The 110370-nt window shown below is 41.6% G+C and overlaps 1 protein-coding gene, 1 long non-coding RNA gene and 2 pseudogenes across 4 annotated transcripts; all 4 read left to right on the top strand.

Annotated features, from left to right (window-relative positions):
- The first annotated feature begins 7886 nt into the window (after positions 1–7886).
- Positions 7887–8717, top strand: LOC130854967 (methionine aminopeptidase 1D, mitochondrial-like; annotated as a pseudogene).
- A 23721-nt stretch (positions 8718–32438) lies between these two features.
- Positions 32439–32979, top strand: LOC130855994 (phosphatidylethanolamine-binding protein 1-like; annotated as a pseudogene).
- Positions 32980–42027: 9048 nt separating this feature from the next.
- On the top strand, positions 42028–51452 carry LOC130854821 (uncharacterized). The gene is made up of 3 exons (XR_009054195.1): positions 42028–42289; positions 46919–47038; positions 51313–51452. It is a non-coding gene; the product is annotated as an uncharacterized LOC130854821 (long non-coding RNA).
- A 10204-nt stretch (positions 51453–61656) lies between these two features.
- Positions 61657–103294, top strand: GYG1 (glycogenin 1). 3 transcript variants are annotated; one of them, XM_057738880.1, is made up of 8 exons: positions 61657–61802; positions 68436–68594; positions 73817–73947; positions 75791–75965; positions 76264–76426; positions 87916–88042; positions 99928–100147; positions 102432–103294. In XM_057738880.1, the coding sequence occupies exons 2-8, from the start codon at positions 68502–68504 to the stop codon at positions 102603–102605; spliced, it is 1083 nt and encodes a 360-aa protein (XP_057594863.1). In that variant the 5' UTR covers positions 61657–61802; positions 68436–68501; the 3' UTR covers positions 102606–103294. The 3 variants fall into 3 exon arrangements, with proteins under 3 accessions (XP_057594863.1, XP_057594864.1, XP_057594862.1); XM_057738881.1 differs by lacking the exon at positions 61657–61802 and adding an exon at positions 70750–70849 and having other exon boundaries at positions 68455–68594; positions 73812–73947; XM_057738879.1 differs by lacking the exons at positions 61657–61802; positions 68436–68594 and adding an exon at positions 71127–71328 and having other exon boundaries at positions 73812–73947.
- The last annotated feature ends 7076 nt before the right edge of the window (positions 103295–110370 follow it).

The following is a 110370-nucleotide window of genomic DNA, read 5'->3' on the forward strand; positions in this document are numbered from 1 at the left end:
GAATTTTAGCAGAAGTGATGCAAGCAGAAGTTTTAAATATGTTTGTGTGGTTTGGCCTGCTGACTTACATTTCTGTGATCTGCAATAAGAAGCTCATGCCCCAGACAGCCACTGGCACTGGTGAAGCAGATGGGAACACAACCCACAGCCTGGAGCCAAGGCTGGCCAATCCTGGAGCCCAGCTGAGCCACAGACAACCCACAGATCTGTGAGGGAGAAAATGAATGTTTATTATTGTAAATCCCCAAGATTCTGACATTGCTATGCAGCAAAGATTAATGCAAGGATTAAACACACTGTACCTAAAACAGTGCTTGGCATACATTAACCATAATTATTTCAGGAATCTTATAAATTACACCGAACAATAAAAATGTAAGCAATATATTCAGAGCCTTTGTTTAAAGGTAATAGCAGGTATGAATAGTAGACCTTCAATATGTAAACAATATTACCTTCTTGCATTTTTCTAGATCAAATTAAATCTAGTTTGAGTACCGGGCATTAGGGCTGGCAAGAAGCCTAACCTGTTCTTTTCAATCTCCATCCCTTTCTTACATGAAAAAACCCCATGACTTACATGGTTCCAAACAGAGGGGGAGGGTCACACTTTCAGACAACTTCTGGAAGTAATACTGATTTCAAAAAATATTTTGTACCTTTCTGGCACACCAAATTCTTCAAACTATATAAGTAATACATGCTCTCTATATTGGTAGAATCTGAGGGAGTAAATGTCACCCCTTGTCTTAATTTATATTTATATTCCTAATTACTTAAATTAGAATTAGAACTAGAATTAAAAGGATTTTACAGGGCTATTTGGAAGTAATAGTGGTTTTAAAAAAAAAAAGATGGTCTATCACCATTTTAATTTAATGTATCCTTAAAAAATGTAATCAGAGTAGTGTAAAAAGACAGAAGAGGATTTGTCTTAAGTGATATACAACAAGTTTGTGCATATGCAATTAAGTATACATCAGAATAAGTGTATAGAAAACCATTCAAAGAATAGTATCATTCTTTGAAGGGCAATTTGGCAATACTTATCAAGAGCCATAAAATTTTTACATCCATGGACCCTGTAATCTCATTCTTAAAATAAATCTAAACCAATAAATCAAAAGAAAAAGATATATTTTTAAAGATGTTATACTCCTCTATAGTAGTGAGAAGTAAAAATAACCAAAACATAAGAGAGTTTTAATAAATTTTAGTATGTAATTTTTTTAGAATATTATGCAATGTATTAAGAATAAACACTAGAACTATTAAAATAAACAAAAAGAACAAACCAAAAGAAGTAGTTGCAGCATAAAAAAATGTGATTGTGTATTGCTAAAGAATGGAAATGGAACATAGACAAAGGGCTTCAGTATAGTATTTTATATGCTACATTTATATTTATATTGTAAACACTTTTTGTAAAATAAAACCATGAGACAAAACTGTATGTTCCTTTGTGCTGGGAAATAAAAAAGGGTGGTCCCTAAAAACAGTAGCAAAGGGTGGTGGATCCTATTCCAGATCCTACTAGGAAGGTGAGCAGGCATTGTTATTGGCTCTCATGCTCAAGATCACAAAGACAGCAAGAAAAATATGAGAAATCCTTGAACTAAAGACAGAGGGTTGTTCTGAATTACTGTAAGAGAAGAGTGGCTTCCACCAGCACAAGCAGCAGCCCCATATAAAGTAGAAAAGGTACTGTTGGGACAAAGAATACCTACCCCACACCTACAGCAACTCAGACTTGGTCCAAGTGAAAGAAAGAAAGAGAGAGAGAGGGAAAGAAAGAAAGAAAGAAAAGAAAGAAAGAAAGAAAGAAAGAAAGAAAGAAAGAAAGAAAGAAAGAAAGAAAGAAAGAAAGAAAGAAAGAAAGAAAGAAGGGAGAGAAAGAAAGAGAAAGAAAGAAAGAAAGAAAGAAAGGAAGAAAGAAAGAGAAAGAAAGAAAGGAAGAAAGAAAGAGAAAGAAATGGTAGAAAGCCACTGTGATATGGTGTAAAAAAAATAAGGTAATGACTTTCAGAAGTTGTTATGTTTAAGAAAGATCCCCAACTAAAGTTGAGGGGCAAAGAGCAAAGCCCTGCTTTCTTTTTTTAGAGTGAGGAGTGACTGACTCAGTTTTTCACTGCCTGGACCTCTCTACACTAGGACTCATGTATACACCCCACTTTTACTCCCTGAGCTGGTCGTAGTGAGAGAGACAGGGGCCTGGCCTTCCCATACATGCACTGCTTGACAGAGTCGAAAATACCTCCAGGAAAAACAAGCCCACAAACCAAGAGGATACAATATTTGAGAAGCACAGCTATCTATATTTTAGATTCCATCAGAAACAAAAATATTTAAATTAATAATTTTAAATCACCTTAATGAAATATATTTTTTAAAAGGGAAGAATGCATCAATATGATAAAAGAAAAACATGAAAAAGAGTCAAGCAGTACTTTAAAGATAAGATTACAATAGTTGAAACAAAGAACAGAAAAAGATACATTTTTAAAAGGACAATGCTGAGAAAAGAAAGAAAAGGCAAAGAAATGAGAAATAGAAAAGTCAATAGATAAAAAGAATAGAAACAGAAGTGCTAAAATCCAAACAATATAAATCACAGAAAGAAAAGAAAATTTTAAAAGAGGAGTAAATATTTGAAGAACTAATGTAGATAAATGTCCCAGATTTTTAAAAAGATAACAGGACTAAGACTGAAAAAAACCTACAGACTGCCAAATTGGAGAAAGAAAAATCTACACATTATACTAAAATTTAAGTATAAGGAAGATAAAATTCTAAAAGCTAACAAAAAGAAAAAGCATATCCATATCAAAGGAAAAAGAAAAGCAACACTAACTGCAAGAAGACTATGGGAGCAGAATTTCCAAAATATTGAAGGAATAGAACTTAGAAACTAGAATTTTATATCCAGCCCCACATCAGTTAAATGTAAAGTCTTGATAAACACACTGTCAGGCATATAAGGCCTCAAAGGTTTGCCATGCAAAGATCCATGTTGAAAACAGGATGGGGATATTCTTAGACAAGAGAACAAACAAACACAAGAGATGCTGTGATATACGAATAAAAGAGACCCCATATCTTGACTGTTATCTTAAAGTTGGTTGCTATTTTAAAGAGAAGGCAAGAAAAAACTCTATTATCCAAGTAAAAAAAACATATTCAGAATGACCCCTATTTAAAAGCTGAGATACTATCAGTATGTTGAACGTTGGGATCTCACAAGGGATGTGAAAACATGCTAAACAATATTTCTCAAAGTGTAGTCCACCAAGTTGGTCTGTGAACAATATATCAGTTCTTAACAAAAGATTTTGCACCAGAGTGTACATCAACAGTGTCACCAACTACACTGCTTAGTTCAGCTGACATGATTTTTACATACTTTCTCAATAAAGGGAGCAGTGCTTGAACTTACATTCTGGCATGAGGTCTTTATCTCATTGTGGATCAGTAGCAAACAATTCCCAGATCAACATTTTGAGTAGACATCATTATCAATTTAAAGGAGGGAAGGAAATGAAATGGGTGAAAAGAAATAGAAATGGGAGAAAAAACAGAAAAAGTTGAGATATTTAAAACTGGTCCAAGTATATTAGTAATTAGCATAAATAAATATGAACTAAAACTTTAAAAGATAAAAGTCACAGTTTGGATTTTATATAATCTAAAATATGCTATTTATAAAAGATATGCCTAGAGCATAAAAAACAAAGAGGTTAAAAGCAAAAGGATAGAAAATGAAATGTGAAGCAAATACAACTAAAAGAAAGTTGCTATAGCTATATTAACAACAGATAAAGTAAATGTTAAAGTAAAATACAGTATATTATTACAGACAGATAATTCAATTCACTACTTAATTCAATTCTCCAAAAAGATGAAGTAATTTTAAATATGCAGTTACTAAGAAAATTGCCTTAAAGCATGTGAAGTTAATTTTATTGGAACTGCAGGGACAAACTAATAAATCCACCATCATAGTGAGAGATTTCAGCACACCTCTCTCAATTCTTGAGAAATCAAATAAAAAAAAAAAGTCACCAAAGATTTACAAGATCTGAAGGACAGAACTAAAAAACTTAATAAACATACATTGAATTCTGCATCCAACAATTAGAATCAACGTATTGTTCTCAAGTACATATGACTATTATGATAACAAAATTTATCATGAAATAGGTCATAAAAAAAGCCTCAACAATTTTATAAATTAACTATGCAAATACCTAGGAATAAACCTGCCTAAGGAGGCAAAAGACATGTATGCAGAAAACTTTAAGACACTGATGAAAGAAATCAAAGACGACACAAACAGATGGAGGGACATACCATGTTCCTGGATTGGAAGAATCAACATCGTGAAAATGACTGTACTACCCAAAGCAATTTACAGATTCAATGCAATCCCCATCAAATTACCAATGGCATTTTTCACAGAACTAGAGCAAGAAATCTTACGATTTGTATGGAAATGCAAAAGACCCCGAATAGCCAAAGCAATCTTGAGAAGGAAAGATGGAGTTGGTGGAATCAGGCTTCCGGACTTCAAACTATACTACAAGGCCATAGTGATCAAGACAGGATGGTACTGGCACAAAAACAGAAAGGAAGATCAATGGAATAGAATAGAGAACTCAGAGGTAAGCCCAAACACATATGGGCACCTTATCTTTGACAAAGGAGGCACGAATATACAATGGAAAAAAGACAGCCTCTTCAATAAGTGGTGCTGGGAAAATTGGACAGCTACATGTGAAAGAATGAAATTAGAACACTTCCTAACACCATACACAAAAATAAACTCAAAATGGATTAAAGACCTACATGTAAGGCCAGACACTATCAAACTCCTAGAGGAAAACATAGGCAGAACCCTCTATGACATTCATCAAAGCAAGATCCTTTTGGACCCACCTCCTAGAATCACGGAAATAAAATCAAGAATAAACAAATGGGACCTCATGAAACTTAAAAGCTTTTGCACAGCAAAAGAAACCATAAACAAGACTAAAAGGCAACCCTCAGAATGGGAGAAAATAGTTGCCTATGAAACAACAGACAAAGGATTAACCTCCAAAATATACAAGCAGCTCATGAAGCTTAATACCACAAAAGCAAATAACCCAATCCACAAATGGGATGAAGACCTAAATAGACATTTCTCCAAAGAAGACATACAGATGGACAACAAACACATGAAAAGATGCTCAACATCACTACTCATCAGAGAAATGCAAGTCAAAGCCACAATGAGGCATCACCTCACACCGATCAGAATGGCCATCATCACAAAATCTGGAAACAACAAATGTTGGAGAGGGTATGGAGAAAAGGGAACTCTCCTGCACTGTTGGTAGGAATGTAAGTTGGTACAGCCACTATGGAAAACAATTTGGAGGTTCCTTAAAAAACTACAAATAGAACTACCATATGATCCAGTAATCCCACTCCTGGGCATATACCCAAAGAAAACCATAATCCCAAAAGAAACATGTACCATAATGTTTATTGCAGCACTATTTACAATAGCCAGGACATGGAAGCAACCTAAATGCCCATCAACAAATGAATGGATAAAGAAGATGTGGCATATATATACAATGGAATATTACTCAGCTATAAAAAGGGATGAGATGGAGCTATATGTAATGAGGTGGATAGACCTAGAGTCTGTCATACAGAGTGAAGTAAGCCAGAAAGAGAAAGACAAATATTGTATGCTAACTCATATACACGGAATCGAAAAATGGTACTGATGAACTCAGTGACAAGACAAGAACAAGGACACAGATGCAGAGAATGGACTGGAGAACTCGAGGTTTGGGGGGGGCGGGGGTGAAGGGGAAGCTGAGACGAAGTGAGAGAGTAGCATAGACATATATATACTACCAACTGTAAAATAGATAGCCAGTGGGAAGTTGCTGTATAACAAAGGGAGTTCAACTCGAGGATAGATGACACCTTAGAGAACTGGGACGGGGAGGGTGGGGGGAAGTCGAGGGAGGGAGGGAATATGGGGATATGTGTATAAAAACAGATGACTGAACTTGGTGTATCCCCCAAAAAATAATAAATAAATAAATAAATAAAATGAAATTTTAAAAAAAGTAACTATGCAACCAAGTTAGACATTAATAATACAAATATAAATTCTTGATCCCCACTTATTTGAAATTTCATTTTAAACCCTGATAAATAACTCATGGGTTACAATGAGGTCATAATGAGAATTTTAAAATATCTAGAAATGATTTAAAAGTTTCTAAACTATTGGGACTTCCTAAGTGGCACAGTGGTTGAGAATCTACCTGCCAATGCAAGGGACTCAGGTTCGATCCCTGCTCCGGGAGGATCCCACATGCCACAGAGCAACTAAGCCCATGTGCCACAACTATTGAGCCCATGTGCCACAATTACTGAAGCCCACACGCCTAGAGCCCGTGCTCCACAAACAAGAGAAGCCACCACAATGAGGAGCCCACGCACCACAATGAAGAGTAGCGCCCTCTCTCTGCAACTAAAGAAAGCCCATGTGCAGCATGGAAGATCCAACACAGCCAATAAATAAATAAATTTATTTTAAAAAAAGTTTCTAAACTATATATCAAAATTCATGTGATACAGCAAAAGTGGTGATCTGAGGGGAAATTATAGCCTTAAACATGAATATTGAAGGAAAAAATGAAAGCCCCCAAATTAACAAATTAATTGCCCAAATTAAGAGGTTAGAAAAACAGGATAAAAACTAAAGAAAATACAAGATAAGGGATAAAAGAAAACAAAGATAAAATAGAGAAGACTAACAAAGAAAAAATAGCTATTTGGAAAAAATAACAAAATAAAACTTCAGCAAAATTAATCAAGTAGAGGGATGACACAAATGATTTTATAAATAAAAACTGAGACAATTACTACAGAAAAAGTAAGGGCTAAAATGATTTTAAAAGACTTCTACTCCAAACAAGATGGAGAATCAGGGACCAGCCTGACTCATCTGCCAAAAACAAGCAAAAAAAAAAAAAAGCCAACAATATAGAACAGTAACTTTTATATATTGGTCATCAGGCAACAGTTGACAGTGAGTGATGCCTGAGAGGGGGAAATTTGAAAGGCGACCCATAATTACCCCCAGCTTACTGCCTGGAGAAACTTTTTAGGCTGCTGCTCAGTAAGGATCTGTAGTATCTCTAACACATTGCTAGTAAAAACATAAATTAGTGCAACCACTTCAAAAAAGAATTCACATTATCTTCTATAGTTTAAAATTTACATAATCTATAGCCTAGCAATTCCACTCCTAGGTATACTTGAAGAGAACCTCTAGCACATGTAAGACACGATGCATGTAAAAGACTGTTCACACCAGCATTATTCACATTAGTAAAAACCTGGAAACATCACAAATATCCATCCACAGGTGACTGGATGAATAAACCACAGAATATATACACAGCAGCCACATCTAATAAACTACATGGGGACGTGCTGCCTTATGGGTGACGCCTAACAATACGATGTTAACATTTAAAAAGTCCATAAAAGATAGGTTCGGCATGAGACTCTTGCCGTGAAGTCAAAAATAAGTAAAATAAAATCTAAGTAAGTAGAGATGCAAATCATCTATATAAAATGAAAAGCAGCTTCCACTTCTGGGAAGATAGAATAGATGTATTTTTACCAAATCTTCCCACTAAGTATAACTACAAATCCTGGACATAATATATCAATATAAGACTAACATCATGCTGTATATTACATCCCCATGACATTTACTTTATAACTGGAAGCTTGTACCTTTTGACCCCTTCACCCATCTCACCCACTCCCCCATCCTGAATATGTCTGGTGTATTGGTGACCAGTGCCAATATGGCAGCACCCAATGGTGACCACCTGCTCATCCCACAGAGGCTGTAAAATTTTCTCTTCACTGCCTAATCATATTCACTTACACAAGCAGTCAGGCAACCAATAATGAAGAAACTTCTTTTTCCAGAGACAGAGAGATATTTCACACAGTATAGTTTTGCAGGATGCAGCTTTTTCAGCTTATCCAGTCCCCAAGCACATAAGGAAGCCAGACTCTGTGATGACAGGCATTGTACCTGACTGTGGAGAAGCACAGAAGTTAGGAGTGAAGATCAGATTCAAGGGCTTTGTCAGGATCCTCAGCTGGCCGGGTCATGTCCTCCTCCTGGCTGGGAAGAGTTTAAAGGTTGACATGACAACTGAAGAAGAGAGATGCTCTTGTTCGCCAGGCAATCATCAGCCATGGCTAAGGAGGTTTTGCAGAACTTGTTTGAAGCTCTGTAAACAATGTGCCATGTCATAGTATTCCTGACAGTCGACCTCTTCAGGATGGGAGATGTTATCAACTTTGATGTCACCGTCTATCACAATGGCTCCTATAAAGCCACCTCTGAAACATTTTTGGTGAGCAACGTGGATAAACGTGGTAAAAAGTTACTGGAGGTTGCCTGGAGGTAATACAGATGAAGCAATTGAAGCCTGCAGAGCGGGGTTCCCTTCTCTGTAACTGGGAACACAATCAGCCACATAGCGCATCAGACTGGTTTGCAAGTGTGTCCACATTTTGTGGGATGCTGCTGCAAGGAGGCCTTTCCTTTGCCGCTGCTGGCTGCCAGGTACCCAGTGGATCTGCAGCTGCCAGATGGGGCTGTGGTGGGGGTAGCAGCCTGAAGCAGGGCGGTGGTGCCTGCAGGGAGGGCAAGGCCTGTGGCCCACCTCTCACCCCAGTCCTTTAAGTATTCTGAAGCAGAGACGTCCACGAGGAGAGGTAGTCTCGGGAAGAGGCAGGCCCCGCGGCGGCCCCAAGTCCCGTTTGGTCACACACACCCGCCCGTGGCCAGGGATCAACACGGCATCCATCGCAGCCCAACAGGGCCTCTGAGTGCAGCGCAGGGGCCAAGCACACCGGGTAGGCAGCCATAAAGGGATTCACGTCCTCGATGCCAAAGACTCTAAGCTCAACGACGGACAAGGCCACCTGCGCGGTGCGCGGCCTCCTCAGGCCCTCCGTTCACATCCGCGTGGCTGGAGACCAGGGGCAGCTCTCCGGGAGGGTCCGGTCGGGGCAGGGCCAATCCACGGCGGGTCTCTGGCTGGAACCCGGCCCCAGAGCAGCTGCGGCCGGGGTGGGTAGCCAGCCAGGTTAGCCAGGGCTGGGGGGCCCCTGGGGCAGAGACGCAGCCGGGAGCGTCCCGCTGCTGGAACTGACAGGGACAAAACCGCGAGGCCGTCGGAGCTTCCCCGCGTGCAGCGAGACCGCGCGGGAGCCGTCCCCGCGCTGCGCACTGTGCGCATGCGTGCCGAGGGGTCCTGCTGCAGGCCTGGGTTGCCCGCGCAGGGGAAGGGCGGCAGGAACCGCGCGGCCCGGGCCTGCTTTGTGCCTGTGGTTCCCGGAGGGCCATCCATACTTCCTCCGCCTCAGCCGCATCTGCTCAGAGAAGGAGTCTCAGCACTCCTGCTTCTTTCACAGGGAGTCATTCTCCCCACTCGCTCCCACAGACCACTGTGCACCTTGTTGGTCCGGACTGGATGGAAGTGCTTCCAGGGCACTCGAAGCTTCCTTCACGTTAGAGCCACAGCCTGCAGGGTTCACCAGCTCAAACGGCGCCTGCTTGCTGTCCTTCACCGTTTCTCCCTCTGAGAGCTGAGACACGGCCGTTTCATGCCATCACTGCTTCACCGTTAGGTAAGGTACCTTCCCTCTTGGGGAGGATGTTGGGATCCCGGAGCTTCTCAGAGATCTTCTCACCATGGAGGTTCAAGGACAGGTCGCTGAGGTCTACTTGTATAGTGTGATGTACAACATACATAATAATACTATGTTGCATATTTGCAAGTTGCTTAGAGAGTAGATCTTAAAAATCCTCATCACAAGAAAGAAAATTTTTTGTGACTATGTGTGGCGATGCATGTTAACTAGACTTATCATGGTAATCCTTCACAATATATCCAAATATGGAATCATTATGTTGTACACCTGAAATTAATGTAGTATTATCTGTCAATTATACCTCGGTTTTAAATACAGACATACGTACATGCAAACATCAGAAGACCCAAAAGGAGAGAAGGCAGACCACTTAGGGACGTTAGGACTCAAGGTCGGATGTGCTGGTGAATTCCCTGGGTTTTCTTTTTGCTTTATATGTACCAGACTTAAAGCAGGATAAGCCAGCAACATAGAAACACCAATGGACATAGAGTAAAAAAGCCCCAACAAAAGCCTACTCTCCCTAGCCAAGGAACCAGGAAAGGGGCAGCTTAGCAAGACAGAAAACTCGTAGGCAATAATTACTCTATTCCAGCAAAACACTGTGTAAAAACTGTGGCCCAACCCATGCCAGCAAAGACCGAGGAGAGAGTCTAGTCTTCCATCCTCCACACTCCCATACCCCATACACTTCACACCCTCACACCCCACACCCATCCCCACTCCACCCACCCCCATCAGGCTGTAACAAGGAACTCCAAAATACCCATAGGGATGGTGTCAAAGACAGCAGAGTACAGAACCAGAACTTTCATCTCCACCATGAGGTAATGAGGTCACCCAGTGGGTTCAGTGGAGACAACATGGGAAGTTGGATTGCCCCTCCAGCCAGGCACTGTCAGAAAGTGCCCTCCTCTCTCCACAGTGGTGGTATGTGAAGCCTTGGGGAGATTCATGACTTCCTCTACCACCCAGCCGTGAAGAGGTCACTCCTGAGATACCGTGGTGTCAGTGGAGGCCACATGAGGAGCAGTAATGAGGTATTCATGCCCCTCGCTGCCTGGGAAGTATCAGTGGAGGCCTAGTGAGGAGCCAGAACTCCCAATCCTATCCAGCATAAACTGGGGACCCCACCCTTGGGCATCAACAAAGGCCAAGTAAGGAACCTGGACTTGACATCTACCTGGCAGTCATGAGACAGTACCCTCCCTTACCTTCCAAAGAGGTATCAAAGGAAGCCAAATAAAACAGAAGGTTTAAACAGAATCCAGAATCTCATACCATAATACCCAAAATGTCCAGGCTTCATTTGAAAATTGCTCAGCATACCAAAAACTGAGATCTAGAACAAAATGAAAAAGACAACAGTTGAAAAGACAGAGATGAAAGAAATGTATTATCTGATAAAAATAATAAAGCAGCCATGATGAAAAAGCACTTCAGTGAGTGCTTAGGACCAGACTTGAAACAAATGAAAAATAGACAGTCTCAGCAAAAAATAGAAAGTATCAGCAAAGAAACAAAAGATTAAAAAGAAGGACTAATGGAAATTTTAGAATTCAAAAAAAAAAAAATGTTTGACTAAGTAAAAACCTCAGTGGATTAGGATCAGCAGCAGAATAGACAAACAAGTAAACAATAGAATAGAATAAGTAGAAATTACCCAATCTAAACAATGGAAAAACTTAAATGAAAAAATTAACAGAATTTACTAGCAGTTCTAAAAATCTCTTCCAACAAAAGGCATAGAAGAGGAGCAGATACTCCCAATTCATTTATGAAGCCAGTATTACCCTGATACCAAAACCAAAGACAGTATGAAGAAAGAAACCTATATGTTAATATCCCTCATGAATATAGATTTAAAAATACTTAATAAAAAATTAACAAATAGAATTCAACAGTATATAAATAGATTTACATAACATGACCAAGTGGAACTTAACAAACTCCCAAAAGAAAAATCCCAGGATGATATCAATGAATGCAGAAAAAGCACTTGACAGAATTCAACACTCAATTGTTACAAAACTCTCAGAAAAAACAGGAATAGAGGAGTACTTCCTCAACTTAATAAAGAGTGTCTACAAAATAAAAACAAAAACAAACAAACAAAAAGTGAGAGCTAATATTACACTTAATGGTGGAAGATTGATACTTTTAAGATTAGGAACAAGGCAAGGATATCTGTTCTCATGACTCTTAATCCAGATAGTACTTGAAGGTTTAGCCAGTGCAATAATGCAGGAAAATGAAATAAAAGCATACAGATAAAAATGGAAGATATAAAAGTGGCCCTATTGCAGAGGACATGATTGTCTACATAGAGGACCCCAAGAAACTTCAGAAATACTCCTAGAAATAAGCAAATTCAGTAAGTTTGCAAAATACAAGATAAATGTAGACACATCAGTTACATTTCTATATACTTAAACAATGAACATATGTAAACACTGAAATTTAAAATATATCATTAAAAATTGCACAAAAAATAAATGAAGTGTGAATCTAACAAAATATGTTCTGGACTTGCATGCTGAAAACTACAAAACACTAATGAAATAAGATCTAAGAGAAGAGCCATACCAAGTTCTTAGATCGGAAGAGTCACCATTCTTCCCAAATTGATACACAAGTTTAATGCAATTGCTATCAAAATCCCAGCAAGATTTTTGACAGATATAGACAAGTTTATTCTTAAGTTTATATGGAAAGGTGAGAGAACTAGAAAAGCTAAAATATGCAATTCACCAATTGTACCCCTGGGCATTTATTCCAGAGAAATGAAGACTTATGTTCACACACACAAAAGAAATGTTTATGTGAATATTAATAGCAACTTTATTTGTATAGTTCAAATTAAAAACAATCCAGTTATCATTCAATGGGTAAATGGCTAAACAAACTGCAGTACATCCATACCATGGAATATGATTTATATAACATTCTTGAAATGACAAAATTGTGAAAGTGGGAAACAATTTAATGGTTGCCAGGGACTAAGGAAAGGTTGAGGGCCAGAGGGGAGTTGGTATGACTATAAAAGGGCCATATAACTGATCCTTGTGATGATGGAAATGTTCTATATCTTGACTATATCAATGTTAATATCCTGGCTGTGATATTGCAGTACAGTTTTTCAAGAAGTTGCCATTGGGGGACTTCCCCAGTGGTGCAGTGGTTGGGAATCCACCTGCCAGTGCAGGGGACACGGGTTCGATCCCTGCTCCAGGAAGATCCCACATGCCGTGGAGCAACTAAGCCCATGTGCCACAACTACTGAAACCCACATGCCTAGAGCCCATGCTCCACAACAGGAGAGGCCACTGCAATGAGAAGCCCGTGCACCTCAATGAAGAGTGGCCCCTGCTCGCCACAACTAGAGAAAGCCCGTGCGCAGTAGCGGAGACCCAATGCAGCCAAAAAATTAAAAAATAAAATTAAAAAAAAAAAAAGGTTGCCATTGGGAGAATCTGGGTAAAGGGCACACAGCATCGCTCTGTGTAATTTCTCACAATTGCATGTGAATTTAGAATTATCTCAAGATAAAAGGTTAATTGTTTTAAAAAAAGGAAAACAATGGAATGATCTGTGTAGTTTCAGGATGACGGGTGCAGTTTCAGCTTCAGTTATCTTGTGAATAGAGTCAGGGGATGTAGGAAAGAAGACCGTATAGTTAGTTGTAGGTTATTGTCAAGGTCCTTGCTCTTCTTTTGGGTGGTGAGTCTCCAGGTGATTATCACATGATTAATAACTAAATTCATAAAAGCGAAAGTTAAAAAAGAACATGGTGGTTTTAAATTCTGTCTCAGGGTCTTACATTCTCAATAAAATGTGGTGGTTGGACCATGTTATGAATTTGCCAAACTGTTTTATTTTCCTCTTGGGCACAGAGGAAGGCTACATTCCCTGGATCCCCTTACATGTAGGTGGGACTATGTGACTGAATTCTGACTGATAGTATTAGCCAAAAATGAAGTACACCACTTTCAGAATTGGCCATTAAACATCCTTCACAATTTGCCACCATCTTTTTCCTCCATCCCTGTGGCTGAGAAGGTGGCAGAGTCTAGGTAAATTAGTATACACTACTTGGAGTAGAACCACCCAGGAAAACCTCCTGACCAAGAATATCTGCGTTGACACTGCAGGAGCTGGAAAGACACCTTTACTGAATTGAGCCACTGAGATTTGGGTGTTTATTTATTGGGTGACTACAACATAGTCTAGCCTAATACAGGCACATACTTAAAAAGACCCCCAGAAAATGATGGAAACTCACAGCAGTGAAAACTAGAACTGACAATTAACTGGCAAAATCTGGGAGAAATGGCCACTATTTGCAAAGCCCTTAGAATTGGATTGAGAAATAGAATTGGTGACCCGTGAATGTGTTGGCACTGGACTGCAGAAAACCCGATGGCCGAAAAGAAGGTAGAAAGATGCTTTGCCCCTCCCCACTGTCTGCCCTGGCTCCAAAATGCAAAGACGCTGCCAACCAAAATTGGAGCAGCCACGCTACTCCTACAGCAATGCTTCCAGAAAGTGCTGTCTGTCCTCTCTCACTTCTGTCCCATCCTCACCAGGTTTGTTTTAAGTAAAAGAACATTATAGTTGTATTTGAAACTCTTTTTTTGTAATCTTCCCAAATCTTTCATCCTTCCTTATTCCTCTGCTCTGAATATGGTGTCTATTGTTTCTCTCCATATTTTTATGCTTTCACTACGTGTGTATTTGTCCCAAAGTAAAAGTAATAGTGTGGGATGTTTTAAAAAATGTATGTAAACACTAGCCTATCCTATGAATCTGCAACTTATTTTTTCATTTAACATTATGTTTTCTGTATTTATTCACCTTGATAATTACAATAGTTTACTCATTTTAACTGCTCTAAATATTCAGTAAACCACAAATTTTATTCATTCCTCTATTAATATGTTGCATATACATTTTAGCTGTTACAAGTAATTATTGTTTGTCTAATTATGTGTATTTGTAAGCATTCTCTAAGGCATCTATCTAAGTGTATAGGGATCTTTGATTACACTAGGTATAGTCAAACTGCTCTCATGTGGTATACGAATTTATATTGCCACCAGCAGTGTATGAGTTTTTACTTCCCCTCATTTTCAGTAATACTTAATATTTTCAGGCTTTTGATGAGCATGAAATGTTCATTTTTAATAATCTCACGTTTCAATTTTCAGCTTCCAGTTTGGCAATTATAGCTGGGCTACTTCATTGCCAGCATATTCTCCAAATATTTCTCCTTTAAAAGAAAATCACTTGAAAAAGATGCATTGAGTGACTCCCTGTTTTTCCTGCCAGTTGTCTAATTGACTATAACTAGGCTCTATTGGCTCTACACGTAACGTGCCAAATTTTCAGACCAGCTGATAAAGAACTGGACCTATCTTGTGTATGCTGGTGGAGGGAGATGAGTGACACTCACTTTTCAAGTTTCCCAAAGATGAGAAGGAAGGCTGTTTTTTTTCCCCACTGTTCTGCCATGTGTCCGTATTAAGCAGACAAACCCTGTGTATTTTCAGATACTGCTCAAGCTATGGGCTTTCTTCCTTTTGGCTCTTTGCCTGACTGAATGACATCTCATCAACAGAATTTTTTCAATCACCACCTTGAACTTTGTGTGGATTCTCACTGATTTACTTTGGACTGGGTTTTTTTTTTTTTTTTCCTATCACTCTCTGTAATCTTTAAGGTTTTGGTTTTTGTTTTCTCTTAAAAATATTTCTTCATAACTATTTTTATTCTTCTGAGGTTTTTAATCTTCAGTTTTATCTTTATTGTTTCCAATTCCTTTTCTTAATCCTTAATCCCCTCTACTTTAATACTCTAAACCTTTATGCCATGGGTTTTAGTCTTTTATGTGCACCTCTTCTTTTTCTGTTATATTTTTAATCTTTGATTCTTTGTATCTTTATTTTAAATCACCTATTTATCCATACTTTTAGCTCCCAATCTTTTGTCTTTCCTGGGATTTTATTGTCATATTTAGATTCTGTTTTTCCTTTTAATTTCACCCTACATCTCAAATTTTTGTCATAATATCATAATACTTTACAGTAATAGGTAAGGATCCTTCTACTGCATGTGACAGAAGCCCTCACTCAAAATGGCTGGAGCAAAAGAAAGGTTTGGATAAAGGTGGAATATGTTAACTCACATTACTAAAAATATCAATTTGCAGTCTTGAGTTCAGGCATAACTAAGTTAAAAAATTCAAAAGCTTTCGTCAGGACCCAGTTCTCTCCATGCTTCCGCTATGTTGCTACAGGCTCCACCACGGCTACCCACAGGGTGGCAAGACGTCTAAAACAGTTTCAGCCTACGACATCCTTCCTCATTCAAACCCCTCAGAAGAGAGAGAGCGCCACTCCTTACCAGTCAGCCCAATGAAGATCGAGGGTTTCACTCTGACTGGCTCCACTTGAGCCCCATGCCTCTTTCTGAAGTCTGAAGCGATCAATGTGACCCAGGAGAGTTTATTAACTGAATGAGACCCACGTCCAGTGCCCACTCCCACAGCTGAAGAGAGTTCAGCCCCAGTCAAAGCTCTCTCTTAATTAACAGTAGAAGAGAAAGGTTCCCCAGGAGGAAGTTGGGAATATGTTGCCCATAAATGAGAAAAGGGATGGTGGGTAGACAAAAGATAACAGTATCTACTTCACCTACCCTCCATTGTTTTATATTGTTTTTAAAATGTTCAACACAGTGCTTGACCTCAGCATGCTCAAATGAGCCTATATCACATCAGGGCAGGCCGGAGACCCTGTTTCTTCCCTCTCTTCTGGCAGCCTCTTCTCCAGCTCCCTACAGTGGATGCTCTAACCTTTTCATTGATGGTTCTCCAAAAACAAATACTTTTCAGAACTGTAAGTCTCACCAAAAAGCTGAAGTGATCAGTTTAGTGAAACAGAGTAGCTTCCTGACATCTCACACAATCCAGGCTTTAAATAAACAAACAAAAAAGCTTCTTCCATTTAAAAATCCAGTGGAAATAGTGCGTATATGAGCCGGGAGGGATTCGTGTATGAGTCCTTCCTTGGGGAGACACACCCTGTGCAACGTAGCTGGCCTGACCCCCATCAGATGCGGTGGCTTGAATGAGTAACAAGCACCAAGATAAGCCAATAGCTGCATTTTTTTTAAGATTCAGGACTGGTTGGAGTGTGCTCCTCCATGGCAAAGACTCCCTCTAAAACAAGGCAGAAACCTGCATTTTTTACTATTTATCTTACTATTTTATAGCTTTTTCCCCTTTCATCTCTTTGAATATCAGGGAAAAGAATTGTGGCAGGCATTAGTGTGGACTAGCCACATTTATTGCATCCATTCTGATGTCCAGTTTCGCACCTCGTTTCATCAGAACTCCTTCTATCCAGGCTTAATTCAGTTCCAGGAAGACGATGGGGTTATCATCCCACTCTTAAACCACTGTCTGTACACAGAATGTGGATGGTTTCACAATTTTTGTGATGATTTCACAATTTTTACTTACTCAACACATCGAGAACAGAATTAATCATATAAGGGGAAATGAATGATCCGTGTGTAAACATCACATGTGTTAACATAAATGACCCCTCTCTCTTTCCTTCCTGTCTTGCTGGAATCCTTTCCTGGTATTTTGGCAGTGATTTCTATTGCTTGAACAAATGTGTGAGGAATTATATCAAATGTCACTGGCCAAATCATGGTGCATTGCCTCTTGACTTAATGCCTTCCACAATTATATAAATCCCAAGCCCCAAGGTTCAGCACTGAGCCAAAAACATGCCACATCTACATGACACAAAAGAGCTTAACCTTGAAATGCATTACACCAAATGGAACCCCATTCCTTGCCAAATTCTTTGCAGGCATCTGTCACAACATTTATCTCCCTTCAAGCAACAGCATCAGTGGTTCACATTGTTTTCTAACATTGGAGCACTGGTCCAATTCCCTCTTACTCCATCTTCTACAGATGTTTTTCTAAATGCTTAGAAAAGATTTCCCCTCACACCCAGCAAACCTCACCTTCTTTCCATTACAGTTTCCCTGGTTTAACTTACAATAGGTATTTTTTCCCACTGGTGAAAAACTCCTTTAACATATTTGGAATTGACATGCATCTTTGTGGGAAATTTCTTAACTCAGTCTTTGCTCTATTAGTATCATATGATTCTAATTACTTCAGTGTTTTTTTAGCAAAGTGTCTTTTAATGAGATGGTTATATATATATCTTTTTCTTTTTCGTTTTTTTTTTTTAGGCGCACGGACTTAGTTGCTCCGTGGCATGTGGAATCTTCCCAGGGCAGGGATCGAACCCGTGTCCCCTGCATTGACAGGCAGATTCTTTACCACTGCGCCACCTAGGAAGTCCAAATTACTTCAGTTTTAAATTGTTTGTTTTTTAAGTAATACATGCACATCGTATTTTTTTTTAAAGTTCAAGAGGGTATAGAGTGAACAGTACATTTTCTTCTCACACCAACTCCCATCTCGAATTCCCCTTTCCCAGAGATAACTACTGAAAACAGTTTGTTGTGTTTTCCAAGACATGCTCCTTTATTTATACAGAGAGATAGATATTGAGTTTGTTGAGAAATATCAACTCAACGGAGTTTAAATTGAGATAACTTTTTTTTTTTCAAGTACTACGTTCAGCTGAGCTCTGAAGAATCTCATTTCTCCTCCTATACAACTGTTTAGGCAGATCCTATAACTTTCTTGCCACTTTCAGTTAAATTTCATTTTAGTTTGTTTAAAATCCTCACCTCATATTCAATTTAAATCTCATCTCCTCTCTTCTCCCCAGTGAAGACCTGGCATTGCCTCAAGGGACTTGGAGTGGGGAAGAAGCTCTTTCATTGAATACAGGAAGCAGATGTCTCACTGCTTTTCTGGATCAGGCATTTTTGGATTAAGAGTCGTAGGAGGAATAAGAGAAGCAAAGACTCTCTTACATTATTGGCAACTTATGGGTGTTTAGGAGGCCTCTGTGGTCTTTCTCGGGCTCAGTTTAGTTCCACCAGCTACTGGTAGCCTCTGCTGATGGGGGTCTCCCCACTATGGGATGGTTTTCTTGGAATGGTACTCAGCGTCCCCATGCCTTCCTCTGTTGCTGAGAGCCACGTCAGAAAGTGGCAGCTCTGTCTCACTTCACCCCACTAAAAGACTGGGTCCCTGCTATGAGTGGAATTATGTCCCCCCGAAAGTTCTATATTGAAGCCCCAAATTCCAGTACCTCAGCATGTAACTGTATTTGTAAACAGGTTCTTTAAAAGGTATTGTTACAAAAAAAAAAAAAAAAGCTAAAATGAAGCTGTTAGGTTGGACCCTAATCCAATCTGACTGGCGTCCCTTCAGGAAGAGGTCATTTAGACATACAAGAGACACCAGAGCTGCACACACAGAGGAAAGATCATGTGAGAACACAGTGGTGAGAAGGCAACCATCTTCAAGCCAAGAAGAGAAATCTCAGAAGAAACCAAACCTGCCGACACCTTGATCTTGGACTTCTAGGCTTCCTAACTATGAGAAAATAATTTCTGTTGTTCAAGCCTCCCAGGCTGTGGCATTTTGTGATGGCAGCCCTAGCACACGCATGCAGTCCCCAAACCCCATATGCCCACTTGGACCAGAAACCACCTGGACACCCCACAGCCTGCACTCTAAACTCTCTCCCTCACACTCTTTTACGTGACGCTCTAGTCCTCTGCGGATTCGTCTTCCATGTTTCCTAAGGGCATGGAGAGCTGCAGGTGCGGCAGCCCCCTTCCTCTTCCCAAGCAAACTCCTCCCTCCCTTCCTTACAGAAATTCCCAGATAAGCAGCAGTCTCTGGGTTCAGATTACCTCCAAACCCCTGGAGCAACTGTCAAGCTCTCAGAAGTAAACGTCGCTCCCGTGGCAGCACCCCAGTGAGCCTCCAGATAGAACTGCATCCAACCAGGAGCGGGAATGCCATTTCTGAAAGGAGCCCCCATCCCTAAGAGTGAGTCTTCGGGAGCCCCTTCACCATATCTTGGGAGACAGAACCTCGACCACTAGACTTATTCTGTACTCTGTTTATAAAAGCAGATGGGGGCAGAGGAGGTGATTGAGGGGACAAACCCAGTTTGACACCTCTTGGGAAGCCCAAAGGGACGTGTCTGACCTTAATTGTTGGCAGTTTTCTTCAGCATGTGAACACGTCTTTGTTCTCAACATTGCAGCGTATTCACTAATTTGGGAGAAATAAGAAAAGTACAACTCCACACAGGTATATCTTCCAAGCTTTTACTCATAGGTGCAAAGAAAACATAGTCTTGACTATAACCAATGTGGTCTTCACATCAGCCCCCACTTTTTAGGAGGTAGTGGGAACACGAAGCAATTTTTATTCCATCTGATTGAGACTTTGTCCAACACCTTAAATAGACCCTTCAGGTAACACTCAGTCTCTTGGGATAGCTGCTCAGTCTTTTCATACAATGCACAACGTTTAGTGTCTCTCAGTGTTTATGTTACTTTGTGCACGTGTGTGTCATAGAATAAATTCCTAGAAGTGGAACTTCCATGCCAATAAATTTTAAAACTATCCAATAAATATCTTTAGATGTATTTATAAATAAATATTTATTTGACAGACACTTGCCAGACACTTAATAAACAAAGTACAAAAATTAATTTCTGCCCTTGTGGAGCTTACATTCTCATGGAAAGAAACAGGCAAAACCAAAACAAATGAGTCAGTCATATAGTCTGTTAGATAATAATAGCTTTAGAAATAAGTAGAGAAAAGTAAAAGGGAATGGGATCAAGAACTTGCTATTTTAAATCATGCGGTGAGTGAAGGCCCCACTGAGAAGGTAATATTTCATCAAAGACCCGAAGTAGGTAAGGGATTGGGCCCTGCAGATGTCTAGGGAAGACTGTTCTAAGCAGAAGGAACATCCCATATAAAGGTTCTAGAATGGAAGGATCTCTGATATGTTCAAGGAGAAGTAAGTAGGCCCGTGTGGCTGGAGCAGAGAGAGCAGGAAGGACAGAGTAAGACGTAAGATCAAAGAGGTGCTGAGGCCAAGTTATGTAGGGCCTTGTAGCCCGTGATGGGAATTTTGGCTTTTGCTCTTAATTAAATAATGGAGGGATTTGAGCAAGACATGTGACACAATCTGGCTTCTGTTATGAAATATCAATACTTACTCTGAATGTGTTGAGAATAGAGTTTGGGAGGCAAGAGTGGAAGCAGGGAGATGGGAGAGGAGACTACTGCAGCAACCCAGGTGAGAGATGTGGTGACTCAGAGCTGGGTGGCAGGAGTGGAGGTGCTAAGATGTGGTCAGAGTCTAACTAAAGTTTGAAAGTATGTGGTAGAGGTTGCCAGACTGCCCTCCAGAGCAGTTGCACCAATCTCTCTTCCCACCATCAAAAGAGACTTCCTGTTTCCCCACACCCTGGTGAGGCCAACACAGCACATGGCACACTCCTGAAGCTTTGCCACGCTAGGAGATAAAAACAAATAGGAATTGCATAGCCCTCAATAGCAATTGCCCCCACCCATCCTCATCTGTCACAAGGCAGGTGGGGTCCACCAGAAGGTATGCTGAGACCTCAGCTATGACACAATAGAGAAATGCAGAAAATTGGAATTGGAGGGGACCAGGGCTAAGGAAACTTATCCAAGTTAGGATAGTCCTCAAGGAGGTGTACCAAGACACCAAATGGCAGTGCCCAGAGGAAATCTGATTGAGTGGCACAATGAAGGAGGGGCAGATCTACCGTGGGGCCGTGGATGGCCAGAGGTGTTTAAAATAGGGCTTCAGACAGTGGCACCAGCTTCAGGGAAAAGAGACCAACTCAGAAGAGGCAGAAGAGCAGAGTGGTTAAAAGCAGGAACTTTGGTGCCACATTGCCTGAGCTCAAATTCTGGTTCTGCCACCAACTGGCTGTGTGACCACAGGCAAGCTACTTATCCTCTCTGAACCTTAGATTCCTCATCCCTGAGAAAGGATTAACAGTATAAGAGCTTAAAACAGCATCTGGCATAAAGTACAAACTAAGAAGCAGCAGCAGTTCAGACTTAGGAGAAGGCAAATGGAAACAAGGAGAACTGAAGAATGCAAATATCCCGCACTTTGTTTTTTGATATGTTTGTTTGTCTTGGAATGACCCACAAGTTGGGAGAAAGGTCCTAAGTTTAAGTACAGCAGGATACAGCCAATCCAGATTAATCATTTCAATTCAGCTAGAGGCCTAAGACCAAAGGAGCAAAAAATAAACCTTTTAAATACTAACTCAGCATCAGGGCCACTGCTTTCCCAGATGGCACCTCTTTGCAAACTGGAGGGCGAAGGAGGAGCCCCTTCCCCAAAACATTTCCAAGCTATTTGCTAGGGAATTACTGTAATAAGTGTACAAATGTACAGTGGCTCTGATGTGAATAGACTCACCAGCATTGTGTGGTGCACATTCTACCCAGCAGCACACAGCAGCCTTCCGGCTCCAGCTGAAAGTTTGTTTTCCCGCCTTTGTGCAATATGTTGCATATTCTTTATCATAAAAAGTTTTAAATAACAAGAAAAAGAAGAATGGTATAAGCCACATGAATCCTCCTGTTGCAGTAAACTGGAATATTTTCATCCTTATCAGATTTTAAAATAAATTCCTGCAAATCCGTTTCACATGAGATGAAACTACTTCAAAATGCAATTTAAAAAAAAAAAGGGGGGGAGACTTGGTTCCAAAAGTTCAAGTTGTTTAAAAGTAAAGAATGTTGAATATGATCTGATGTTGGGAAAGCTGTGTTAGGAACTCCATTTTGAAATAAACTTCTGGAGAGGTTTAACAAAAACCTGAAAGGCTTTAAAAACATTTCCGCAACAATCAAGGTCCACAGAAGTACATGACAGGGCTTGAAGCAGTGTGGTTGAAACAAACACAAATTCAACTTCTGGTCTGGGTAGGATTCCCCGCCCCAAAATTATTTTCCTTTCATCACAAAATAGAAAACCTCTTTCTCTCATGTATCCAGCTGAGCACCCATGGGCATTCATTCTGGTTTGGTCTCTGCTAAATGCAGAGAAACACAGTGGGTCTGTTTCAAGTCGACGCTATGGAGGCGTCATGAATTCATCACGATACTGTCACAAATGTCCTCCTACAGTGCCTTTCACTGCCTAGTGGGACCAAAAGAAAGGAGCCAGTATTGTTTATGAAATGGCTGTGAAACAGATATTTGATTCTTTTTTTCCCTCCGAATCTGTTATAAGCAATGGAAGCAAAGGAAGAAGGAAGGGAGAAAAAGAAGGGCAATCACTTCAGTAGTGTCACACATGGCAGAAGGAAAAGGGGAGACAGGAATAGAAGGGAAGAGTGGAAAGAGAAAAGAAGAAAGATAGAAAGGAGGGAAAAAATCTCAGCTCTCCAACCTCATACCTGGAATATAAACAGACCCTAATTTGGAGAAGATTTTTTTTTTTACCTTAAATGACAAACGTTTACATCTTGTTAAGCTGTGATCATTATTTTGGCTATATTATAAGCCCAGTATTCATCTGAGACTTTCTTTCGCAGAGTTGTGCTGTTTAGATTTTTATCGGAACCTCTGGGCAACCAAAATAAGAGGTAACGTTGAAACTGTCTTAGAGAAATCGGACCATCTCTCCATTTTACTCTACCCCCAGGACCTAGACAAGGATGTGTAAGCCAAGCACCCAAGATGCAAAACTTAAGGAGGCACTCACTCTCAGGTGCCCACCCTGCACTCACATGAACCTGACAGTGGGTGTCTCCTTAAATTTAGCACCCAGATGCCTCCCGCCTCAGCCTTAGTCCCTCCCTGCCACCAGCTCCCAGCGCCCATCAACCCTGGTAATACTCTCAGTGCTTTCTCTTAATTCCACCTAAAAGCCGGTTGCTCTGGCTCCTTTCACTTCTGAATCTCCACCCTACGCCTCCACTCTTTCCCACACCACCCCAAGCCTGGGTCTCACCCCCCTCATCCAAGCCGCTTCTGTCCTTGGAATCTAAGGCTGAGGTTTAAACAAGCCACCAAGAATTTTAGAGGTTAATAAGTAGTTCTGGGCCTCATTTCAAAGATTAAAAAAAACAAAAATTTTTCTTCGTTATGCTATGAAACTATGAGACCACGTTTAGTGACATCATGCCTTACCATCCACCCACAGTTCTATCCAAAACAGATTTTTATCTAAGGATGAAGTAAAGTCTAACAAGATGGGCCTTCCTAGTTAGTTATTGAGTAGATTATTATTAGCTTAGATTCCTGACAGGTGTTCTAGAGGAAATTGTGATATAAGAGGCACCTGCTGGGGGCTTGCTTCAATCGTCCAGGGCCATCATTTCTCCCCAATCAACCGTCTTCCTTCCCCAGACAATTGCACGATTAAGCGGAGGGGTGTATCATATCCCTCAGGCGTGTTGAAAAGCACGATTTTTGCCGGAGGTAGTCCGATGCCTCCGAAGAGAACACGATGACTATGTCAAAGCAACAGGGCTGCCGTGAAGTCCTGCAGGTTCCGAGGCAGGTAGGCAGAGTCCTTTCTCGGTGGGGGGCGCTCCTTCAGCGCCCGCCACATCATCCCCGTGGGTGGCCGGCGTCCTTCCCGCATCCGCGAGAAGCAGCCTCTGGATCCCGAAACACCACTCTTCTTTTGATGACAGAGCAACAGCAAAATGCTGTGGCAGTCAAAACTGCCTGAAAAGAGCATATTAACCGTTCCGAGTTTTAATTGAGTTAATCAAGGAAACGCCAGCCCAGATGCTCTCCGCAGTTCTTCTGCTCATAGAGATGAACTCTTGATGCTGCGTTTTGGAGACTTGGCGCCTTCTCATTTAGGACTGCCTCCCGCAGACAGGACTTCGGGGTTCAGGGGTGTGACTTCCACGCGGCATGAGGGGAGGAGTGAAGATGTGGCAGATATTTACAGACACTGTCTCACTTAATTTTCCAAAGACCCCTGCCGGATGCATCCTTGTGTCACCATTTTACAAATGAAATTGATGCTCGGAGAAGTTCAGTGGCTTTCCTCAGGTCACTTGGCTAGGAAAAGGTGGCGTCAGAGTTGGAACCCGCATCTAATCTTGTCGGACTCCGCCTTCTTTCCTCCCCTTCACCCCTCCCCCCACCACTGTTTCCTCCCATGATGCAATGCGACCAACACTCTTCTCAGGAGCCTGTGCGCTTGGTTGACAGCTTGGTCTAGGTATAAAAACTGGATCTTGGCCCTTCTTTTCTGAACTTCAGTCACTGGACTGATGCTACATGAATCTTCTAAGGCTTGTGCAGTCCCTTTAAATTATGATGAGAAAACAAAAGTACAGTGACTGAAGTCCTGTGCCCCTGGTGAGCCATGGATTAGTGCCGGGAGCAGGACCAGCACGACCTCCAGGGCAGTGAGTCGACACCGCATGGTGCTACCAAGATGGTGCAAGGAGAGTCCTGTGTCCTAGACGTGGGGTGCAGATTCTCTCAAGTCACCAGCTTTTCTGGGGACACAGGTGAGTGGTGAGGTCTGGAGCGGCGGTGAGGGCAACATCCATGCATGTCAATCATGTTTGACTCCAGGGTTCACTGTTTCTTTTCAGCAGAGTAATTCTAGTCGTCAAAACCCATAGAAAAAACAGATCTTAGAGGGAACAGGAAACAGATTCTCCAGCACTTTTCCAGGTTGATTCCTGCATCTTCTTTCAAGACTTCTTGGGTCTCTCATCCTCAAGCACTTACAGGGTTCGCTACGGCAGTACCAGATCTGAATTACTCCTCAAATCACCACCACCACCACCCTTAATGACTTGCAACCTATCTTCCAACATGGCCCCTTGGTCTGAGTCAACCCAGTCTACATATACCAGCCCCAGCCCGATACGCCCTCTACACCTGACTTCCCTGCTCCCAGTCCTGGCCCAATACTCATGCCATGGCTCCTGGATTACCACCTCCTCCTCCCGCCACCTGGGCCCCCTCCTCCAGTGTCTCTAAGCCAGAGTTGCAATCGCAAATGTCTTGATTCCTCCGAAATGTTTCCTGTCTTTATTATAATTACTCCAACCTTATAGCACAGAGGAAGGGATGATTTTTCTGTGGCTGGGACCAGGAAGCTATGAGAAGTGTGTCACGTGCTGGATGCACACCCATGGGGAATGGTGGGGAATGCAGCTAACCCCAAAGTACATGCCGCACTTAAAGAAACTCAGGTTTAAGAAATTTAAAGCATTCGGCCCATCAAAGTACTTCTGCAGCCTGGATTCAGAGGGCACCGGTTTTTAGCCTCTGTTGGGCCTCCACTCTAATCTGTAGGCATTACTTTCTTCAAATCCTGACTCAAAGTCAAATTTACTTCCCCTAGTATTTTCCTTACTAATCATCACTCCTTTACATTCCCTCAAACGTCTGTGCAATCTGAACCATATTGGCTTTTGATTTCACACCTTGAGGGCAAGAACAGTTTACCTATATTTTTATTCCTGAACCTTATATCAGACCCCGCCTCAAATTTACTTAACCAGAACTTCCAAGGATATATAGTGCAAATTGTACAAGTTTTATGAAAAAAAAGCGTTTGGTGCAAGTCCTTTTCCTAGGTGTGCAGACTTGTGTCATTGGCATCCTCAGAAACTCCTAATAATGGGGCAGAAGTTAATTTTCTGCTTCCCCGTAGTGTGGAGAAGAGAGAAATGTTTTGTTTTTAATTTGCACAAATGCAAATAAACCATATGGCTTTCTGAATGACAGAGTCACTGTGACACCCAGCCAGCTACTCCTTGACCATTTCTCACCCCAAAAGCTGTCAACACAGGAAGTTAACCTTAAGGGCCCATGAATCCTTCTATCATCTGCTGCCCTCTAGTGGAGAGAAGAGATAGAGCGGACAGTGTTGTCCAGAATCCATAGCTCCCCCAGCCTAACTCCAGAAGACAGTAAACAGTCACGCAAAAATCGTTCTTTCCTCTGTGGCGTAGAGTTGGAATAATCATAATAAAAACAGGAAAAATTACTGGAGAATCAAGCTACTATTTTCCACTGTGGAAAGCAAAGTGTGAGTTGAAGTAAAATGAGTCAATGATTCAACATGTGATTTTTTAAAATAACTTTTAGTGGTGTTTTTTCTACAGTAGAAAACTATATAAACTTTATTGTACACGTTTTTCTTATTATACAAATATGTGTTCATCAGGAAGTACAGACTAGCAACAAAATTAAAATGAAATCACTCAGAGATCAGCCTCCATTAAAAAAAAATACCAATGCAGTGTGGCCTCACTGCGAGTGTATCATTCTAGATATTATTGAATGTGTATGTAGACATATGATTTTGTTTTAACAAATACAGGATCACATTCTGCATCCAGGTTCACAGCCTGCTTCTTTACTGAGGTATTCTGAGGTCACAAAAGTGTTCATGTTTTCTGAAGTCATCCCTAACCTGTGTGTTTCAGCCACCAGAGAGCGGGCTCGTGAAGGTGCCGTAACAGGCAAAGTTACCTGCAGTTTTCCTTTGGAACCTCTCATCTGACTTTTCCAGCTGCCTTAAGTAAGTTACCAATCATAGCATATTATTTTTTATATGGTAGTTAAAATATTAAATCTGAGCATATGGAAAATAAATTAACAGTAATGGTATCTAATATAACTGTATTCATCACGGTGAGTTGTTTGTTTCAGATCCCCTACAGTACTGGATTTAAACTGTGGATATGGCATTCTATCCCTGCTTTAATAAGTATATATTTTTAATTATATCTATGTGAAAGATTTTTCCCAAAATTTATGGGAGATGTAACTCTTTTGAGAGAGATTTTCAAATGTAACCAATCTGCACTTCTCTTGGAAACAAAACATCATCATCACTTCTCCAGGCATGTGTAGTTTGTCCCCATGTTATAATCACGAGGAGAAGAACAGCATCTACTTAAGAGAAAGCCCTGATGATAGGAATGAAAGACAGCATGACCAGATTTAATGTTAAAGCAAAACTAAAAACTCCAGGATGGTACTTAAGTGAGCGTGATGGGAACGTATTGTTTCCTTATAATGATTTTAAATGGAAATTACAATTCAATCACAAATAAAAGTAAATTGTAGACAGTGAGGCGAACAAATCTGTTTCACTTGGATTCGCGGTGATTATCAAATTAGCAGCTACTCATTCACCACTAACCATTTTCAGTCCTCTTGGTCTCCCTAACAGCACTGAACGGCAACTTCCTGGTGATTGCAATGGTGGCAGCTCATCAAGGCTGTATTTTAGCTGTGCTTTTATCTTCCCTGTTTTTCTTTTTCATTGCTTGGCAAGGTATTGCGGGGGGGGGGGGGGAAGCATTAGAAGAGTGACAGTGTGTGCGAGCACTTGTTTTAAAAGTCGTGCAACACCAGTTGAAGGCCTAACACCTGGCTCCCAGCTGCCTCCTGACCCATCTCCCAGCACTCTCCCCTCATCAACTCCACTCCAGCCACACTGGTCTCCTCAAGGTTTCCCCACACCAAACATACTCCTGCCTCAGGGCCTTTGTACCTGCTATTCCCTCTGCTAGAACACCCTTCCCACCTACATCTGCAAAGTTTATTGCTTGGCTTCAATAGGGTCAGAGTTCAGACGCTCCCTCCTTAGAGAGGGTGGCCTTCCCCAACTGCCCCTTTTTAAAATAGCCCCTCCTGTCACTCTCTACTCCTTCATTCTGCTTGGATTTTTTTCTTCCCCAAACATGCATCACTACCTGACATGGTATTATATACCCATTTTATGTTTCTTTATTGAAGGAATCCAATATCACCCAGGGAATTCTGATGGAGAAGGTCCAAGGTGAGTCTGGAAGTATATATATTGAAAAGCTCACCAGGAGAATCTCATGCACAGCCTGGTTAAGAACCACTGGTTTAATGGATATTATAGTTTTTGGAGTCAGCTGATCTGGGTTAAAATTCCAGCTTCGCAAGTGTGGGACATTGCAGCTGTAGGCCCAGTCAGAAGCATGGTGGCAGTAATCCCCAACACCCAGGGTCGTGCTGAAGATAACAACAGGTACTGGATTTGAGACAACCTCTTGAACTGGAAAGTATGATATAAATATGTTATTAGTATCCTATTTCTTCTCTGAAGGTTAACTACTTATATTTTAGAGCAAACATTTTTTAAATAATAAAATCTATTTTTATTTAGAAGTACAGTCTTTCTAAATCAGATTGTTCCTTTCTTGTCAACTCTAAATTGTACGCCCATTTTTATCCCTGAAGGCAGTGCAAAAGAGAAACGAATCGAATTTGGCCAGTCCCTGTAGCTAATGCAAATAATATCAAATTCTGAAATTCAATATTGCTAGCAGCGATTTTGCCTGCATTGCCCCAGAGTGATGGCGGTGAAGAGGTGGTCTCCCCAAAACCCCCCGCCCTGGGCTGAGCGGTCCCTGAACGGGGCTCACTCAGCAGGGGGAAGCGGCTCCGTGCACACCCTGTACTGATGCCCACCCGGCCCGGCTGGAGCGCTCGGGCGTGGTGAACAGATGGAGCTGGTCAAAGTGCTGCCTGGAAAGACTGGGAGACAGCACTTCAGGAAGTAGCAAGCGCAATGGGGCATTTGGGAAACATTCGCTCTTATCACAAGAGAGTCCACTGTGATCTCCAAAGGGTTCCGTGTTATGAAAAGCAATCGATGAATTGAGGAAGCTGCGACTCAAGCGGCCAGCCGGCACCTCCCAAGGGGTCTCAGAACAAACCTCTGCGATAGGAATGGGTTCTTCGGAGAACTGATGTACGGCCCCCTTTTATGACAGAGGTCACCAATAAAAGACTTAAGAACACACAGGTGGGGACGTTTTGTTATTCATGTTTACCATAACCAAAGGAAATATTGTGTACATGAACTTCTGTTCGTAAACACCGCTGGCCAGGCTTAATTGGATCAACAGTGACACCTAGCGGACAAGCTTTGGTAACCTCTTTTTTTTTGTCAAAATCAAATTACTTTCTTTTCTAAAATTATTCCACAATATAACCAAACTGTCACAAAGCCAATGCCTTTGAAATTTTCACCCCAAATCCTGTCACATATATGAGAACAACAGCGAAAGGAGACTGACAGACTGAAAATAGTTTTGAAGCACATGTGAGTGAAGAAAGTGATAAGAAAACAGTAAAAGAAGACAAATCTTTGTCCCAAGTTTCTTTAACATGGTATAAAAATTTTCCATCAGATGGAGAGAGGAAAATTTGAATTTTACTAGGAATCCATGAGTAGGACTTTTTGGATTGGAAGCAGGTGAAAAACAGTGGATACCACCTGTGCAAACCGTGCTGAGTGGCCTGGCCTTGGGCAGTTGGCCTCTCAACTTTGTGGGGTCCAGAAATCCACTCTTGCCTGAATCTGAGAGGTTCTGCAATTCACATGCCCCAGCTTACACCGAGCAGGGCCATCTGAATGCCACCTTGGGCTTCTGTCCTCAGACACTTTCACCATTTTTTTTCTCAAACATTTACCCTAAAATCAGGGAACGTTACCTAACACCCAGTCAGACCAGAGAACAGAACCATTGAACTAAGGACTGTCCCGGGAAGTTCAAGATACGCTGTAACTTCATAGATACGAGTTTGCCCTTTTTTGTTTTCATAAAGAATTTATTCTGCTTCTTAAATGTCCTCGGGGATAATATTTTGCTTCCCTCCTCCCCCCGCCCCCCCCCCCCATCCCCCAGGAACAACCACCTGCTGCTATTCAGGAGGAGGATTTTACCAGCCCCCAGTAAAGTGGCTGTGCCTCTCTGCTGCTACCAGCTTCCGATCAGTTTCTCATCCCTGCCCGCGGTGACTGCAGCTTCCTGGTTTCTCACCCCGCCTCACCCGCACGCCTCTCAATTGCCTTCTCACTGGACCCTTGCGGCCCTAACCCACGGTTTCCATCCCAGAGAGCTGCCACGCAGGGCCTCCCTCCCAGCTGCCTCACAATAATTCCTTTGAAACTCACCAAGTAAATATCAATTTGCATGTGAAACAGCTCCCACCCCAGCGCCTACTCTCCACCAGAAACACACACTTTATGACTCCCATGCCTGGACGGCACCGAGCTGCTGGTTCCCTCTAGCAGCCCTGTTGAGCCTAATGGCATAACTCACTCCTGTTTGTTTAATTGGTTAAGATCAGATTAAAATGTGTTTGGGGCTGGGGTATAGTGTGCTCACTCGTGTGTATTTTAATTTACACACACACCCACCCCCAATGCTGAGACCCGGAGGCACAGTTTAAAAATTAAAAGTTTTCAAAGCCATGCTGATGACAGTCAACAACGGTTAATCGACTTCACAGCCAGCAAATACTTCAAATCGGTTTAATTACCAAAAGCTACTGATCTTTCAGGCCCAAGGAGGTATCGCTCCCTTCTTCAAGTTTCCCAAACCTGGCTGCATCAGAATCACCAGGAAACCTTCATGAAAAGACAAAGCCCAGGGCCCCATCTCAAATCTCCTGGACTAAAATGTCTAGGCAGGGACCCGGAATGTCTATTTCCACAAGATCTCAGCCAGATCCACATATATTCAGTCCAATGTTTGGAAGCCCTGCTTTGAATCACAGCTCAAACCTCACCTCATTTCAGAAAAGTCTAATAAAGCAGCTTCTGCCAGTGTTTCCTAAAGTCATGTATGTTATCTTAATTTTTGCCATATCGATGTACCACGTGTACTACAATTTACCTAAGATATGTATATCAATTGGCTTGCATTTTTGCATAGATTTCATTTTTTAAAAAGTTATATCACTAATATGAAATCATAACTTTGATGGACATTAGTATATTTTTTCTAATACACAATACAATAAATGTATACCATTAAAAACGGTCTTAAATTGTTTTTCCTTGTAGGAATAAGCTAAGTTTTTGTACCAATGCGTACACCTACAATGCTTGAGAAAACACTGATGGAAAGAAATAATCTCTGTTCTACCTTTCCTTCCAAAGGCAGCCCTATGGGAAATTGTGAATAGAAGAATTTCATACTGAGAAGCTCAATTCTTAGGATTTAACTAGGAATCTGTGAGAAGGACTTTTCACTGGAAGCAAGTGAAAAACAGTGGCCACTAGCTCTGGAAACCCTGTGTAGTGGTCTGGTCTCAGGCAATTGGCTCAGTCCTACAAAAATTGCAGACTCCATCCTTCACCCATCCCCTGCTTCTTTAATCAATAATTAATTGAATTATTGGGGGTGGGGTCTGCATATCCAGCAATTCTAATATGAAAGCAGGAATAAAAACCATCATGCCATTTCCCTTTCAAGAAACATTTCTCCCCAATCAGAAACCACCTCCATGGGACTCCCTTGTATTCACCGATAGAGTTAGAAGGTGAAAAAATTACTCAGCTTATTAAAACATTCTCATAAGTACAGATCGGAGCCCAAAAGCTCATGCCTTGACTCCAGAATTCTAGGGAATGCCAACCTCCGTGGATGTCATAAACTTATACTACATCAATATACCTCTACATCCCCTACAGAATGCCCTGGTTTCTTCTTTCAATTTTTCCTCCTTCCTATTCTGTTTTGCCCTTTTATTGGTTAAAAATAAATGATGTACTTTTTTCTTATTTTGAAAGCAAATGTTCAATGTAAGAAAAATTAGAGGTAGACCAATAAGAGTCAGTGCTGCTGTCCTGCGACTTTCCCTGCTGTCCACCCCGCTGGGCCCTGTGATGCTGCTGGACTTCAGCAAGCGGTCCAGGCCCTTGAGCCTGCAGGAGGTGGACCAGCGGCCACAGTACCTGCTGCAGGTCAAATACGACAGGCAGGGGTTACCGAGCTGGACAAAGTGCTGACAACGACCCAGGTGAAGCACCGGCCCACGAGCACTGCATGGGATGGAGTTGATCCAGATAAATTCTGCACATTGGTCTTGAGAGACCCGGATGCCCCAGCCAGAAGGGCATCATTTCCTGGTGGTCAGCGTGAAGGGCAACCACATCAGCAGTGACACAGTCCTCTCCGATTACGCGGGCTCTGGGTCCCCCAAGGGTACAGGCCTTCACCACTATGTCTGGCTGGTTTACAAGCAGGATGGGCCGCTGAATGTGACAAGCCCTTTCTCAGCACCTATCTGGAGACCATCATGGCAGATTCACAGTGGCGTCTTTCTGCAAAAGGTATGAGCTCAGGGCCCAGGTGGCTGGCACATGTTACCAGGCTGAATGGGATGACTGTGTGCCCAAATGCCCCGAGCAGCTGTCTGGGAAGTAGAGGAAAGTTAGGAGATGGAAACTGTCCCAGAGTTTCCCCAGCAGTGTTTCAGTTTATCAATACATGTAGATTTCTCCCCTTCCCTGTTCCCAAGCCCTGAGCAGTCAGGTTTAGGTTTAGGGTGACTTTTCCTTCTGCCTGTCCTTTATAATTCTAGGGGGTTTAGGTTTTGATCAAATTTGATCTCTGTTTGGGGGGAAATATTGGTACTATTATAGGGTCATCAAAATGTTAATATAAGAATAGCAACTCCGACTTTAAAGAAGAAAAAAATTGGTAAAAAGACCAGGTCTACAGTATTAGAGCAGAGTAATAAGAGAATCTTCAAGGGAGGTTGGAAAAAAAAAGATTGATTGCCTCTGCCTTTGTGAGCCCGAGGCCAGAATTGTGTGTGATGGCGTCTTCTGCCTTATGTTTTCATGGCTCTTGTCTCTCACCAAGACAACTAGAGGCTGGCATGTCCACTAACCCCCAACGTGGTACATCTCAAGCTGGTTACTGGGTGTCAGTGTCCCACTCTGGCTCCTTTAAAGAGCAATACTGGAAAAAGCAATAGGGAGAGAGTTGCTTTGCTGTTAAAGCCTGGCCATCTAGATGAGCTGCAGGACTAGGTGAGAGGTTATCAGAAATCCGAACGTCTGTGCCCGTTAAATTGACCATTCTTCTTTGGTGTGAGGAAAGCCCGTCTGGAGTTGCTGAATGTTGTGTTAATTCTGCTGTTTTCTTACAATTGAATAAAAATAAAAACAATGTGTGGATGGGAAAAAAGAAAAATTAGAAAGTAAAAATAAGTAATATAGGTAAACATTTTTAATGATCCATAACATCACATGGAGAGACATCCACTTCTAACATTTCAGGATATATATTCAGAACCCTTTCTAGAATGTGTGCCAGCATACTCTTCACAGACTGATGTGTACTGAACTCACTGCTGCTGTAAAAGAACAAGTGGTAAGGGAATTTCCTGCTGGTCCAGTAGTTAGGACTCTGTGCTGTCACTGCTGAGGGCCCGGGTTCAATCCCTGGTTGGGGAACTATGATTCCCCATGCTGTGGGACAGAAAAAAAAAAAAAAAAAGGAATAAGAAAAATTAAAAAAAAATAAAGGAATGAGTGGTAATTTTTCCTTCTTCATTGCCAAGCTAACTCTGTTAGAAGACTGAGCTTCCCAGCCTCAGCAGGTTATCACATTTTAGTTGCAGAGCTAGAAATAGAAGCTAGGAGGTGCTAGAAGGCTAACATCTCACCCACCCAGAATAAGGCTGGTGCTGAGACTGGAGGCCTGAACCAGGACAGAAAGTTCACTTGGGAGGAGGCCAGTAACAGTGGGTTCCACTAACGGGGAAGACCCATGCCCTCGTCCCAGAGAGCCCTTGAGTAGTGATCTGGCTTCTCAGAAAGAAGGACTGAACTCAGAATCTTTGGCCTCATCCTGCAGCCTAAGATCCTTGTACCCAGCTTGGCACAGAGGAAATGAAGCTGCCCTCTGAGAAGGATAGGGACCTGAACAGTTGGAGGCCCACTGTTTGCTACACACCATGTACAACTCAACTAAGATAGGATTTCCAGCCAGTCCTGGTGGGTGGGAGGGGGCCAATTTTATCTCATTTAGAATTGCAAAAGCCCATTGACTGAAAGCACCAGAAAACAGAACCTCTCAGTAAGAGGGAGTTTGGAGAAGTTCCTTATAGGATTTGGGCTTTGTATGGTTACAGCAGCCCTTCCCCCTTATCTGTGGGGAATACAATCCAAGACCCCCAGTGGATGCCGGAAACCACGTATAGTACCAACCCCCATATATACTATGTTTTTTCTTATACTTACATACATATGATAAAGTTTAATTTATAAATTAGGCACAGTAAGAGAATATCCAAATTGCCAGCATCAGTAACTACTCTTCAGCTTTGGGGCCATTATTAAGTAAAATAAGAGTTACTTGAACACAAGCACTACTACTAAGTGACAATGGGCAGGACACATTGAACAAAGGGATGGTTCATGTCCTCTGCAGGGCAGAGCTGGGTGGTGAGAGATTTCATCATGCTACTCAGAATGGCATGCAATTTAAAACTTTACAAATTGTTTATTTCTGGAATTACCCATTTAATATTTTTGGACCAAGATTGACCTCAATTAACTGAAACCACAGAAAGCAAAACCACAGATAAGGGGAACTACTGTACTTTCAAGGAGAAATCAAGAAAGCAGAGATCAAATCTGGGTTGGATTCTGTCAAGAAGAAAGGGCAATTTGGTGATGAATATCTTATAAAACTTCTTGCAAGGGGAAAAACTAAAGTGGGTGAGAGTCGTCATTAAAGAAAGTAGCAGTCACTCATGTTGGAAGATATTTAGTCATTTCTGGGGTTGTAGAGTGGCTTTGTCTTTATCTTCCAAACATGATCAGAGTGGCCTTGTCTGAGCATTGTTTATATTCTATGAACATCATTAATGTCCACATGGGAGCTTCATGATCCAGCTGCCATCAGTGCCATTTTTTACTTTGGTAAACAAAGCAGTGTATCATCTCTTAGACCAAAGTAATATCTATTTTATATATATACACGTACAGATTTTTTTTTACAAATATAAGATTGTACTATACATACTGTTTGATAATTTACATCACCTAATGACACACCAACAACAGTTTTCTATCCCAGTATTCATCTATGTCACTTGAAATGGATGAATGGGGTTCCATTATGCAGACGAGCCATACATATTTAATAATCCCCCATTGCTCTGCATTTAGAATGTTTTCCTTTATGCATGCATGTGCATGTTTGTGTGTGTGCGTGCGTGTGTACAAATGTATTTGTTTTCTAAGTCTGCCATCATGAGGTACCACGGGCTTAAACAACAGAAATTTATTTTCTCACAGTTCTGAAGACCAGAAGTCCAAAACCAAGGTGTGCACAGGGTTGGTTTCACTCTGAGGCCTTTTTCCTTGGCTTATAGATGGCCGTCTTCCTCTTTGTGTGTGTCTCTGTCCTAATCTCCTCTCCTTATAAGGACTAGTCTTACTGGATTAGGGCCTATCCATATGACCTCACTTTATTTTAATTTTCTCTCCAAAGCTTCTATCTCCTAATACAGTTGTGTTTTGAGTTACTGGGAATTAGGACTTCAACAGATGCATTTGGGGGGTGGGGGAGGGGGGTGGGATGGGGATGAGACACAATTCTGTCCATAACAGTGTGTGCGTGTGTGTATGTCTATAATCAGTGCTGAAATGAACATCTCTGTATCTAAGATTTTGTATACATTCATAGTTATTTCCTTATGATAAGTTTATACGGATAGGATTGCTAAGTCAAAATGAGATCACAGTTCTAAGGCCCTTGGTAATATTATCAAATTGCCCTTTAAAAGTTGTTACAATGTACACTCTCATAAAGCAGTATAGGAGAGTGATATTAGCCCTGTTTCTTTCAGTGAGCTTTGTAATTTTGCAATTATCTGAATCAGGCTCCCTGACTTCAAACTATACTACAAAGCTACAAAACAGTGTGATACTGGCATAAAAACAGAAATATAGATCAATGGAACAAGATAGAAAGCGCAGAAATAAACCCAGGCACCTATGGTCAACTAATCTATGACAAAGGAGGCAAGATTATACAATGGAGAAAAGACAGTCTCTTCAATAAATAGTGCCAGAAAAACTGGACAGCTACATGTAAAAAAATGAAACCATAACATTGTTTAACGCCATACACAAAAATAAACTCAAAATGGATTAAAGAGCTAAATGTAAGACTGAATACTGTAACACTCTTAAAGGAAAATATAGGCAGAACACTCTGATATAAATTGCAGCAATACCTTTATTGATCAGTCTCCCAGAGTAATGGAAATAAAAGCAAAAATAAACAAATGGGACCTAATTAAACTCAAAAGCTTTTGCACAGCAAAGGAAACCACAAACAAAACAAAAAGATAACCCACGGAATGGGAGAAAATATTCACAAACAATGCAATCAACAAGGGATTCATCTCCAAAATTTACAAACAGCTCATGTGGCTCAATATCCAAAACACAAACAACCCAATCAAAAAATGAGCAGAAGACCTAAACAGACACTTCTACAAAGAAAGCATACAGATGGACAAGAGGCACATGAAAAGATGTTCAACATCACTAATTATTAGAGAAATGCAAATCAAAACTACAGTGAGGTATCACCTTACACCAGCCAGAATGGCCATCATCAAAAAGTCTAAAAACAGGACTTCCTAGGTGGCGCAGTGGTAAAGAATCTGCCTGCCAATGCAGGGGACACGGGTTCGAGCCCTGCCCTGGGAAGATTCCACATGCCATGGATCAACTAAGCCCATGTGCCACAACTATAAAAAAATAAATAAATAAATAAAATAAAATAATAAAAGAGTGAAATGTGGACCTTTAAAAAAAAAAAGTTAAAAAAAAAAAAAAGTCTAAAAACAATAAATGTTGGAGAGGGTGTGGAGAAAAGGGAACCCTCCTACACCATTGGTGGGAATGTAAATTGGTACAGCTACTATGGAGAACTGTATGGAGATTCCTTAAAAAACTAAAAATAAAGCTACCGTGTAATCCTGCAATCCCACTCCTGGGCATATATCCAGAGAAAAACGTGATTTGAAAGGATACATGCACCCCAGTGTTCATTGCAGCACTGTTTACAATCGCCAAAACATGGAAACCACCTAAATGTCTATCAACAGATGAAGGGATAAAGAAGATGTGGCACATATATACAATGGACTATTACTCAGTCATTAAAAAAATGAAATAATGCCATTTGCAGCAACGTGGATGGACCTAGAGATTATCACACTAACTGAAGTAAGTCAAACAGAGAAAAACAAGTATCATATGATATCACTCATATGTGGAATCTAATTTAAAAAATGATACAGATGAACTTATTTACAAAACAGAAACAGACTCACAGACTTAGAGAATGAACTTATGGCTACTGGGGGGAAGGGTGAGGGGTAAGAATAGATTGGGAATTGGGGATTGACATATACACACTGCTATATTTAAAACAGTTAACCAACAAGGACCCACTGTAAAAAAAAAAAAAAGTTATTAATTTTTTAAAGGCTGTTACAATGTACACTCTCACAAAGCAGTATAGGAGAGTGATTTTAGCCCTGTTTCATCCAGTGTGCGTTGTAATTTTGCAATTATCTATATTTATTAGTTTCACATTTCCCAGATTTGTCTACCTCCATGTGAATGCAGATGGTCCAAACACATTAGTGAGACCAAGACTGTCCATCTAATTGCTTCAGGAGGTAAGAGTTTTTTATCACTAGTTAAGGAAACAAATCAAAGGGAATGTCCTAGTTATAGTAAATCAGGACCATCATTTGCATACATGAAAGACAGCATATTAAAGTTAATTTTTTTACCAACATAAATAGTTCCTTGATTTTTATCTCAAGCATTTAAAAATCTATTTTGTACTCTGTGACAACTCAATAAACATTTGTTGATTTTCTTTTAACTACCATCTGATTTGATGAGAAATCTTTTGGTTACAAGTGACAGAAAACTCAACTCTAATGGCTTAAGCAAAAAAATAATAATAAAAGCAATGTATTCGCTCATGTAACTGAAAACCCTGGAAGAGAGTACAGCCACAAGTGAGGCTTCATTCTACAACTAAATGCTGCCACCAGGACCCAACTCTGACTGGCTCCATGCCTAAGTTTTCTGTGGTGGCTTTTGGCAGCTTCAGGCTTTGTCACAATTGTCACAAGATAAATGCAGGAAAATCAGAAGAAAGTCATCGTGGATACTTGGCAGTAAAGCAACAAATACCACCATTCTGACTCATAGAATTCCAGAGTTTGTAGGAAATTAGAAATCATCTAATTATTTTCAAAAAAAAATTTTTGGGGGGGAGGGGGTCATGTTTTGTTTTGCTGGATCAAACACAATCCTTTGCTTTCTTCAAACAGTATCTTAGGATGAAATCGAATATTTAAAATAGAATAAACCTGAGCCACTCAGGTTGAAACAGAAGGGGACCCCTACTTCCAACCACTTTGCCTCCCATCTCCCCTTCCTCATCCTCCCTGAGGCACCTCTAAGAAACACATTACTGATCATTTTAAAGACAGGAAAGATGAGCACATCCATGGCTGATTCTAGGACACACAGCCCATGAGTGACAGGGCCAGAGGAACACAGGTGCCCTCCCCTGTCTCCTCTGTCTTGTACTCACCTCTGTTTGCTTCTCATTCCCATTTTGAGTATTGTGTGTAAATTCTATCCTTGATTTAGTACCTCTGCTCCTACCAAAAGATGGTAAAACAGAATTAAAAGGCTTAATTGTCTACCATCAGTGTATATGCACGGCCTTGTGCCTCCAGCCACAGCGGATCAGTGAGACCGACTCAGGACAGAGCAGGCTGAAAGCTACGTGGAGGCTCTGAGTTCCTCTAAGTCCACTTGAGGTTTTTATTTCAAATCAGCATGACAGTGCCTGAATCAGTGTTTATCAGGTGTAATCAATCTAAGGATTTTGTAGGTACTTCTCCAAAATCCTCTTAGGAATTCTTAAGTTTGGAAGATATTTTTGGACAAGGCACAGTATGAGTGATAGAGATAACGTGAACCAGGGCTGGAGTCCTAGAGATAGCTGTTCCATGAGAGGGAAAGGTTATCAACACCACTTGAAAGGACAGAAATGGTTTCTTTAGTGCACAATTGAGAGTTAAAACCAATATCGAAAAAGAAATTTTTAAGTAAACTATACTCTAATATACAAGTTAAATTAAAATAGAAAAAGAAATTTTAAAAGATGACCAAATTTATGCAAATGCCAAATGAATCCTAAGTTGTCAAAAATAAAATAAAATATTTTAAATAAAGTAATAAACAACACAGGACTTCCCTGGTGGTGCAGTGGTTAAGAATCTACCTGCCAATGCAGAGGACATGGGTTCGATCCCTGATCCAGGAAGATCCCACATGCTGAGGACCAAGTAAGCCCATGTGCCACAACTACTGAGGCCCACGCACCTAGAGCCCCTGCTCTACAACAAGAGAAGCCACCACAGCGAGAAGCCTGTGCACTGCAATGAAGAGTAGCCCCCACTCACTGCAGCTAGAGAAAGCCCGCTCGCAGCAACAAAGACCCAATGCAGCCAATACATTTTTTTAAAAAACTGTTTAAAAATAAATAATCAACACAGTCTATGTCTAGTGAGAATTATACCCCCAAAGTACCACCACCATGTTTTTTCTGAGTGTATATCTAAGATTGCTCCCCAGTATATTCTCTCTTTCTCTCTCCACACCAACCCCCAATCTCTTTCTCCCAGTTTTATGTAAAGCTTTTCTTAGGTAGAAGATTCAGGGCATAGGGAAAAAAAAAAAACACACCATGAAAAATGCATTAATAAATTTTCCGAATAAAACAAAAGGTTAAGGGGCACTGGGGCACTGGGTAACAGTCAGAACCACATATATACAAGACCATGGGTTAGAGCCAATGGGTAAATGTCACAAGAGACCAAGAGATGGGGGAACCTCTTCATACAGAGGAGAGTCCCTTATAGTAAAACCCACACATTACCTTTTTCATTGTACACTGGTATACTGCAATTAAAAGCAATATTTGATTAGTTAAAGCTAGAGATGTAGTCTCTCCAAACGCTCAAGCTATAAAAGAAAAATTTTCCCTTGGACATAGAAGAAAAAGTATGATAACACTGAAATATGTATTAATGTATCCCTTTCAGATCTAAAATCACTTTGTGGAATTAGTAACATAGGATTCTATTAAATCTCTTATGACCTGTTCCTAGAACTTGAGTTCTAGTGCATAAGAGAGATGTGACTATCAGGAGGATATCATTCAGGTCCGGGAGGCATTCATTTTTTTCACCTTTGGATTTGAATAACCAAAAAAATTCATCCTCCCGACCTCCCACTTCATTGCTCACACCTCAGTATTTGTCTCCCCGTGTCATAATTTTCTGTTTCTTCATCCATTTTTTCCACCACCCTCCAAGCTCAGCAAAGGCAAGGACTGTACCTTTTTCATTTAAGATCCTGAGAGGCCTAGGAGAATGCTTGGTCCTCAAGCATTTAAAAAACTTCGTAGACAATCAATATCACAGAAATGGAGGCAGAAAAGTGATCAGATAAATTGTATCAACACTCCTTAAAAGCCCTGAAGTGCTGCCTTTTTTACCTTTTTTCTGGATTAGTAGAAGGTAAAGTGTAAATGCCAAAGAAAGACGTGGTTAGAAGATTCAGAAACCATGGCCAAGGAAGGATTAGGACTGTTCCAGAAGGCTCTAGAAACACTGGGTGAAATTAATTTATGCCAACAATACTTTTTGCTTTTCTTCTTCGCCAATTTATTTAATGAAAACGGTAGCGAAGCCGTCGCATCATCAGGGAAATAGCAGCCGAAGACAAACAGGGAGCACCAGCAGAGGGCGCCCTGACCACAAGTGTGTGCAGTTGACGCCTTCTTTTTCGAATGTTTGCCCGCAGCGGGGGCAACAGAGAAAACCCAGCATTCTTTCCTAAGGAGCTCATCATAATTCTCCCAGCCAAGCAAGAAGGAAAAGGGAAAATACCAAGGGTAAAAATTTGGTAGAGAAGAATGCCGAAGGTGATGACCACGCTCCCAGATGATCGCATTCCTCAGGCAGAGCTTTATATGGCTCTGCAGGGACTGTCTGCCGCCTCCTCGCTGAAGTTTAAACAACAGAGAAAAATTGCCGGAGAGAAACTGTACCAAGCCAACCCACATTCTGGACTGTATTACTCCCTCCCCTGCACTGCCTTTCAACTCTTTTTATTTCTACTTGTTAGAACAAGCCATTTCATTCTAGGTTGACCAAACCAGGATGTCTGGGACATTTGCCAGACCTGCAGAGATGTGAAATAGAGTTGTTTGATGCTTGGTGATGACCTAGAAAGATGGGATAGGGAGAGTGGGAGGGAGGCTCCAGATGGAGGGGATATGGGAATATGTGTATAAATACAGCTGATTCACTTTGTTGTACAGTGGAAACTGGCACAACAGTGTAAAGCAATTATACTCCAATAAAGATCTGAAGAAGAAGAAAAAGAAATAGCTGTACTTTTTACACTTGTGTTCTCCGTGATGCCCCATAGAGGCTGCCTGGGCTTCTGAGCTTTGGAAGCAGATGAATTCTGCCTCTGCCTCACCCTTCTTCGGGGCAGTCACAGACTGATGGTCTGGCCTTTGGGAGAGAGGGAACTCTGGCTCTCCTCCTTCTCCAACAGTTGCCATCACACATGATGGATCCAGAGATTGGAAGGTAAGTGCCCCATCTCATCTTGTCTCAAAGCCCTGTATTTACCAAGGCCAGCTCTGTTTGGGGGATTCATTTGTGTGCTGGTCCAAAATGCGCCCATCTCCCGTATATGACACTGCAATTCCAACCGGCCCTCATCCTTCCCATCGGCATCTAGCAGTCTCCCAGCTCCAGTCCTGGTCCCTGATCCATCCTTCACACTGCATTGAGTTCCCTTCCTGGAAAAGATGTAACCACTGACTACCTCAGCCTTGCTGCCCACCATTCTTCCTGTGGCTCACTCCTGCCAGACTGGCCTCTATGTTGTTCCCTGAACATAACTGCATTCCTGCCTCAGGACCTTTGCACTTGTGTTCCCTCTGTCTAGAACTATGTGTTCCCAGACGCTCGTGATTCATTCTCTCACTTCATTCAGGGTTCTGCCCAAATACCGTGCCTTTCCTGACCTGCATCTACGCTAGCACCTGCCATCTTAGACTCTACCCTTTACACTGCTTCACAGAGCTCATCACTCCCTGGCATTAGGTTCTGTATCTGAGTGTTTATTTCTGTCAGCTCCATGAGGGCAGAGACTTAGTTCTACCTTGTCCACAAGTGTGTCTGCAGCACCTGGCACATTAGATGTTCCAATTAATTAGTTAATTAATTAATTAAAACATACGGGTCACCCTCCATCCCCCAGTGCTCCTAATTTACTCTGGAATTAAACCAAATCCTAGGATATGGCATTCCAGGCTTGTGATCTGACTCTCTCCTCCTTTTCTGGCCTTGTCTCCTATCACACACTCCACACCTGCAATGCACCTTGAACTCTAGCCCAAACTTGTAACACACCATCCATCCACTTTCACGCCTGCGTGCCTTTGCTCCTGCCTCTGTCCCATCACTATTTGTTGAAATCTTCCAAATCTCTCAACATGTTCTCTCCCTTCTTCTCTTTTTCTCTCTTCTCCCTTCCATCCCAGCCATTGACAATTCTGTCCTTTTGATGTCAGTTTCTCTATCTCTTATATCACATCCTGTGTTACCAATTATCTCTCCACTGAAATTTCCCCACCAGTAGACAAAATATAGGAAGTGGATATTCACTTTTAACTCCCAAGGACATAAAGCAGGAGTCTCAAGCTCAAATGCCCACAGAAGCTAAGCACAAAGTAAGTGAGACACATGGGTGTATTAGTCTGCTGGAGCTTCCATAACACAATACCACAGACTCCAGGGCTTAAACAGCAGATTCAGTTTCTCACAGTTCTGGAGGCTAGAAGTCCAAGATCAAGGTGCCATCAAGGTTGGTTGCTGGTGAAGCCTCTCTTCCTGGCTTACAGATGCTGCCTTCTTCCTGTGTCCTCACATACCCTTTCCTCTGTGCCCACATGGAGAGGGGGCGAGAGCTCTCTGGTGTCTCCCCCTCTTCTTATAAGGAAGCGGGTCCTATCGTATTAGGGCCCCACCCTTATTTGCCCTCTTAAAGGTCCTATCTCCTAATATAGTCATATTGGGGGGTTAAGGCTTCAACATATGAATTTGGGGGGGCACAATTCAGTCCGCCAATGGGCAAGGTGGGACTTAGGAGAACTGGAGGCTAGTTCCCTATCCACACACCGGGGGGGTGGGGGGAGATGGGGGGGTGTGGAGCAGCTGCTATTCAGCCTCAGCACATGGTCCCAGGCCTGACATGCCAACCTAATATTCCCAACCTTCAGAACGCGAAAGAAGGGGAGTTCCCTGGTGACCCAAGGGTTAGGATTCTGGACGTTCACTGCCACGGCCGGGGTTCCGTCCCTAGACGGGGAAATGAGATCCTGCAAGCCTCACGGAAAAAAAAACAATGTGAAGGAAGCTGGCTAGAAATCTGGATAATTCTTCCGTGAACTCTCAAGTTTAAAATGTCCATAGCTAATTAAAACATTTTTAACTATATTAGGAAAACAAACTCCTGCCCACAGGCAGCATGCAGCCTGGGGACCAAAAATGATCCGTTTTCTGAATTCCCATAAAAGCAGTGGGCCCATGAAGAAACCTTGTTAAATGCTGTGTGAGGAAATGGTGCAGTGATGTATGTGCCACTGTTTGGGAGACTCTGAAATGTAAATGACATGGTGGGGAAAACATCTGACTTCTAACTGTTATACAAAGACTGCCTTCTCCTCTTCTCTTTCCCACTGACGTTTGTTCGTCCACTAACAAGTCGCTGCTGCCACTGCCGGCTTGTCCCCTCCCATCTCCCCTGCTCAGCCACTCAAACCTGGGAGACCCTCCCTGAGCACTGAGTCCAGTTCTGATGCCTGCCATTAAGGGGGGAGAGACAGAAACTGCAGTCAGTTCAGAAGAAAGCCACAGCCACAGGAGTGATTGGAGGTCTGAAAAATAAAGATTAGGAGAGGTTAAAGGAACCAAGGTAGTTCTGTTTAGAGGCCACAGGGTTACAGGGTTAGCTGGCAACAGTTTTCAAGTATATAAAAGGCTCATACCTAGGACAGTATGAGCTGTTCTCCCTACTGAGAACAGAACAAACAGAAAACAGACTCCAAATAACAGCACAGGGATTTGGATGTCCTTCCTTACTATTGAATAGAATGTTCACAGTGAAAACGTTCTTTTTTTTCATTCATTATCTCCCTTCTGGCTGTAACACTCTGTGATTCTAAGAAAATTCTGTCAGAAAAGGTTGTTAATAATGCAAGAATGAGCCATAAGATAAAAGAAAAACTTTCATCTCTAGAAGAAGCTGGTGATGTGATGGTGCTTAATGAAGAAGGTAACATTTCTGTATTTACCCACGGATCCACTTCAGACAGGAAGCAACCGAAACCCAAATGACTTTGACAACATTTTCAAGGTCGCAGAGGGCAATAAACAGCCACATTTTCCCCATCACATATTTCCCAAGTTACATATCAAGAAAGCTGGGTTTTCTCCAGTAAATGAGGAAGGATGGGGAGGCTGTAATAAGTGAACAGACACACATAAGCGACCAAACAAACAAGCTGTTCCTGAAGAAGTGCAGAGTCATGGTCCTCCGGGGCAGAGATGAGCAGCCTTCAAAGGACAGCTGCACATTTCCCAGAGCCTCTGGGATGACTTGCATTTTATTAATGTTCTAAGTAGAGGGAAGAACAAGGGTGAGCTTTTGTCTCTGAACACTCTGGCAGGGCTAGAGCCACAGTCCACAGGCCTCCGAGGAAGTCCTCGGAAGAATGGCAACGTTGATAGAGTCTTAGACGTTTCCTGTGCGCTTCCTTCCCCTCTGTGCGCCCGAGCCCTCCTGACCCTGGACAGCTCCACCAATAGCGGTTCACCCTCTGCCAGGCACCCCCACAGAGAAGGCTAATCAGACCCCAAGACCAGCCCAAGTTACCCCGCTTCCTCACAGCCTCACTCTGTCTAGGAATTCCAACCAGAGTGTTATGGTCTTATTTCTCTTTTCAAGAATGTCCACTGTCACATAACTCACAGGAATGAATGTGGAGGGTTTCCACCCAGCAGGTGGGTTTCAGGTAAACACATGCCCTCGCACCCCCCTATTCACGCAGGTAAAACCTGCCTGGTTAGACTGTGGCGTTTGCTCAAACTTAAGCACCCCTTTCTCCTCCTGTTTCCACCACTTCCCAAGATGATGTTCCCTAATTATATATTTCTTCTTCTTGTACATTTAAAAGCCCTCAGTATCATAATTTGATATGATTAGTTATTTATGAATAAGAACAAGAATGATTGTCAGCATTAAAAAGAACCGTTTTGTGTTGCTCTGTTTCATGTAATAGGGCTGTATCTAAAGGGTCTGATAAGGGCAGGGTATCTCATTTAATTATAGGTCGTGAATTGTTGCTGGACATCTGGAATCAGGGATAAGTATCCCAGGAACACACGAAGGTTTCCTTGAGACCATGAATTTTGGAAGAGCTAAAGGGGCAGCTTATCTTATTGCTATTACTTCTTCTAGTGCCATTATGCTCAGTGCTGTAAGAGCATAAAACTGGCTTGAAGAGCGTAAAAATTGGGGGATGAGGACGTTGAAACCATGTGTTGTGAGTAGAGATCAAATTACTTATTTGGGATCCTGTCACATAAATCTGAAGCCAGACAAACCTCGGGTCAGATCCCAGACCTGCCATTTGCTGTGAGAACCTGGCCAACAAATGTCATCTCTAAAATAAAGATTAAAATACCAACCTCCATGTTTTTTTGTAAAAATTAATTTCTGTAAGATACATCATACACATAGCAGTCTTAAGCACGTTAAACTTGTGACGAATGGTAACTATTATTAGCATTAAAGTGCTGATATTAACAGTATTTTCCCTCCTTGCAGCCTTCTCAAACATACCTCTCTAGATTCCAATCAAACAAACTTACTTTGAAAGCAGACAGCAACCACCTGGAATATTGTGGCAAAAGCAGGCCAGAAATTGACTTAGAGATTATACTTCCAGTGTCTTGCACCGAGGTACAAAACTGGGTCCAGTGTATCCCGGGCAACCCTCTTCTTTCCATCACCCTCCACCATCTGGTCTCCTGTCTTCCTCCACCTGCCAGCAAACCCATCCACGTGTACCATCCTCTGCCCTGCCTGCCCCAGATTTACTCCTCCTCTCACCCTCTCCTCTTTAACCAAACCTTTTTCTCCTTCAGGACTATGGTATTCTTTTTTTGTGCTGGGACAAAGGTACCATCAGTTTCCTCATCAGCCAACCAAGCGAGTGAATGAAAAACTCCCGACTGCACCTAAGCACTCAGGGGGCCTCAGTAAATGTGAGTTCTCATCCCTCGTCTGTAAAATGAGAGATCTGGACAGGATTACCTCTAAAATCCTGGGATCACACAGACATTCTCGGCAAAGTGTGAACCCAAGGTTCATTTGCATGCTGGCAGGAGAGTTTTTTTAGTGAGCCCATCCCCACTCAATTAATCTCCAGTTGGTAGACTATGTGATAGTTAAATACACGCAGGGAAACTGCGTCACCCCCCAGCCCATGCACCTCAAAGGCCAGAACAGCACAAACCTCCTCACCACCCCACTTCTGAATGGTAGCTGGCCCCTGTCCCGCATACAAATATGGCTAGAAAATTAAAATTAGGCTTACCAACTGTTAAGGATATTTATGGACAGTCAAAGGAAACAGAGGTCAACTTCACCCTGGAGGGACTCTTTGATCAGAAGCTGTGACCTCAGATTATCAGAGGCATGACAGGCTTTTGAAGCAGACTCTGAGAACAGCCCAGGCAGCCGAGGCTCCTGGTAACATCTGCCAGATTCAGGCTGGGGTGAAGTGACATGAAGATGGCACTTGCCATTTAGGCAAGTTGGGAATTTGATGGCTGGTTTGTCAAGCAGAGGACTATCCATGGGACTGAGGGCTCCTTAAGAGCCCAGTAATGGAATTATGTGCCTAAGATACACAGCTGGCAATTATACACTTTACAGATCACTTCAGGCAGCAATAAAGATAAAGTGCTTTATAATGTATTCATTCATTTCAATACAGTCAATGGTAACGTTAGAAAGTGTTTCATAGCAAGAAAAGGCTGAACTGCATTTGAAAAGGAGAAACACATTTTCTTAGAGGGATTATTTTGGAGACCCAAATGGATGTACACGAGCTACTTCATTAAATCAGAAGGCGGTTTGGCAGGGGAGCCTAACCTGCTCCAGGCAAAAATGGGAATTGGAGCAATTGAAACAGTGGGAACAAATGAGCTACAGGTGTGCCTTGTTTTTGTCTCTGGTCTCTTTTGGATTGTTCCAGGCTACATCAAGTGTATTTCCAAAAGTTTGTAGTAGAACATTGCGATAAATTGATTTGGAGTCCCTAGAAAGCGTCAGATATTTATTTGATGGACAGCTTAAGAGAGAAAACATGGTTTCAAGGTTGTCTTCTCAGAAAATCAACAGCATGCAGGCCCACCCTCTATTCCAAAGCTCTTCTCTCCTCTCATCTCTCTCTGGGAGAAGGTGGGTCACACGGGGAAGCGGTGGGGGAGGGGGGAATGGACTCCTAAAGGAAGGTGAAAACCACGGAGGTGGGCACCCAGAGAAGGGACTGTCCTGAGGGGACTGTCCGGATGCTTGAAAAGAAGGTAGACCTATGGAGGGCACAGAGCTGCATCCCCAACCTTGAAATCCTGCCGGTCACTATGTAAAATGCCATTTCTTCTAGGATGACCCAAATTTAAAACAAACTCATCAGGAACTAACAGTGTTGTAGGGCAATTATATTTCAAACACAAGCAAACAAACTAGTAGTAAAAGAGACCAGATTTGTGGTTAGGAGGTGATGGGGGTGGGGGAGAGGGAATTGGATGAAGGTGATCAAAAGGTACAACTTCCAGTTATAAGAAAAATAAGGGGAGGCAGGTAGTGTACAACATGACAAATATAAGTAACACTGCTATATGTTATATATGAAATTTGTCAAGAGAGTAAATCCTAAGAGTTCTCATCACAAGAAAAATGTTTTTCTTTCTTTAACTTTGTACCTGTATGAGATGGATATTTACTAAGCTTAATATGATAATCACTTCATGACGTAAGTCATATCATTATGCTGTACCCCTTAAACTTACACAGTGCTGCATCAGTATATCTCAGTATTCTCTCAATAAAAGCAGAAGGAAAAGAGGAAAATCAGCTAACTCATTATCTTCCTCCCCCTCCTCTTCTCCCCAAATTAGCTTCCTGTTTTACTTATTTAGTTAACATATATTTATTAAGAACCTACTATGCACCAGGCACTGATTTACCTGGTGAGTTAAAACAGCAACAACAAAAACAGAAACATAGTCTCTGTCCATATGCCCTTACATCCTAGTAAGAAAAAACAAAAAATAACCAAACAAATGACTAAATACATAATATATAGTCAACTGAGGAAACATGCTACAAAGACATATTAAGCAAGATAAGGGGAAAGTTTGGGGGTGAGCGGTCAAGAAAGGCGTCTCTACGGAGGGCATATTTTAGCAATCCCTATAGCTTAAGCTCTCTATCTCTGAACTTTTGGGAAGAGTAATAATTTCATATTTGGAGTATTGGTTGAAAATTCCAATGTTTGCAAAGGTAACTTGAATGCGTGGAGAGGGCCAGCTAGGGGCTGAAAGTGAAGAAGCATCAGGCTGACATCTGGGGGAAGAGTGTCCAGGATAGAGGAATCAGCAAGTGTAAAGGTCCTGAGGCAGGACGATGCTCACCTTGTCCAAAGAACAGGAAGGAGATCTGTGTGGCTGGCGAAAGTGAGTAAGATGGGACGCGAGACAAGGCACGACTCCCAGTGCTTAGTCCCTTCCCTGGTTCCCGGGAAACTGCAGGGAAACTGCAGTTACCTGTTGTTCCTCCCGCCCTCTCCTTGATCCAGCTGTATTCAGTTATCTCTGCTAAAGAAAGATTCTCTAAAACCACCCCTCCCTGCATCTCCCTCTGCTCTCACCTGAATTCAGTTTCCACTTACTTTATGCCTGGATTATGCCAGAGCCTCCTAACCAGCCTTCCAGCCTCTTGCAGCTTCTGTTGCTCTAATCACCCTAAGCTTCCAAATTAATCTTCCTAGAGTATTGCTTTTGTCATGGCTTTGCCTCCCTTGCATAAAAATGGCTTAGCATTACCTGCAGGATAAAGCAGGGGTTCCTTGGCCTGCCCTCCGCATCGCCACCTCAATCTGGCCGAAACTCCATCATGCTATACCTCTGCTCCCATAGTCCAAACTCCAGTGACCTCTCTCTCTCATGCCATGCTCTATGTCCTCACTCTCAAAGCCCAGCCTAAGACCCAATGTAGCCTACCCTGAATGGCCCAGCCCAAAGCAGACTGCCTCCTCTCTCAAACCGCTGGGGCACGGTCCTAAACTTCAGGACAAACGTCCTCACTGATGTGAGGTTCAGGGACCTGGCAACGTCCTGGGAGATGGCTCTAAACTGATACACCAAAGGCCCTACCCCACCCATCCACAGGCAAGGATAAGTGGATGCAACTTTTCCAGGCACCTTCAGATTTGGAGATGACTTGGGTGGTTCCTGCCACAGTTAGAGTCTCCCTCTGAACCAGTTGTCCACAGGTTGAAGCAAATAAGGTCAAGGGCACGTGCCCTCCCCTGATTGCTTGGCCCTGGGAAACCCTTCACTTACATAGATAACACTGCATCCTTCACACCCCAGCCAGACAAAGCATGTCCAAATTAGAACTATAGTAAGATCCAATTTTTTACCTATTAGATTGGCAAAAAATTTTAATATATCATATATATACACACACATACACACACACACACACACACACACACACACACATATATCCATCTAATTTAGTGCTTAATATAGAGCAATATATAAGGCCCATCGCTTCCTTCTTTGGTTCTGGCTCACTGACTGAATTCATTGAGGGCAGGAACAATGTCTTCTACATCCTGTGCATCACTTGAGTGCTGTATATGTAGAAGCCATAATTTATATACTATGTGGACAATAAATATTAACAAAAAAAGATTTCTGGGATGTCAGGCATTGAATTAGGTATGAAAAATGAAATACAATGATCATATTGTGTCTTTGAAGCCCTCCTTTCTCTACAAGCAGAAGGGGCTATTCAGGACAAGGTCATCTTCCTCTTACTAGATGGCAGAGTCACAGAATCTTATTTTGTTCAGTAACTAGCTATCTAAGTAATCAGAAACCTCACATATTTATAGTAAGTACTGAGTGTATGTAATTACAAACTGTCTAGGGAAATACTATCAATGTGGTCAGACTAAATGTGAAAACTGTACACGCCTGCCTGGGCTTCTAGGAGTCAAGCTAATGGTTCTGAAGAGCCTTACAAATGTGAGAAAGGAGCTGCATTTCTTCAGCCTTCAGCACCAATGTCAAAAGCTGGGCAACAGCAATATCTTGCCCACTCAGAAATCTCACATGGGTGCCAATAAAAACACAGGCAAAGTCTTAAAAGCCTGCATTGTCCTGGAGAAAATATAAAATCTCATTCTTAAATAGAAAGGCCTCCAACAAGAAGCTAACGTAGAAATTCTTTTCACCTTCAGATGCCTGTTGGCCTTGCCCAGAGCCGCCCAATGAAACTGAACTGTCTGGACGGTGTTTCATGTACGTTCTTTGACGTTAGCACCTGCCGGCTTCTTTGAAGTTCTGTCTTTCAAAATAATAATCATCACAATAAAGTTAAAAGAAGAGATGCGGGAATTCTGTATTCAGTTCATATTTCATCTGGTTTCAGCAGGGGAGGGAAGGGTGGGGGATGTTAGGTGGCAAATCACCAACTTCTGCTGCCTCACCTGCCTCCGTTTCCACCTACCTTTATCCCTGCAAGCCAGGCTGCCCTGGCCACACCACTCGTGGGAAGCTCAGGACCAGCCTTGTCCACAGTGAAGGTAGCAAAGACCTCACCTGACGAGAAGTGCCGAAGCCCTGATGTCCTCTGTGTCTTCCTGCTGGCTGAAGCCCGCAATTACATTATCATTGTATCCTCTCTACAGCTTCCTTACTTCTCTTTAAACATGCAAGAATTTTGAGGAAAGATAATGTTTTGAGCTGTCATTTATATTGTAGTGCAAAGATTGAAATCCCCACGTTTACAGGGCCAGGCAGGACTAGGAGAGGGCTGAAGTAAACAGCTCCACTCAGCTCCAGCCAAATGGAGCTGTGTGACAGAGGCCCAATGCTGCTAAGCCTTCTGATTTTTCAAGAGAAGACAGAAATCCACGTTTTCATATGAAACCTCCCAATTTTTTTTTTAATGTTGGCAATTATCTATGATTTGTTAAAACATTGTACAGACCAGATCAGACCTACCTGCAGGCCAGCGGTGAAACAGTGAAACAAGCTTGCCTCAGTACAGGGCTGGAGAGAAGGGAAAAGAGCCTGGCATCCACCTGGTGTCCAAGGCAGGGGGCAGGGGGCAGGGGGCAGGGGAGTGGGGAGTGGGGAACTTCAGGAAGAAACCAAAGATCTGGTGGTGTGTTGAGCAGCTCGGCCAAAGATGGGCTGTGCAGCAGCTTGCCAGGGTACCAACCTGCAGAGAGGAGGAAGAGACCAGATGAGGAGCTTCCGGAAGGGTCTGCAGATAGCAGCTTTGTCCACACACATCTACTTCTATTCCAGTCGGGCCCACACTCTGATGTTCCTGGGCACATTTTTAAATATATAAAATATGAATTATGGCAATGCTGGTATAAACAAATATGATCCATGCTAGATTATATTCAGGTTTTTTTCTTCTGATTTTAACAGAAATTAAAACATTTTCTTGGGCCTCTAAAAGTATCCGGGGTCTTAGGCCTTGGCCTTCTATGCCTGAAAGATAGAGTTGGCCCTGCCTCCAGCTCAGCAGTGCTTGGCTTAAACACTAGGTGAAAACTCTTGGTTACTAAGTGTGTGTCACTGTAAATATGGCAAATCAGTAGTCATGTTGGAAGATAGCTATGTTATTGTGGACATCAGCATGAACCTTAAAAACAGACCACACAGGACTTCCCTGGTGGTGCAGTGGTTAAGAATCCACCTGCCAATGCAGGGGACACGGGTTCGATCCCTGGTCCAGGAAGATTCCCCATGCCGTGGAACAACTAAGCCCATGTGCCACAACTACTGAGCCCGAGTGCTACAACTACTGAAGCCTGTGCACCTAGAACCCGAGCTCCACAACGAGAAGCCACTGCAATGCAAAGCCCACACACCACAATGAAGAGTAGTCCCCATTCGCAGCAACTAGAGGAAGCCCTCGTGCAGCCATGAAGACCCAATGCAGCCATTAATTAATTAATTAATTAATTAATTACAAAACAAAAAAGCAAAAAACAGACCACACAGGTTCAAATCTCGGCTCTGCCATTTACAGTTTAAGTGATATTATGCAAGTCATTTATCCTCTTTGTGGCTTGATCCCCTCATTCATAAAACAGGAATAATAAGAGTACCTACCTGAGGATTGCTGTGAGGGTTAAATGAGTTAACATATGTAAAAAGTTTAGAAAAGTACCTGACAAAAGAAAGAAACAAATGTTAGATCTGTCCTGTTGTGTGCCCATAACAGACTGACTTTAAGTTTCTGGTAACAAAATTATTGAGTTACCATGTAAAAGCTCTTGAAGAACCAAACAGTCTCAGGTCATGAAGGCAGTAGCTTTTTCACGACTTCCTAAAGGTAACTTAACTATATAAAATTCAAGAGATAGATGAATCACCATGCAGGCTTGGCCAATTTTTAATACCTTATGTTCCTTCTATCAGCTTCCCCCATTTGCCTATACAAGAAATTCAAAGTGGAGACTTGAGCTTAGAAACTTACCCATGGATTGTGTCTTACATCCTAAAGAATTGTGGTCTTTCAAGAAATACGCATTGCATTCATCAAATACCCAGTAGCTTTCAAAGCACTTGAATATTAGACAATGGTATGACATACATTCAAAGCATCTGAAAACCAGAGAATTTTAGAAAACTTCATGCCCCTGGGAGGACCCAGAGTGCCAATCTCTCCTACTGTACTGGGATTATTATCATTATTATTGACAGTGATTTCTGTTGTGATCCACAGAATTGCCAAGTAAGAAGGAGACTTTCAAGTTACCAGTCCATCCCTCACTTGCTGAGGACACTAATGCAAAGAGCATTCAGTTGTTTCCTCGAGGACCCATTTGTTAGTCTCAAGCTCTTTCTCTGTCCCTTCTACCTCTGTCATCATTCTGCATATATTGTTTATTCTGAATTTTTTGGAGGAATTCATATCTCTAATGCTAGAATTGTTATAACTAAAGACAGTTGCAGACTTCTGTGCAGATTTTACATTTCTCTGGGTGGAAAACAAAAACAGTCAGTGCTCAAAAATATTTGTTGAATGAATGAATGAAAGTTCTTAAAGCTTTCATTTCATACCATCTTGAGACCTCATTGTTGAATTCCCCACCATTTTATAAAGTAGGAGGAGGAAATGGAGACCCTCGTGTATGACCATTTCAGACCACATAGAGTCTGTATAGTTCAAAACTACGTGTGGTCCATGTATTGTGAAAGCAGGCTGTATTTCTATTTCCAAATGTCTTAAGATTATATTAAAATGAGTGTTGTTTGATTTCCAAAGAGCTGACAACAATGCATCCAAAGCCGCGCGATGCTGTGATTCCTGAAGACAAGCATAAGGGAGGTCCTGTGGACTTGTGGGCTAACCTGACCTGCATTCCTCGCTCACTCTGCATAACGTATCCTTAACTGCTCAAAACGGCAAAAAATAATTATTTTCATCTAATCTGGAGGAAATGCCCTCTTACGTCTCTTAATCAGCCAGGAACAAATTCATTTTCCAAGATATATCTTTATTATGGCATGTTTCCTTTCCAAGAAAAAAAAAATCAGCAAAAATCTCTTGCACATTTGCAAAATACTTTAAAATTGGTAGTTCCCCCCAATAGCATTGTTAGCTCATTTGATCGTGAAGGTGCTGAAGAAAGTTAGAGGCATATTATGGAATTTTATACAACCCTCGTTCTATTCTTTTGTCGAGTCCAGTGAGCCATGCTGCGTTCCTAATGTTCAAATAGACTTTCGAATCTTTCTTTGGGCCAAAATAAGCCAATTGGTTGCATCTGAAATAGCTGCTTTGTTAAAAATCAGAGTCATTTATGAATAGAATGGTTATTTCCTTATGGCTGAAGAACAAAACCCACTCCTAACTTACGCTCGTATCTGATGCTCAGCTCTACGGGTGCAAATGCAATTCTGGAACATAAGCCGTGTCAGCATTAAGTGCTTAATACAGGCTAATATATTGGCTCTTTTTAACTGGACAATTAAGTTCATTAACATTTAATGAAACGATTTTAACTTTATCCACTAAAACACTCACAGTGACTTTCCTTCAACTCCCTAAAGGCAAAACAACATAAATTTAAAAGAAAAATAACTATGAAGCTTTGCTAACAGCAGATGATTTTCATAGGACAGGTTAAGTCCTGAAGTTCTGTTTTAATGCAGTCCTCATTTGATTTTTACTACAAAGATAAACCCAAACTGGCAATTACCCTTGGGTAATCCTACCAAGTAATCTCAGCATGAAAACACGGGTGTATTCTTACTACAGTGTAATGTATATAGAATCAACTAATGTAATTTCACTAAAAGTCTTAGTAATCCATTTCAAAATTGTGCTGTGAAACATTATCTTTTAAAATATCACATTAATTCCTTTTGCTTTGTAGCAGTCTCAGAGTAAAATTACATTCACTTTGGCCTGAATGATTAATATCTAGAGACCAAAGTCCTTTACAGAGATCCAACTGTCACATTGCCACAGAGAGATAAATATGGGACACAAATAAATCAAAATGTTCATTCAGTTGTGCTTTATTCCCTGCTACCTTCGATGCATAAATACACTAGTTTAAACTTAGGTTCATTCTGAACCTTTACTCTGAACCTTTTTATAAATGTTTTTTCCCAAGGCCTGTCTGGAAACTTCTAAGGTAGAGAGAAGTGAATTTGGTCCCTTCATTAAGCTCTTAAAAAAGTAATAAACTGACATAGTCTTCTTCATGTATCTTAGTGTGATGCTACTACCTGGACCGTTCTATAGATTTAACAATTCTATATCCACTCTTTGCAAATTTGATCCCTTTGAAAACAGCTCTCCCTCAATTAAAAAAAAAAAAGCTACAAATATCCGTGACTTATAGGCTTGTTTTTGGCAAACATTTAATAATCTAATGATTAAAAAATAAGTCACTTTTTTTAAACATCTGTCTTGAAAGACCTCATATGTCAGCTTCAGGGATTTAAATACCTTTGAGAAACCTGAACATCTAAAGGAGTTAGTGGGACTGACACGGTCGAGGCACTGAACATTTGACGTGGCAGTTGTAAAAGTTGTAAATGTACCACAGTAGGAAGCAGCTTTCCATGCACTTCAAAGCAAACGGCAGTTAATTATCTAGCTTGCTGGAGCAGCGTGGACTTACCATGACAGCTGTTAGGCGAGGACACACGGGTATCTCCACAACCAAACATCAGCGCGTGTCATTGTTTGGCTTGGATCTCACTGGAAAGAAATGCTTAAGGTCTCAGCTTGGTTCAATTCAAATTAGTCTGAGAGTTTTCCCAGATGGTTTCTCAGCACAAGCTTATTTCTCACCACAGAGCCTGTGCTTCGCCATCATCTCAGAGCTGCAGTCAACATGCTGTTTGCATATGCTTAAGCTTCATTTTTAATGCCATGCGTGGGATATAGCCATTTGAACTTTCTAATCCCTGTCATTATTGTGAATTCAACCTGGAGGTCTTGTAACTTTGGTAAGAAAAAAATGCTGCTTCTTTTTACTTTTTCTCTCTCTCCCATTCCTTCCCACCCACTCCCCTCATTTTTTAGCTGACAGAGAAGATTGACTGTTTCTGCCTGGTGTCTAACAGGTGGGGTGTCTTGGGGTGTTCTCCATGGCTAGCCAAGTACAGTGGATCCAACCATTATTTGACTTGCATGAATCCTGGCAGGGCCTGGCTTGTCCATGGTTTCCCAGAGCCTGTGCTTCTGTCTACAACCTTATCAGGCTCCAGATCAGCCATGAAAAAAGCCCAGAATCCCTGAGTTCACACTTGGCCTTCCCTAACACCACCTCCCAGTCAGGGCTTGTGGTCACAGTTGTGCACTTTGCTGCATCTGGCAATTCTTTAGGTCCAGAACTCATCCTTATTGAATAATATCGGGGGGTCCATAAACACAAGTGATGTGTCCTTGAGGAAAGAATACAAAAAGGAAGTAAAGAATATGTTCCTTTGATTAGACTCAGAGATAGGAGAGAATAGAATTTGAAGGGGAAAACATGAGGGACAGAGTTATAGGGGTCAGAAAGCTAATTAGGAAAGACTTGAGAGAAGGGAAACTTTTCCCCAAAAAAAGAAGAAAGAAAGAAAAGAAAATGGAAATACCAAACTGTTTGATATAACCTAAACTAACTTCATCCCTTTTAGAAAAATTCTGGCTTTAATCACTCTAAGTTAGCAAGGTCTTACTCTTAAACTTGAAAAAAAAAAAAAAAAAAGAACCTCAAATAAAAATCCTCAGCAATAACTGACCTCTCATTGCCATTTACTTCAATCAGCCCCATACTGTTTCTTGACACGTCCAATGCCCCAAATGAGGTCTCGCTGATTTCGAGCAGTTGGTAGCTATATGCAATATATGCAGAATCATCTTCTGGGGACTTCAAAACCCAAGACTCTTCTTGTCCTTCTACCTCCAGGAAATAAGTATCAAATGCTTTCATCTTTCTAGTGTGCAAAATGTTTTCAAGCTGCCTGTAAAGCGTGTGATGCGAGTAATTTGACAAAAATATTATACAAATTTATTAATGATCTTTAAACATGTTTCTTTGCAGTTTTCAGTTCATCTTACAGGAAGTGCTAAGCAGAAACTGGCTTTGTTTCTTACAGGCAAATTACACAAGAAGCATAAATCTTTAATGTTCTTGTTCCTTTCATGACTTTGCAGTCTTCCCAAAATGGTCTAAATACCTCTGAGAAGCATGCTGGATAAATCCCCAAGATGCCAGGCTGCTGGCCAAAATACTCAAAGGTGATAGGTCACAGCTGCTTCTTCTTTTCTAGGAAAAAGGGTACAAAGGTGCAGGTCACTGGATACTGGACAAATGTGTGATTACCAAGTGTTCAGGCTTTGTCTTCTGAGAAGATGCTGAGTAGACTATGTTGAAAGCAAGCTGCTTTATGTGGAGAGTGCACAGTTAACCAGACCTAGGTTTTCTAAATAAGGCAATAGTTAATCTATAAAGTATAAGCTGAGAATGGAAATGTACTTTAAAAGTCATATGGTCCACAGATCTGATCCAAGAATATCTGCTCTAAAACTCTCATCAAGTGATCTTATGTTTGAACACCACTGGGGCAGAGAATCTACTCTGTTAAAATAGCGTGTACATATACAAACAATTGAAATTCATATCAGACAAATGGATAATCTCCATAATATGTAAAGTGCTACTACACCTCACTAAGAAAAGTACCAACAGTCCAATAGAATAATGGGCAAAGGATGTAGAAAGAAAAAGAAATATAAATTATTCCTAAATATAAAAAGAGATAGAAGATATACTTAACCTTGCTCATAGTAAGAGAAATACAAATCAAAACTACACTGTGATACAACTTTTCAAATATTTCAGATATTACTCGCATGAGTGCAAACTGGTACAATCCCAATAGAGGGTAATTTAGTAATTAAAGTAACAAACGGTTTTACTTGCTATTTCAACTTTTAGGAATCTTCACACATGCAAAACGATCTATGTATATGGTTAGCCATTGCAGCATTGTTTAGGCTAACAAAAGACGCGGAAACAATCTAAATACCCATGGACAGCGATCAGGTTAAATGAACTGTAGTATATCCATGCAATGGAGGACTATGCAGCTTAAGTAATAACAATCATAGTCATAATCAATCAGCTCTTAATGTCCATAATAGAAAATGCTCCAAACTATGTTATTAAGGAAAAAAAGCAAGGTACCCTCAGTAAACTAGGAAGAGTAGAGAACTTCCTCAACTTGATGATGAACAACTGGAAAAAAAAAAACAAAACCCTACACTTAACATTATACTTAGTGGTGAGAAATGTGAAGCTTTCCCACTAATATCAGGAACGAGACAAGGATGTCCCCTCTTACCACTGCTTTTCAACATCAACTGGAAGTCCTGGCCAGTGCAATAAGACAACACAAAGAAATAAGACATATACAGATTGGGAAAGAAGGAATAAAACTGTCATTGTTTGCAGATGACATAGTAGTCTCAGTAGAAAATCTGAAAGAATCGACAAAAAAAATATAGCAAGTTTGCAGGACACAAGGTTAATATACAAAAGTTGATCGCTTTCCTATATACCATCAATGAACAAGCAGAATTTGAAATTAAAAACACATTATCAGGGACTTCCTAGGTGGCACAGCAGTTAAGAATCCACCTGCTCCACAACAAGAGAAGCCACGGCAATGAGAAGCCCGTGCACCACAACAAAGAGCAGCCCCCGCTCACCGCAACTAGAGAAAGCCCGCGCACAGCAACGAAAACCCAATGCAGCCAATAAATAAAAATAAATAAACAAATTTATTAAAAAAAATAACAAAAACACATTACCATTTACATTAGCACCACCAAAAAGGAAATACTTAGGTATAAATCTAATTAAATATCTATAAGATCTATATGAGGAAAACTACATAATTCTAATGAAAGGTATCAAAGAAAAATAAGTAAATAGAGAGGTATCCCATGTTTATGGATGGCAGGACTAAATGCTGTCAAGAACTCAGTTCTTCTTAACTTGATCTATATATTCAACACAATCCCAATCAAAATCCCAGCAAGCTATTTTATGGACCCTGGCACACTGGTTATAAAGTTTATGTGGAGAGGCAAAAAGCCCATAGAGCAAACTCAGTATTAAAAGATAGGAATACAGTTGGAGGACGGATACTGCCTGACATTGTGGCTTGGCCTGAAGTGTCCCAGTGCTGGTGCTGACAGGCTGGTGGGTGGGGCTGGATCCCAGTGCTAACAAGCCAGGGGGAGGATTCCAAAATGATGCTTGCCGGTGGCAGGGTCCTCTTGGCACACTAAGCTCCCCCAAATGTCTGCCCTTGGTATCTGTGTCCCCACGGCCAGCCCCAGCTGCTTTCTGCCTCTCCAGGAGGCTCTCCAATATCAGGATGAGGGTCTGACCCAGGCTCCTTTCAAATTGCTGCCTCTTACCCGGAGTGTGTGAGGTTTTGTGTGCGCCCTTTAAGAGTAGAGTCTATTTCCCAGAGCCTTCTGGCTGTCCTGAATATACGTCCCTCGGGCCTTCAAAGCCAAATGTTCTGGGGGCTTGTCCTCCTGGTGCAGGACCCCCAGGCTAGGGAGCCCAGTGTGGGGCTCAGACCACTTGCTCCCTGGGGAGAACCTCTGCAATTTTAATTATCCTCCCATTTGTGGGTCTCCTATCCAGGGGTATGGGTCTTGACTGTACCATGTCTCTGTCCCATCCTACCTGTCCCATTCGGGTTCTTTCTTTATATTTTTAATTATAGATCTTTTCTGCTGGTCTTTAGGTGTTTCTCATTAAGAGTTTCTCTGTAAATAGTTATAATTTAGGCACGCCCATAGGAGGACGTGAGCTCAGTGTCTTCCTGCTCCACCAGCTTGGCCACTCCCTCGCAAGGTAACACTTAGCAAGATGTATAGGATGTTTCTATTTGCATAAAAATGGGGGGTGTCTTACGTACACGTGAAATGGTTACCTGTGGAAAGCAGGACAGGGCTTGGAGAAAGATTTTTCACCATAGACCCTTTTATACTTATTTTGAATCATTAAAAAAAATTACCTATTCAAAATTAAGTAAAATAATTAAAAGTATATTGTAATAATAATAAATAGCGTGCTCTATCCCTTTCTTACAGTCAGTTTAAAAAAAATCCATTTCAGTATTGAAATACTGCTCCAAATAGTTAACTCTTTTCATATATTTTTTTAACTGAGACAATTACACAGTCGTCTATTTATTTTAACCCTGAAAGTTTGGGCCTAACTTTCAATCTTCTTAAACCAACAAAAATATAAAGAAAATCCTATAAAATCTCCAAAAGAGAAAAATCAAATCTTAAACAAATGTGGATTCCTGCATTAACCTCTGCCTCCCACTTTTTTCTTAAACTTCACCTTAAACATCAGTCATTAGTCTTGATTATTTATCTGCCATTTAAGGCCTTAACTTTTAAGCCTCCAATCCAGAAGATTCTTTGGGCAGGGAACATATTGTGCTGTCTGTGTCACGAGTGTGTCAGAAACAGCCAGCTGTCCTTACTAGCTGAGCATATTCTTTGGGAATTGCAGGGCCTCCGTTCCTTTGAAACATTTTTTTCCTGACCTCAAAAAGCATTTAACACCTTTTCTAGACAAGTACTATTTCTTTCAGAACCTATTTGTCTAGGAGGTCTGTTGGCCAAATTTCTAGAACCAATATCTTTGATAAAAGCTATTCTTCTGCTTGGCCCTGGAGTGTGTAGTGCCTTTCTTACAGATACACCCTTGTGAGTTTCACATACAGTGGTCACACAGTTTCTTGATGAATTCGATTCCAGCCTAACACACCAAAATCATAACAGAGTATCTCTTCAGGGCAGGTGGCTGGGCAGCTTTGCCTCATCTCCCTTTGGGAGAACCCACTTGCCGCCAGAAAGGGCTGCCCTCAGTTGACACCAACAGAACTTGCCAAGGAGCTCACATGCTGACTTTCTGATAGGTCTAGGGAGGTTAGATACTATCACCCCTCCTAAGTTTTTGGCCAGTCCAGAAGCCGGGTGAGTCCTAATGATGTACTGTGACAGAACTGTTTTGGCTGGAGTATCCTGTTTGGCAGCAGAGAGGTGTGGTATCAAATTCTGGTGGCAGCTTTTTGCTCTGTAGTATTCAAGGAAGATCCTGGGCTGCAGGAGCGGTTTTCCTGTTGCAGACTGGCAGAGAAAAATCTTCAGTTCAAGGTCAGTTTATGCTGCATGGAGACAGTTTACCCACAAATCCTTAAACTATTGATTGCAAATCTGTTTCTGGAAGACAGATGTTAGAAGACTGGGAGTCCTAAATCCTTGCCAATGAAGGTTTACATGGTGGGTACTTTAGTAAATTTTTAAAGCTGTTTAAATCCAAATCAAAAATTATCTCAGTCATCCAATAGAACAAAACCTGAAATGTTTGGGAAAGCAAACATTTATCTGGTCATAAAGAACTTGAAAGTTCATCAGAAGCAAAAGTGAAAGCAACCAGAATTAGAGCTTTAACAGCCCTGTAATACAAAAGAGAAGTGAGTTAGTATTTTATAGTTCAAGGACCTCATTGATCTATGCAGAATAATAAAAAGTCACTTGTTCTTGCCTTACTACAAAAATGCTTAAAATATCTATTTGGAAAAAAATGTAACTATTCGTTAAAAAGTTTTAATACCAGGACTGAGGAAATTTCTACTTCTACATAAACATTTTTTCAATTTACAAATGACCACAGCAGCCCTAGGTATTCATGGTTCCAAGAATTAGATGTTACTATAATTGCTTTATGTGCAAAATAGCGATGCCTCAGTCAATGCACCTTCTGAAAACGTGTTACTTTATTAAGAAGTTTGTTTTTAAAAATCTTTGGTAATCATTTCAAGCAAAACCAAATGTACTCATATATGACAAATATACCTCTGGACACAGAGTCTTATTCACTGGCTCATAAGAGGTATATTCACATATTGAAGGTAAACAGTTTCTTAACCTCTCAGTTTCATCATTTTTGTGTACAAAATGGAGCTACTAATCTCCTGCACAGGCTGTTGGAAAGATTAAATGAGATCATATATGCAGTACTTATTCTTTACTGTGCCTGATTCTAATTAGCTCTCAAAATAAGTATCTCTCCTCCTTCAACCAGAATTTTTCTCTCACTGTAGGTGAAATATTTGTGCTCCATAAAAAAGCATTTCAGACAGGTGGAGATATTTCAGGATTTTAGGACATTCCAAGAAGTCATTAAGCCTTTGTTCAAATGACTCCCTGGAACCAGGAGTAAGTGGCAGGATCTATTCTAGGAGATGCTTGGGAATTACAGGGAGTGAAGTAACGTGTGTCCTCTGACACCAGCTTTTTCAGGAACTTGGAGCCTTCTTTGTTCTTTTTACACTCTCACCACTACTCCTTCTCTGCCTGCCAATGGGCTAGAAGCCTCTCTCAGGCTCCCTCTTGCATTCATCCATCCTCTTCTACTTCTGCCTTTTTTCCTCTTCTTAGAGAATCTTAGAGATCTTCTTCAAAAATCCAGTGCCCCATTCATTCCTTCATTTCCTCTACATCGAAAGAAGCAGCAGATGGTAGGAGCTTATTGACATACTGATTGCCTACCTTGGCAATGGAATATCTCTGAGGTCCTAAATTCTGAGGAATGTTTTGCTTCCCACTTAAATTTCAGTGAAGCAGCACAGCTTCAGAAGACCCAGACTTACCACTCTTTACTAAAATGACCCTAAACAATCTGCTAACTTTTCCCTGTCTCAGTTATATCATTTGTGATATACGAACAATAATTCTGTATGAACTAAGGACAGACATTTTCCTGGTGGAAAAGAAAAAGACAAAACAAAACAAAAAATAAAACTTTTGTTTTCAAGCATTGTGCTCAATATCCATCCCTCACCCTTACCCTCACCTTAGAGGTTCAGGGCTGGGATTGAATCAGAGATGCTGTGAACTTGAGGGGTGGTGTGTAGCTCCATGATGTGAAGACGGTTCAGTGTTAGCTGGGGGTACTTGTTACAGTCTTTGGGATTTTTTTAAACTGGAAGCTTAATTTTTAAAAAAAGAAGAAGAAAATTGTTGCTAGATTCCCTGTGACCTTGTGAAAATATCATGTATCACTGTATATAAATAATGCCATCATAAAGCATTTTAAAGAAAAGGTAACTGAGAAAGAGATTCTTTTAATTTTCAGTCTTAAAACTAGCTAATTTAAGTGACAATCCACCAACTAAAAGATCACAAATATGGTAACCAAAGCTTGAAAGGTGAAAAATATTTGAAATGTGTCAAATCTGAAATTTGAAATGTGAAAAATAATTGAAATATATTTGAGAACTTGAACAACTATATCACTCCCTTTTGGCCACTCTCATGTTTTTATTATATTACTGGCAGAATAAATAATAAAAGTAAGACTGAAAAATCAAGCAATTTCTTTGTCTTTCTAAGATTTTAAATGAATTACAGAAAGTTATCCCCATGTCTGGATTAGTTAACCTTATCTCTCTAATTTATGAAATTTTCATTTTACTGACAAATCACTACAAAAACCTCCAGGATCACCCAAATTGAGCTGAAATGTCATCTTCCCTGCTCTACTCCCACTAGAAACCTCTGCTTATTTAATTATTTACTAATTAATTCCACATTCTTTCTCCATTTCCAAAGGATCTCAGCAACTTCATAAACAAGTCAGGCAGGGTAATAATGGAGAAAAAAAATTAAAGCACAAACAAACGCACGGTGAAGAGCCAAATAACTACTGGAAGTAGTTACAAATTTTGCTCTAAGCCTCTAAGTGGCCTAAAAAAGAGGGAGACGTATTGATATGACTCAAAATGTCTATAAGATAAAGAAAAAATCAAGTATTAAGGAGCGCAACAGTCTTTCTGATACCAAGACCAACATGAAAGTTTTCCCATGGATCCTCTGAAAGAGGAAACTGTGTGATGCCAATTTGTGATGCCAATAAAATCTTTAAGAGCCCATAGGAAAACCCACAACAGTGAGTCTTCCATGGCATCCTTAGAACCACAGAAAAAGTCAAGAAGATAATGTCACTCTAGGAGGGCAGCATGGTAGCTGGGGCGGGGGGGGGGAAGGTGATAGTAGAGAGTTATTTCTCACCATACGCATATCCTTTTGAAGCTTTTGAGTAGTGCACAACCTACACATGTTGCGAAACAGAGATTAGTGTACAGAATAGAGAGGTAGGCCACCTAGTTCCAATCCCAGCTCTACAAATCTCTAGTTGTAGAATGTTGGTCAAGGTCTGTGCCTCACCTCTAATGTAGGGACTGGAGACTACCTCATTAGATTGTTGGGAAGGTTAAATGATTTAATATGTGTAAGAAGCTTATTTTTTTATGGCTGAGTAATATTCCATTGTATATATGTACCACATCTTCTTTATCCATTCATCTGTCGATGGATATTGGGTTGTTTCCATGTCTTGGCTATTATAAGTAGTGCTGCTATGAGCATAGGGGTGCATGTATCTTTTTGAATTATAGTTTTGTATGGATATGTGCTCCGGAGTGGGATTGCTGGATCATATGGTAGTTCTATTTTTAGTTTTCTGAGGAACCTCCATACTGTTTTCCACAGTGGCTGCACCAAGTTACATTCCCACCAGCAGGGTAGGAGGGTTCCCTTTTCTCCACAGCCTCTCCAGCATTTGTTATTTGTAGACTTTTTAATGATGGCCATTCTAACTGGTGTGATGCGGTACTTCATTGCAGTTTTGATTTGCATTTCTCTAACAATTAGTGATGTTGAGGGGGTGGGATAAGGATGGATTAGGAGTTTGGGATTAGCAGATGCAAACAATATAGCATGGATAAACAAGGTCCTACTGTAGAGCACAGGGAACTATATTCAATATCCTGTGATAAACCATAATAGAAAAGAATATGAAAAAGAATGTATACATAAATGTAAAAAAAAAGAAGCTTAGCACTAGGTATTGTCAGTTATTATTAATAATAATGCTAAAGTGAAGTTTTGTAAAGGTTGTCCTGTAATGTGGCAAAACATTGTTCCATGTATAAAGTTCAATGATAATCTGATTCTAGTCAAGAATATAAATTTAGAGTATCTAGCAGATATGAAAATCAGCTGCCATGCCTGTGGGATTTATGCAGTTAATGAGCCTGACTTGAGGGTTTTTTTTTAATTAATTAATTAATTAATTTATTTATTTATTTTATTGGCTGCGTTGGGTCTTTGTTGCTGCACACAGGCTTTCTCTAGTTTTGGTGAGCAGGGGCTACTCTTCATTGTGGTGCACAGGCTTCTCATTGTGGTGCACAGGCTCCTCATTGTGGTGGCTTCTCTTGCTGTGGAGCATGGGCTCTCAGCCCATGGGCTTCAGTAGTTGCGGCATGTGGGCTCAGTAGTTATGGCTCATGGACTCTAGAGAGCAGGCTCAACAGTTGTGGTGCATGGGCTTAGTTGCTCTGTGGCATGTGGTATCTTCCCGGGGCAGGGATCAAATGCGTGTCCCCTGCATTGACAGGCAGATTCTTAACCACTGCTCCACCTAGGAAGTCCCCTGACTTGTTTCAGTTTTGATGTGCTTTTATTTTTTAAAATATTTATTTATTTATTTATTTTGCTGCACCAGGTCTTAGCGGCTGCTCGTTGTGGCACACGGGGTTTTTGGTTGCAGCATGAGGGATCTTTAGTTGCGGCATGCAAACTCTTAGTTGTGGCATGTGGGATCTAGTTACTTCACCAGGGATTGAACCCAGGCCCCCTGCATTGGGGATGTGGAGTCTTAGCCACTGGACCACCATGGAAGTCCCTGTTATGTGTTTTAAAAGGCGATATAAAACTAAGCATTGTTGAAAGAAATTAAAGAAGATTTAAGTAAATGAAAAGACATCCCATACATGGATCAAAAGACTTCAATTTTTAAGTTGTCAATACTCCCCAAATTGAGCTATAAATTCAATGCAAGCTTATCAAAATCCCAGCTTCCTGTACTGTAGAAATTAATACACTGATCCCAAAGTTAATATGGAAATGCAAAAGACCCAGAATAGCCAAAACAACCTTGAAAAAAGAACAAAAACAGAGAACTGACTCTTCCCAATTCTAAACTTACTACCCAGCTGCAGAAATCAAGAAAGCATGGAACTAGCATTAGGATAGACATCTATGTCAATGGAATAGAATTGAGTCCAGAAATGGAACTGTCACATTTAGAGTCAACTGATTTTCAACAAAGGTGCTGAGACAATTCAAAGGGGAAATAATAGTCTTTTCCACAAATGGTGCTGGGACAACTCAATATTCACATGCAAAACAAAGAAGCTGGACCTCTACCTCACACCACACACAAAAATTAATTCAAGATGGATTACAGGCATAACTGTAGGATGTAAAACTATAAAACTCTAAGAAGAAGACACAGGGGTAAATGACTTTGGGTTAGGCAGTGGTTTCTTAGATATGACACCAAAAGCACAAGTAAAAAAAAATAAATAAATAGATTTGACTATGTAGAAATGTAAAACTTTCGTGCTGCAAAATATACTATCAAGAAAAATCAACCCACAGAACAGGAGGATAGATTTGCAAATCATATGCACATGCATATAATATATATCTGATAAGAGACTTGTATCCCAAATATATAAAGAACTCTTTTTTTCCATATTTTTTTAAATTGAAGTATAGTTAATTTACAATGTTGTTGTTAGTTTCCAATGTACAGCAAAGTGATTCAGTTTTATATATATATATATACACACACACATATATATACATACATATATACACACACACACACACACACACACACACACACATATATATTCTTTTTCAGATTCTTTTCCACTATAGGCTATTATAAGATATTGAGTATAGTTCCCTGTGCTATACAGTAGGTCCTTGTTGTTTTATATATAGTAGTTTGTATATATTAATTCCAAACTCCTAATTTATAAAAACTCTTACAACTCAAAAATAAAAAAAACAACTCAGTTAAAAAATGGGTAAAGGGTTTGAAGAGCTATTTCTTCAAAGAAGATACTCAAATGGCCAATAAGCACATGAAAAATGCTCAGCATCACTAATCATCAGGGAGATGCACGTCAAAACCACAGTGAGATACCACTCCAAACCCATTAGAAGAGCCGTAATAAAAAAGACAATAACAGTATTGGCTAAGAAGTGAAGAAATTAGAACCTTCATACTAGTGGCAATGCAAAATGAAACCTACACTTTTGAAAATAGTCTGGCAGTTCTTGAAATGTTAAACATAGAGCTACCATATGATATAGCAATTCTACTCTTGGTATATATCCAGGAGAAAGAAAAATGTATATTCACACAAAAAATTGAAAACAAATATTCATAGCAGCATTATTCATAATAGCTAAAAAGTAGAAACTACCGAAAAGTCCATCAACACGTTTACCCATGAAATAGATAACCAAAATGTGGTATATCCATATAATGAGATATTATTTGGCAACGAAAAGCAATGAAATACTGATACATGCCACAACATTGAAGAATCATAAAAACATTCTGCTAAGTGAAAGAAGCCAGTTATAAGAAACCACATATACACAAATCTCTATAAACAAATCTATAGGGACAGAAAGTAGATTAGTGGTTGGCTGAGGGCCGACGGAAAGGGAGAGAACGAGGAGCGATTGCAAGTGGGTATAGGTTTCTTTTTGGGTGATGAAAATATTCTAAACTTAGATTGTGGTGATATTTACACAACTCTGTGAATATACTAAAAACCGTTTAATTGTATACCTTAAATGGCTGAATTTCATGGTATGTGAATTATATCTCAGTAAAGATTTTTTTTTGTGTTTAAGGCAATGTAACTAGTCACCAGGACCTTGCAACTTGCGGTATTTGGGATTCCAGCTCTTGAGTAAAGAATGGACTACTTGGGGCCTCCAAGGATAATATTCCTTAAAACTAAGCTTCCAATTAGAAATGCACAGGGTTGTGATCACTGGCAACAATTCCAGGTATGGATTTTGTGTGTTATCAATTAAGGGACAATTTTTAAGGAGTTAGTTAACTAGTTAGTTTCTGTGTCTGGCCAGATGTGGTATATCTATTTCATGGGCTGTCTGTGGGAACTGTTTGTGTCTTAAGGCAGCAGGTTGCCTTCTGCTCTGGAATATATTTCCAGGTCAGTTGCTCCCACCATCAGTGTGTGTGCTCAAGGGAATGCAAACTGATCTCAGCATTATCTTAAACAAAACATAATTAGGAAGGTAAGTAACCTGCCAAAATATTACATAATGCATTCCAAAGCCAACTAAAAATTAATTTGGACTGACCATGCTGAATATACGCATTTAGCATAGATTTAAATGGCTAACAGCTCTGTGTACTCACGTAGAGTACAGATTTTCTTTTTAAACTTAAACCTTTCTTTTAGGAATCAGAAATTCTACAAGTTTAAATTTCACAGGAAAAAAAATAAACAAATGAAAGTCTCAAACATTTGTCTTGGTATAACATGTATTGAGGTAGTATTTGCAGGTAGTATCTATGTACTACCTGCAAAGCCTTATAATCCAGAATGTTCAAACGCCTTGCAATTCAGAGTTGGTCTACAGCCTGGGCATCATCTGAGATATCCACCCCAAACTACTGAGTTAGAATCTGCAAAATCCCCAGGCAATCTGTGGTCACATAAAATTTCGAGAGGCCTTGATCACATACCTCATGAAGCTCAACGTGAAACAGCCTCAAGAAAATTGGTCAGTGGGTCACCAGTAGTAATATCAATTAAGACAACACACAAGAGTAGATTGTAGCAACCTTGAAACATCCCTATTTGACTCAATGTGATAAAAGCTGTAAACTTTCTGTTTCTGTAAATATACATGAAACACAGGAAAGGAGGCTGTAGTGACCACTTTTACTGAAATACACTGCAGGGTGGAGCAGAGAGGAGCTTATTCCAAAGGGAAGCTTGCCAGTTCTGGTTGTTCCCAGCTCTTCCTCCAGGCCTTGCCCTTTTGGCCCCAGAACCACACCCTGCAAGAAGCCAGCCTGGACACTTAGACGGCAAGCAGCAGGTGGTTAAGGGTCTCTGATGGCTGGAGGATTCCTGGGTGAAAGACGGAAACCTCACTCTTTCAGGTCCACTTATCAGTATGGAAAAAGCAATTCAGACCTGGAAGCACCACTTGGTTTTCCTTCTCCCCAAGCTGGCTGTGATTCAACTATAGCCTTTATATTCCTTAAAGAGCTCCAAGTCTTCTAAGCCTACAGGCTTTGAATCCATTGCACCTTTGCCTCACATTTCCACTTCCTGCAAAGAAAGTTTATAATGCCAAGTAACCAGGCGGTCTTCCCAAGTGAATCAGTGGTCTCCTGGAGGGAGAGTCGGGCAAGAGAGTCTCCCGGAGGGTGACATTTAAAATGCTGATTCTTGGGTTCTACCATTAAGAATCTGATTGAGGGGCCTGGGCTTAGGACCAATAATTTACATTTTTAACAATTGCCCCAAGTGATTCTGATGTAGGAGGTCCAGGCCTACACTTGAAGAAACGGTGATACAAATGGTTTGAGAATAGCAATACTACCTTTACAAATAAATCACTTATTCTAAAGCATCTATTTCGTTACTTAAATGCTGTCAACTTCCTGTTTGGCTTCCATTCAGCATTTACTGAGCAACTATTGTTAGCAGAGAATTGTACTAGCTGCTGCTTTCTTGGTGTGTCTAGGCTGGATGGAAGAGATGAGGAGAGAAGGGTGTGATAAGATCTGAAGCTATTTCTCAACTTCCTAGAAAAATGACAAATTCACCTTTTCATAATTTGTGAAACAGGTTAACGTAAACAACTATTACCCAACCACAGTTACCATAATTTACTAACCTTTAGGGCACCAGTGTACCAGAGGTACCATGGCCTTGCACGAAGGCCAGTTCTATAAAGAAACTGCCATGATTCAAATCCTACCTTCTCCACTTACATGCTATGACCACAAACAAGTAACTTAACTTCTCTGTGCCTCAGTTTCCTCATCTGTAAAATGAGGATTATACAACCTACTTCATTGAGTTAACGTGAGAATTAAATGAAACACTTAAATATCTAATTGATGCAGAGGACTTCGAGAATCTAAAATACTGAAGATTTATTCTGTTTTTCGGTTAAGGCCGCAAAACCGTTCTGAGAACACAGGCTTCCAGAGGCTGATTTGGAATTCTAGGTGAAGAAAGCGGAATTAAACTTTATGCCTAATTCAAGCAGTTCAGGTGAATGATTCTAACTACATTGATCTGGGGGTTTGTTTGTTTGGTGAGGTTCCCTAACCCTTGGCTTCTTCGGGAGTTTGTCCCAGTGATGCCACACTCTGCCCCAAAGTCCCCCTCCAAATCCCCGGTTCGTGGGGGAGTACACGGAGGCCCGCGGTCCCAGGCAGGTGCCCCGTGGGAGCAGGACCAGGAACACAGGGTCCGGGGAGAGGGACCCGGAGCCCAGCTCCACGGATGATAGGGCTGAGAGACGGCCTGGGTCCCGCAGTCCCCGGGACCGCTCCGGGGGAGGATGCAGGCGGGCGCGGGGAGCGTGCGCGGCCACGTGACGGCCGCTATAAGAGCGCTCCTGGCGGACGCTCGGCCCCCGCCGCGCCTCCTCGCCGGCCGCGCTCCCTTCCCGCGCCCGGCTTCTCCGAGCCACCAACCTGCGGCTGCGGCTGCGGCGGCCGCCCGCGCCCCCGGCAGCACCATGACAGGTACGCGCCGCGCCGCCCGCCGCCGCCGCCGCCGCCCCGGGACGCCGGGCTCCTCGCCCCGCGCGGCCCCTCGCAGCCCCGCCGCCTCCCTTCTGCCCCGCCGCGCGCGCCCCTCCGCCCCGGGGGAGCTGCCGGCCGGGCGAGGACCGCCGCACACTTGCAGGCTGGCCGCAGCCGGGCGTGTCGCTTCCTGCGTCAGCCGCCACCCCGCCGCCCCGGGGGCGCGAGCGGCCGTCCGGACCCCGGGGACGCGGGCGGAGGGCCCGCCAGGCGGCGCCTGGGCCCTCAGCCGAAGCCCCCGTTCCTGCTTCCGTCTCCTCGCCCTTCCTCCTGCGAGCACCGTGAAGGGCGGGCGGGCGGGCGGAGCGGCTGCGGCGGGCTGCGTGGGGGTGGGGAGCCCGCTCCCCGGGGGCGCCGGTCCCGAGCCCCGGAGCGCGGCGGGGTCGCGGGGCGCTGCCCCCCGGCGGCCGCGGGCAGAAGTCTGTGGAGGGGGCGGCCGCGAGGCCGGGACGCCAGCGGCCCCGGCCCAGCTCCTCGGCCGCCAGCCCCGGGGCTGGCCGCCACGCCGAGCCTATTTTTAGGCCTTTGGGGCTGGGTTGCGGGAAGCAGGAGCCCGGCGAGCGCCCCCGGGGAGCGGGCCCCGCGCGGTGGGAGGGCGCCGGCCCACTTGTTGCAAGGTGCCCGGGCCGCGCGGCGAAGTTGCCCCTGAGGACCGGAGACCCCGAGGTAACTGGCCCTTCTCGTGCTGTTGAGGCTGACAGTGGGGTTATTTCAGCCTTCGAACTGCGGAAAGACTGCAGATGGAACCCGGAGTTCAGCCGTCTCTGGGAAGGTTGAACCTCCTACCCATCTGTCATTGGTCTTCCCTGTTCTTTGCTAGGTTTGGCGTTCTAGCCTAGTTCCTAAGCATTTGTCCTGCCTCCTGCTTCTCTGGGAAGTCATCCATATCCTTGCTTCCTCTAATCCTTGAATCCTACTTATTAAACTTTTCTCCATGTTCCCCCGGGATTCAGGGCCGTTTTTTTGCGTTAAAACATCATCATGCCCCAGATTAAGTACCCTTGGGGCAGGCTGACTGAAGTGTTGCCCTCTAACGATGGGTTGAAGGAACAAGCTCAGGCAGAGGTTGATGGGTATGTCAAGGGACAGGGGGGCCCTGTTCTGAGCTTTCCTAGCGTCATGGGCTGGGAAGCCAGTGGCTCTGGGGGAGGGCGGGGTCGGGGGAGGGAACACCAGACTTTCTACAACTTCACTGGAGAGTCCAACACTGTGTGTGAAGGTGGCCCTCAGATCTGCAGCTGGGGGCTGTGCGGGCCGACTTGACAACCTGCAACTTCCTCTCACGTCTCAATGAAATTTCCACTGCCTCCAGCCTCCACTTTGGAAAATGGGCAAAAGGAGAATGAGGAAACCTAAGACAGAAACAGAACGACTTCATGACAAAATGTTCCAATTTTCTGCTTGGGCACTAGTGCCCCAAGTGAGCCCTGGCAGAGCTTGATCCTAAGTATCTTGTGTGTTTGGATGCCCAGCAACCTGCTAATGTTAAAATCCCTTTGGAGAGGGAGTGTGTTCCAGAATCATCCCGGTGAAGGGCTGGAGAAATCCTAAAGGCTGGGCTGGTGGCCTTGGGAGGGTGGGGCTTGTTCCTGTGTTTGCCTTTGGTCCTGGCAACTAAGTGATTACTGGAGATTGATTTCTGAATGTGTGTGTATGAGAGAGAGTGTTGAGGGGCCCCAGGGTACAGGGTACTACTTGTTTCTCCAAGGAAAATGCAGCAACTTTGCTAGAGCTTGTGAGCTGGTCCCTAAGTCCATTTAACAGTGATGGGCTACTATTTAGATAGAAGCATCGAGGAGGGAAGCCTTCTTGGGGGAGGTGATATTTAAGAGAAACTCAGAGTGACTCCTGAGGGGTGGTTGGGGGGCCATGGAGTCTTTGCTCCAGGTTGAGGAAACAGTAGAAAAAGACTGAGGCTCGGCACGTGTAAGCACCGGAGTGAAGAATATGGCCTCTGCTTTCAGATGCTCTCAGTCGAGTTTGCTGGCTGGATTTGTGCTTGGCTGAAAATATTGCCTGTGGTACCTTGTGGGAGAAACAGAAAATGCATTTCTTGATCTCTTCTTCGCTACCTGTTAATTGCCTGAGATTCACCCTCTGGGTGTTAAGCTGCTGTTTAGTCTGAGAATTTAGCATGTCTGGACTGTAAATTGGATTGAATTTTTATAGCTTGGTCAGCCTCTTGAAGGTGGCCAAAGATTTCCTGCTAAAGCATTGTCTTGAGCCATTCTTATAGAGGGCACTGGGTTCTCCCTCTCACCCTAACCACCCACCCCCCTGCAAAGGGCTGCTCCTTTATTAGTAGAGCAAGCTGATCTCAGAGGAGCTGATTTTTGCCAAATTATTGGTTGACAGGGGTCCTGGGGTCGTGTTTTCTAGGTAGGATAACGTAATGAATTTGTTTTTGTCTTCCCTGTATTAAGATCAGGCCTTTGTGACACTGACCACAAACGATGCCTACGCCAAAGGAGCTCTGGTCCTGGGCTCATCTCTGAAGCAGCACAGGACCACCAGGAGGCTGGCAGTGCTCATCACCCCACAGGTCTCGGACTCCATGAGGTGAGGACCTCACTGCCCAGCTGTTGGTGGGGCTCGGACATCCCTCTCCCATTTCTGGCACTGGTGGGTGTTGAGGCCATACCCCTTCCAGGGGCTGAGTGCGGGTGGAGAAAGATGAGAGTTGCTGGGGGAAGAATTCCTGGGTCTGAAACCTCTTCTTGGCTCTTGGGAGATGTTCCAGCCAAGCTCCCTCTGGGAGGCGGTGTTCTGGCCCTTGCTCTTACTGATTCCAAGCAGGAGTAGGGCTGTCCCGTAGGCAAGTCCTCTCGGGGTGATCCTAGTGAGTGACTCAGTCCAGCCATTCCCTTCATGTCATCACGCTTCACTTGCATGCCTTTCCCCAAATGCAGCAAGGACGGCTTTGTTCCTGTTTCTAACCAGGGAAACCTCCCGTGACTTGGAAAGAAAGTAGTTTTCTCCACCCCAGTTAACAGTAGTAACCTAAATATCTTTATTTACAATTTAATAGAGTAGAATATTTGCCAAAGGGCTCTCTGAATTAGGGGTCCTGCTAGGAGAGCACCCGGAGGGGCACAAGCTGCTCGTTGATTGGGTTAGTTCATGTGAATTTGTTGAAGTTAAGTTTTGAAGTATCTGAATGAACTACCTTGATCCTGATACTAAATTATTTAAGAATATGTGGGCGCACTAGCAGCTCTGTATTGTGTTTATTTTTGCACTCTCCTATCCCTTTTAGAAGTTGAAAATGTTTTTTTGTGACTTTTTTCAAAAAATGTAAGCACATGCCAAGGACCTCTGAAAAAGAGGCATAATATATACATACATGTATCTCGTACAGTAGCAACCTTGTTCCTCAAGGGTAATTTAGGAAAATGCCCCCCCAAAACTGTGTCCTGTGTGTATGTCCTAATCTATAGTCTCTTTAGTGAGAATCGTGTAAGAAGGTGGATGTAGTCTTAGAAACCAAGCCCCCTTTGCTGCAGTAAATGGTACCACCATCTCTTTCAAAGAGATCAAGTTTACTGTGTGAACTAGAACGTATTTTTGTACAGCTTTGGAGACAGATAATACAATACCAGTTTTGTTCTACATGCTTGATATTTTTATAAACTTCCAGTAGTGATCTGTCTTTATCATGTGTTTTTCCTTGTGCTGAGTTTAGTGTCTTACCTAAGTACACCCCACTTACCTCACCTCAGGCTTGCTTTCTAAAATAAATCTTTAGTTAATTCTGCGCAGGGAGAAGTGTTGTACCTCACAAACTGAAGTGAGTCCCTCATGGCAGGAGTGCTAAGCACATAATAAATGCTGGTTAGATTCGATGCTAAAAAATGGAAACCAAATACTTGAGTCATTTAACTTCTTTTAGGACACAGCTTCAGGCAGTTCTCTGTCAACTGCTTTGGCAAAAATTATTAGTTATAGGCTTCAGTGCAGATATTATGTGAACTTAACTCAGCATCATTTGTAAAAGTATTCATTGGTCAGCAAGAATTTGTTCTAATAAAATATTATTGTTAAAGGCATAGGCTGTTGAAAAGATGTATTACCAAACATCAGTCACATTTTTGCAAGCTATTTCGCAATTTGCCTGGTGTTCAGTGGTACAATAAAACGTAGAAAACTTCTTCCATGATAATGTTTTAAGACAAGAGGTCCATCCTCGCCATAAGCAGTTCTTAGTGTTTTGGTGACGTTAACTGCACGTGCAAATTAACACAGTTTATCCTGAAGTAAATTAGGACATTTAAGAGATTGTAATCTACCAAAGTAACAGATTGCCCTCGTAATTGATAAGCTAAAAAGAACGTAGTTTTACGTTAAATGGCTCACTTGTTCTGCAGAGATGCTGAGAGCTGCTTTCTGGATTTTATTTTGACAGGAAAACTTTAGAGATAGTCTTTGATGAAGTCATCGTGGTAGATGTCTTGGACAGTGGTGATTCTGCTCATCTAACCTTAATGAAGAGGCCTGAGTTGGGTGTCACATTAACTAAACTCCACTGCTGGTCACTTACACAGTATTCAAAATGTGTATTCATGGATGCAGATACTCTGGTGAGTATGGCTTTGATGGCAGGAAAGATGGATATAGTAACTGAGACCAGTTAGGCATTTGAAGAATGCTGTCAAGAGTTGACAGTAAAGTTCAGATAAAACCACCATTGTAAAAAGTGTCAGGTGTTGAAGGAGAGTAGGACCAGGCTGCCTCACAGCTGTCATCTGAATAGTTAAGACCAGCAACAGATTGCATCTTTTGTGTGGGATAACGTAAGGAGAATTTAAGAAGGGTATGCTGCAGCAGAACAATTCTGAAATGCTTTCTCTTCTCCCCACCCCTTTGCCCTTGAATCAGGTCCTAGCAAATATTGATGATCTTTTTGAGAGAGAAGAATTATCGGCAGCGCCAGACCCAGGGTGGCCTGACTGCTTCAATTCTGGAGTCTTTGTTTATCAGCCTTCAGTTGAAACATACAATCAGCTGTTGCACGTTGCTTCTGAGCAAGGTAGTTTTGATGGTATGTATCTGGTTTCTTTGTATCTGAGAAGCTGTGAGTAAATTCTAGAGGCTGCTCTTCTCTGGGAGTTGCTGTGGTTCCTTGTGTCTGGAAGACAGCAATAGCATGAGATATGGCAAGCATTTTAAGCTGTGTTCTGGGAAATAGTGTTGTGTGTGTACACATGCATCTTTTTTCTATAGGTACATAGTTTGTTTTTATAGACTTGCCTTTCATTGGCTATCCTCTGTCTAAAGTACGATAAATGAACCATAATTATTCAAGAATTCAAAAGACTGTTATACAATTCAAAAAGTTTAACAACTATCTTTAAACCTGAGTAAAGTTAAGTGCAAGAGCTAACAGAAGGACCCAGCATTGTCTCCATGGAAATTTGAGGAATAAACCTAGGCTCTCATTCTCTCGGGAGGCATTAAAAAAGAAGATAGAAAAACTATATGAATAATCTTTGTCTCCAAATTTTCACTCTCTGTAAGGCAGTACATCAGATAGAGTGGTATCTGCAAGGCTAAGGGCTAGAACATTGGCAAAGTCACCATCCGTTTTCCATAATGTACAAATGTATCTATAGCTATATGTTTATGTAGAAAGATTCTGACTGTTTGTGATTTAGGGCCTCACATCCTTTGGAGAATTTTGGTTAAATTAGTTTCATAGGTATGCTTCTATTTTATGCCAGTCTCTAAAATAATAATAAGCCACTTTTTTTTTTAACAACAACAAACCACACACAAGACAAAACTAGTGGTTAGTATGCAAAAGCAGCTCTTTTAAAAAATAATGTTGTTGAATCTTTTGCATCAAGAAAAGACACAGTTGTATCTAGGAAGAAGGATTTCAGCCGTGACTCACTATCAGATACTTGACCTTGTGGCAGACGCCCAGGTGAGGAACAAGGGGCTGGGCCAGAGCTCTGAGCAGACCCCAGGTACCAGGGGCTTCTTTCCTTTCCCTTCCCTCTCCGAGACCAGCTGTGAGATTTGGAGTAAAGACCTTTCAAGACTAGCAGGAACAGCCATCCTCAGTTGACCCAAGGTTCAGCCCTGGGTGCAGATGTGAGGATTCGTTTCCATGAGCTAGTTATAAAGTTAAAAATCAAAATTTCAAATTTAAACTTTTTGAATCAAAAGAGTACATCTAAAAGTTTGTCCGATTGCTGAAATTAAGAGATGGGAAGTTAAAACATTTTCAGTTACATATAAAATTGAAATTGGGTTTTTGTTGCTGTTCACAGAAATTGAATTCAGTTTAGTCATTTTAGGATTGGGGATATGCAGCTATTTGAAATGGCATTGAAAAGAGTAAGGAAGTTGAAGTTTTAGTCTTGCTTCACTGTTGGGCTGGTTTACACTCTGCACCAGTAGTGCTAAGCCTGGGGTGATTTGGCCCCCCAGGGGACTTCTGGCACTGTCTGGAGACATTTTTGGTTGTCACAAGCGAGTGGGGAGGGCGCCACGGGCCTCTCGTGAGCGGAGGCCCGGGGTGCTGCTACACACCCTGCAGAGCACGGACAGTCCCCCACCAGTGAATTTTCCGGCTCAAGATGTCCGTGGGGCCAAGGTTGAGAAACGCTGCTCTCTGCCAAGTCGTTACACGCCCTGACACAGTGAGCAGGAATACCTGAACTGTGATGAATGGCAGCATCCGCCGAGAAATGCACTCTTACTTTAAGCAACCTTAAGAAATAGTGTGTCCGCTGTGGTGACAGCCAAGTGTAACTGCATCACTTTACTGACATTTTTTAGCTCCTGCGATTTTCCTTTCGCATAAGGAATAAAAGCTGTATTGGTATTTGAATTCAAGACATATATTCCATACTTCTACGGCTCACATGAAAATAGTTACCTTTGCATAGAAGGAAGATAAGAGTATTTTTAGCAGAAGTCTACTGTTTGTCTCAACCTTCCCGTCCGTGTGGCTTTCTTCACCTCTTCTCGTTAAATTTAAAGGAAGTAGTATAATCCTGCCAGACATTCTGTGTAAATTCTCAGCTCCAGTAAGTGAATCACATTCTAAAGTAGATCCAGCTGCCTAAAATCCTTATGACTGTAACCGTGTAAAGAGAATCCAAATCCAGTTTCTAATCTAGAAGAATATTAGATTTTATTGTTGCACGGTAAGAGTTTGGATACCAGACAGTAGTGTGCCATGGTGAAGTACCCGGGTTACAATTTCAGAGTATAAGACTAGTTAGTTAGCTGGTAAACACCAACCTGGATCATGTGCCTTGTTGTACACCCCAGAGGTGCTAGAGGAGATAATGAGTTCGTTGTTAAGAAGGAAGAATGAGTGAAAAGTGCTTAACCAGAGAGCACTTTCTGCTTCTTCAGCCAGAATCCGAAACCGCCGGGAGAGTCTCTCTGTGCCTGCTAGCACATTCATTATTCAGCAGCAGGGTTTCCAGGAGCTGGCCTTTCTGTAAGGTATTCCATTTGTTGGCTCGTTGGTGGCGAAGGATTTGAATTTTTTCTGTTAGTGGAAATGCTTAGTTGAAGGAGTTGAAAATTCAACGATGCAAATAGGAACTTATGATTATTCTCAATATATTGTTTAAATTCAGCTGCAGAATAAACCAGTAGCTCTTAAGTGAAAGATTGTTTTCACTTGATGTGTTACAGATAAGCTTGACTTACTCATCAAAGAAAGCTCACTCCATACCATGGGAGCCTGCTCCTCTTTGGAGGGATTTACTATCCTATTGAATCCATACCTGTATGACATAAAGACTTATTGGACTTACACTTAATAAAATATTTCTTTGTGAGCTACATCCTTTTCTAGTGCTTTGCTTGCTTTGCTTCAAGCTGTCAATGCATGTCCTATCTTGTTTAGATGTCATGCCACTGGCACGGAGATGAACACTTTCAGGTGTTTCCTTTCGCCTTACCATACATTTTCTGATACCCACAGGTGTCTCCCCGCCACTCCCAGCCCCCAGTTTTACTGAACAGGGGTCTTAAGTCCCGGCGTTTTTAGACTGATATTAAGGAAAACCTGTTTGCATATGACTGTGTCTCAGTCTGAATGTCTTACAAGTCCTGCTCAACCTCCCGAATACATTGAACAAGAACTGGTGGGGCCCAGTATCCACTGACAAGCCACGTGGGCCGCTGATGGCTGAGTCTTTGCAGCTGCTTCTGCAGCCCTTCTAATGTGAAAGAATGTGGCTGTCAGGCTTCTAATCATCAGCCCTCCAATCACACCCCATCCTCGCCTCTGGCCAAGAGAATAATCCTCATATGGCAAACTGTGCTAGGTACCTTGACATCTCTTTTCTGCCCCAATATCTAGAGTGTTAGAATTTCGAACTAGTGACTTCATACCTAACTTATGGCTGGCATTTAGTTTCCCAGAGTGAAGTGTCTAAGTTCCTATGCTGTTAATATTTGCAAACTGTCTTGGCCCTTACTTCATAACCGAAGTTACATGTTTCCTGAAAAGTTGTACAATAGCTCTTGTGAAATACATATACACTAACATTTTATAGACTATGACAAGGAAAGTCAACTTCAGGACTTAGCAGTGAGAAGGGAAGAGGTCATGATTTCGTAGATACTAGTCAGCAGTTCTGTCTCCATATATTCGTGTACAGCAAAGCTGATGCACTTGACTGTTCATTTGAAGAAATCCATCTGAATGCAGGTTGAGATTTATTTCCTTTCTCCCCTTGACTCCAAGGTACCCTAAGTTAAGGGTACCTGTACAGTTGAAGAATTTAATGCTTGAAAATTGCTATCTATTAAATTTCATTTGCATGTGTTAGTTTCAAAAACCTAAGTAAAAAAGAGGAATTCATATTTTCAAACTTGAAGTAACCATTTTTTAAAAATCTTGGAATTCATTAGTATAACCTAAATACCCTAAACTTTTTTTTTTTTTTGGAGTAATGAGATTTTGGTCTATAGTTGAATTTTCAAAAAAAAAAAAAAAGAAGGAATATTAGGTATGTTTTTCTTTCAGCAGAATCTAAACTCTGCTGTGAAGTCATTAAAACTATGTTCCATATTCTAATTCTACACGGTCACTGAGACCCTTAGACTGAAACATTTTTTATGTGCTTTGAAGTGTAGTAGACCAGGAGAGTACAATAAAATAATTTTTAACAGAAAATATTTGGTGCTATCAAAGTGTAAAATTGACCCCAGTGCTACCTTCCCTAATCTTTGCAATTAGTTTGGATTCAAGCTGGACTTGCCCAAAAAAAAAGAATGAAGAAGAGGGGTATTCCCAGATAGTACTTGTCTTGTTCAAGCCAGATGAGCTCATTCTGGTGTGCCTCACCTGGTCCCCTGACTTGATAGGTTCCACTCTGACAGGTGCTCATGGTAGGCTTCTCCCAGCTGCCCACACACTAGGCTGCTTATGGTCCTTAACTATTTTTTCAATTGCTTTGAAAATTACTCTGTTCTCTTGTGTTTCTATCATTTAGTTGATAGTTTGGGTAGTATCTTGAATAAGTAAAGATGAAAAGCAGAAGTCATAACATGTAGCAGCAAAATGAATGAGTACACACAGGTTTTTTCTTAAGAGCTATTTTTATCTCATTGTACCCACGAGTATTTTTTTTTTTTATTTAGCCATCTGTTTGTTTCTAGCCTTGTAACCAGCAGAGATCATGAACCTCGTGAGAAACAGAGATGGAGGGAAGGACTGAAGTGTTCCCTGTGTACAGGAAGGAAGGACTAGTGTTGCATGTGTACAGGCACTTAGGCTGGTCATTTTACTTCATTTATTCCTCAACAGTTCTGTGAGGTAGTCGTTCATTTACTCATTAATGTATTAATTTCAACAGATGTTTATTGAAGGCCTACTATATAGTTAGTAATGGGCACCTGGCATCGATACAGTTAGGACAGCTGCTTGCCCGGTATCCCTGAACTGGGGGCAGAGCCAGGTCCGAACCATTCTTTCTTGACGCTCTGGCTGGGTGTTCTCCCTTCTCTTGCAGTTATCCCACACTGCGGCATTCACGAAAATGTATCAGAGAATCAGATAGGATAGAGCAAAATCTCTGTTCCACAGGATTTATTACAGATTAATTACCTAAAATTCATTCCCCTGAGTAAGCAGAGAGAGCAGCTGATATATTCCTCATGTTAGAGATGAAGACACAGAGGCTCAAGTCTTCTGTCTCTGCAGCTGCTATTCCTCCCCACTAAGCCATAATGTCTAGAAATATTTTGTGTTTTTTTCATTGTTAAAATATTGGATGCATGTTATTTTATTAAGGAGGTATAGTTGATTTACAATATCATGTAAGTTTCAGGTGTGCAACATAGTGATTCACAATTTTTAAAGGTTATACTTCACTTACAGTTATCATAAAATATTGGCTATATTTCCTATACTGTATAGTCTATCCTTGTAGCTTATTTATTTTATACATAATAGTTCGTACCTCTTAATCCCCTGCCCCTATCTTGCTCCTCCCCGCTTCCCTCTCCCCACTGGCAACCACCAGTTTGTTCTCTGTGTCTGGGAGTTACTTCGTCTTTTTAAATCAGAAGGACAGTTGATAGTCTCATATTGTTTTGTGGGTCTGGAACTGTTCTTGGAAATGATTACTCTTGCCTTCATTTCTATAATCCGTTCCTGTAGTATTAAAAAAAAATCATTTGAGCTCCTAATCTGGGGAAGATGCTACGTTGAAGGGCTAGGAATAGACTGGTAAATAATACAGATTTTATCCCTGCCTCTGTAAAGCTTGTATATGTTTTATGAGATCTTACAGACATTTAACACATAATCAATTACACAATTATGTCATCATGATTCTGATAAATTCAGAGTGCTAAGAGAATCTAGAATAGGACCTGCCTTAAACTGAGAAAGTGAAATTTAAACCACAAATAAGTGTTCCCTTGCATCTATATAATTATTTAATAACTTGAGTATTAAAAATATTTTTTTCAACGCGAGAAAAACTGTGACTTGAAATGATAAAATAAATCAATTGTTCTTAAATGGATTGAGGCCAGAGAGATGCAGTGATGCTGAGACCAGAGCTCCAAGTATCTGGATTTCCATGAGCACCTGGGGTTAATCCGATGATCCTTAGTAAACCTCATGGAAATACCCCCAAGAGCTGGGCTATTCACAAATAGTAACTTGGTATCCTTGGCATGCTTTTTATAGGTTGGAGGGATGATACCTGCCAAGCATGTTATAGGAAGCCAGTGTTATGGAGTGAGTCACGTTTTCATTTCAGCATTTGTCTATACCTCTCTTGTAGTATTCAGCATATTTTGCTTTAAATTACTTGCTTGATTTATGTTCCTCTGCCCCCTGATTAGGTTGAGACCCATTGGCAAGCTAGATCCTCTTATTCATCATCCTGTAATGCCCGTACCTAATTTATATAACCTCAGACATTTTCTGTAGAAATGGCATTTCTGAGAGTAACATTCTCTCATATAGTAAAATAAAAAAGAAGTCATTCTCAGACTCTAGACCAGTGCTTCTCAGATTTTAATATGCAAACAAATCACCTGGGGATTCAAATATATGGATTCTGATTCTGTAGGGCAGGGGGCAGGGGGCAGTGCTCACCATTCCGCATGTCTGTCAAGCTCCCAGGTGATGCCCCTGCTCCTAGATCCTAAACTTTGCTCTGAGGAGCATGGTTCTAGGGGAACATTTCCTTGGGGCTGAGAAACTAGGGTTCATGTTTAAATCAGAATTGACCCGCCCTCCCTGCTATCCACCATAGGCAAGCTGGCTGCTAACTGTGGAAAAGCACACAAACTACATAAGCATTGAACAAGGGCACACATTTAAAAAACAGCACCCAACTCCATTTCTGTCTCATAAAATAATGGACACGGTTTCTGATAAATGCTATGGTATGTCCATGTTTACCAGGTCCATGACTCTGGTCGAAAGACCTGGAAAATACCGAGTGGTTGTAAGGTTATTCCTGGCACTTGGTCAGCCTGGGAGAAGGAAGATACAGAATCTGATATTTGCTTTTGGTTGTACAACAGGTGCCATGTGTCTCTTGTTCCCTTTCCTTTCTCTGTCTCACCTGTGTCGCCACACCCATGCCTGCTGGATCACAGCTGCTGGCACGTCTGCTCATCATTCTTGTAGGTTCTGAGCTGATGGAGATTGAAAGTGTCTTAACCTGTCAAAATAAATAAAGTTGCCTCTGGAAACCTGACTAGAATGTACCAAACCAAAGTCCTGGGGTTTTCTTAGTTTTCAGCAGCCTTCATGACATCCTTGTATTTTTTGTAGCACAGATGTGCTTAGATTTGCATTCTGCTTAAAATTGTGCTCTAATTTAGGGACTTTTAAAAAGAGAGGATATTGGTAACACCACACATAGATGTTTCTAATGAAACTAAACATTGTTTTGCCTGCCCTTGAGATGGGGAATTGTGTATTTGGAAAAAGAGTGCTGAATTTAAAAATTATTTAAGAAGCCACAGACTTCTAGGTAGTATTTAATTCTATTTTTAATCCGCAAGTTTTGGCTAAAAGGTGACCTTTTGTAGTCACATAATGAGATCAGTGGCCATGGAAGTTTCTTGGTCTGTATGCTCTGTGCCCTGCAGAGGCAGGGTCCTTGTTGAGTGTTTAAGGATTTGCCAGTTGAATGGGTACCATTGATTCACACGTCTGCTGCCCTGCCTCTTCCACTTCTTGCTTCTTTCCTCTTCTACCAGTGCATCTCAGCCCTGCTGTCGCACGCGGCCGAGGGACTGACAGTATTTGTAGGGTACCTGAGGGTGAACGGAAACGGCTTTCTGTGGCCGGAGGCAGCTGGCCAGGGGCTCTGAGGGATCAACAGCTCTGACTCCTGTTTCCCAGCCTCACCCTGTCAGACTGCAAAGTTCTGATTTACAACTACTATTCTGACCTTCATGGAATTCGATTTCTTCACTGCATTTTGTGTAGTCAGTAGTCATTTGAAGTGGAATTGATTAATTTTAAAAAGGTCTTTCAATGTGGCATGAAAAAACAAGTAGTAGAAAAAATACATAGTATGATGCCCAGTTTTACAAAGTTCAAAAACAAGTGAAAATACATATATTTTCCGGAGATACACACATGTGATAAAGGAAATCAAGATAATTGCAAACAAAATTCATGATATGTAGTTACTTCTGGGGCAGGGGAGGTTGGATTAGGGAGCCCACACGGAAAATGTAAACACTATTGGTAACATTTGAGGTTTTCAATTGCATTTTGGCTATATTTAGTGTTATTATTAGTGTGCTTTATAACCTACACTTACATTTTTCTTTTGATAATATATTTCATAATGAAAATAAACAAAAAAATGTTTGGAAAGAAAAGGTCTTGGCACAATTCTCATTCTTGCCCTGATTGTTAATATTTTAGAATTACAGAAATAATATAACAATATTAAGAAAAAGTCGGGGGAAGGGAACATCTGTAACACCAGTCCCCTCACACAATTACTGCTGTTTGATTTATTTTCTTCCAGTAGCAATGTTTATGTTCTTAGTTATAGTCATGATGTATTTACTGTATATCTTTATATTACACAGTGGACTGATGGTCTTTATAACCACTGGTTTTAATGGCTGAATAATATTCAGTGAGTAGTTAGTATCACAGTGTACTAACTATTCCTCTGTGGTGGAGTATTCAAGTTGTTTGGAATTTTCTGCTGTTAATGAACATCTTCAAGGTTCTTGCGTTTATTCTACAAATAACTTACCCATGTGTAAGTCATTCTGCTAGCTGCTAGAATTACAGTGGTAAGCAAAAAGAGCTGTAGTCTCTGTCCTTATGGAATCCAGAATCTAATGACAGTTCTTGACGGTATTTTGCATTTTAGCCACATTAATCTTCAGACTTTAAAAAAAATTTTTTTATTTTGAGAGAATTGTAGATTTATGTGCAGTTGTGAAACACTACATAGAGAGACCTGTGTACCCTTTACCCATTTTCCCCCAATGGAAACATGTATAACTGTAATTCCTCAATAGGAATTGATACATTGATGCAGTCCACCAATCTTATTCAGACCTCACCAGTTTTACATGTATTCATTGGTGTCTGTGTATGTGTATATATTTTCTGTGCAATTTTATCACAGGTGTATATTGGTGTGACCACCACCATGATCCAGGTACAGAGCAGTTCCATAACACGGGTCCCTCTTGCTACCCTTTTGTAACCGTGGTCTCCTCTCTCCCTCTCCCCCACCCCCAGTTCCTGGCAACTGTGAATCTGTTCTCTGTCTTTATGATTTTGTCATGTGAAGGCTGTTATATGAATGGAATCATAATAGTATGTAACCTTGCAGGATGGGAGTTTTTCACTCAGCATAATTCTCTTGAGATCCGTGTAAGTTACTGTGGCATCAATAGTTTGTTCCTTTTTATTGATGAGTAATATTCACTTGCATGGCAGTATCACATTCATACACATGTGGAAGGACACTGGGGCTCTTTCCAGTTTTGCATTGTTACATATAAAGCTGTTATGAGCAGTTCCTCAACCTTTATTTTGATATTTATGGGTAAAAGGAAATTAGTAAGACTTCAGTCTTCTGTACCTCAGCCATCAGTGTCTGTGCCCACATTTGGAGGTCTTTGTAGAATCCAAAGTAAGCCTCTGATGAGTGGTGTGATATTTTGACTTTAATATTTAGCATCTCAAAATACATGAATTTGTCCATGTAAACTAAAATTTTCTATATAGCAAAACAAGTAAAGCATATCCTAATGCCATCTTTATTGTCCTTCAGAACTTTCAAGAGTGAACCTTGATTCTCTGTTGAGCTATTTGTCCCTTGAGGGGTGGGGACCTGTCAGTGCCTTCTTATACAGAGAGGTCACCACATGCACATTTGCTCAATGAATGCCTTTGATCCATAGAGTTGATCGAGGGTATTTGAAAAGGATGGGATACACAGAGGATAGGTAAGGTACATTTGGACTTTACATCTAGCCCTGATCTTACTACTTAGTTCCATATATTAAATACATCTCCAGATTTTTAAAGTCTTTCATAACCAAGAATAACCAAATAATAGTGACAGCCAGTTGGGGGACTTGCTCTATGTTTAGAAAGGAAACTAGGTCTCAGGGCAAAGCAGACCAAGGAGGGACGTAACTGTGCAGTATACCAGCCTCGCACTTGGAAACAGCAGGATTTTCTCTGCCTGTCACCCGCCCCCACTACACACACTTACACACACCTGAGCTGCTGGTTCTCTGCATGTTTCCTGAAATCTCATGAGCCTAAGATGGGAAGCACATGGGCTACATGGTGGAATGTGTTTTGAGGTGCCTTAGTGACTGGTTACTTACGTGTTTATGATTTAGGTCGGATTCTTAGCTGTTTGGATTTTTATTGTTTCTAATTCTTTTGAATGAATGGCCGTGGTCCTCACTTTCCCCAAGGTCTGAGCAAGCACTGTGCAATGTGGTTGTGGCTGATGTTGAGGCTGGCCCAGTGAGGATTGACCTCCACCTGCTGGAGGCGTGGTTGGTGGCAGGAGGGTGTGCCGGGTGACATGGCCTGCTGTCCATCCGCCTTCCATTGATGTTGGGCGCTCTGGAAACAATTCCATGAATCCCAATTTGCTCTGTTTTGCTCTTGACTTCTTTTTCTGTCCCATTGCTCTTAACATAAAGTCTAAAGTCTTTCTCTGGGGAGAAAGTCTAAAATCCGAGCCCAGTGTGGTCTAGCCGGTGCCTACCTCTCAGAGACTCACCTGGTGCCAGGTGTGCGCTGCCCCACTCTTCAGTCCACTTACCCAGGCCACCTTCCAGGCCTTCTCTCTGTAGCTGCATGTTCTGCCCGCCTCAGGTCTGTGGTGCTGTGTGTTCTGCCTGGAGCACCCTCTGCTCTCCTTCTCTCCCCCTGCATCTGTCAGGCCCTCCTGTTCACCCCTCAGATCTTGGCTTAAATACAGCTGCCTCGTGGAAGCCTTCCCCAGCCCATCAGACCAGGTCTCAAGCCACTTGCACATGCCTCGTAACACCCAGTACTGTCCCTCACTGCCCTCACACCCATTTGTGATGGTGTTGACGACTCTTGGTTTGCTGATAGCAGTGCCTCTCACCCCTACCCCACCCCACCCAGACTGTTACAGAGATGATGACCATGTCTCTGCTCACAGTTCACTCTCCAGTGCCTGGTGCAGTGTCTGGCACGTAATAGCTGCTCAGTCAGTATGTGCTCAATTAATGAATTAACCCAAGGAAATGGCCACTCCCTAAAATGTCCTTAGGAGGCCTGACATGGAATTTATTACTTTAAAAATGGAATTAGTGGGAATCCCCTGGTGGTCCAGTGGTTAGGACTCCATGTTCTCACTGCTGAGGGCTTGGGTTCAATCCCTGGTCAGGGAACTAAAATCCCACAAGCTGCGTGGCATGGCCAAAAAAAAAAACAAAAACAAAAAACGGAACTAGTACCTATTTGTAAAGGCCCAGTTATGTATTCCTATAAAATTGTTGACCTGTCCTTGAAGTCTGTGACTGTAATACATTTTTTTTTTTCAGGTGGGGACCAGGGTTTACTGAACACATTTTTTAGCAGCTGGGCAACAACAGATATCAGAAAACACCTGCCATTTATTTATAACCTAAGCAGCGTTTCAATATACTCCTACCTCCCAGCATTTAAAGCGTAAGTACAAAGGGTTTAACTGTCGTGGGGGAGGGGGAGGGCAGGGGGGTGGGATTTAAGATTTTGGAGGTGCCTCATTGTCGTTCTGAGGGCAATAACAGGTGGAGACTTTGAGGGAAGAAATCTGGCTGTAATGGGGAGAGGCCTTGATGTTACGCATCACTTTTGTGTTTGGAGTAACCCAGAGGGCACTTAGCTGCCTGTGGGAAAAGGCTCCCATCGGTTCCCGGGGTGCCTGGCCCTCTGATGAATCATCGATATGTCATGGGCAAGAACGCTGACTGAGCACAAACTCAGCTCCTGCCTCATGCCACCTGCTGAGCCTGGGTTCTCTAAAACGAGGGTGTGAACAGCTCCCTCTGTGGTCGTGGTGGGGATGACACAAGGTGCAAGCAGCAGTGTGTTGTCATGGTCAAGAGCAAGGCTGTGGAGCTGGCCTACCTCAGTTCACATCCTGGAGAAGCCACTTCCTGGGTGGTGACTTGTTAATGAACTTGCGGTTTAGTGGAAGTTGGGCTTGTCATTGAACTCTCTGCCTCAGTGTCCTCCAGAGGTTATTATGGGCACTAAGGGAGGCAGTCATGTGAGGAGGTAGGAAGAGGGTCTGGCCTACTCTTAACATTTAGTATATAGCAAGTGATGGGTCCTTTCTGGGAGGTGGTCCAGCAATACGAGTGATCTCTCAGCCGGAGAGGCAGGGTGTGGTCCTCACTCTGCCATTTCCCTACCTTGTGGCTTAGGCTCTGGGCCTCAGGTCTGCTCTATGCAAAATGAGGAGGGAAATAACACCTCCTTCGTCGGGCTGTCAGGATGAAGCGAGTTCATACACATAAAATGCTTGGTGGACGTTTGTTGTTTTGGCAACGTGCTTATTTCACACTGTTCTTGCATTTCTAATTCAGCAAAGAACACAGCCTAGTTATAGTGCTTGTCTCACCTGGGCCTGGCCCTGTTCTGTAGCCTCTGACTCACTTGTGTGGATCCAAGAAGATGATTCAGGGTTTTGTGAGTGGAGGCCAAGCTGTCAGATTGATCCTGAGACATGGCCATGAGCAGTGATGCTGTTCACTGAGTTGGGCTGGGCTCTCCAATCTCCATCCTGCACCCGCACTCCTGAGTGAGCAGAAAACAAAGGGCCTCTCACTCCTTGTATTTCATTATCCCAAGTCCTCGCCCGAAGTCTTGCCCCGCCCGAAGTCTTGCCCCACCGTAACAAGCATGCCTGGCTTTTTGTGGCAGAAATGTTTCCTTTTCTGTTCTTTTCCGGGCAGACTCTGTCAGCCTCCCCCAGATAAAGATTACAAGTATCTTGTGTTCTTTCCTCCCTGTTCTCTTGGCATATGTCTTTGACATATTACAGCCTCTTGATTCTCTTCCCTTTCTAGAACAAAACAGGCAGACTCTCAAACATACCAGTGGTGTGAGTAAAGTAAACAGAATGGGATTCACTGTCAAGGGGTGGAGCAGGGGCAGCATCGTTTTCACCTCTAGGCCTTGGCCTTGGAAGTATGGACCTGATTCTTTTTCTTTCTATTTTTTAAAGTTTTGTATGTACAGCGAAGTGATTCAGTTATTTTTTTTTCAGATTATGTTCCAGTATAGGTCATTACAAGACACTGAGTGTAATTCCCTGTGCTATACATTATATCCTGGTTGCTTATCTTTTTGAAGTATGGTAGTTTGTATCTGTTAATACTACATTCCTAATTTGTCCTTCCCCCTCCCTTTCCTCTTTGGTAACTATAAGTTTGTTTTCTATGTCTGTGAGTCTGTTTCTCTTTTGGATATAGATTCATTTGTATTATTTTGTAGATTCCACATGTGAGTGATAACAGAGTATTTGTCTTTCTCTGTCTGACTTCACTAAGTGTAATATTCTCTATGGGCCTGATTCTTTATGATCCTTATTGCCTCATAACTAACCCTGCCAGTTTGAACAGTGTTCCTGCAGACCATGGTAGCTTGACCTGAACTGAATTGATCTCTAAGAGGGCAGTTGCTTAATTTAATTGACTAGATGCAGCTGAGCACGCTAAAAGGTGAGCGTGCAAAGGAGAAAGATTCATTAGTGGTGTGAGCAATTCTACCCGCCATTCCACTCAAGTCTGCACAGTGAGCTTGTGTCCTGAGATGACTGTGTCGGGGCGGGGTGGGGGGGGTGTGAATCTGACATCCTCCCTGTTGGGCTCAGTTCCCAAACAGCGTCAACAAAGAGTTTGAAGTTTCGTGTATTTCGTGTAATGTGGCCCCGTTGCCACTGTGGTTCATTGGGAGTCCCTCTGATTTTCACGTCACTACCAAAGTTGAACATGTTGTGCCTTTAGTGATAGCACACTGTCACTAAAGCCCCTGCTTGCATTTATTTTATTTTGACAAAGAAGGAGAAGCAGGTGGAGCAGAGTTAAGTTATTTTGTGGGGGCTGGGGCGGGGCAAGATAAGACTTCTTTGCTGGAACCTCGGCCCCCTCTCTCAGGAACCCAATTAGTTATTTTTATATCTCCTAAAAGAATTTCCCAGAAAAATGGTTTGGGATCTAAATTACCAAAATGGTTAGGATGGCTTCTTCTTCCTGGCTCAAGAAGTGAGTGCTAATTTTGGAAATCCGCTTGGTGTATTGCCATAACTGTAGTGTAGATGACGCACTGGGAGGTTAGGAGCAACTGCATCATTAGCTAGACGTCAGCTGGCGTGTGGTTTGACGGGAGTTAATGCTGCCTCTGTGCAGCTCACCCTGGGGGGTGTCAGCTCTGCAGTTTAGTGATGAGGCTTCTCAAAGAGTGCTGTGGCATCACCCCATTGCTGCCTATTTAGGAATGTGGAAACCAGATCACAGAACTCATTTTCCCTTGCCTTTGCCAAAGAATGCTTTTGTTTTTCTTGCAGATATCTGTCTCCAGAGACATTTTTCCTTACATTTTTATTACAATTGGGAAGGACTGAAAAGGCGGACAGTTACATTTCTTTTTTGTTTGAATATAAAACTGTGGTCCAAAATTTTTAAGTTGAATTAGATGGTCATGAACATTTGGGTTGCCATCGCTACCTGACCAAGGGCCCTGTGCACTGCTGGGACGTCAGTGTGAATTCAAAGCCCCACTGTTGGGCTCAGGATAACCTTTGTGGCTTCCTAATCCAGTGGCTCTGTGGTGTGCCGGCCTTTCCCAGGACAGGACAGGTGGTGGCAGGTACGATGAGACCAAGGAGTGGTTTAGAGGCTTCATGGAAGAAGGAGTCGAGACTTTGTCTCACCAGCTCCTAGCAGCCATGTGCCATGAGGTTTCCAAGGCAGCATCTCACCACCTTGCATATCTTTGGCCAGCATAGCCTTTTGCTGTTATGTGAAGTTTCTGCTAAAAGATGGACTAACGTGAATCAAACTTAACATGAATTTGAGCCATGGAGGTAGCGTATTTAAAGCCTTTCTCTACATACCATTTGGACAGAACAAAACACAAAGGAAACACACTTACTAGTTTTACCACTTTGCAAACATATCTTCTGAAAAACAAAATTAGTACTGTTTTCTATAATAGAAGACCCTGTTTAACACAGCATAATTTGAGAACTAAAATGCTTGGCTTAGTAACTTTTCAGTTAATTTGTAATATATGTGTTGAGAAAGAAGCTCATAAATGCATTTCTTAATAATATTTCTGAAAGTGCCTAGCATAATATTTGGGAGATAGCAGGCTCTTGGTTAATATTCATTTCTTTGTTTTTTCTCCATCTAGAGGGCCTGTTTTATCCACACAGCATAGAATGTGGCTTGTGCATAATGCTGGACAAAAATCTCATTAGTCTTTTTAAAATCAGCCGTTTAGTTCCATTTTTCTATTAGGTCCACTGACTAAAAGCTGTTTATATCATATCATGCTGTATAAAATGGGCCTAAAGCAGAGATAAAGAATTCTCCGGTATTGCTTCAAACTGCCATACAAATTAATTGGTCAAATTGATTGACTGCAGAGCTAGATTTACCAAATAATTTCCAAATAAATATTTTAAATTACCCTTTTACTTGAGTTTAAATACAGTCTGAGACCTGGCCTGGTATAATCTAAGAAACTAGATCTGGAAACCCAAAGTATTTCTTTCCATTTGCTTACTGCTTTAAATGTTCCTGAGGCTGTTCACGTCCGTCATTTCTTTCGGACACGTTGCTTATTCACTAAGACCTTATCAAACCTTTTAAAATCAGTATTTTCCCAGAGTAAAATTGAACCTTTAGTGTCCTGCTTTCTGTTGTTCTTGTGTATTTCTGATTTGGTGGTTTTTCCTTGGTCCCTGAGAGGCCCTTGGCTCCAGCTCTCCCTGGGACTGTTGCCGTTGAAGCCATAGACTTTCTGTGTTCATTTCTTTTCACACTCCTACATCTTCACCTAAAACCCTGAAGAGCTGTAGTTTTGTGTCGCTCTCGTTTCTTCAGCCATTGTTTGGTCCACTCAGCGTTCATTCAGCCTGGAGCATGTGGAGGGTGCCCCACGTTCTGCTTGTTGAATAAGGGGGCTGTAGCCTAATCAACCTGACAGTTGCAGGGTGATTGCATTCCGTCATGGTTTGAGTGTTAAAGAATCAAGTTGTGGTTACAGAGATGTCTTCTTTCTGGGTGTCAGTCACACCAATTGGGCCCCAGGCGCCCCATTTCTTAGCATGGCTATTGGATCATTCTGACTTCACCTCTAAGCATTTATCAACTCATCTATCCTCAGATCTTACTGCTGCTGCCTATTCTGCTGCCCTACCTGGGTGCTCACCATGAAGGGGGAAACTTCCACATCAGACCCATCCCAGCCTTCAGAGGCTGCTCTTATATTAGGCACAGAGGGCACGAGGGGTGACATCTCACGGGCAGGAGTCTGACTGGGAAATGCCATCTCAGCAGGAGAGGGAGCTGGTGGGAGGGGAAGAGCGTGGGGATTGAGTGGAAGATGCACCCTTGTCAGAGGTCTCAAGCTTGTGGGCTGCAGACTGTATTTGTCCCACAGATAGGTTTTGTCTTCCTTACATAGTTTTCTTTATTTCTTCAGTTGTTAATGCTTAAAAATGAGGGAATTTCACATGAAATGCAAATTTCTAAGCTCTTTTGAAAAAATCAGATCTTTGGTGGGATGTGGGAGAAGAACGTCAGAGATGATTGTTACTAGCGTGGGACCTAAGCAGGTGGAATAAAGGAGCTGCCACTTCCCAGGATGGGGAAGACGGGGAGCAAAGCAGGTTCGTGGGGGCAGAGACTGACCAGAGATGCAGCAGGTGCATTAAGTCTGAGGTGTGTATTACACATCCTAGTGAAAATGTGGAAGAGGTAAGTAGCTACAGGAGTTGGGAGACCAGGAGAGAGGTCAGGGGAGACACAGCTATGGGAGTGTCAGCATATAAGTGATATTTATAGCTGTGAGACAAGATGATATAACCAGGAGAGTGGTTATGATAGAAAAGAGTCCTGGAGACTGAGCCCTGGGACAGGAAAATGTGGAGCAACAGGAACAAGAGACTGAGAGCAGCAAGCAGGAGGAAACCCAGCAAAGTGAGGTGTTGCGCAAGCCAACCAAAGAAAACGTTTCAGGATGGGGGAGCAATCTATCTGTGTCAGGTGCTGTGATAGATCAGGTAAGAGGACAGCTGAGAAATGGCCCTGAACCTAGAATGTGGAGGTCACCGGTGACTTTGGCAGGGGAACACCTGGTGGAGTGGTGGTAGAGAAAGCCTGATTGCCGCGGGTCCAAGAGAATGGAGACTTGGGACTCTTCTGAAGCATTTTCGTTAAAGGGGAGAAGAGAAATGGGTTGGTAGCTGGATGGGGAGGTAGGATCAAGAGAGGGGGTGGTGGTGGTTGTCTTTTAAAGATGGGAGAAGTTACTGCACGTTTGTGTATTGATGGGAACGATCAAGGAGGGAGGAAGAGAGCACTAATAATGCAGAAATCTGGAGGGAGACTTGCTGAGTGACATCCTTGAGTAGGTGAAAGGGGTTGCATCCCAGTGCACAGGTGGAGAGGTTGGCTTCAGATAAGAGCTGGGATGATTGTGTGGGCACACATGCAGGTAGGTGGCTGTATTTTTTTGGTTGAATGAATGAATGAGCGAGAAGTCAGCCAGGAGAGACTAAGAATGGCACGCTACCCCCGGGAAAGTTCCCTGGTGGCCTGGCATCATGGGGCTTTCCCTGCTACTTTGTGACAAGAGGCCAGCCTGGTAGGTGGCATAGTTGACTAGGTTCAAGTTGGGGTTATTAAAGTCTGGGTTTGACTAGTGATGTTATTCTGATTTCCAGGACACAATTGGAGGGTTATTTAGCTTGAAAGGCGAGGAAAAATCGGATGGGTCCCTGGTGGCCGCAGTTGTCTGTTGCTGGGTAGCAGCTGTCTTCTGGTGATGGGACAAGCACTCTCCCCTCGGACCCCTGTCACCAGGTCTACTCTCTGCATGACCAGCCTACCCTTTGGGTGCTTGGGTTTATGGCTCTTGATTTAGACTGTGAGTGGGTAAGAGGAGGAGTGTTTTGATGAGAGAGGAGAGGTGGTTGATTGGCTGTGGGGAAGGGTTTGTGTGTAAGAGGGAGCCTGAGAAGGTATGAGAGTGAGGGGCCACGGACCAGAGGACGTGAGTCACTGAAATGGGCTGAGGATGGTTGGCACGGCTGCCACGTTTCCCAGGGAAGGCTCACACCAGCAGTGCTGCTTTCTCTTCCTTGGTACCTGATTAAACATTGCACACAAAGAGCTTTGTGAGAACTGAAATTCCTCCTGTGTGCACTGTCGTGGATTAGTTCCTTTTCTGCTCTGACCAGTTCTGTGGTCTCATCCACACGTTACCGGCTGCATTTCTCAACTGCTAAACTAGTCATGAAAATTCTATCTGATCTTTTGGTAACACCGGGTCACAGGGATTATTTTAACGGCTAACATAAGCAGTATTATTGCTGGCTTGGGTTCAAACTATGTCTTGTGATCTGGACGTCACTTTTGAGATTTTATCAAGTTAAAATTAGAATACTTATTTTAAGAGATGTGTGCAAGCTGAGACAAATCCCCATTAGTGGGTCAGAATGAATGACTCTCAGTAATTTAGAGACAATTGTGATACGTACCCAACTCTTTTTTTTTTTTTTCCTGGCTGTTAAGATTTGGTGGATAAATCAGGCAGTGAGTCAGTGAATCTTCTGGTTATCCTTGCTCTGAGACGAGGTCAGTTGAACTTGATCTTCTGACATCAGCATTTCCCCTTCTTGTTCATCGGCTATTTTGCATTTGACTAAAAAGGTGACATAAATTCTGACTCTTGAACCTGTTTGCTGCCTTTGGTGAGAGAGAGAGAGAGAGACCACCAGGAAAATATCCTGGGCTACCGTCTCTAAGAAACATCCTCCCCCCAGTTTGCATTTAGGCTAGATTATTAAGCAAGAAGTAATTTTCCCTTTTACTTGTGACCTGTGCTCTTATTTCATTTGGATGTGGTTATTTTGTATTTTTTGTAAATGATTGAAGAGTAAATTGATTAAAATGATAGAAAATGATTTTTGAAAACACTCCTCAGGGAACATGGTTGTGACAAAAATAATTACATGAAATCTCTATCTAGTTTCATGGAAACTCTAGATACAAAAACTGAGTCCTTCTGTTCATCTTTTTTGCAAAGTGTTTTATTATGAAAGCTAATGGAGCAGGCTGTTCAGGCTACTTTGTTGTATAAATAAACACCCTTCTGTTTGTACAGTGACAGCATAGTTATATGAACTATATAACTCAAACCTTCATATGTGGCAGCCAGTGTTAGGCCTAATAAGGCTGCCCCTTGTATGGAGCCCAGGGCAGCCTTAGGTGATTTCCAGGAACATCCTTGTGGGTGACTACCTTTTGCACAACTGTCAAGTCCCTCCCATCTTTCTATTTGAGCCCCATGTTTCCCACTCAGCAGCTGCCTTTCTTCCTGCCCTCAACGGGCCCTTGGGCTGACCAAAACCTTCACGTTCAGTGACTCACCAGGCCTGCTCTTCTCATAAAGCGTCCTTGCTCTGAAACTTGTTTTTCTCCCACCCCTAATCATTCCCACAGATCTGTCAGGTAGATGGCACTTAGGTTAAAGTAATACCTCAACACCTAAAACACGAGTTCCTGTTCCCTACTGTGAAGAAATAGGGCCGACGGTAGCCTGAACCCAGGACATCTGAAGGCTCTGCATGATGCCTGTAAGCCCCAGCACCTTCCTTACTTCCTCTCTGCCATCACCCTCCTGAATCCTCGTGGGGTCTTCCCGGTCTGTCCCTCAATACCCTGGACCCAGTCATGCTTTCAAGAAATCTCTCACGTTGTGCATTTTGCGATTTGTTTTGTTGCTGGAATTTGGGTAGCTGTTGGGAGGGTATATCACACTGTGCAGCCTTCCACAATTCTGCTCACCTGTTAACCCTCCCCACCCTCCTCCCATCTTACTGGCACCCAAGGAATTCCTTGCCTTTGAGCAGAAAGGGCAGTTCCACCCACATTTAGGACCCTTTAAGATCTCGGTTTCTACCTCTAACAGACTTATCAAGAACTTTCTTAAAACCGAGATTGCTCTGTCTGTGAAAGGACTGTCCAGTGGATAGAATTTTGTATGTTGTTAGGGTGGAATTAGGTAAAGCAGGTAATTTGAGAAAGGGGGTCCTTCCCCTGGCCACGGAAGGTAATAATGATTTAGCATTAAAGAAACACTTAGGCGTCATGGATTCATGAAGGTGGAGCCCAGGCTCGAGCCACATTGAAATGCAGGGTGTGGACTGTCCCCAGTAGTGTTCCTGTTGACATGCAAGGCGAAGGCCATGGGCCGTGTGGCGAGGAATCCAGCCGGCATGAGGCCATGGGAGGTAGCAGAGCCCCCTGAGCCACCCCGAGGCACAGAGCTGGGGGCTGAGCTGTCCACTCCTGCCTCCCGCAGAGACGGGGCTGTCTTGCAGTGCAGGTGTGTCTGCTGCTTTGCAGTGGCATCCTGCTGTGGATTGGACTGCTGTGCCCTTCCTCTGCATGTGCTCTGAAGGCCCAGTTCATGGGGTGAGGTGCTGGGAAGGCCTTTAGACGCTGTCCAGCACAGTCCAGTTATGGGTCCTACGAAGCACCATCCGTTTCTTGCTCTTGTTTTCTCCCTTTCCCCCTAAATTTTGTGCACACTGTATCCTTCTGAGAACAGTCTTCAGACAGTGCTAAGTTGCTTGCTTTGTAGCTTTCTTTCCTATTAATTTCTTTCTGCTGTTCTGTCCTTGACTATATTGGGGGTATTTCCAGGGCTCATTTCCAACTTTGATATTGACCATCTGTTAATCCATGGAGTAACAGATGACACTCTCAGATGATGTCCTTATAATTCTGGGCGTGTCTTACAAGTACATTCTAGTTGTGGTTGAGAACCTTGGCTCTGGAGCCCAACTGCTTGGATGGAATCCCAGCCCTCTCTCTCACCAGCCATATGATCCTAGACCAGTTAACGTCTTCCCGCCTTGGTTTCCTCACATAGTTGTTTTTGGAGAATAACTGGGGTAAACTGCACAGGTGTTAACCAGCACCTGAGACATGTGAGCACTCAATATAGGTCAGCTATTCCGAGGACTACTGCTTTAAGCAGTTGTGAACTGTCAGGAGAGTGGGCTGGAAAGGAGTAAAGTTCACGCTATATTCATGTCTTAATTTTATTTTAATTAGTGTTCCTACCTCTCATGTCCCTCATGTGATGACTGCATGTGATGTTTAAATTAGGCTCGGCAGGTCATGGGTTGAGACTCACTGGTGCTATTACTGGTGCTGTTGCTCCAGGCAGGGAAGTCAGGGCAGGAGGAGTGGATGTTTGAGGAGGTGGAAGGGGCACCTCCTCTTTCATGTGTGCTCTGTTCTGGTTTTAGGCTTACGTGCACCACTAGGATGAGGCAGTGCCTGTTGTCCCCACCCGTCCCCTGCCCCCCAGCACATAAATATCAGGCCTCTGGGATGGGTTCCCCCATCATCGTTAGAACAGTTGTTGAAGGCATTTCTCTTACTCCTGCGCATCTTTCTCAGGCCTTGTCTGAAGCCTCTTCTGAAAACCCCCTCCTATAGTAATTGCTTTGGAATGTCCATAGCCCTTAATGTCAGCACTGCCCTCCTGGCCCTGACTTGTTGCCTTGCTTGTGCTATTGTTTCCTATTTTTATGTAGATGACTCATCTCCATGTCTGGATAAAGCCTCTTAGGGCTGCACACTGACCATAGTATAGTGCCTTACACGTGAACAGTTGCTTATTTAATTGATAGCCCTATCTATTTGAGCATTATGATTTATCCTTTTAAGGATAACGTTGAGAGTTCTTGTGTGTATATGTGCCCACGTATGTGTGTGCATGTAAAATATAGCATGAGAATAAAATAAAGAGTAAGCTTGGGGATGTCAAGTATCCACTTCATCCTCAGAAGAAATGCACGGAGGATAGTTAGTTATCCTTAGGAGGAAGTTTACAGTAAGCTCTCTTTTTCGTGCATGGTTTTGGAGTAGCAGCATGGTAGGATGGTAGGAGCTTAGGCTTAAGAGGGGGCAAAACTGTGCCGAATCCCATCTTTGCCACTAAATAGCCATATGGCTCTGGGCAACTCACTTAGCCTCTAAAGAGCCTCCATTTAACACATTAGTAAAACTTACCTGGCAGGACTATTATTATTCCCAAATGTGTCCTGAAAGAATTTGGGCCCCAAACATAGTAAGCTGTCAGATAATGATAACAAGATAAAAAACAAAATACCTTTAGGAGATAAGGAAGCTTACGTGAATAGAGTTTGCATTGTTTTGATCTGTACATCATGTTCAGATATTTCAGTTGCCTATAGGATAACTCCACTTAATGTCTGACACGAGCCCAGCACCCAAGGATCTGTCCCATTTTACCTTTCCCTATCAAAGCTTCCTCTTTGGCTCTGACTGGAGGACACTCGATCTGGCACACATGCTCACCTGATACTTGCATCCCACTGCCTAGAATTCCCTGTATCAGCACCAGCTACCCGGCTCCTATCTGTTGGACAAGTTTTAAGTCCTATCCACTATCTCAGCACCTCCTGCCCCACTGATCTTAGCTCTCAGTGACCTTCTTGCCTCTGAACTCCTGGGGCACTCGCTATTCCCCTCTTCCTTTTGGAACATGTATTTCTTGCTGATACGTTAGTGAGTAGTCCAGGACAGCTCTGATCATCTCAGCTGAGTTTGGAGCCAGGCCATAGGTTTGATCCACATCTGTTGTGATTATCTCATTCTTCTGAAATCAGCAGGCTACCCAGGGCACATCCTTCTGCTGGCAGAAGTTGTAGCTTTTTAGGGAGGTCGAACAGAAACAAGCAATGCTTTTTTAAGGCACATTGTCACGTCTGCCCACATTTCATTGGCGAAAGCAAGTCATGCAAACACGCCAATATCAGTGAGGCAGGAAAGTGTACTCCCCTGTAGAGACTGGGAAAAGAAGTGAACACTTGCTGAACAGTAATCTAACCTAATGTGTGCTCATTTTGGTTGTTTCCAGTTTGACTATTTCAAACAGTGCTGCTGCTGTGAACATTTTGATTATGCCTCCTGTTGCACAGGTGTAAGAGTTTCTTTAGGGTATGTGCCTAGGAGCGGAGCTTCCTTCTGGGTTCAGCTTTACTAGGTAATATCAAATGGTTTTCCAAGTGGTTGTATCTTCTCTATCCACGGTGGTTCAGTGTTAGGTTGTTGCACTGATCCACTGCTACTTTGGGATTTTTGTGTATATTTAACGTACAATTGAATAATTTTAGAAGTAGGTCTGAAATTTTTTTCAGTGAACTCAACTGTTTTTCCAGCCACTACTGCAGGGTAGAAGCTGCACTGTCAGTGCTCAGAATCCACTAACTGTTTCAACTTGTGTTCACTTGGCAGATTCGGTGCAAATGCCAAAGTTGTGCATTTCCTAGGTCGAATCAAACCGTGGAATTACACTTACGATCCTCAAACAAAAAGTGTCAGAAGTGAGTCCCATGATCCCAATATGACTCATCCAGAGTTTCTCAGCCTGTGGTGGGACATCTTCACTACCAGCGTTTTACCTCTGCTTCAGCAGTTTGGCCTTGTCAAAGACACCCGCTCATACGTACATGTGGTAGGTTGTTTTTTTCTTTCAGGTAATTTAATGCTATATTTTTTTAAAACTTGGTATACTAGTAGAGATGGAATATTTAGTGGTATTTTGAACAAAGAGATATGTAAGACTTTGGAAGGAAAACAGTCTGTCTTAGAGGGGAGAAATATTACCAGCAAAGATTAAAGCAGAAGTAGATTTTGTGGCAAATTTCATTAGACGTGGGAGCACAAGAAATATTTTTAGAGGTTTAGATAGATAGATAGATTGATTGATTTTATATCGTATGTTCTAACTATAAAATTCTTAGCCCATTGTCCTAAGATTTTAAGATTATTCATACAGTAGTGGTTTACAAAAACAGAATCCCCCATTTCGTGTTTTAGAAACTGCAAATATTTAAATATACCTGTTTTATTTTTTCCATCTATATAGTAGAATATATTTCAAGTGAAAATTACAATAACATGAACATACTACAAATACTTTTCTAGGATTATTTTGATTTCCCATGTTTTACTCCTCTGGTTATATAAGATCTTGAAAAATAAATCTCTTTGTAAGAGGAAGATGACATATTAACATTTACAGTAACAATCTGCTTAACATTTTTTCTGACTTTAAAGGTCTTCCTCTGAGGTTTGTTCTTTTGGAAGAATTGAAAGAGGATGAGAAATTAAACTTTTATGTTACATATTAAGATGTAAAGAACAAAACTGGATGGGTGAATTATAATCAAGTGTAACAGATCAGTTAATTACCTTGATATAATTATAAGAGACTATAAGGTTATAAGAGATCCTTCTCTTTGCTATGGTATAGATTTTAGCCATTTCACTTATGAGCACTTGTGCCAACATATTAAAAGGAGAAAGGGAAAAATAACACTTACATTCTTACATTACATCCTTATAATTGCTTTATATGGATCATGAAATAATACTTATACAGTACTTGGAACATTGCCTGGTACATAGTAAGTGCTTAAGAAAAGTTCTCTCTTCTTATTTAACCCTTATAACCACTCTTTCAAGTAAGTATTATTTTTGTAAAGATCTCATTTTTATGTATTAAAATTAACTGAGGCTTAAAGAAGTTACATAACTTCTCTTAGTTATGTAACAGGCTAGTCAATAGCAGACCTGGGACTCACATCCAGGTCTGAGAGACGGTGACCCTTATGGAAGCATTGTGAGCAGAGGACTCTGCAAGAGGCTACATAACGCATTCCTGTGGCAGGTGGAAGGCAGAGGCAGGACCAATCTGAGGGAAGGACTTATGTTGCCTCAGCTCTAATATAATCCCATGGAATCCACCTAAATACCTTGGAATTCCAGGATATTTAAATACATACATATATACTTACACACATATAGAGCGACAAAAACAGGTAATCAAACATTTTGTTCTACCATTTTCTCTATTAGAAGCAATACCTGTATGTATTCACTTGCCTTCCTTTTTCTCTGCTAAGATTTCCAGTACTATCACACCTGAGAGGTTTCTGAAGGCTAACTTTGATGTTCTTTTATGATACTGTTGAAGTTAATTGCCTACTTGTATGTAACGAGAATCAAAGTTAATGCAGAGTAGCTTTGCTCCATTTCCTGCACATTTACCTTGTTCCTTCCACAACCCAAGGACTGAGGGTTTATGAACCAAGGGAAGGTGAAGATGGGAAATGAAGACTCATTCAAAACTAAGCAAATTAACAGAAGCTACAGGAATAGATACTACTTGGTAATAAGCTTGAACAGGAAGATAAATTTGCTGTGTAACCTCAAACTGTTTAGCTCTCGCTTTTATAATGTGACAGCTGTGTGTGTGGTGCGGCTCTCTGCTCAGGTTCTTTCTGAAGCGTAGCCTCTGAGGCATCATTTTGTTTAAGTTCTCAACCTTTCTGAGCCCACACAGATCAAGAACTTATCGTGAGACCTGTGTTCCCTTGTCCATCCATCTTACGCTTTCTAATGAACTGTTGCAGCTTTCAGACTTGGTCTATACACTGGCTTTCTCTTGTGGCTTCTGTAGAAAGGTATGCAGAACTTAAACATTAACCCTACCCAATTAATTTGTTCTCCCAATGTTTTCACTGAGTCAAGAAGTCTTCATTTTGTTAGGTAAAAAATCATATGATCCTTGTATTTCTGTGTCTTTGTTTTGTTTCATGTAATACTTTTCGTTTTTTGCTACGTTGCATGATAATTCATCCTGGTTTTTCTCACCTTCTTCAATTTATTGCATTCTTTAAAATGGTCTGACTTTCAGCTCTGAAAGGTGTCTTTAATTATTCTCTCCTCTCTAGGAAAATGTCTCAGGAGCCGTATCACAGCTGTCCCTTGGGGAGATCCCAGCTACGGCACAGCCTTTTGTATCCTCAGAAGAACGGAAGGAGCGGTGGGAACAGGGCCAGGCTGATTACATGGGAGCAGATTCCTTTGACAACATCAAAAGGAAACTTGACACTTACCTCCAGTAGAAACACTGCCATTTTCCCCTGGACACATCCACTTCACAGGCACTTATTTCTGATACTTAGTATCTAAAGCTGGGTTAAGAAAAGTCTGTTACAGTTGCTAGAGGCTTTCACTAAAATTCATCAGGTGTGGGGTTTTTGCAGGACAGCTGGTGAGAACTGGGCAAAAGTTGTTAAGTAGCCATACTGTTATATGAACGACAGCTCTGCTTTTTAACCCTTGGCTTATATTTCAGAAATTCTCAGTTATGCTGATTGCCAACATATGTGGCAAGGGAAACTCAATCTTAAGCTGTTAAGATGGCTGCATCAAGTCTTGAAATGTGCCAAGCCAGGCTCCAAATCAGTCCCCCTTCAGAATGGGACACGGCACCTGTCTCTTGCTTGCTTGTTGTACCCTTCTCTAGACCTGCATTTTAGAATTGCCCAGAGGCTGCCAGAGTGATGTAATTCTGCTTTCAGGTAAAGACAGCCTGTAATAACACTGCTGAGTGATTCATAAACATATCAACAAATGGTGTTAACCCATTTTATTTCCTAGTCTTAGTGTCTGAAGATGTTCACCAGTTTTCTATGTACAGTAAGGCGGCATGCTAAAATGCTTTTGTTCAGTTCTGTATATCCGAAAACGGCAGTGTGGGTGGTTCCCTGCAGTGGCACCTTGTATGAAAAATAAAGACTTATTGACATATCTTGGTTGTCTAATTAAATTAAGGGCACCCACTCCCCTTGAAGAAAAAGTATTAGGGAATTTTTCGTAATTTGTAGAATTTGTGTTTTAAAAACCAGTGTAAAACTTGACACTGAAATATATTCTTTAAAAGTTGGTTTCTAGATACCTAGAGAGATCTACATCCAGTGTTCTCCAGTGATGGTGATGGATCTGATCTGATAGATGGAGGAAAGGGAGATCAAATTAATCTGTCACCTGCATTTCATCTCTCTGTTAAGTGGGTATTCAAATTTTAGAATATTGCAGCCTTAAAATCATCATAGGTTCATTGTCAGTCTCTAAACATACTCAGTAATCTTTCAGGACTATTAGAATCGGTACCAGACCCAATGTCTTGTAGCATTTTTTTTTTTTTTTACATATGATTTTTTTGGGGGGGGAGGGGTACACCAAGTTCAACTGTTTTTATATACATATGCCCATATTCCCTCCCTTCCTTGACTCCCGCCCCTCGAGTCCCCCCCATCCTCCCCGCCTGAGTCCTCTAAGGCATCTTCCATCCTCGAGTTGGACTCCCTTTGTTATACAACAACTTTCCACTGACTATTTTACAATTGGTAGTATTTATATGTCTGTGCTTCTTGTAGCATTTTTATCTATGCCTTAAAATGATAGAAGCATAAAGCATATTTATTAAACATATAAGTGATTCTAGGTTGCCAGGATGGCAAGCTAGTGAAGGGTATGATCTAAAATGACCTTTTAAAACTGGAGTACTCAGAAATCATTCTGTTGAAGAAAACAAGAGCGAAGACCATGACAAGAAGAAACTTTAGAGGTTTAATTGGCCAGAAGCTGCAGTGGCTTTTAACCGTCAAGATCACCTTCCTTTATTTCCACAATATCCTATTGGTTACACAGGTCAGCCCTATTCAGTAAGAGTGTGAATGAGTACACAGGGTATGGAAATCTGGAGGCAAGAATGGATGGGGGACAAACTTGGAGGCTCGCTACTAGAAGAGCTTAAGAAGAACCTGAGCATTTACCTAAAATTGTAAACTGTTAGATGATAGAATGATTTCTGAAGATAACATAAGCTATAATTATTTGGACTGGTGGAAAAATTGGGTTGCTATGATCTTCAAGTACATGAAGCACTACCAAAGATTTAAGTGCCTCCACGTGTCAGGTGCTATATGATACAAAGACTCCTCAAGATATTCCTAGTCCAAGAATCTCTGCATTGAGAGGTATGAGCTGAACTCTTCCAATGAGAATACAGTGCTTAGAAAAATCTGGCAAAACTGAAATTAAATTCATTATGGTAGAGTTTGCAAGTCATACAAATGAGTCTTTATTTCTGGACAATCTATCTATGCCTAATTTTAAAGTTCGCTTTAGCCCTCCGTTGCTTTCAGTCTCAGTGGTCATAAAGATGTGTCTTATCTCAAGGAAATACTTGAGCTTATTCCAGAAATTACATATACCAAAGTATTTATTAGTTATCTTAGTTTCACATCAAACACAATTTGAGTTGACATATATGTTTCAGACAGACAACACTATAATTCAAAGTACTGACCACATCACATATGTAATGGACGTTAGAAATATAGGAGTGTACAAGACAGACATAGTTCCTTATATTGGAGTAGGAAACAGACTGAAAGAGAAACTAACATATATAATTGCAAATTATGCTAAATAAAGTACTCTGACAAAAGGGAAAGTCCAGCCTTGGGGTGGTCAGGAAAGACCTCCTACAGTCTACGGCCATACCACCCTGAACGCGCCTGATCTCGTCCGATCTCGGAAGCTAAGCAGGGTCGAGTACTTGGATGGGAGGAAAGACCTCCTACAAGATGCTGATTACGCCAGAAAGAGAGGCTCTGAGGTAGCCAAAAGGGAGTGAAGGCAAGGAAGAATATTCCTTTCAGAGGAAATTGTGTGAGCAGGCGAGAACTTGGTGGAAATAAAGGCTTTCAAGACAGGATGGAGAGGTACACAGTGGCTTCACAGGTGAAGGTAGGGCTTTGGATTTTATTTTAAATTCAATAGCAATTGAACTTTTATTATTGTAATTTATATTTAAGTTTTTATTAAAGGGAACTTATATACAAAGGTAAGCAGAATAGTATAAAGAACCCCCTTAACCCAGTTTCAACAATTGTTTCATCTATATCCCCACCAACTCTTCCCCTACCAGCCTATTTGGAAGCAAATCCCAGATACAAAATTTCATACGAAATATTCCCATATGTATCTTTAAAACATAAGGACTTCAGAAAATTATCACCAAGAAAATGTTAATTCCAAATGTCCTCCATTATTTTGTGTTTTATTTCCACTTTGATCTTATCAGGATCCAAGTAAGGCCCATACAGTGCAATTGGTTGATACATATCTCTGGTTCAATCCTGTTTCCTTACCCTCCCTTCTTATTTGTTGTTGCCTTGCAGTTTACTTACTGAGGAGACCAGATTATTTGTCCTGTAGTCTCCCACATTCTGCACTTTACTGATTGCAATTTGACATGTTTCCTTATATTCTATATTTCTTATAAACTGATTTAGAGGACCAATCAGATTAAGGTATGATTTTTTTTGGGGGGGGGGCAATACTTTATAGTGCTGTTAGGTACTTCCAAATCTCCAGTTATGATATTAACTGCCATTGATGATCATTGCCTAGATACAGCATCTCATTGGAGTTGCAGAATGGTGATACTCTCATTTATTAGCTAAAGTATTTCTGTATACTTCCATTCATCAATAATTTGGTTATCCCGAGGTTGTTTCTATTAAAAAGGCAGGATAAATGCTTGATTCTTTCCCTTCACTTACTAGTTAGTATATAAAATAAGGAATTGGTTTCACAGCATCCTCCAAAGGTGGTTTTGAGGGGGTTTATTCTAGTATCATTATGAATTAATGAATTTTAATATAGTTTGTTTCAATCCATTGCCAGTCCTTCCTAAAGAGAGTCTACTTGTCTTACCTTTGTGATTTACATTTTAAGAACACTGCTTCTGCAGCTGGTGGAAAATAGCTTAAATGAGAATAAGAATTGATGGGAAGGCAAGTTAGTTTACTGGAGTGGTCTTGGAGAGAGACAGTGGTAACCTAACACACCTTCCACCAAGGTGAAGGCAGTAAAGCTGCTGATGGATTGAATATGAAGAGAGAGGAAGAAGGAATAACGGAAAACTAGAGGCTGGAGTAACTGAAAACTAGAGGCTTGAGCAACTGAGTCTCCAACCTGTCTGCTTCTGAAAAACACTGGACACGTTGTAAGTATAATTTCTTGGGCCTCATCATTATAGACTATGATTCAGTGGGTCTTGGTTGAGGCCACAGTATCTCTACTCCAAGTAACTATGATGAAGCAATGACTGTGACCCAAATGACATTTGAGAACTACTTGATACATTAAGAAATTATTTATACTAAATACAACAGGGAGTCAGGGTTTTTAGCAGAAGATGCATGGAAAAGTGAGGTGGTTGTTCCATAGCACGGGACTCAACTTCTAATCAGCAAAGGCTTTCCAGAAGACAAACTCAGCTCCTCGAGTGATCTAGGAAACATCATCATAAATAGCATCTATAAATATAATTCTATAATGTTTACCTCTTTGATGTCAGTGAAACTTGGGGCATTAAGCTGTGTAAGACTTGGCTTCTTAAATAAAATAGTCTGCCACACTTTGCTTTTTTTCTCTTATTATTACAAATAGATTACTATTTTTATACTTGGGTATATTATTTGATAACTTCTCTGAGTTACTGATGCTGAATTCAGTCTCCTTTAAGTGAAAATCTGTAAGAAAGCAAAAAAAGAGGAAAGACAATATTTATTAGATATTTAGAGCTCAATTTTCTTATCAGTCCTGTAATGTATATATAGTATGCTCATTTTGCAGATAATCAGAGAATAAGAAAGATAAATAATCTTCAAAAGACTTTGATTCAGATTTGTGTATGCTCTAATTCTAAAGTTATGCTCTGCATTAAACAAATGATTAAAACAGACAATGAGATCAGAGAAATGAGCAGAGATCAGAGTAACCTCTGTATATAACCAGAAATATAAATGCAAGAAATCTAGGAAGTAACACAAATAATGGAAAAGCTTTCATTTTGCTTGCTATGAAGATAAGGACAATGGCCTTGAAATAGGACTTGGGAAATACCTTTTACAAAGGCTTCCCTAAATAGGCTGCTTGAAATTGTAATATAAAAATGGGTAAGAAAATTCAAGGGTAGAATTAGCCATGAATTTTGGCTTGGACACAATTCAGCTTCACAACATGTAGACTCTTTATCTTAAAAGCCTGTACAGAATTATCCTGTTTTCACAGTTGTTTTATTGGCCCAGAAGAGGGGAAACTTCTATTGTATGACTATGCTGTGATGCTGTGATGCATTCAGGGTCAACATCCTTCAGAGCTAAGGGCTCCTTACACCTATACTAAGCTGCTCAACTCTTGTGATCTACTTATTCTGAACTTTCTTCCTTGATGTCCAGTCTATCAGCTACCACTTCTCACAACTGTCTGCCTAGAACAAAAATAGGAAGAGTCAAATGTTCAATAACAGGGCCTTTGAACACTAGTCCTTTTCTACTGAATCAAGTATATGGATTTACTGAAATCTGTTATTGTAGGTGGTCAGAAGCCTTTTTTTGGCTTCTGGGCCCCTGGTTGAGATGAACAGAAACCTGGTCTTCAAATAACTAATACTGCCTTATTGTTGTGGCCATGTAATATGCAATCCAAATAATTACGTGTATTTTGGAACTCTTCATCTGTATCACAGATCACAAGACTCAAAGCCTTTTTTTTTTTTTAAATTGAGTAAAAATATTAAAGCATCAAACTGGAGGGGTAGGGAAGAGAATAAAACATATCCTCTGGTGTTAACTTTTTGTGTTCACTTACTCCCTTTGGTTCCCTATTTTTTACACAACCTAAGAGTTAAAAGCTCTAAACTGAAAAGGCTTAAATAGTATTTAGTGAAGGCTGTTAACTTTTGGAAGGAAAGAGTGACAAATTTACCACAGGAAAAAGCATATAATGTGCATAAAAGAGGCTGAGAAGTCACTGAATTAGACTAACAGATTCCTTTTCCTTCCCTGATCTTACAAGGATACTCCTTAGTTAGGGTGAAGTATTCTCTTTTCCATGCAAAGTTGCAGTTATACCACAAAATCTTTTCCAGGGAGCCTAAAATACCAAGGGTCGCTTAGTAGGTTGGGCAACAATAACTCAGATTACAAAAACATACATTTGTGGAGGTGATCAACATATCCTTATTTTTTCATCCCCTGTGAACAATGGTGGATATAATAGCCTTTGACTCTAAGGCAAATTTGGCTACACAAAGGTCAGATCCATGCTTTTGGAGATTAGCTCCAAGCTTGATCAAGGTGTGTGACTCATGCATAAAGTCAATGTTTATCTTAATTCTTGCTTTCACCTATATCTGCAAGAAACCTATTAAATGTAGGTTTCTTCACTAGACTATTTCTCATGAACTATTTAACTTACCTTTATCAACATATTGATAACAATGCAAAAAAAATTTTTTTTTAAACCTACAATGTACTATTAGGGAATAGTCCTCCCCTACCCTTACAAAAAGGGTAAATTAAACATTCGGGAAACTGTATCCTAGTTTTATCTGCCTAATAAACTAGAATACTGAAAAGATGGCAAACTTACTGAAAACTTTGCTAAAACATTAGTCCTATCTCTGCTTTAGCAAACAGAGCACGTTTTAACAATATATAATCTGATGACTTTTAATATCACATCTATCACATTGAATACCCTCTTGGAATACTCTAGATTGGGTTTCAAATGTACAAAGACATGTCCTAGAATTTATCTACCTAAGAAGTCATTTTGACATTTGCTGTCCTTCCTAGTTATTATGACTTGGTTCAGGTTAGTCCTGTTCCAAATACATTTGAATTACATTATTAAAATTGCATTATTTTCATGTAGAAATCAATTTTCATATTTAAAGGTAGAAATAGGGTCTAAATTTGTCAGAAAATCCTTGATTAAGAAGGTTGAGTAGGGAGGCGGAGATTTTTAAAAATCCCATTTGAACCACTAAAAGATCGGATTGGGGATAAGATATCATCTGCCCTTTCAAAAGCTGTAAATTATTTTGGTTTCATCCATAAGACTGTTCTCCCTTATTATCACACAATAATGAATATGAATATATTAACATGGAAGAAAACACTATGTCTGCTTACAGGGTTTCTAATCAACAGAGTTTCCCCTTTGAAGTAGACATTACTGCAGGGAAGCATTCAAACCATTACAGCTATCAGTATTTTGGGGTCTTTTTATTCAGAAGTAACATAAAAATGAGGTACCAAATTCCAGAATGTAGAGCTTCTAAGGAAGGTTACTACATACTTATTGGTGAATTAAATGAAGGAAAGCTGTATTTCACCTTTTGCAAATATTTTAACATTAATATAGCTGAAAACTTAAGGTTAGCATCTGAATTCTTATAAATAAGCCAAAAATATCATTTGTCCTCATGTTTTTAATGAATCTTCCTTCCAAATACTAATGAACAGAACTTGGCAAGCATATGAATAAAATGAATAAGAAATACGCCAATGCAGAGTGAAGTAAGTCAGAAAGAGAAAGACAAATATTGTATGCTAACTCACATATACGGAATCTAAAAATAGTACTGATGAACTCAGTGACAAGAACAAGGACGCAGGTGCAGAGAATGGACTGGAGAACTCGAGGTTTGGGAGGGGGCAGGGGGTGAAGGGGAAGCTGAGACGAAGCGAGAGAGTAGCACAGACATATATATACTACCAACTGTAAAATAGCCAGTGGGAAGTTGTTGTATAACAAAGGGAGTTCAACTTGAGGATGGAAGATGCCTTAGAGGACTGGGACGGGGAGGGTCGGGGGGACTCGAGGGTGGGTGGGGGGGGAGTCAAGGGAGGGAGGGAATGAATATGGGGATATGTGTATAAAAACAGATGATTGAACTTGGAGTACCCCCCAAAAAATAATAAATAAAATTAAAAAAAAAAATACACCAATGAATGCCTT

Source organism: Hippopotamus amphibius, chromosome 6 (assembly GCF_030028045.1).
Source record: "Hippopotamus amphibius kiboko isolate mHipAmp2 chromosome 6, mHipAmp2.hap2, whole genome shotgun sequence".
NCBI classification, from domain to species: Eukaryota; Metazoa; Chordata; class Mammalia; order Artiodactyla; family Hippopotamidae; genus Hippopotamus; species Hippopotamus amphibius.

Coding starts and splice junctions, on each gene's coding strand:
- GYG1 (XM_057738879.1), top strand. CDS start 71,142: ATGCAGGCGGGCGCGGGGAGCGTGCGCGGCCACGTGACGGCCGCTATA. Junction 88,043..99,927: donor TACCTCCCAGCATTTAAAGC/GTAAGTACAAAG, acceptor TTCACTTGGCAG/ATTCGGTGCAAATGCCAAAG. Junction 100,148..102,431: donor CCCGCTCATACGTACATGTG/GTAGGTTGTTTT, acceptor TCTCCTCTCTAG/GAAAATGTCTCAGGAGCCGT.